We start from the raw sequence: 130,519 nt of genomic DNA on the forward strand, positions 1-130,519 counted from the left end.
TCTTCCGATAGACCTTTACAAACCAAACATCTGCATCGTCCACACCATTACGTGTTTTAGCTGTGTGTGAGAATGGCAAAATAAGAAACCACACGAAAGAAGAACCTTGGACAGAGGATAGAGTCTTTCAGAACCACGGAGAGAGCCACGTCCACCCGTCCTCCCCACCGCGTTGATTGTCTGCATGCTTTAACACTAGCTGAATAAGGGCAAATCAAAGGTTTTTTTCTTGCTTGCCAGACAGTTTGAATACATCGAAGGTCCTTTAGAAATCGGTTTTTTAACCAGAAAATGAATCATCGGAGGTGACAGAGGGGCTTGCAGGTCTAAATATATTCGATTTTTATGATTTTTCATTGCACCTAACCTATAATGAAGGCAGTTTTCACTTGAAACAGCATCTGTTTGAGATGAAAAAGAATTGCATTTGAAGAATTTACATAATCTAGTAGGAAACAAGTAATGGATGGATATTTTTATTTTCATGTCTGGGTATCGGCTTTATCCATCTCCTGTGTCAGTAATTGGTAAAGTTAATAATTCGTTCATCCATTAATTAGTCATATTCATTCATTCATTCAAATATATTGGAGTATCTAACTCATCATTCAGCCACCTTCCCCAATCAAACTTAACCCCCCAAACCTTCATCTAACAGCAGTATCTTCCGCACATAGACATAAACAAAAAACTTCCCAAAATGATCCCACAGCCCCACACACATGATCCACGAATCCAAGCAAAGCAAACACTACATTTGCATCCACTGATGCCATGTTCTCCTCCTGCCCTTCCCTGCCGGTCAGGTCCACATCTAAATGAGAACATATGTTTAAAATAATATATAAAGGATAGATAGATAGATAGATAGATAGATAGATAGATAGATAGATAGATAGATAGATAGATAGATAGATAGATAGATAGAAGAAAATTACTTTGTGTTGCGCTTTGAGCGCCACAAAGAAAAGACTGGGAAACTCACTCTACAAGAGTCCGGGTGGATTAATATCCCTACAAGCCAAAACATTCATAACTTTATTTTTGTTTTGTGTTGTTTTTTGTTTGTTTGTTTGTTTGTTTGTTTTGGAGGGGGGGGGGTCTCTGTTTTTTGGCAAATTGTTGAATTTTCCCTTTTCCCGAAACAAATTCTCAGATTTCTCTTGTTTCGCCTGGTTTATTGATACAAATTGTGAGGATTGTGCTCCGAGGCAGACAAATACGTACATTTTTCTTTTTAAAAAAAATTTCATTTTATATTTTTCTGTTCCGAGCACCTTTGGCAAAAACCACAAGAGTGAGACATTTGCCTGTGGTGGAATATCACTCGTTACGAGGTTGTGTCTCTTGGTTATGGTCTTGATGGGCCAGACTGTTGTCTCCTATAGATGTCCCCTGGGATCTATAGGTGTTGTGTGGTTTTTTTTGTTTTTGTTGTTTCAAAATGTATCACCTGTTCTTAGAAGCTCTGCCAGCCGCTGCCTATTGTAACACATTAAGCTACTTGTGATTTCAGGATTTCTCCAACAATGGCAACCTACGACTGGAAGTATGTAAAAAATGGGGCTCCCACGACTTTCCTCGCAGAGCGTAATAGTGATGTGCATAGACGCTTTTATCATAATATTTCACAATAAAGGCTCTCTCTCTCTCCCTCGGAGTCAGCCCTTGCAATCTCACTCCCTCCCCCTGTTTTCCTCCTCCTCTCCGTTTGTGTGTGTGTGTGCACCAGGCTCTCCCACCCTCGGCTCTTCTATTCGCTCACTGCGCTCTCATCCTCTGTGCGGCTTGTGTCTCTGCCTACTCCCGTGCGTAAGTGCGCACAGACAGAGGAGTGAAGTGATGCACTCCCGAAAACGCAAAATCTGAGCCTGATAAAAAAGACAAAAACCTTTTGGGAAAGGCGTCTAAATGCGCACTCGCTGGAGAGGAGTTCAGTTAAGTCAAGTTTAATCCACATAGGGTTTTTTGTTTTGTTTGTTCTTTTTATTCCGCGCGTTTGTTTGTGGATAAAGATACGCGAGCACAGATGTTCATCAGCGCGGATATTTCTGGACTTTTCGGCATATCATGACCGTGCGCCCTGTCCCCTCTCTTCAGGTCTTTTCGTTTCCGCGCGAAGTTGAACGGAGGAGAGAGCACAATGAGAGGGAAACACTTTCTCCCCTGCTTCTTGTTGCTCAAACTTATGGCTCTCGTGTGCAAGGCTGGCGGGATTCCAGGAGCGCTCGGGGGATTCGTAATGATCGCCACCTCAAACGGCTCCACGCCGGAGGAGAGCGTGTCCGAGCAGACCCCGCACACGGAGGAAAGGTGTCGGGGTTACTACGACGTGATGGGCCAGTATGACCCGCCGTTCATCTGCAAAACGGGCGTGTATTTGTACTGCTGCGGTACCTGTGGCTTCCGCTTCTGCTGCTCCATCAAGGAGTCGCGGCTCGACCAGGAAACCTGTACAAATTATGACACCCCGATGTGGATGAAGAGCGGGCAGACACCCTACAAGAAAACGAACAAGCCTCACGACAGCACCAAAGACAAGACGAACTTAATAGTTTACGTCATTTGTGGAGTAGTGGCGATTATGGCTCTTGTGGGGATTTTCACCAAGCTGGGGCTGGAAAAGGCGCACCGACCCCAGAGAGAGAATATGTATAGGTGGGTCTCTTTCTTTCTTGGTTTCTCTCTCTCTCTCTCTCTTCTATCTGTGTGTGTCTATCTCCCTCTTCCTCCCTCCCTCCCTCTCTGCCCGATTCTCTCTGTGCGCTTGTTTACAAAGAGACTTGCAGTAGTAGCCTACGCGCGCAATGATCTGGAGCGCGCAATGTGTGGACGTGTGCTTGTCATCTTAACAGAGCACCCCACCACCACCACCACACACACACACACACACACACACAACACACATAAATGTATGAAATTAAATTAAAGGAAAAACTCAAACCCTTGACCTCTTCATTAGGGTGGGGGTCTCCTTGTCTCCCTTTAGTGGAAAGACTTACTGCAAAGTTTACCACCTTTGTCTTATGACAAACCCCTTTCATCCCGATAAGAGTGCTCTTCTACAGGTTTGGGTCACTGAGCATAAAAATGATGTGTCTTAGGTTGTTATCTAGTCATAGCAAAGTCGAACTAAGTGTCGAGAAGCCAGACCAATGTTGTCCACAAATTAGAGGCTAGCTCATTTTGGTCTAGAGCAAAGACTTGGAGAGCGAAGAGCAAGCCAAGGCCAACATGCAAAAAGAACATCGAAGCTATTTTGGCTTCACGTGGTGGCCTTGGCATCACACTCAGTCTAAATTTTCCTTTAATTTGTCACCTCTCCGTGCCATAAAACATCATAGATGAACTTGTGCATGTTACACTTCACACACGTGGTTTCCGGGCAACAAGAGCAATGTATCGCATCTTCTGTTATTAAGAGTCTTTATGAACAGGAACTGATACCGCATATTCCTTCCACTCCAGTCTATCCATCTGTTGTGGCACAGCGTAACATTATGAGCTGCTCTCCTCTCATGTGAGGGGCGGAGGGGTGTCTTTCAGTAGAGTAAGGTGGCATTGCACTCCATTGTGTATCACTCTTGACTGGAGATCATTTGCTTGTTTTTACACCTTCATAGTGTTGCAATTCAGTAGGTGTGAGTGTATGTGCAATAATTACAGTAAAAATAAATAAATAAAAGGGAACAACTGAAAGGAAATCTTTTCCACTCATCGTGGAAACTAATTTTTCTGGTCAGCTGCACCTCATAATGTGTGGTGCACCTCATAATGTGAGGTGCAGCTGAAACGACAGTGTGCACCAGTACAGTCGAACTGAATAATTAAATTAGCCATGTCATGCACAGTTCCTCATGTCTGCACTCCTCATCCATCTCTCTGTCTGACAGGGTCGTCGCCAATGTGCTGCAGGGCGGGTGTCCAGGTGAGCAGTATCGCGGGGAAGAGGCCCTAGGGATGCATTCGCAGCACTATGTCGCCAGGGCCACAAACATCCGTGAGTTTTTTTTTTTTCTTTTTTTCTTCTGGCAGTTCTGGACAGCTCATTATTGGTTGTTGTGAACTGTGTGTATAAGTTAAAGCAGCATATGGAGGCGTGGGTGGGGTGCGTATGCGTGTCAGCAAATACATAAAAAAAAAAAAAAGCTGCTTATTTAAAGCGAGATTGAGTGGATGCCGGTTGGTGTCAGAGAGCCTCTGCGAAGTCATTCGGAGTGGTGGAAGGATGTGAGAGTTTGGGATCAAGTGGGTCGTCGCAGCCTTGAAAACAGCCTCGTATCTGGCCGATGGTGCAGAGTCGGAAAATCCATTTAAAAAAAAAAAAGAAAAAAGAAAAAGACACGACCATAAACGTTGAGAGAAAACGCACATCCCTGCAGGGCTTGTTCTGTGTTTTTTTGTTTTTGTTTCAAATGACAGCACTGGCTTTTGTTTTATCTCACACTGGCCAGATATCCATCCATTTCATAACAGCCTAGAAAGAGAATACCTCCCTGTCTTTTCAGCCGTTATTCACCGTTTTATTTTGGTTCATGCCCACATGATATAATGAGAGAAAGAGGCAAGTGGGAGTGTGTGTGTAAGAGGAAGTGGTGGTTGTCTGTTTACATATGTGTGTGTGTGTGTGTGTGTGTGTGTGTGTGTGTGTGTGTGTGTGTGTGTGAGGGTATAATACAAAGCGTATGAATGCCATCTATTTCTTCTGTGTCCCGTGGGCTGCTACAGTATCAAGCTTATTTGCTTTTAGAACATCGAAGATCAAAGAGATGAATGTGCACAAAACCCGCACATACGTACATAAATGCATGCAGGGCAAAGAGTACAGTAGAGGACATATAACACATACAGGGACAGCACACAGCATTTGGGCTCACTTAAAAATTGCGTCACCTTTTTATGCCAAAACAAAATAACAAATCTAGTCTGGTATTCAGCACAGAGACACAGAGTGACACAGAGTTCCCTCTGCCTCATTCTTGTTATCTAGTTATACGCGAATGGCACCTTGTAGCATTATAACTGACTGGAAGCTGAAATCCTCACACATCCAGAAGCCTTGCCTTTTTGTGCATTTGCGTGCATCTCCATACTTTTGTGAGTCCAGAAAGACAATTTATTCCATCAAATTTGACATTTACACTTGATTTCTAAAGTTTTTACAAAAGTAAAAAAGGAGCCTCCTCTAGCAGCCTAAACCTGTTGCAGCAGGACTGAGAGAGAGTGCAGAGTCAATCGAGTCAGCCATAACTAGAAGCTTTATCAAAAAAGACAGTAGTTTCAAGTCCAATCTTAAAAGTGGAGAGGGTGTCTATTTCCCGAAACCAAGCTGGGAGCTTTGGAACCAGCTCCCAGCTTGGGTTCTGGAAGCTGGTCCCACATAAGAGAGGCCTGCCTCCCGTTCTACTTTCTAATACTCTAAGTAAACCAGCACACTGAGAGAGAAGAGCTCTATTGGGGTGATGCGGTACTATGAGTTGTTTAAGATAAAATGGTGCTTGATTATTATTGAACACAGAGACAGCAGTATCCATACATTCCTAATTCACTCCTTTCTCTTTACATCCCCCATCTTTAAACGCGTGACACGTCACAGTTACAAATGACTGCTAACGAATCAGGCCGTCCGCATCAAAGGCAGCGGTCAGGGGGTGCGAATGCCTGCATCTGTTTGGGAGAATGAGATAAATGCGCAATCCTGCAACGACAGGGTGACATAACCCCACTCAGCGTGAAGCGCTACACCCACAGATGCCATCAACATCGTGATGAGAACACATCTCATAGAAAAATGTGTGGAGAAAGAATTAAAAAAAAAGGTTGCATTGATTTCTTTATTTAAAAAGAAAAGGGTCGTTTTTCGGGGGAGGGAGGTGGGAGTCCTAAAAGGGCTTCCATGAAAAGAGATGAATAACGCTTTCAGTAGGTGTCAGGGTCCACTGGAGTCCTTTTTTTCTCCCTGTCCACACTGTGGGAGAGAAGAGATAGCTGGGTGGCCTATCACCTAAGTGGCCAGGAGGACACGGCTGTGAAATAGCGATTATTATTTGCAATGTGGAACCCGCTCCCCTTAACCTTCTAATCCTCTGGCTTGTGGGTAATCATGTGGAATGTTATTAACCTCCACGAGCTGCCAGGATTCCCCCCCTACACACGACAACCACCTGATTGGTTTACGGACCCCTCCCTCAAACTTCCATAAGCATTGCAGTCGATTTATTAGGGTTGCAGGAATGGAGGTGAATTAGGTATGGATTTACTCAACGTGTTATTCTTATTTAAAGAACAGAAGATAAATAGACTGAAAAAGGGCAAGGCGATTTATCATTACAAGTGTCACTGTGAATGTGAGGGACAGATGGGGGGAAGAAGGAGAAGAAGAAGAGGAAGACTGAAGAGAGTGGTAATTGTAATGTAAAGATAAGTACTCGGGTTAAAGGGACTGTCATGCACTCTGTGCACATGAAGCGAGTCTGCTCAAATATAGCGAAAGATTGTGCTGGAAAATCTATTTTAGTGCAAAAGCACTTATTGATTATAGCTTATGGCCAGATTGCCCTATTAATGGCATGACTGAACCTGGTCTGGCAGGTCTCCTTTGTTTATTTAACAGAAGAGAAATTCCTTTTTCCTGTGTGACAGCCAGAATGCCAGTTGTCTGTGAAGGAATCATCGATGACCGCCACTGCTGTATCATTTATAAGGTTCAGTCTATTTGTTGACAGAGGAATATCCCACACAAGTGTGAAACACCCAGAATCAATCAGCAACACACAAGTCCGGGGTTTCTGTTTATTATGTCCACCCCCAATCCTGCATATTAAAAATGGAGATTGAGGTTGCTTCTTGAACCAGAACCCACCAACCTATAAATTACCCAGATGGGCAGGTTTGTTGACTTTTTTTTTCATCCCCCTGCAAAAAAACAAAAAAAATGGAGACTTTGTTTGAATCCTTAAAAGGCTCCTCTTTTAGCATCAAAGAGACAAAGATGGGAGGGATGAGGAAAAAAGAGGGGAAAGTAAGGACAAGAAAGAGGAGAAAACCATAAAAAGGGACCTATTCATCTTTATGTTGTGTTTCCTCCTACTGAAAATGAAATCCTGCTGTCTACATGAACAGATTTCCTTACCTGGACGATTGAGCGTGCGACGAGTCAAATGATCTCAGTGGCAACATCCAGACGTACAAAGGCAAAGATCACTACTGGCCATGTTGTCTACATTTTACATAGTTGCGACCTTTGCTGTTCCACTTAATGAAGACGTTAGTTGTGAAGTTTTACCGTAAAACAGCAGCGATCCTTGTGACTTCTTTCTCTTGTCATTTGGGATAACACACTCAAGAGCTTTAGGTGGGCATCACTGTTGGTATTATTAAGATAAAGCACACACTCACACACAAACACAACATACATATCTCTCAGTATTCACAATGCAGCTCCCCATTTGCTGGCTTAATTACCTTCCCAGTAGTTATAATCTTTTCCTAAACATTCTGCGATGGGAAGGATGAAATTTTAATAGGTAATTGCTTCTGAGATTGCACAGGCACGAGAAAACACCCCCATCTGCAAAATGCTCCGGCTCCGCGTTGTGACTGTGAGTGTGTGTACGAGTTTGTGTGTGAGTGAATGAAGGTGCGTGCAGGCGTACAGTGTGTATGCAGGCAGCACGTAAATGTGTTTTTCAAGCGCTGCACAAGTCTGTCAAGAGGAGTCGTACGTATCCTTCGTTAAAAGTAGGTGACTGTGTGACCTTGTCTTCACAGCTGTCATCCGAGCCTTCAGCACGTCACATCTGATTGCAGAGTGCCAGATCCGAAAGCAGAGCCTCAGCTAGTGAACCTACGTGCGGGCCGTAGAAACAAGCAAAGAGAGGCTGTGAAAGAGAAAATGACAGAGCTGTAGGTAGTTATCTGTGAGGCGTCACTACAGCTTGGGCTCCGTTTGAAGCTCAGCTTCTGTCCTTGTGTTCAAACAGGCGGGAAAAGCGCAGTCGAGGTTCCATCCCTGAGTTTGTCTTTTAGGTTCATAGCCGGCTGGAGTGACAGGAAAGCTTCCACTACATCTGCAGTTAGTTCTCTTTGATCCAAACCACTGAGTAAAAATTTGTCCCATTTTTAACTTGACTTTGCTCTGTCATACTCGCAGAAGCAAGTTTAGAGGATATTTTTATACGTACAATTAAATAAGAAGTTACCTGTTTTTTTGGCAATATGCTTTTTAACTTATTTCAGTTTGAAGATGGACATCGCAGGGGCTGAACTTTGTCACTGATTCTATTTTTATGGTAGGAACTGAGCTGTGGAGGGTGTCAGATTTGGTGAATCCTTCATGGATGAAGTGGTCTAGTCAGCTTCATCGAGTGAGGACTTCTAACTCGCACTGAGGTAGTTTTTGACCAAGTGTGTTACTTGGAATGAGAATTAGCACCTCCAAGTCTGAGGCCATGGTTCTCAGTCAGAAAAGGGTGGAATGGCCACTCTAAGAACAAGGTCCTTCCCCAAGCGGAGGAGTTTAAATATAAGGATGCTGTATCTGTCTGTTGAGGTGAAGAGCGGTCGACCTACGTTCTGGCCGTCAGGGGCACCGCCTGGGTGAGCTGTTCTGAGCATGTCCCACCCAGAGGAAGCCTTGGGACAGAACCAGAACACGCTGGAGAGAGATTATATCTCTCAGCTGGCTGGGGAGAGGGAGGTTTGGGTGTCTCTGCTTAGACTACTGCCTTTCGCATCCAGACCTGTGTGAGCAGCAGAAAAAGGATGGATGGATAACACTTTCTGTGAACATTAAACTAACCTTTTATGAATTTATAATTAAACTCATAAAAAAATCTCAAAAGCAACAAAAACCAAACACACAAACAAACCAAACAACTTTTAAAAAAGGAGCAAGCTACATTTTTACAAAATATGCTATTGCTAATTAGCTAGGTATCGCTAGGTAGCTATGTGCGTGCTCTATCCTTCTGCAGTCGACCACAAATTATAGTGCACAAATAAGCTATTTCATTTTTGTGTTGCTAAAATTAAGTATATTTTATATATATAAAAGTATTGTTTAACAAGCTTTGGTTGTAGTGGATTCTTTACTCTCTGGGCCAAGCTGCTAACTGTCTCCTAGCTTTAGTTTTATATTTAGTACATAGATCTGAGATTCCCGATATCATCCTGTCTCTTTAGCGTAAGCAGCTGTCACTGTGCTGACAGTTGTTTCTACCCAGGAAATTAAAGCTTGACAACATCTGTTTACATCTGAGTCACCTACCTGTGAGGACAAACATGCCCTGTGTGATTTTTTGCATTTAGCTATTTTTGTCCTCTTTAGCGCTATAAATTTCAACACGTTTGAAGAAATCAAAATAGCTAGTCAAACCCTAATGCTGTGTCACATGGTAATCAGCAGAGCTGCATCTTCAGGCCCATTTGGATTCATCACTCATGTGTGCCGTTTGCCACTCGGGTTTATGGATGACTCATAGAGTAATGATAAGGCACAAATGTCTGCAATCTTTGGCACAGCTCCTCTTTTGCTGACTGTCACATAAGACAAGTCTCTTCATGATACCTTGCATTAAGTGTGATTTAGGTGGTTTGAAAAACCTAATTTGCAGCCTTGTTATGGGGTTTAATAAGGTTACAGAGACCAACAAACCAGAAGCAGAGAGAGCTCAGATTCTCAGAAAGTGCACAAGTGTCTCCTCCTCTTCCTCTCCAGGGCCTCATTCCTGCACCCTCTCTCTGCCTAATTATCTTAATGTGAGGCCCCTCAGCAGCCCTGGGACACCATTAGACTTCTGCTTATTAGGACTTGGGGGTGGAGGGGTGTCTCAAAGGCGGCAAGCATCGACCAAACAGTAGACACTGACTCAGAGGGAGGCCAGACAAAAAGGTGTCAACACTGACTGAGGAGGGAGACTGGGGCTGGAAGGAGAATAAAGGCAGAAAGGGTTTTAGAAACTGAGAAGATATGCAATGCAGAGAAGAAAGTGTATTTTTAACTTCTTTTATGAAATCCTAAAGAAGTAGCCGGTTAACCCTAAGCTGTATCACACTTCTCTTTACCGAGCACAAGCTTCTTTTGGGGACGGTAATTGGAGCGAGCGCTCGTTCTGCAGAGAGAAGAAAGCAAGAGCAGCGTTTTGATAGGCAGCGAGAGTGTTTTAATTCATGCCACCCATCCCTGTTCATTGTGGTGTGATATAACAAAAAGAAAATTTAAAAATGGAGCGAGGGATGGAGAATATCTTAACATCTAATCAGCCGAACACCCACCACCCTCCAAAACCCATCCCTCTTTGCGAATATTAATCAGTTCATTTACTCTCAGGAAGTCACATCTTGCATTTGACAGGTAATTATGTCTGCGCCTGTGTGTTTGCGGGTGCGCGCATGTTCATGTCTGCGCTCACTCGCGTGTTCGTCACACGTCCTGTATTTGCATGTGGCGCTGTATGTCATAACCTGTGGTCAGCTTCGGCCCAGCAGCGAGTGCGATGAGGGATATTGCGTCCATCCGTCTATTTCTCTCTCATTTACACGAGACTGTCTGTGATGATACAGCACTCGCAGGCGGCCGTGGGATATTCAGACAGGCTTCCAGGCTGCCTGTTTGAACAGGTGGTTTTCGCTGGTTTCTAATTAACTGCTACACTGACTCTTCCCAATCAACTCTTCGAATGAATCAGTCAAACCTTTTGCAAATATTAGGATTATTTTCAGTTGGATTGATTTGAGTTAATTATTCATCAGGATAGGATAGGTGTAAACAGTTTCCAAACTGCCTTTTTTTTTTAAGTTTGAAGGGATGCTTTAATCAGTGCGTGTATCTCGACTGCAAGCAGTGGAGCTACTGAGAAGATCGCTCTGTTCTTTGTAAAAATAACAAGCTTAAGGTCTGTCAGATTTACTGTGAAGCAAGCTGTACCACATGGTGGAATTACAAGTCTGTTTAGCTCCCCCCCCCCTCCAACATGTTAACTGTGTTACGCTGAGTAAAATCCTCTGTAATCTGCTGCCATTTTCATCGTTTTTCTTAGTCTACAGTTTCTACCACTGTTGCTACTGTTGTAGTAAAAACAATAGAGCTCTAATCTTCTTTATTGCAAAAAAAAGAAAGAAAATATATTTTATAAAAGAAAATATATTTTATAAAAGAAAAAAGCTAACCTAACCTAAACCCCACAAGCAATAATCCAAATAAATAAATAAGAGAGAACTGTGTTTTCAAATCAGCATCCTTACACAAATTTAAATTCAGATCTCCTTGTTCAAAGTCTCGGGATTGATTGATGCCTGTTTTGTCTCTACGCTGTCTCGTTAGAGGTGCCACCATTGAAACATACGTCATTTCGCTCATACGAGGTGTGATCAGCAGAGGTGGCAAAAGTATAGACATTCTTTACTAAAGTATAAGTACTGCAACTTTACTTAAGTAAGGCTACGTCTACACTAATACGGATAAATTTGAAAATAGGGTTTTTGTCTAAAAACGCTCCGTGTCCACACTATCGTTTTCAGTCATTTCCGAACAGTTGTTCATCCACACTGAAACGACTGAAAACGCTTAAGTTCCTGTATTGCGCATGCCTGAAACGTAAGACGATTCAACCTGCGTCTGCAAGATCTCTGTCTAAATAATGATTAAACATGCAACTATTTTGCTGGTAATACCTGAAACAAGTAAAGAAAATCAACAGCCTGTTTATGCAAGATAATTCATAATTTTATTGAGGGGGTTATATTGGCTGGGTCTGATTATTGGGGGGGTCATAACCCCCCTAATCCCCCTGAAAATGATGCCCCTGTATGTGGAGCGTGTACAAGCTGATATTAATCTTTAATAGGGCTGTCAAAAAAATGCATCATAGTTTCCAAAAGCCTGTGGTTACGCTGTCCACACTGCGACGCAAAAACGCCGTTTTCAAATGTATCCGCTTTGGAGAGCGTTTTCAAAAAAGCTACGTTTTCCTTGACCAAAAACGTTGTCTCAGTGTGGACGTAAGGTCAAAACGGAGAGAAAAAGATGTGTTTTCAAACGAAAACCTATTAGTGTGGACATGGCCTAAAACAGAAAACACGAGTCTTCATTGTGCACCTCTGGACCACTTTGAGCACTGTTGATAGTTTTAGATCTACCTAAACTCTCACCAACATTGCAGACTCCTGTTCTGACCACAGACATAAAACATAGATGTAGCTTCAGGGCTGGAAAAATGAAAACAATGCAGAAGTTAAGAATAACCTGCATTCTATCTGAAATCCACCACCATAGATGTGCAGTCCTGTTGAGGTCCTTGGGAATATGGGTTTCAGTTTGTAAGCACTGAGTTTATTGGCTCATTCGCTTATTTTGGGTTGTATTTTATAAATCTTGGCCAACCTGTGATTCAGGAATGGATTTTACATTTATCGACAGATTTGTAGAACCTTCTGATCGCTAACTTATACAGAGTTATTCAGTTATTAGGCAAAAGGACACGTTAGACTTGAAGTAATTAAAAGAACACTGAATTTAAAATCTTGATTATGGCTTGGTTATGATTATAATTAGTGCAGTCGGAGTACTCTTAAAAGGAAGTTTAGTGTGGTTCATCTGAAAAAATACAAAAAAAAAAAAAAAAGGTTGGTACCACTGAAGTATGTCAGAGAATATTTACAGTATTGTAGGAACTGGCCATTCACTTCTTTCTGTGTACGTACCATGCAAGTCTTGGCTTTGAAAGAGAACAGTCTGTTTCCATGAACCGGCCAAAGCAACAGATCCCTTTCCATGTCCCCAAAGTACCGGAGGCTCTTTTTACTTTCTTATATACACACATGCATATGGAAACCAAAAGGCGCCCACACACGTAGAGCCTCCACACACACACACAATAATTCTGTTCCAGGCCTCAGTTTCACATGCCTGAGTTTTCACATGGCCCAGGGGCAGGCAGCACATTTGCTTGGCTGGCTGACTGATGCCACCAGCGTCACAGGCAGGGAAGGCTCTTGCTGATAGCACATTTGTGGCCCCCACCATCCAAAAACACCATTCAAACTCAGGGCTGCGGTCTCAGGGAAGCTAGCTCTACCTCTGTCTCTCTCTTTCGCCCGCAGGCATCAGTATGGTCTGGCTCGCTCACCAACCTAGCCCAAGGAGGTTAGGCCACATTGGCAAACTTCACGCTCTAAACCCTCCCATCCTCATACACACATATGGACACACAAGAAACAGTAACACACACAAACTCATGGACAAGCTTACAGCCCCCACTCCCCCCCCACCCATCCTGCTGGGCACTGGCCCATGGATAGGGGACATGTGGCTGGGCAAAATGCGTCACGATGCTGGGCTCTCAGTCCGACAGATCCTGTGCCTGTCTGCCTGCTTGCAAATTACCAGCCTGGAACGCCTCACAAAAACAGAGAAGGAGTTTTGTTTTCTACCCTTCTGATCGCCACAATCGCCCTGCTCTCAGCCTCGCTCGGCTTCTGGCCACTGTTGCCTTTTCTTTTGGCATTACTTGTCTCTTATGGCAGTAGCTGGTTGTAGAAACAAGTTTCTTTTCTACTCCTGGTGTTGCTTCTGTGTGTATTTTCTACAAAAGATTCTACCAGAGAGCGGCAGAGGTTTGTCGATGTCTGAACCACTTTACGGTATATCCATCAGGGTTGGCAACCCCTGATAAATATGTTCCGATTGTTACACCACATCAGTGTTTTTTTGTCTTGTGAAATATTGGAGTCCACAGCTGAACAACAGCTCTCCTTCCTTGAAGGACTTAAACCTGGAGATCAAACTGTTTTTAGAAGCTTTTTCTTTCAGAAAAAGGTCAGATGTTGTCTTTATTTATTTTGCCCAGACTGGCGCTGTTGGAGAAACACAGTCAGAATCACCTCAGTGTCACAGAAAAGAGTCAAGGAGAGCACACTGATTGAATGCATTATACTACTACTGAGGCTTTCAATCAACTAAAAGTTTATCCTCGAAGAGGAAAAAGCATTAACTGTTATGCTGGATTGCAGCACTTCGGCATTAAAAGAATATTTTAGAGTGTTATAAAATAGGATATTCAAGCATCCCAAGAAAATGCTTGCAATATGATGTACCTATCCTGTGTTGGTCTGCATGCATCTTAAAAAAACACTCTTATTTCAACCACAGTATAGTTAAATACAGCTAAATAACTCATTATTGTTTAGGTGTGGAAGGGGAATTGACTTAAAAACAGTATGATGATGAGGAGCTGGGATGAGGTGGGTTGCACAGCAGCTTGCAGATGCAGCAGCAACGATGGACTGGATGAACAGCTGTAATGATGTAGCCTTGTATGAGATTAGTGACTTGAATGTGTAGAGATGTCAGCTGATGTGGTCTGGCTTGACTGGATGAACTAGCTTAGGGGTAGTCAACTCCAGGCCTCGAGTGCAGGTTTTAGATACCACCCTGGGTCAACACACCTGAATCAAATGATTAGTTCATTGTCAGGCCTCTGGAGAACTTTAAGACATGCTGAGAAGGTGATTTAGCCATTTGAATCAGCTGTGTTGGATCAAGGACACATCTAAAACCTGCAGGACACCGGCCCTCAAGGCCTGGAGTTGCCCACCCCTGAACTACCTGAACACATGCTATGATCATCATGTGCAATATCAGTTTCAAAGCTGATAGTTTGGATTCCTTCTTTCCAACAACAGTCTTTGGTCGTTTGGTAGATCTGTATATCTAACACTTACATTTGGATTGTTTTCCTTCATTTTCATTGACTACTGTGATTTGTCTCATACATATTTGCAAATGGACCATTTCAGCATCTTCTCGTCAGATTCAGATCACAGGCATGACACTGTGTCTGCACACAAAGCAACTTAATGAGCTTTATAATCCCAACATGCCTTATCTTATTGGAAAATCAGTGAGCACACTGATTTAAGTGGCAGCCCAGTAATGTCTAATATACTCCAGCCTTCCTGTGATAAAGTATTCAGTTTATATTTAGTTCTGTCATGAGTAGAAATGAACTGCATGCAAATGTAATACTTTCCTTGAGTGTCTGCCCGACAACCTAATCGTAGAAGTTTGCATGTCTTTCCACATAGGATAATTATCTCCAATTTCACAAGAAAGGTACTTTTTTTACTATACAGAAATGGAAATTGCACAAAGTTCTGCAGTGAGTGGAGGGATGTGACAGAAGCATAAAGGAGAGGAATCTAGAGGGAGACGCACCTTAGATGTCACTGTCAACCTCACCAACAGGCAGCGATTGAATCAGTCCTCCCAAGGAATCTTGGGAAATGGAAGCAGAGGGGATCTGAAAGTGCTTTCTTTCCTCTTTTTCTGATATGCAGAGCCTGATAGAGAGTAGCTGCACAAGTGTGAAAGATTGAGCAGAAAGAGACAAATAAAGTAACAGAACAAAAACGAGAGGAGAAGAATGCAAGAGCAGAAGCAAAGATGAGAAAAGAATGAATGTGGGAAAAAAAGACAGCAAGACTGTAGTTGACAGCTGACGTGTGAGGAAATCTATATCTGAGACCATCGATCTTTTTAAGCCTTGCCTGGTATGAAAGTGGAAAGACACAGAGCAGATAGGATTCAGACAAAGCTCCCTACTGCACTTCACCTCCAAGAACACAATGGTAACATTTCTCTGTTGTGGCAATGTGGCTTCGGCGTTTTGACATTCATTTACTCCTGAATTGGTCGAAGTCCCCATTTGCTTTCGCATCGGCCATTTGGTTTCATGTCAAGTGTGAACAAACAGTATTGATGTCACTGCAAAGGGTTTATCAGACTTTTATAGCTTGCAGGTAGATGTTGAGGGCTCCCTCACTGGTGGTCAGTGAGAAAACTGTGATAATAACAATCATATTGGTAACACATAGGGGTTAATTTTCTGTCTGAAGTAATAGCTAAAGTGTTGGGTGGATGGGGGGCATCCATTGGTTACTTAGCAACCTTTTGAAATAGGCATACTATCCATCCATCCATCCATCCATCCTCTTCCGTGTACCCTTTCAGGGTTGCGGGGGAGCTGGAGCCTATCCCAGCAAACTGGCAAACTAGAAAATACAGTGTTTTCCTGCATATGAACTCTTTAAAACTATACAAAATGAACTTTGTTCAGGGGCTTTCGAAGTTATAATCACCAAGTGCTAAAGTAGCCATCCCATAAAAATGCAAACATTATTTCTAATGTGATTAATTTGGTGCTTTTTTACTGTTACATTCTGACATCTGTTATAATTGTCACAGTCAGGAAGGTTTAGTAAATTAGGATGGCTAAAAGTAAAAAAAAAAAAAGTTTCTTATTCTGTGCTGCTGCTATTGTAATATAACATGACCTTCTGATGAAGGAAATGTACACTGTTGCAGACTACATACAATGTTACCAGGGTACACCTTTTGCCTGGGGGGATGGCTTTGAGAGCTTTGAGTGAATTATTTGAGATCATCAAATTTTGAAAAGGTCTCCTTGAAAAGAAGAGTGAAGTTAGCAACCCAAGGAAATCTTGTTTACTTGGAAAAATAACTATACCACTTTATAAATACTTTCGAAATAAGGAGAAATAATCTACTTTGAGAGGTGTGGAAAGAAAAAGGGTAAACAGAGCAGGACTATCCTTTATTAAATAAATACAAGTTGTAATTGTGAGTTGTCACAGTTTGCATTTTGCAAAAGGACAATATCTTTCTTTGCATGCATACATATCAAGTAGGGCTGCCACAAACGATTATTTTGATAGTCGACTAGTCACCGATTATTTTTGCTCTTATATAACTATCATTAGCTTACAGTTTTAAGTGTTTAAGGTATGTGCTTACTAAAAACAAGATGACAAGATGATAGTTTATAAAATTTTAATGAAATTTGCAGATTGTTTCGGTGGAGTTTAATAAACGCAGCCGTCTGCTCCTTGCTATCTAAAATATAACAGGACACCGGAGTATATTCTCGAGCATCTCACACTTCTGATAATCAGTTGTCTACTTGACGTCTCCGAAAACGTCGGAGCGCTTTTAAAAATATGTGGTGTCTTCATAAACTGAGCAGATATTTGAGGTTTACACAGCTACATTCTCGCCTGAAAATATGTTAAACGTTTATTTTGTGACCCAGAAAGAATAATAAGAGTAACATTAAAACTAACTAGCTGCCGCCATTGTTGGAAACTGAGCAGGGCCGCGCTATGAATTCTGGGATAGGTTGGGCCACGAAGCGATCCACCTTTCAAATCTGGGGAAAAGAAGGGCGCATTTATCGGCCAGAGTCTTTGTCAGAGTCTTCGAATTTGGACAGTCTTTGTGGTGTTGCTGTAATGTAATCGGCCTACAAATGCGGGCACAGGAGGATGCAGTTCCTAAATTTTGACACAGCTACGATACCGGACACAGCTTCTTCTTCTTCAGGGTTTAACAGCAGCTGGCATCCTTGTACATGCAGTGCTGCCATCTTCTGTTTCAGTCCGTTATTACACTCTTAAATCCTACTACCTATTCTTGCGTCTTTCGGGATCTTACAGAGCTTCAAATGATGTGTCAGCTATTAAATTAATCGTCGACAATTTTGATAGTCGACGTAATCGTGACTAGTCGACTAATCGTGGCAGCCCTAATATCAAGTCAATCCAGCTTTGACTTTTACAGCCTCTATAACATTAGGAGAAAACAGCAAAGACTTTCCTATTAGTGATACAGGGACAGGAAGGAGGGTCTTAAAATGTAACAATTTTGTATCAAATAAAAACTCTTAACTCTGAGGGACAGTTACAGAAACTTATATCATTTCAGAAATTTTTGGGAGGCCGTTGGTCCCATTTATGAAATTTGCTTTATTGGTAGTTTTGCATGTTGCAATCCTGATTGCTGGTTCCCCAAAAGTTGATTATGTCCATCTAAACATAGCGCTTTCATTGAAAATCCATCTTGCAAACCTGATTCCTTAACGTTTCATCTCTCATGCAAGTGACAAAACATTTCTCCCACTTAAAACGCTACAAACAGATGGACAGAACAAACTTCCTGCCGAATCCTTGCCTTATTGAGCACGGTGGCATGGTGGTTAGCACTGTTGCCGCACAGTGAGTTCTGATGGTGAGTTCAATTCCACCATCAGGCCGGGGTCTTTCTGTGTGGAGTTTGCATGTTCGTGTTTGTGTGGGTTCTTCCCGGGTACTCCGGCTTCCTCCCACATTCCAAAGACATGCAGTTAGTGGGGATAGGTTAATTGATTAATCTAAATTGCCCATAGGTGTGAATGTGAGTGTGAATGGTTGTTTGTCTCTGTGTGTTAGCCCTGTGACAGACTGGCGACCTGTCCAGGGTGTACCCCACCTCTCGCCCTGTGACTGCTGGGATAGGCTCCAGTGCCCCCCGCGTCCCTGAAAAGGATAAGCGGAAGCGAATGGATGGATGGATAGAAGCAGGTAGTTTTTCATTTTGCAAACCTGACAACGCAAGGGATTGAATTAATTCCATCATTATCATATAGTAACAATGTCACAACATGTTAAAGCATCAACCAATATTAACTTAATATTATGTTAATACCACAAATCAGTCTCTAAAGATACTAATGCACAGATATATGATTTTACTGCTAGCAAGTTATCATTTTGTTATTAATATATTGCTATACTATTACTATAGTATCACATGTGCCTGAGCTTTATTTCTACATTATTGCCCCCAGTTTCTGTATCTTATTACCCAGTAATATACATTTTAATGTAATATCATTCAGCCATAGCCCCTGTTACTTGCATCATCAGTGGTTGCAACATGGTTGCAGGGGAATTCAATGCGATGAGCCTGTTGGGATTGTTACCTCAAGAAAACAAGTCTAAATAAATTAACCCAATTTCATTAGAAAACATGCTTACTTATCTCAAGGTAAAGGCATTAAAAAAACTGCAAGTGCAGCCATTCTTGACTTCAACCGAAATCCCAGATTAATAAAAGAATTCATAAAATTGCCCAGCAGCTTTTGCATGGCTAGAGATGCGAAATATTAACTATGAAACCTGCATACCAAAAGGACTTTACGTAAGAAATATACAGAAACTCAATTTAGAAAGCTAATATTCTTGCATTAACTTTCAATGGAGATACTGTGATAACATTTGTGGATATGGCGCGAGCCTAGATTATCTAACCGCATTATTTAGAAGGAAAACTTAAAGTGGTTACACCTGAAATGTTGGTAATAATTTACCATTGTACGGAAAAGCTGTGCAAGCGCAATTAAGGCAAATGTGTTAAGACTAGAAGAAAGTTTAACCAAGAATGTTTGTCCCAAATCCTTCCGAAATTCCTACCTTTAAATCATTGCCATCGGTGCCACACATGAATACTTTTTCTGTGATCAGAAAGGACACATGCAACATTTAAAAAGCACCTTTTATTATTATCTGTCAGTAGTTAAAATAATACAAAAATAAGGCAATAAGAAAAATGGATAAAAGCACCCAGAGGTTTCTTTGCAAATCATGGAGGTATCGGAAGCAGTGAGAGAGTGGCATTTGATTTAATTAATAAAAGTAGTAGAATATCGTTCAATTAATCTACTATCACAGTAAAAGTTGGTACAGCTTTGTTTTCATGCATTAGTGAAATGTTACTAAGGTGAGAAGGAAAAGCAATCTTGGCGAGGAGACATGCATACTGGCATCTCTGTTAAAGTGAATTAGTAATGATTCACCCTCATGTGTGAATCACCACTAATAACTTAGATTTCACGCACGATACACGATGATGGAGAAACAGAAAAACAAAAAGTAACAACCTTTTGTTTTCATGTGATAACTGAATAATTTGTTATTGATTCAAGAAAACAAGCTTTATTATCTGCGATTGCAAGTCAAATTAAGTTGTTATCACGGAAAGTGGTGTTACCTGAAGACAAATGTAGAAATTAGCCAATCGTCACAGGATGGAAACACTAAAAAGTACTGAAAGAAAGGCGGTTCTTAGCTTCTTATAAAACCCAATTCGAGTCTTTATGCAGTCTTAAGTTGTCATTTTGTCCCTCAAGTCCAACTTACATCCTTGTCGGAAGGTCTCTGATTTTTCCCATTTTCTCTTTTTGTTGTCAAAGGGCACACGTGAATGCTGGGTGTGTTAGTGCGGCTTTACGCTCTTTGTAGTTTGGGTGAACCTAGACATTTCACTCTTCTGCCTGTCTGTGCGTCATGTTGTTTCAGCATCGTATTGAATTTCATCTAGCTGTACCTGAGTCACGGACTCCAGCTGTATGTTTGTATCGATTTTAATCTGCTCCCTCAATACATTCCCGCCACCAGCTACTTCCTCTTTCCTCATATCATACTTCTTCCTTTCTCATCCTCTCCCCCTCTCTGATTGTGTAGATTGTTCCACAGGGCCCTACCATGCTATAAGATCAAGAAGAAAGCCATAAATGATGTATAAGTCATTCCATGCAACAGTGCCCTCACAACAAATTAGATTTATGTATGAGGGCATCCCTTGACCCAGAGTATCTATTTCCTGGTACTTTGCTAAATTACATTGCTTTTTACATTTATTTATTTATCTCTTTGGCCATTTCTACAAGAATTATTATGACCTTTAGCTAGTTTTTAACATCAACAAACTAAGCAACTGTGAGAACAAGTGCATATAAAATGTGATCTTGTGGTTCTCAGCTTTAGATTTAGGTTTAAACTGTCCCCCAGTAAGAAAATTGAGTCTGTAATATGGGTGTAATGTCATAAAAATATCTTAATTTAATCCAAAACACGATGTTTTTCCTCTCCCTAACTAATTAGGTTTGGTGCTCTAAACTGTAGTCCCAATGGCCCAACAAACAATATGATTGTTTAGTTGGAGGACTTGCTGAAACAGAGCAATGAGCTTGTTGTATGTGCTCGAATAAATACAAGCCATAGCTTGTGAGCTAATTACTTAAGACTGAATCATCTGTCTCTACCGACAAGCAAAAGAAAACATGCAAAAGTAATAAAAATGCTACAACCTCATTTATAGTTGATTCTGTCCCCACTGTTTGGAAGCCAGTCTCGGTTAGGCTAAGGAGCAACCTTCGGAGCTGAAAAATGAAGCCAATGTCATAGTCATAAAGAGTACAGTTTCTCTAGGTGGCACTCTTGGCTGTTTCCAAAAGGGTGTCAATATCAGTAGATTTTAGTATATTATCAGTCCATTATTTGCACCAATTAGCATATATGTTTGCCCCTACAGTTTATTACTGTAGCTTGCTAACCTAGCATGATGGGTTTAGCTAATAACTTAGCACTTCAATCTTTCATCCACATAACTTTAGTCTAAAAAAGCTCTTCAAAATGTAATCAAAAATAACCAAATGGAAAACCGTCAAATTGTTTTTATGTTTATTTCATAAGATTTGGGGAAATTAAACCCGGCCATATGTAACCATAACTAGCTAACCATAACTCATCCTAGCTTCATCTTTTGTAACATAAAAATAAAAATATCATCTTTGTCATTACATGTATGTGATAAGCTCTAAGAACCATGCCGTGGCACCTGTTAGCTTAAACTGCAGTCTTGTACCACAAATTCCATTAAAGATCAATTATGACTGTCATTTATAAGCAAATCAGCCAGAGCGGGCAAACAGCTCAGCTAATATTAGCTCAATTAGCTAGTTGGCTGCAGCTATAATTTACAATTTTTCTTTCACTGTATACATTTTAGTGTTGTTATAAACCTTACAAACAAATAGGTTGTGAGGCAGTCCACAAAAATAAGAAAAAGAAACAAAGCAAAATGCAGGGGACGGCCTATCAGAGCTGCCCGTGTACATTATGACTTGCTGCTATATAAATAAAACTGGACTCAAATTAATAGCTGTTTGCAATGACAGTCGTAATTATCTTAAAAAACATGCTGCGCAGTACACATCTGCAGCCTGCCACATATGCAATAGTTCTAAAAAGAAGCTCAAAGACATACTGAAGCCTCCTTCATTGGCTCTGGCTGCACAGCCGGAGCAACCCAGGAGTGGAGGTTTTCATACCAAGTGGTTGCCTTATGATTAAATTTGCAGCATGTTTTAAAGTTTTATAGAATACTATTGGTTTGAATATCAATATACAGTCCGGAGACTACCGGCCTGCTTTTCCAACCACCAGTCTGGCTACCACCATTACCATCTCAGCATCAGCTCTGTCATGAATTATTTATCTTTTCTGATTGCATTTGCCAATGAACATCTCAGGTTTCTCCATCACCACGTCCACACTCCCACACTGTCTACCCATCTGTGTTTGATGGAATTCCTCGACTGCTTTATCCACGAGCGTGGCCACTGCGGCAACATTTGTTTATAGCGGCGCTTATTTATTTTTCTGGGATGATTTAGTAACAGCAGGCACAGGGCACACAAGTTGATGGAGGTAATAAGCAGGGGAGAGAGAAAGGAAGATGGAAGCCAGAGAGAGGGGGGAGAGAGAGAAAGACAGAGTGAAGCTAGCTAAACCATGTTTTTATGGAGGATAATTTTCCTCCCCAGAAGGCAGTGATTGGCATTAATTACCTAACAGGTGCTAACAGCGATGAATCTCATAATTAACCAGTTTAGTTTTAGTTCATTTGGAAAGACATGAGAACGAGGCTGTGGGTGGAGACGAGAATGTGTGTGTGTGTGTGCGCGTGCTGTAGTGTGTCTGAATGCATAGGAAATAACAGAAGTGAGAGACAAAGTGAAAGATTATGCCAGCCAGACATATACAGGATCCAGGTACTTTAAGTCTGCGTGCGAGTGAATGGTGAGTGTCTGGTTGAAGTTGTCTGTTGCTTTGCAGGATTCATACTGCTGTTCTCATTTGATCCTCTGAACCACAAGCTGCAGTATTCTTGTTCACACCATTCTTATGTCAGTATATCAACAAATCAGTTGCACTTAAAAAGTCAAACTATTTCAAAGATGGAAGAATCAACAAGCCTGTTGCACTTTGCCATTTCCAACGTTCACTAGACTGAATTCTTACAGCAAATAACTGATCGAGAACTTGAATGTCCAGCAACATGATGTAACTACTGGAAGTCAGTTTGGAGACAAATTACTGCGACTATGCATAACAAGCTTGCATTCTTGTTGATTTGAAATGTGTGTTTCAAAGACAGGGACCAGGTATGCGACCACTTGCTGTTAGTTGCAGCCTTTAAAGTGACTTTGACGCATCAAGACAGCAATAAAATAGCAAAGAATTGGAGTCAGTTTCAGTTTGCAGGTCAGTTTGGCAATTATGTGGAATCTGTTAATGATAACATGACGATTAACTGTGACAAACAGGCAAAAATCACAAATCTGTTGCCGACTGCTACAAACCTATTGTCATCTACATACACAGAAATTCACGTGTAATACTTACAATTCAGCCAGAAAATTCAGAAATTCCTCCACAAATGGTGATTTAGTTGCTGCAGGACGGCACTTTACCTGCAATAGGTGTTATACAAGCATCCTTTTACATAGGAATACAATCAGAATACAACCAGTTGAGTTCTGAATTGCAAAAAGAAGCGTTGCAGTTGCACTCATCAGCGAATACGAAGTCAGATTGATTGCAGGGTGTTGGAAGTCTGAGTGTATATCAATTTTCAGTTCTCTTTAAGAGTTATTGCAGTCAATCCAAGTAAGATGGTAGCGGTTTGGGGACCGGTTGTCTCTTACCAGAAAACCTTTAGTGTGACTTTACTTTAGCGTGACTCAGCTGTAAGTAGACAGTGTTTGTTACTTATTGATCTGAAAGAAATAATGGCAACTAAATATCATTTTGTGAACCTTCCCTGCATCAGTGGAAGAGGCTTTCTGCCTCCTCTAGCTGGTTATATTTGTTGATTTTAGTGTTACACCTGTTATGAGCTTATCCTCCGTGATATATCACACCTGCAGGAGATCCAAATAGCCACCGAGAGAAATAAAAACACTGTCCAGTGAGGGTTTGGTATCTTAGTCCTGACCATTTATTTCACTGGAAAGTGGACCCAGCACCAAGCAGAGTGTGAGGCAAAAAGGTCCCAATCTCAACATAGATGGTGCCCTTATTCTACAGTTATAGTTATAATACTTCCTAATGATGAGATAAAGCAAAAAAAACTTGCCTATTACCACTTTAAGCTGTATTTGTTATTCATGCATTATTTATATTGGAAGTCAGAAGTTACTTGCAAATCTTGCTGGACTGCATTTTATTTGATTAAGACTGCTAAGCAACAACTGCCACCCTATGCACAGGCGTCTTACATGCTTTTAACGTGCTATTAGTTGAGACATTTAAGCTGATTGCAAAAGACTTTAAGTAGATTTGAATTGTTAATGAAAACCTCTGCAAACTCAAAGACTATTCTATAATATTTTTTTTTTGTAGCTTGCAGCCAACAATGAATTTACTACCATAGAATGTTGTTTTTTGCTTGCTGTGCATGCTGTTTCATGTTAGCATAGTCTACATTTTGTCAATGCAGTGCCTTTAGTTTTTGCAGTGGATTTGTAGAGAAGCCTTCAAATAAACCAGCAGCAAGAAAGCTACTTGTGCCTGCCTGTGCTTCATGGAAATATAAATCTAGCTGTACGTGTGTGTTACTTGTTGGAATGTGCAATCTCCCCATGAAAGTGATTGTCCTTTACATACCTCAGGGCTAGTTTTGAAGGCCCTCTGGCAGTTCAGGCATTGCCTAGCAGGATAGGGGGCTGCATTTGAGGAGGGGTGGGTCACCCATATGGGGATTTCCTTATGACCCAATTATAACCCCCATGCTGTTACACCGAATCCATCTCTTGCCTGCCTGCCTTCCTGTTCTGCAGCATTCGTCAGGCAGATGGAAGTGTCTTTGTCTGCTCGCACCGGTTCCCTCACGCTGCCTGTTGCCAAGGCACAGAGCGGTGGAGAAGAGCTGACAGTTACACTGCCACTCTGCAGGATCATTGCCTTGCACATACCCTTGCATGAATGGCATCACATGGCATTCAGCGGATCCTTGTGCATGAAATAAAGGCACATGGAAGCGCGAAGGCATTCACGCGGAAAAATCCGCTCTAAACTGTTGCATAAATGGACACTCGCGAGTGCAAACACCCGTGTGACAAAAGAGCGCCCATTCGCTGGAGCAGATGTGCAATAGCATGTGCACTCTTACACTACATCTAGCTGCACCCATCAATATACACTGCTATTTCTGCTTTTCTTTGTACAGTTCTTACACAAAGACACAGTGACACACAGGCACATTTATACGCTGACAAAACACAATGACGCACACACACACACAGTACACTTTGCACCCTGCCAATGCTTGTGTTCCCTTGCTTACAAATGGAGCGAGGCAGCCGGTCTTCCTTCAGTAACCTACTTTTTCTCTCGCCTCTCCATTTTCGCTTGGCTCTCTGAGGAAGTGTGGATGTCGTGCTTGGTTTGACTTCTTCGGCGCAGGCCATCGATAAGCTCTGTTTTTAGTTTGTGTTGCCAATAGCAGAATGTCACCGGGGCATCTTTGTGGATGAGGAGACGGGTCCTGCGGTGAAATGTGGGACTCACTTGTGGGCTAATATCCTCCCTCGGAGCAGGGAGATCCCTCAGGACCACCCCAAGCTTCCTGAAACAATATTCCTCACTTCCTAAATGTGACATCTTTAATAACTGTGAGGAGAAAGGTATCAGATGCCCTGGTAAGTACACAAGTGTAGAGGAAAGCATGCTGACTCGTTCCCTCTCTGTTTGAGCTGCAAAGACACAAAAAAGAAGCAGAGACGGGCAGATAAATACTCAGGATGCTTCTGACAACAGATGGACCGAGAGAGCAGAGGACTGTGAGAGGAGGAGGAGGAGGAGGCTCTCTTCGCAGTGAAAGAGAAGACAGATAAACAGGTACACAAATAAACAGGCGCATGGGTAAGAGTGTGTTGCCTACCATGTGCTGATATCAGACAGGCATATGGCCACAACACAGAGGCAGCGATAGAGAAGAGATCACTATAAACACCGAGGCTCTCAATCTGGCCCTGCAGCAGCCCTTTTTTAATTCCTTTGCTAAACTAATGCTACATGAACACTGCAGCATCCATTCACAGTGACTTTAAGGAAATTACACTTCGACTACGCAGCCAAGTGCACGCACAAACCAGAACATATCACAGCCACGGCGAAGTGGAAGAGCCTCCCGTCACATTGCCCCCGGAGAGCAGAACAGACGGCAAAAATTTGTGTTTTTAGCTAGTGCGGGAAAGGGCCATGAGATGAAAGGCTATTATGCACCCTCGCCTTGATTCGCTCCATTATTCATACGTTGTCTTGTGGCTTTTTTTTTTTTGCAGAACACATGCAAAGCATGAAAAACCTACAAGGACGAGAAATTAGCTGGATTCTGTTGCTTTTTGGAAACTTCCGAAGGCCATAAAGTTCTGAGTCTGCGATCACAAGACACATTATATCTGTAGATTATGATTTTCAAGCGTTATTTTTTGTCCTTATTGTCTTTACTTTATTTGTCGAGCAAAAAAAATCAAAGAAACACTTGCTAATAGCACTCTGGGATGGATTAGACTGCGTGCAGTCCTTTTTTTTGTTTGAGTCAAACAATTACTGTCATGCTTTTCTCATCCCACTGCTGCTCGCTGCAGGAAATCTGCCCTGTGAGAGGAAAGCTGCCCTCTCCTCTGCCTTGTCTTCGCAGGCCAAGAAAAGTCCCACACAGCTGTGCTCTGATGCTTAAATCTGCCAGGGATTCAGCCCAAGGGCCAGGTGCAGCAGACTAAAGCTTTTAAACATAAAGCTTCTCTTTAGCAGAGCCAGTGGAACAGACTTTGGGTCAGAGACCGCAGGAGGAGGGGGGTTGAAATTTCAGAGGTTACACTTAATTAAACATTGTCAGCTTGCAAAACCTCGGTTCCTTTCTGTTTGCAGGATTAAGTGTTAAGGTGAGGAAAGTATCACAAATCAGCTACCAGGCTAACAACAATTAATATGTCTAGATTAAGGCCTTCATGATTGCAAAAGCTTTAACATAGATCTTACTGCCGTTATTCAGGGTGTTTTAGAGGCTTTTCTTTCTGTTTTGAATATATTCTAGTGATGTGTTTTCCTGTCTAATTTGACAATGAGAGAAATTAAACCTTAGTGAAAACCAAAGACCTCACCACAGCACAGATGGATGTGTTTTTTGTCAGACCTTCCTTGCCTCCATAATGTCAGCTTTTCTCAAAGTTTCACAGATTGTACTTTTTAGGTTTCAGAGAGAATTTAAGGTCAGGTTTCCTATGTGTGGGGATCAAGATGTGTAGTGAAATATTAGTGGTGGAAAGGCGTAGATTTGTTTTATAGCTGCATATGTATCTGCAGGAGTTTTCCTTCTAGGCTGTGGGTTGAAATGTTTCTGGTAGCCACTTTACTAAAACCTTGCCTTTTTTCAGGACAACAAGTTGACAGTGAAACTATATTAATCACACAGAATCAAGTTCTTGTCAAAATTTTGAGAAATAGCTCACAACATAGATCTAATGTTCGTTTTAAACACAGCGGTCCTTACCTTTGAAAATAATCTCTCCTCTTCCTATCCCTTCCTGTCTTTCTTACATTTTTGTCCATCTCTGAGTGTCGGACATTAATCTTTTTTTCTATTCCTGGGAAATACAGCAACTTTGCATTAGCTAGCTAAGTTAGCTAGCAGACACATTCTATGACAATGAGTTTGTTTGGCTGAGCATATTTGTTGAGCTATTTAAAAAGTTGGATTTGAAATTACCTGCTACTTAAAAAAGCAAAAAACCCTGCTCACTTTGTTTATGCTCACTTCTCTTCTGGCTAGCTAGATGCTGAAATACCGCAGACACAACTTTATTACATGTGCACGGTGAACATGGGAAGTGTTGAAGGTGTAAATAAGCCACAAGATGTCATTATTTTCTTATTACTGAGCAAGTATTTCCATGCCATCAGTTACAGTGAGTGGTTTTGCAGTTTGAACTTGGATGACTCAGCTACTGAAGCTCAAATCTACCTACAGGTTCAAATAAACTAACCTGAATCTGAATTCATCCAAAAACAAATAAATATAAAATCGGATACGGAGGCAAAAGGCAGGCGATCAGTTAGGCATGGGGCTTATTAAAAAGTCTCAGTTTGGCTGGCAGATTATTGCACCCTACAGTAATCAACTTTCATGTATATTTTTCCTTTTCTTTAATTGTACATGTTAAGCTAACATATTGAAAAATATAATATATACCAACAATGTCATTCAGGAGTCAGTCTTTCCTTTGACTTTAACAAATATACAAGCATCACACGGCATGCAGAAAAAACATCAGGCGCTCTTTTAAATTGAAATGGTCTGGTTGCACAGCAACAGTAAATTTGTAAACAACTGAATAGTCAGAATCTATTGGTAAATAAATGTTTTCTATTCTTTGACGCACAGCCGTTACAAATACATTCCAGGGTCACGTGGTCGATGTGTTTGCAGTAAAGCACCTCTTCTTTAGATGAATCCTGTAATCCCAGCTACCTGGATTCATTCATTGAAGGTTGCCCCCACCTCCTGGACCCCATGCAACCACCTCGGTCCTTCAGTGTCACACTAGAGATTTTGCTCCAGCATAAGAAAAAATGGATTCTCCTTCAGCTGCCTCAGAAACATATCCTGAAAATCTATGCTCATACTGTATTGTTATTGTCAGACTGCAAATAACAAGCTGTGCATGCAAAGGTACTTGTAAGAATCTGTTGATACCAATTTCATTATCTGTTCTTCCTATAGCACCATTGATTTCCCTACTGATTCCTGATTGCCCTTCTCTGTATGGATTGTGGCTGCCTCATGCTTATTAGCCTTACTTAGTAAATCTGGCTCTTTAGTCTCAAGAAAACCCTCAGGATCAGCATCAGGGTTATTTTTTCCAAACTTTGGAAAGTCAAAGCCTGAATCTTACTCCTTATGACAAGCGAACTGAACTTCATGTGTAAAAATCAATGAACTGCCCTTTAATTCTGCTGTAACCAAAGGCTCCGCAGTACAATACTGCACACTGGGCTTTTGCTACAATTATAAAAACTAATCCCAGCTAAATATCACATTCCTTCAGTTTAATCGCATATCTTTTAATTTACTTTTGTCAACATAAATACCACAGCTGCTTGACAGATCCTTCCGAGCAACTGTTGGAAAGCAGTGTCATGTCTGTCTCTCTCTTTGTGGGTTCTGGGTCGGCACTGCTGACATGTTGTCGGAGTGTCAGCCCCCCATGGAGACGCACATCATTATCATCACCATCTTCCATTGCCTCCCTCCCGATCTGTCTGACTCTGTCTTGCTTTGTCTCTAACAGCATGTTGCCCTCAGTTGATAGAGCGGCAGCCCCGCTGCTGACTCATAACACCGCATGAGGGGGGTGAACGGTATGGCCCCAGTAAGTCAAGGTGGCACTGCCAATCAGGAAGGCAAGAAAGACTCAGAGTGCTTGAAAAAGGAGACTCAGGGGGGAAGAAAAGAAAGAAGTTAGAAGTCAAACACGAAGGACACAAGAAGTTTTTAAAGGCTGACCTCTATTTGGCAAAAACATCAGAAAGAATCAGGGAAGATTTAGAAATGGAACACTTTTCAGTGAAAGACAGAAAATCATCGAGAAAACAAAAGATGTCATTGTGGATGCTCCATTTCCTTGAGTGGTGCTCCGTCATCATGATGAATAAGGGCTGCCTTTTGTCAATCATGTGCTTTAGTGGAGCAGGTATTTATTCCTTTGTTTACAACAAGAGCCTGTCTTCCTCTCTCCATCTGTGGCCTGGTGACTGATGAGCCCTGTCACAGGGAGGAACACCCAGCCTGGAGCCACAGAAGATGACTGCCCGAGGCTCGTGTGACAAAAACCTGAACTCTAACAAAAAACAAGTAAAAAATGTTTTTTTTTTGATAGCCTTTCAGGAGGTGAGGAACCATGTGGGAAAAAATAAGACAGAAAAAAATGACAGACTGTTTTCGTGTTAAATTTGTTTGACCTGTTAGCACTAAATTGATTGTTTGAATCCACCACACCAATATTTTTCCCCTCTGATTTCACAGCTCAAGGTCTGTATGCCTCATCATACAGAATTTATTGACATTCAGTTCAATTTAATATTATTTATATAGCACTACAACAACAGTCACCTCAGGGTGCTGTATACTGTAAGGTAAAGATGCTATAATAATACAGAGAAAATGCCAAAACGCAGACAATCCAGTGTGAGCAAGCACATAGTGACAGTAGGCAGGAAAAACTCCCTTTTAACAGGAAGAAACCTCCTGCATGACCAGGCTCAGGGAGTGGCAGCCCTCTGCAATGACCGATTGGGGGTGAGGGGAGGGAGACGGGGCAAAAGGCAAACTGTGGAAGAGACCAAGAGATCCAAAGTGGTGTATAGTGTATGATGGTGTGAAGAAACACTCACTGCATCATGAGAAGTACCCAGCAGACTAGGCCTGTTGCAGTGTTAGTAAGGGAGGGTTCAGAGTCACTTGATCCTGCCCTGATAATAAGCTTTACAGAAAAAGAAAGTTTTAAGCCTAATCTTGAAAGTAGAGAGGATGTCTGCATCATGAATCCAAACTGGGAGCTGGTTCCACAAATAAAGGGACAGAAAGCTGAAGGCTCTGCCTCCCAGTCTACTATTAAATACCTCAGGAACCACAAGTAAGCCAGCATCACTTCTCATGATGCAGTGAGTGTTTCTTCACACCATCATACAGTATACACCACTTTGGATCTCTTGGTCTCTTCCACAGTTTGCCTTTTGCCCCGTCTCCCTCCCCTCACCCCCAATCGGTCATTGCAGAGGGCTGCCACAGGGGCCAGCAATTGTTGTGCCACTAAAATTTAAGCATGCATGAGCATGACTGAATGACTGCAACACGACATTAGGACCAACAGTTGTTTCAGGAGAAATACTACACCGGAAGATCCTACTGGGGTTGCCTGTCATACTAATTAAAGCTTATTAAACTGTAACTGTCTACACAAAGCTAATGTACTGTTTGAGTTCTTGCTGATATGAAATTGCAGTTATTAGGCAGTACTCTGCAGCTTCTTTATATTCCAAACAATTTTTTTTCCCTTTTGTTTTCGACCCGGTGTTCTCCCAGACATCTGTCAGCACCCAGCGGTTGCAGAGGCCTTGTGGTTTTAAGCATCTGATAAACTGATCTTTTTAATCTGGATGTGTTATTTTACATTTCATTTACTCACTTCTGTCCAAAGTAGACGTCACGAGTCCGATTTCTTTAAGTATGCAGTGAAGTCTGTGGCGGTAACATGCCGTTACAAACGACTGGCCGCATCTGCCTGAATGCGGAGTGAAAATGTCTCACGGGACAGCGATGGCCATTATTTGAATTGCTGGATAATCTGTGTGGGATTAGCTCCCGCACAGATAACCTTTAAAACACAACTCAAGTGGACTGAGATAAGCAGCTATCAGAGTGACATCTTACTATAGATTCAGTGACTTTCTGTAACAATGTCCTGTGAGACTGCAGTCAATGCATTGTGCTTTGACAAGACAAGACAATACAATAGGCAGACAGTGGTTGAATCTTACTGCAAATGTTCCACCAACAGAAGAGAGGCAGAGAGAAAAGGAACAATAGAAATCGATAGCTCTTCAAAATAAGGGAGGTATGACGGAAAGCTCTAATCATAAAAGGGTGCAGGGGAAGTCATTGTGCTTTCAAAGGCTCAGGGAGGAACAATTAGGGTAGATAAGCTATTCCCTCTGCTATCATTTCCCTCCACCATTTCCCATGACAGACTTTTTAATAATAGTGTTTCTCTGCATCACACTCTTATCTGTTTAATGGTCAGTTCTCACGGGATTTACTCAGAGGTATGTGCTCAGCTTCGGAATTGGAGTCGGCTTGCATATTTCTCTGGATCTCATAAGGATTTCATGACGGCACCTCTCTCCGTCGTGCTCCCTTCCTGAGCTCTCCCTCATCATCTCTTCCTAAATAGCAGTGCTCTAATGAGCAAAGACAAAGCTAGCAGCATATGGTGATGATAATGAGATGAACAATGTTTGGAAAACAAGGCCATATATAAGGCTGAGGGGTCTGACATGTTGCTCGACAGAGTGTTGTGCACTGAATTTTGTACAGCAGCCTTCAGGCAAAGCTACATGACATATATTATTCATGACAATGCACGCCCAAGTCCTAAAGGCACTGTTTCTGGGCAAATGAATGACTGCTGATGCAGTGACATGCTTCTACTGTAACATTCTTTTATCGTGTTGCAACAGGAGTTTTCACAGTCCTGAAGTCTGAAAAGTGGAGGTTCTGAAATCTCAAGTAACCCTTGGTCAGTGCAACCAGACAAGTTCCAGATATGTTTATTTGAAAAGAGTTTAAGCTGAATTGAATCTTTAAAATATTTAGCAATTTAACATTGAAAAAAACTACTATTAATTAATGTTTATGAACCAATAGTAGTTTATTGCACAGTCAACTACAACCACTCATTGTACCACTCATCCACCAGCCAGGAAGTAGCATTGGATCGCAAGCACTGATGTGCATGAGTGTGTAAAAGTGTCCTACGCTCTGCTGGCTCAACAACTGCACAGTTCCAGACCTCGTCTAGCATTAACATCAGCACAAAAACCGTGCGCCGTGAGCTTCATGGCATGGGTTTTTGTGACGGACCAGCTCCTGTAGGGTGTAACGTGTAGGTGGCCCAGTACTTTTGTCCAAGTATATTTACATGAGAAACAATCTCACAGACATAAATACCTGTCTTTAGTGCTAAGTAACTAATAAATTGAATTTTACTCACCTATCTATTTTCATACACTTATGCATTACTTTTAGCTAACTGTTTACAGTCTTTCTATGTATACCTTTCCTACTCTATAATTACCCCTGAAATACCTGTAGCTTTTACTACTTACTCCTTGACTTTTGAAACCCCTCTAAAAACTGTGTGCTGTTTGCTTGGCTCTGGCAGCGGCACAAAGTCTAAGCATCAGTGTCAAAATAGTTTCTTTCTGTGAGCTTTCTGGCCCTTACACATCAAACTCGCCTCCCCACTGCTGACAGCACCAGCAGGTAGCAAGACCCATGGAGGCTCGGACATCTGCTCTTCTCTAGCTGTCTGACTCTTCTAGCAAACTTTAATGTTTATGCGGTATTATCGCGAGCATCTGATGGTTTTCCTCCCCCCGTGGCCACCAATCACGAGGGCCTGACCCATTCACCTCAGGGTGTAAAAACTTCCCTCGCTCGAGCCCTCACCTTACCGCCCGCCATTCAAAAGGGGGGATTTTACAGCCGGCTTCCAGTGAAATTCCTATGAGCTCAGCAGTCATATAGAGAGGCCCCTGCTTGCTCTGTGATCCTCGCTGTCCTCCATGCTGCAGGCGAGAGATACGGGCCCGGAGGGATGAGGTCAAGATAGATGCAGCTTCTTATGCGCTGTAAACAGACAGCAGGGCGAATAAAGCGGAAGCTCTCGCAGTCTCACACATAACCTGCTTACCATTTTCAGTGTGACTAAATATGCATATGCAGAGAAACACAGAGGACCCCCCACACACACTCTCTCACTTAAATGCGAGGATGTGTGTGCACGCTCCGCGTGGATGATCTCTGACGAGGCAAGAACTCCTAACAAATGATAAAGTAGACTTTTTTTTTCCCCAGTTTATAGGGAAGCGTATGGCACAATTTTCACATCATCCTTATGTCACATGTTAGATCAATCCAAATATCCATAGCATCGATACCAATACCAGTATTGGCATCGGATCAGTGCTGTTCTGATTGGAGCGATAAGTTCAGTGTGTCACCCAATTAATTGTGTTGAATCTTTTTTTTTTTTCAAACATGCATTTGCAAAAATAGTGTTGACTGTCACATCTATTTTATTTATAACCTATAGCATGTTTAAACAAAAGTGGACCCAAAGTGCTTTAGAGAGGCACATTTACATTCAGGTCTCCAAAACACATAGTTTCAAAATACACGAAAAGCTAAAAGGAGTTATTTATAATTTATATTAATTATTGTGGAAAGTAACAAATCACAGTGATTTTGTGGTAAATAAAATTTGCAGCATTGCACAGCACTAGGTCTCAGTTTCACAAACCAATACAGGCAGCAGCAGCTTTGGATAACTGCACATGTCTCATCTTTCATTTTCAGGCTGTATTTACACAGGTTTTTCATTGTCAGTGTAGACTTTTTCTGTCAACATTGAAAGTGCTTTATCCTGCCATGAATCATAAAATTGACTGTTTGCCAAACCGGAGCATGTCTTTCAATAAAACCTGTGCTTTTTTAAAAATGTATTTATTTATCGTGACTATGCCTTACAAAGCTACTAGCATGTGACCTAGAACAAACTCATAGGAGGCAAACAAGACACGTGATGAATCAGCAGAGAGAGAGAGATGAACAGACAGACCAACAGAGCAGCAGGCAGCACAACATAGGTTGCATAACAATGACTTTTTTTCAGTACTGTACAGCCGGCCTGCCTGTTGATATGTGGGCGCGGGTGACTGCGGGACAATGCGAACTCGGCGTGTGCTGGAGAGCAAATACTACGCGAGAGAATGTTGTTGCCATGACAAGAGATAGAGAGAGAGAAAGAGGGGCAAGCGAGAGATGGAGAAAGATGAGTAACAACAGAGAAGCAGAGGCTCCAGCCGAAGCAAAGAAGAGGGTTTATCCACTTGCAGAGCGAGGAGAAAGACGGAATAATAGATGAGTCAGCTGCTTACACTTTTTTTTTAGTGCCGAATCAAACAGGCGGTGAAATTACACTGTACAGCCAGTAGCGATGGAGCCGAGCCAGGCCAAGCATGAGATAGATAGAAACACTCCTACATACATGTGCTCTGGCTCTTTATGGATATCCGTGTCTGTCTTTATCATTTTTTTAAACCCTTTCTTTCCCCTGCGCACGCACAGCTGTACAGCACACATCAAGGGACGCAACCCGATGTGTGTGCTCTTATTTCCCCTCCTTCAATGTGTAGAAGAAAAGAATACATTCTCGTCTGGGAAAGCTCAGATACCGTTTGCGCCCCGGGAGGATTGCCTCACAGCTCCATGCTGGATGTCTGGCTTCCTGCGAGGGAGAGAGAGAAAGAGAGAGAGAGAAGGCAGCTTTGAAATCGCCGTGCACGCTCATGTCGTGCACTGCTGACTGCACTGTCTGTTACCTGGTAGTCATAAGCTCATCATCATCATCCACATGCTGTCTCATCAGCGCAGTCACACTCACTGTAATCCTGACAGCTCCTGCGCCTTCGCCCTGCAGTGTAAATTCATGTAAATGTCAACTTCTTTAATGCCAAAATGAAAGGCTCAAATGGTGGCATACATTTCAAACCAAACGCAATCGCACCCCCCTCCCGCGCAAGCGCTTAAGCGGGCCCTCTGTGACACCTTCGTGTAAATAAAATCCCTTTCTGACTGTCAGTGATTGATGTGACGTAAGAATGATTCAACCTTAAGCTAATTTACAGACAGACCTTGTTACAGTAGATTTGCAAGAAGCCATAGTGTTTGTGGGGAGAGAAAAACAGCAGAAGCAATAAATATTTTATATTGGTCTGTAATCTTGCACAGTCAGACATCAATCTTGTCAAACTCGCAGAGGTCTGAGGAGAGTCGTGAAAACTGACCTATACAACAACTGGCTGTGATATGGAACACCTGCCGTTGGAAACAATGCAGGCTACCTGTTGGATTCAATTATAAGTCGGCGCTGTGGGCTGCCTGCATCAACAGCTCTTTCAAAAGAATTTCTGCACTTTCCCTCAAAACTGGCACAACATCGACTGAACACAGCTTGCAGCAAACTTTTTCAGCCCCCTGCGCTAATCTCACCAAGTCCTCCAGCAGGATCATATTGGATTTTTTTGGTTTCTTACCTGTGTTTCTCACATTCATGTATTTTCAGTTCAAAAGGGGGAAAAGCAGATAGGTGGATTGGAGAAGGCATTGACTTACCTTACTTTAATCCTGGAAGCTTGTGTTTACCTATCTCCCAGGAACAGTTATTTTTTATTTATTTATTTTAAAGTTTTCCGTCTAACATGCTGCTTACTTATTTCTCACTTGCTGTTAGGTGAGATTAAGACTGTATATGGAAGATGGATGTAGCAACAGTGACATCATCCAGCCTTCTGGGTGGGGCCATGTTTGTTGTGGTTCTTTTGGTTTTGTTTTTTGTTTTTGTTTTTTAACCACAGGGTAGGGTGCTAGGTTAGTTAGCAAGTTGGAAACGTAAAATAATAATACACTGCATAACACAGATATATCCTAATAAGTGTTGGCCAAATTAAATACTAACTAATAACTATTAAGTTGTATTTATTCTACAAATGTGAAGCACAAATCAAACATAATGACAGATTGTATTATTATTATTATTATTATTATTATTAAATATGCTTCAACAAGCACCAACACCACAAACATCGTAGAGAGTTTCAGTTTAGTGACTTACACAGACCTAACTTGTGCATTAGTTAAAATCCAAATGGGCGAGTAAAGTTGTTACAAAAGGAGAAATTTGCTATAGAGACCATTTTTGTAACAGCTACCTTAGATTAAGCTAACCTCAAGGCCACTTGAAGCTAGCATTTTGGTGGCACTTTGGTGCTGAAGGTTGCTGCTTGAATATAGGTTTCAAAAAATACTTGCTTAGGGCTAAGAAAAGCTCTTGGTCTTAGCATTGTTTTCAATAAATATGATTAATTATTGCTAAATAACAAAAAAGTGCTAGATATCTCTTCTACTGAGACCCCCAAAGTGTAACTAAATTCATCTTCATGTATGCTGGCAGAAAGCAGGCCTTTATCTATGGTTATAAAAAGGGCCTTTGAAGGAAAACACAAGCATAAAATATTCAACAATTTAATTTAAAAAAGGTCAAAAGCACAGCAGCAAATACCTTACGTGATTCATGGCTCCAGTGTATGCTTTCATTCCACATATGATTTTTTGGACAGCGTTTTACAGAAAGATATATTTCACTAACCTTTTCTTTTCCTCACACACACAGGGTAGTAGCACATGGCAGCAGCAAGGCATTTCTGTGTTCTTTTGGTCAATAGTGAGCCACCTACAACAGAACACCAGTGAAATGAATAGGGAAGCATATGTTTTCTGTTATTGTTACAAGAGTAAAAGCTCCGGGAGAGGATTACATCCCCATACAGGATTATGTCCAAAGTCAACAATAAATACTTTCATTAGCATCCAAATTGGCTACTTCAGACACCACAGAGGGTTTTTAGTTATTTATTTGCATCATGACAGTGGGAAGACTTGCCAATTGTACAATAATTCATTTCCCAGTGTAAAAGTAAAAGGTAGGTTCGAGACTAAATCGCAGTCTGCTATCTTAGTCCAAATAAAAAGACCTACTTTTTCTTTTAAAAGTAAAATGTAGTTAAAATGTAACCATTTAAAGCATAAAAAGCCCTCTCGAATCTTCCATTTTCACTGTATAAATTGGTCAAATAACGGGCTGTTAACTCATTAAAAGGTCATTGATTGTGGTTGCAGTTTATTCAGCATGTCCTCTGGATTTCCTACTAATTGCACTCAAACTGCAGATTTTGCAATCAACTGTGACCACGTCTGCTACATGCACATGCAATTTACCAGGTTACCCGCTTGGTAAAATGGGTATAAAATAGTTTTCTTCCACTGGCACCACCATCATTCTAATCTTTCTGCTCTTAGATAAACATACTTTTTCTTCTGGCCTTTTTCGTAATCTCTAATATCCTCTATTTGTGCTTGAGGGAACTTTAACATCAATTTTTTATATATCTATCTTTTTCAAGACTCACTGAATTTTCCAAATAGTTGTGAGTCGATTCAGTAAAAATACTGCAAGATTTTTTCCTAATTTACACTATTGATTCCCAACTGCATCTGATTTATTCTCATTTCTTTGTATGTTTTGGTTGCTGTAGCATTTGGTAAATCTCTGAGCAGCAGGGGAGAGGAAAGAAAACTGGCTGTCACTGGTAGTAAAAGTCTGTCGTGACCTCTGAGAATCAGTTTGCTTTGGATCAGCTTGGTGAAGCACTGTGACCACACCACCAGACTCCCGCTGCATCCCCTTTTATCATCCTGACAGACATCCCGGTGACAGCTGTCAGTCATCCTGGTGAATGGGCTCACGGTGTGATGTCACCTGGGTGCCTTGTTTGTTTCTGAAGTTCATGTGTGTGTTCTTTTTCACTAAGATCATAAAGATGAGAGGGTTTGATTGTGATGCATGCTGGTTCACAGTAAACTAGGGGAGAATAATAATGGGATCTATCACAGCAGCACTGTATAATAGATAATGTTTATTTATTCATTTTCTTGAATGAGGCAAGGTTGCTCCCTATAAAGGCAGACATTTTCTTGTAAGTAAACAGTCATAATGATGAAATCCTGATGCAAGTTTCCATCCCTGAGCCTGGTTTGGAGACAGGTTTAATTTCTCATAAAAGACTTTATGGGATGGCAGTGGAAATGCTAGAGAATCATCCTGTTTTAAAGAGCTCTGTCAAGTTAATCCTGCTGTCACTCCTTTAGTTTGTACACAGCAAATAGGAACTATTAATAATTACTTCTGCAAGCGTCAGTTCCCAAATTATTAAAAAAATATGGTGAATGATGCTGTTGTTGCTGCCACAGTTCAACTGAAAGTAACAACAATTAATCACATGTGCAGTCATGCAAACTCATGATAAGACCTGTTCCTTCCTTGGATTAACCCCACAAACGGCGATAGGGAGATTAATTAATGCTAGTATTATCCCAATTTCCTCTCAGACTCCCAGGTTACTTGCGGTTGCTAGAACTTCCAAAAGTAAAATGGGAGGCTGTGGAACCAACTCCCAGTTAGGTATGAAGAGAGAGACACCCACTCTTACTTTTAAGCTCAAGCTTAAAATTTACATTTTGATGAAGCTTGTAGTTAAGGCTGGATCACGTGATTGTGAATCATCCCTTAAAGCTTTTTATACCCACCACATGATGCTTTGTGAATGGTACGTTGACATTAAAGTGACTTCACCAGGCCTGCCGGTGTTTCTCAGCTGTGCGCCTCTCAATTTTTGTCACCTGGCTTGAGCTGAGATGAAGTCACTAGTAATAGTTTACCGCCACTTTAAGGATATATCAGTAAAGAAGCTCAGAGATACACAGATTATACAGAGGAAGATTTTTCAACACTTTGAAAAGATGTCAAAGCTTTATTTCCGGCTTTCACTTCTTCACTTCCTATAACAGTGCAACACCTATTGTTCAGGAGAATACTTCAGCAGCTACCTGAGCCATAACAGCGAGCATGAATGGATGTGCATTAGGGCTGGGCCATATCATACCGTTCACGGTAATACCGGTATAATGTTGGGCAACGATAAGAAAATGAAATATCGCGATAGAATATGGGTAAAACGTGCATGCGCAGTGCCTTTGTTTTCATACGCACATGGCGGAAAAAGCATGGCGGCGACGGAGAATGAGAAGGGCGAAAGCGGATCATTAAATGAAACGGATGAACCAGAATTGGTTTGTAAAAATGCTGCAACTTCAGTGGTGTGGAACTGGTTTAGATTTCATCCATCAGATACACAACAAAGCACTATTTTTGGTAGAGCATGCTAGCAGGCCGCCGTCATTACCGTGTTGTTTGGAAAATACGGCACACTTAAAATCAATCCTTTGATTTTTCTGAAAATTGACAGTGCCCCTTATAATCCCGTGTGCCTTATGTATGAATTCTGGCTGTGCTTACTGACCTCGAAATGATTTTATGTGGTACACGGCGCTCGAAAATCTGTCAAATGGTTTAGTACGACTTCGCTAAGCTACGAACCCGCACTGCTTGATGGATTGTCGGAGCGTTACGGCTATCGTAGGCAGGAGCCTCGCGGAGTGATACGTACTGTGCTTCAACATAATATTACCGTATTGTGTGTGTATAACCTCTTTTTAAGTTTTGTGGATATTATACATGGTTATGCTGAGGATATGTCGGCCAGTTTCCACTGGAAATGCCTTTCGGTTAAACTGTCAGCAAGGAATTTGCATTTGCACTTTTTTTGCACTAATAAAGTTGTGGAGTTGTAAAGTATTTTGTCTAGTGTCAATTATATCATCAGTTATATCGTTATCGCAAATTTTCAAATGTATATCGTGATAGATATTTTTGGTCATATCGGCCTGCTCTAATGTGCATGTGTGATGACGTTACTGGCAGCACGTGAAGCAACCAATGCTGCAGATATACTGGGGCCATAAGTTATGCCACGGCATTTTCCATGATGCACTGAGCACTTCAGAGAGAGCCACTACTGAATGTCTGCTCTCTCCCTTACTTTGTGTTTTGTCCTGCGTGCTCTGAATTTTCATCCTTTCTCCTCATCCTCCAGCCGTTTGTGGCGGATGGCTGTACCTCCCTGTTCTGCTTCCCGTTAAAAGGGAGTTCTTCTTCCACACTGTTGCCAAAGCGTTTACATACAGTCACAATTTTAGAAGTGCATGACTGTCATTTGCATGACTGTTTCATGGAGCTGAATGAGCTCATGGCAGAGGGGAGGTGCACCTGTGCTTTGATGGGGTATTGAATTTTACAAATGTGCTCCTCAGCTAGACAAAATCCATTATGAAATGAGAAAATTGGTGACCCCAGCCATTTTGGCCTCACATGAAAAATAAAACAGCATACCAGCTTTTATCTTGACAGAGAGAGAGCGAGTGCTTCGGGATCATAACTCAGTTCTTCGCTGCTGTTTCTTCCTTAGTCATGGTTGTCTCTCTCCTTCTCTTCCTCACAGTTTGCCCCTCCCGCCTGCCACAGCCTCACTATTTGCAGTGAAAGTCATCTCGCCTTAAGTGAACCCACATTGCCAAACCCTTACAGTAAATCCCAAAGTATTTAACCGACAAGCGCATCATCGTCATCTGTGTATTTGGCAAGTCCAATAAATTTCTCAGAAAATGACTCAACCTTGCATTTTCCAGGCCGCTGTTATCTATCCAAACTAGGATGTGGGTCCATGTTTCATTTCACACAACACCGTGGGACATTTCATCACATCAAGGAATCTCGTGTCTCAGTCTTTTCTACAAGGCCTCACACTGGCTCTCACTTTGATGCTCTTTTTAATTGTCTCCACTCTCGCCGTACCTTGTCAGTCACAGTGTCTGTTAAGAGTGCGTGCGGTTTGAGCCTGCGCCAGGGCTTAAGTGTTTAATTAGTAAGAAGAGAACTTGCTTCGCTTTGACAATTGAGCTGTGCAGATTTTAAGGACTTTGAGCTCACCCTGTGACTCGAAACCTCGACGACGAGATGAAACAGGGAGAAAATGACTCGAGGAAATCGATGTTGTCGGGCTGAGGCTTCACAGTTTCCCCACCTCAGTTTGCCATCTCTATAAACACCTTTAAGAGGTGCTAAAAGAAAAGCGAGAGGGGGACTTGGGAATATCTGTCATGATTAGGCTGTGTGCAGGCAGGATGAGGACCCAAACGCAAACTCACAGGAAAACAGGACTGAACTCAAAATACAGCTTTATTGCTGACAGAAGATAAAGGCGATACAAAATAATATGAAGCTAAACTGGGAAGTTCCAAAGGAACTGACTCACGAGGAAACACACGGAGGGGCACACAGTCATGAGGGAGAACACGACACTGAACTGAGGGAGACGCGGACATAAATACACAGAGGGTTAACGAGGGAAGTGGGAGCACACGGGGAACACAGCTGACACAGATAATCGTAATGAGACACGGCAGGAGTGAACACAACATGACGCATACTGACGAGAGACTGTCAAAGTAAAACAGGAAGTACACAGAGGTTCAGACAGGAGGAGAGAGAGCACGGGGAGAGCACGGACATAACGGGCTGGGGATAACATGGAATAAAACACGAGGAGGGGAAACGAGGGCTCACAGATACATAGAGGGGCACACAGGGGGTAATCAAATAAGGAACATCTTAACAGAGCAACCTAGGAACCAAGGCATAAATACAAAACACACGAAAACTAAGAATACTGGGCCAACATGGCCCAGGATCATGACAATATCCATGTTTTCCTTGTCTGTTTTCCCTGTATTTTTTACCTTAATGATTTCCTTTTTTTGTCTAGCTTCTTTCGATATTTACAAACCATCCTCATATCTCTGTCAGCATCGTTTGAGACGTTTTCTCTCTTTTCTCCTCACGTATCCTCTCCATTTCCCGCATTTCACTTTTTCCACTCCAATTCCTCACTCTTGCTCTCTTGTCTCGTAACGTTTACTTTCCTTCTCAAATTATCAAGTGACAGCATTGGGGCTTTTAAGAGAATGTATTCACTTAGTAAGTATACCTTTGACTTCAGTAACAGGAATTTGCAATTATCTGTCAGGCTCAGTGCAGCGAGAGAACAATTCCCACATTGTGTTTTAACATTCGGCTGCAGTTTAAAGTCAGACTGTGCAGCTCTGGTAGAGCAGTTGCCCATTTCTCAACCCACTGCACATCTTCTGAAATCTAATTATCACTTATTTAATTAGAGGAAGACATTACAGTTAGCCAATTCTGCAATACTGTAATTAATATAAGACATCTGCTACTTCCTACACCATAAGCATTAAGCAATAAATAAATAAATAAGGGAAATGCAGTCACATGCTTCTGTGCAATATAGCAATAGCGAGATGAAGTGCTAAAAGTTGCCCCAGGATTTATGAAGAGATTAGTGAGTCATACTTAACTGAAAGTAACCGGACAAATTGTTAAATTGAAGCTAATTAAAGGTAATGGATAAATGTTTAATTTGGCCGACTAAATATAAGGGATATGTAGTTGGCTGAAAATAATGGATAAATGGTTGAAATTTGAAACACTTAAAATAATAATATGCAATTGAGCGAATGACTAAACATAAGAAAGCCTAAAAGACATCGACATGCAATGACTTTCTCTGTATTCCACACAGTTTACATGCTGGAAAAGAGTAGGATGAAGTTTGCTTATTTGATTCTATGCCCCTTAAGACTATTCAGTAATTTACAATCAATGTTCGTTGATATACAATCAGATAATATACATGTATAACAATATACACACATATAATACACACAAAAAAACAATATAAATAAACTAAAACAACAAAACTACATTTTTACATCAAGCTATAAACCGTGTGATTAACACTCCTCTTAATCCCTGTATTTGTTAAAATAATCTCTTTATATTTGTTTTTTAAACTGACTTTAACTGAGAATTTGTTCTTTCATGAACCTCTTTGAAATCCTCTTATTGTACTTTAAAAGTTTCTTCCCATGTTTTAGGAAATTTACTGAATTTTTCTTCCATTACTTATCTGCATTCACCCTCTGCATTATGGACGGGCCCCAGGGGTCCAGGCTGGTCCATAAAAGTGACTGAGCTGGATACAACTGAAGTCATTTGATAACTATAAGTAAAATAAGTCTAATTAATCTTGTATTGAAAATAGGAACAGCCGTGCCCATGTTAAATATTCTGGTAATAATTGTACTAGCTTGACTGAGGAGGGCACTGACTTTGGAGCATGTGCATGTCAGACCTTGGGATGTCGTCTGGTCTTTATATAAAATATGTCTCTCAGGAAGTAAAGTAGGTCATCATTAGCTCGTGAGGTTCACTTAAAACTTGAGAAGAACAAATATACTATGCACGTACTGTGGGTTTATTTTTAATACATATAACTGTTCATTATGTAGTTTTAAAGGGTTTTCTAAGTTTGCTGTGTAAGTTTGCTACCATGTTTACTACTATAAACATGGTAGCATTAATCTGCCCACCTTTTTTTCCCTTTGTTTTCTTTCGTAATGAAATAGCAAAGTGAGCTGAGTCTAATAGCCCCATGTCAAAGTTTGTCACTTGTCCAGTCCATCTTCTATGACGCAGTCTAGCAAACTGATATAAAGCCCGCCTAATGCTTAGTTTAGCACACTCTAACTAACTAACACTGAGCAACTGCTTTGTTTAAATCCAGATGCGGCTCCACAGTCGATATTCCTTAGCTAGACCCACTTCTGCTAACTATAACTCTAAAATGTCTGTGTTATAAACAAAGAACAAAAAATGCTGTTCTGTTGGCTGCAAAAGCATCCCATTAGAACTGATGCCTGTTGCTTTCGAAGGACAACAGTTGTGCTGTGATTTCAGCTCATTTACATGTAATAAAATCACTCAGAAATCTAAAAAGAAAAGAATGTCTTTCTGGTGTGACTCAGGCTGCAGTCACGAAGGCGTAGAGACTGGTTAGCAACCACCTGGTGAGCACCAGTTGGTAAATCTCTGCTGATTTAGAGAATATGCTGAAGTACACGTGATCAAATGATTCTGGAGGGTTGGCATTTGAAATATAGTCAAATGATATGAAAACAGAAAAAGCTCTTTTTATGATAAAAAAAAAAAAAAGTCTAAAGGTACCAATAAATGCTTGATATATTTCCTTTAAGTAACTTTGCACTCACTGAAAAACTTTCAATCCTATAGTCCTACAGTCTTTCAAGCCTATAGTCAAAATCAAGAAATGGTGCTGTAGTAAATGAAAGAAATGTGACTTCACAACTTTTGGGGCTTAAGCTGTAAGAAATATATGTGTAAACTTACAGAGAAAGTTCTGGTAGCTCAATGGCCAGACTGTCTTGTTGTTATAAAACAGAACATTTTGATAAATTCACAAACACTCTTTTTTAAAAATAGCAACTTCTCTGTCATTCATTTTTTATCTATTACAGACTTCTTTGAGCTAGCATGAATGGCGATGGGGGAGGTCTTTATCAGGCAAAGCTGCGAAACGTATTAAAATGCATTTTAAAGCCCAAACATTTTCCAAATCTCTCCAGGGGGCCAGATTTGAACCTGTGCTGGGCCCATTCTGGGCCCTGAGCCTCATGTTTGACACCCTTGTTCAAGACATTGCAATATTAAAGCAGTTCTGAGACAGACAGTTCTGAATCATGATGAGTGAGGCTACATAAAGGACCTCTGAGAGAAGTAGCACAGTCCAACTGGCAGATTTAGACTAATTCATCAGATGTGCAAAGAAAATCTCTGGACTAATAAAGACATTTTTTATTCCAGGAGGAATATTTCAGTTGTAATGGTGACATAAATGTAAGAGCGTGTCATGGAAATCTACTGGTAAAATCCCAAAAGATAGAAATGAGTGTATATTAGTTGAGAGCAAGGCACAAAATATCTCAGTCGAGAAATCATGTATTAAAATAATAATTTAAAAAAAGAAATTAGGTTATGTAAGATTCTGGAAAATGTGAATGAGAGTTCTTCCAGTCAAGCTGCCCTTTCACCAATCATTTGACCAGCGAGGGCTCCTCTGGTGCTGGACTGGAGCTTTAAATGTTATTGTAACCTTGTGCTGTCTCATGTCCCTGTTCACAGAGGGTGGCCAGATTAACAACAACGTGGGACCGGCTTCAAACATGGGCCAGCAGCACCCTTACCCTGCCCTCGGCCAGCTGTCTCACGTCTATGAGCAGCAGCAGCAACAGCAACAGCTCCACCAACAGCAGCAGCAGCAACAGCAGAACAAGGATCTCAACAAGTACGCCTCTCTGAAGGCTGTAGGTGAGTGACTGCCAAGTTTCTTTCTTTTTTTTTTAGTGGAGGGGAGTTTAGATGAAGGAGAATATTTTTACAGTTTGTGGTAGGCAGTAAGCCTGATGTTGTTCTGTTGGTAACTCTTACGACTATAGCAGTGTGTAGATTAGCAGTGAAACCTAAGGCTGGGGCCTGCCTTGTTAGTGGAGTCATCGTGATTCATCCCAAGTTGGCAGTGAATTTCAAGAAAAAGGAAAACCTAGGCTCCTATAAATTACTTTTTTTCTAGTATAGTTTACTGAATGCTTTTTGAGCCCCTGAAACACAAACTCAAATAGCAGCAGGTGTGTTTTTTTACTCTGGGAAGGCTCTAAACAACAGCAAGCACACTGCACACATAATTGACAGTGGTTTTTTCACTGCATCGCTAACCTGGATGTGGTGTAAGACATAAACGGCTTATACATAAATATTTTTTCCCCTGCTTACTGGGGATTTATTTAATGGGAAATTTACACCATAGCTACGCCGCAACCTCAAATTTCTTTTGAAATCGTATGCCGTGCACCTCCCTAGAAATGTAACTACACTTCAGGTCAGTCCGCAACTACTGTGACTGATCTGTTCAGTGTTGTTAATGCTTTCTGTGCATATCCAGCAACTTTTTTGCCACTGTTTTTAAATTTATCAGTGACAGAATAACAATCGTCACCTTAGTATAAGGAATAATAATCATAGCATCAATATAGGGACTGAAAAATCTCAGCAAATTCCTGGATTTAGAATTCCAAAGCTATTACAATGGACAAGAGGAAATGTAGCCTATAGATTTACCAGTTCAAGCAATATCACATAAAAACAGTGGCTCACATCCTTAGTGGTGTTGTGCCAAAAAATCCATGTTTAGCACAACACCACCAATGATGTGAGCCACTCACATAGGTACAGTAATGTCATAGGCTCTGCAAAAGTTTAGGACTTAAAGGGGAATAAATATAGTCTTCTTCTATTTCACGTGTTCCTTGTTGGACTCTACAAGATGGGAACATCCTCACAGTTTAAGTTCCCAGTTCAAAATAATCCTTATTTACCTTTTAGAGGGCTTCGGGCAGCTTCCCCATTGTCTAAAATCAGTTTCCTTCCCCCTCACTTTAAGATGACCTTCTCCTGATGCTGGCTGTGTTTAATATCAGCATTTTATATTTTAAATTACATTGGATACACTTTCACACATGCCACCAAATTCAGTGAGTCAGCGGCTGTAGCAGCTGATCTAAAGTTATGAGGTGCCGTAAGGGACATTATTACTGAAATGCTCTCACACACACTACTGAAATTTTAGCTCTCACACACACAACTGAAACGCTCTCACACACACTACTGAAACGCTCTCACACACACTACTGAAATTTTAGCTCTCACACACACTACTGAAATTTTAGCTCTCACACACACAACTGAAACGCTCTCACGCACACTACTGAAATGCTCTCACACACACTACTGAAATTTTAGCTCTCACACACACAACTGAAACGCTCTCACACACACTACTGAAATTTTAGCTCTCACACACACACAACTGAAACGCTCTCACACACACTACTGAAATTTTAGCTCTCACACACACAACTGAAACGCTCTCACACACACTACTGAAACGCTCTCACACACACTACTGAAATTTTAGCTCTCACACACACAACTGAAACGCTCTCACACACACTACTGAAACGCTCTCACGCACACTACTGAAACGCTCTCACACACACAACTGAAACGCTCTCACGCACACTACTGAAACGCTCTCACACACACTACTGAAATTTTAGCTCTCACACACACTACTGAAATTTTAGCTCTCACACACACTACTGAAACGCTCTCACACACACTACTGAAATTTTAGCTCTCACACACACAACTGAAACGCTCTCACACACTCCACTGAAACCAGAGGCATTTCCGCTGAACAGGAAGTTGTTTCCTGACAAGGAAACTGATGGAAAAAGTGGTATATTTCAAAACACTACAAGGATGTCTACTCAGCAACCTGCTAGTATAGCAGTCCCCAACCTTTTTTGCGCCACGTAAACGATATAAAAATAAAAAAACGATAAATACCATGAAAACCATAAATTTCAAACTCAAGCCTCAACTCTTGCGACCCGGTACCAAACGACTCACAGACCGGTACTGGTCCAGGACCTGGGGGTTGGGGACGGCTGATCCTTGTTTAATAAAATAGTATACAGGATTAGACTTTATTTTGAAATGTGATTTTGCGGTAAATAAAATCCCCATAAAGATATCAAACTTTCCAAAACAGACTTTGCATTTTTGGGAAAATGAGATTTACCCACAACCTCTCCCCATAATTCAACCTTATGGAATAATAGGGTAATAACACTTAATCAAAAATCAATTTTCGAGAGTGACTGGTTTGAACAAAAAGATTATATTCATAACAGATTTGTTGGATGATAATGGTGTCATTCTAAGTTACACAGACTTTTCAGAAAAATATTGTCTAAACTGTTCTCAAAGTGAATATAACAAATTTTTGTGAACTGGTCCCACTGCCTCTGCTTCATTTGATTAAAATTTTTATGATATACAATAATTTCTCATCAGTGCTCCCAAATTTATTGCTAGGGCAATGTCAGCTGTTTGATAAAAATGCAATAAGAAATTTGTTAGTAGTTTCTTCAAAGACAAAATATTTCATAGTTACAACAGAATGGTTACATTGCATGGTTCTAATTTAGTTATTTCATATACACTGGATAAAGCATACTAAAAATTTATGAAATAGCCTATTCTACCTAAAGTTAAAGAAACACACTTTAAACAAAATTAATCCTGTGGCAGAATTTCTAAAAAAAAAAAAGAGATTTGGCTTTGAGGTGGATCAGTGTTCTTTTTGTACTGATGAAAATGAAACCCTAGAACATCTTTTTTTTCCTATGCCCTATCACACAATGTATTTGGTGCAACTTAAAAAATTGGATTTCCCTAAATATTAATGATGTGCCAGTATTTGAATTACATCATAATTTTTTTTATATGGATCATCTAGCATTGGGTGTCCCAGACATTATTAACATCATCATACTTTTGAGTAAATATCATATCCATTGTGCTAAATGGAGGAACGCTAAGCCTTCTCTCCCTGGTTTTATTGATGATTTTAAGATATTTTTTTCTTTGCTAAAAAAGACAAAAAGCACATATGCCAAAAAAATAACCAGGATAATGCCCGTCTCCTGCTATTCTAAATTTTGACTTATGCTGAGGCTAATATATTGTTAAGTAATGCAGCTGTCTCACTAAGGTCCAGAATCGATTTGTTCCACGATTCGATTGAATTCGATTTGATTCAATTCAATTCGATTTGATTCTGGGAAATTTTGACAGTCAGAAATATTATAATTCAGATCAGTACATTTACATATTTTTGTATCTAAAAAAAGGAAGCTGACACACGCAAGACTTTATCAAAGGTATAAGCGTCACAGCAGATGCCTTTGTGTAAAAGTAGCTGAAGATAAAACACAGAAAAACATGAAGGTGATTTTTCCTGGCCTGGGATTTTATAAAAAATATTCTGCAGTACATCAAAAACGAAACAAAACCATTAATCAACATATGAACGTTACCTCTGACGTTCCAGCGGTTTTATTAGAGACACGGCTAAGCGTTTTGCATTTTGCATAATTTTAAAAAGTTTAAATTTGTTCAGTATTGAACGGCAGAAATTAGGTTTTCTTTTCGGAAGTATGTAAAATGAAAAAAAAAAAAAACATCGGCCGACAGCGCTGTAAACAACGGTAGACTTGTGCGTAACAAGCAAGCGAATAATGCAGAAAACAGATTTTTAGACGGGAAACTGTTCTTGAAGTACGGAGAAAGAGAGAAAGAGAGAGAGAGAGCTGTACATGAAGTGTGATTTTATTGTGGTGGAAGCAAAACAGTAAACGTCAGAGGGAATTCATGACGATGTTTATGTGAAGCTCAGTTTGGATCTTCTTTTGCTGCTGGTTCGGTCAATATTGTTTGGAGAGAGATAAAACTAACAGCTTTAGAATCGGCGCAAAAACGGCGTGAAAACAAAGCCGGACCCTCGACAGATCAGAATCAGCTAGCTGTCGGCTTTCAGCCCCGACCGTTTCCGTGCCGTCGGGGGAGAAAGGCGACATCTCACTGATTCTGATCCGCGGGTCCGCGCTGTGTGTTTACGTCTTTGTGCAGAATCCGTGTACCTGCTCTCATTTACTGTCTTAGCTGTTTGGTGGTTGTTGAAATTTTGTGAGGTTTCACCTGAGATTCTGGCATTTCGGGCAAAATAAATTTATATTAAAAAAATCGATTCAGGATTTTAATGAATCGTTATCCAAGCTAGAATCGATTTTAATCGATTATAAAAACCCACCCCTAACTAGCAGGTTGCTGAGTAGACATCTGTGTTTGTTTGAAATCTACCACTTTTTCCTTCAGTTTCCTTGTCAAGAATTAACTTCCTGTTCAACTGAAATGCCTTCTTGTTTAACTGAAACGCCTTCCTGTTCAACTGAAACGCCTTCCTGTTCAACTGAAATGCCTTCCTGTTCAACTGAAACGCCTTCCTGTTTAACTGAAATGCCTTCCTGTTCAACGCCTTCCTGTTCAACTGAAACGCCTTCCTGTTTAACTGAAATGCCTTGGTTTTTCAGTAGTGTGTGTGAGAGCGTTTCAGTAGTGTGTGTGAGAGCATTTCAGTAGTGTGCGTGAGAGCGTTTCAGTTGTGTGTGTGAGAGCGTTTCAGTTGTGTGTGTGAGAGCTAAAATTTCAGTAGTGTGTGTGAGAGCTAAAATTTCAGTAGTGTGCGTGAGAGCGTTTCAGTAGTGTGCGTGAGAGCGTTTCAGTTGTGTGTGTGAGAGCATTTCAGTAGTGTGTGTGAGAGCATTTCAGTAGTGTGCGTGAGAGCATTTCAGTAGTGTGCGTGAGAGCGTTTCAGTAGTGTGTGTGAGAGCATTTCAGTAGTGTGTGTGAGAGCATTTCAGTAGTGTGCGTGAGAGCGTTTCAGTAGTGTGCGTGAGAGCTAAAATTTCAGTAGTGTGTGTGAGAGCGTTTCAGTAGTGTGTGTGAGAGCGTTTCAGTAATAATGTCCCTTACGGCACCTCATATAAAGTTGCCTCATCACCATACGTTCTTTGGCAGTCACATTGCTATTTCATAATCTGAATTCATTCGAGGCCGACACACAAGTGCTCCCAGCGAGCGTTTGTCAGCTTGTTTATGCTAGACAGGTACTCTGCCTTCACTAGATTCAGAATTCAGCCCACTCACGACAGATACAATCTACAAATGCATCTAGATGTCTGTGTATGCTATTTGTCTGCATTTGCTCCCTTTTATTTGAAAAATGACCGGACAGATCGTGTTTTGTTCTTTTTTTTTGAAAAGCCTATCTGTCCAGCATGTCCAGCAGCACAAAGTAAAACTGATTGTGATGACAAATGCATCCTGTATTGTCAGTGGTATTCCCTACACTACTGTGGCCCTGACTCATCTCCAGACATGTTACAGTAATAGATTATCCTGCTTGTTTGTGCTGAGTAATACTTTGTGCCCCTGAAGCAAGAAGAAGACGCGTCATTATTATGGTAGCAGTATATGTAACTGCCAGCGAAATTGACAACAGAGAAAGACTTGAATGAGCAATGAATACCAAGCGGTAAATGAACGCATCATTTTTAAGCTTAAAGGATTACACCAATAAAAGCACAGGAGTGAAAATAGTGGTTAATGCTGTCATGCCTGAGTCCTGAACTTGGCAACTTTATTGTTTGATGGTCTATTTTTATAATTCCCAGAGAAGTGGCCGAATATAGACATCAGAGGATGCCTAGATATTTTCAGCACAGCCACAGTTGTGTTTGATTGCAGGAAATTGTTCAGTTATCTAAAACGCCAGCAGAGAACATCTTGGTGTCAGTCTGCGAGAATCCAAGAACGAAGGCATTCTTTCTTAACTCAAAATTTCGTGCCAATATTCAACAAGGAGGAATAAAAATTCATCAGACAAGCCAATTTCCCCTGAACACATCCGTGCACTGCAACCGTAAACTGTGCTGCAGTTTGAGTGCAGCATACAAACCCACTGTTTCTCAAAAAGTTTTTTCCATCGTCTTACTGCACATAAACCGAACAGATGGATGCAGCACATGCTCTGGGGATTGTGCGCGGCATTGTGGGAAATGAACGAAATCTCTATCTGTTGGGAAAACAGATGAGGCAGGTTGATGGATAATAGGTACAAGAGAATTCTAGCAATGTTATGGAAATTTATGCTATAAGAATACAAACTGAGAAAACTGGTTTTCAAACTGTTTCCTTGGAAATATTAAAAATAAATGTAAAAAAAAAAAAGCGGCCTAAAGACATTCAGCCTGCATCTATATCCTGTAAGTCCAACATTAAGAGATGACCAATACCCAAGCATTTGTGTTGTGAATAGTAAATTTTATTTTGTTTTCTCCATTAAGAATTATTCCTACCGAACTGGATAAGGCAATAAGGAGATTGAAATCTAATAAAAGTCCAGGGAGTGATGGGTATCCCAATGAGTGGTATAAGACTTTTAAAGAGGTTTTGGCTCCTATTTTGATAGATTCCTTTAACTGGACATTGAAACACGCTAAAACTCCACCCTCTTGGAAAGAGGCCATTATATCAGTCTTACCAAAAGAAGGTAAAAACAAGGAAAACTGTGACTCTTATCGCCCAATCTCTATTTTAAATGTGGATTATAAATTATTTACATCCATAATCACAAGACGCTTAGAGCTGTTTCTCCCAGATCTGGTGGATGAAGACCGGACAGGGTTCATTAAGGGGCGACAGACACAAGATAATATACGACGCACATTGCATATAATTAATGAAGTTAATAAAGAGAAAATCCCAACAGCCTTAGTGAGCTTAGATGCTGAAAAGGCCTTCGATAGAGTCTCTTGGATATTTCTTTTTGCTGTTTTGAAGAGAATGGGCTTTAACAGTATCTTCATCGAGTGTATACAATCCTTGTACCACAGGCCATTGGCTAGAGTTAAAATAAATGGGGACCTGACAGACAGTTTTGAGCTCTTCAGAGGAACCAGGCAGGGTTGCTGCCTGAGTCCAGCCCTTTTTGCTCTGTATATCGAGCCTTTGGCTCAGTATATACGGCAAAGTGCAGACTTAAAAGGGGTTTTAGTTTCTAAAATTGAACAACGAATAGGTCTCTTACCTATACCTACAGGATCCTGACACGACCTTTCCTCGGTTGATTAAAGCATTAAAATATTTTGGCAAAAACTCAGGATATAAATTAAATATTGTAAAGACTCAAGTACTCTGTCTGAATTATTTCCCCAAAGAATCAATTCAAAACGAATATAAACTAAAATGGGACTCAAATAAGATTAAATATTTAGGTGTCTATCTAACTAGTGAAATAAGTACACTATACGAGGCAAATTATGTAAAGATTAGTAATACAATCCAAAAAGATTTGATTAAATGGGCTCCGCTTGTCATGGACCTTAGCTCAAGAATAGAGGTAATAAAAATGAATGTGCTTCCTCGACTACACAGCAAAATCTCCAGTGTTAAATTAACACTAGAGAGTGTCTATATGGGTCCACGCCTCTGAGTGTTAAATACAACACTGTTGAGTGTTAAATTAACACTTTTGACAGTGTTATATGTTTAAAAGTAACCTAGTCAGTTTTGAAGATTAACAATGGCTAACACTGAGCAGTGCTGATTTTCTAACACTGGAAAATAACTCAAAATGTTAGAAATATTCCAGTGTTAGAAAATCAGCACTGCTCAGTGTTAGTCTTTGTTAATCTTCAAAACTGACTAGGTCACTTTTAAACATATAACACTGTCAAAAGTGTTAATTTAACACTCAACAGTGTTGTATTTAACACTCAGAGGTGTGGACCCATATAGACACTCTCTAGTGTTAATTTAACACTGGAGATTTTGCTGTGTATTCACTTCATTGCCAGTCCATATACCAGATGCACAATTTGGTAGATGGGATAAATTAGTTAGTAGATTTATTTGGAAAGGGACAAAGCCAAGAATAAGATTTAAAATACTCCAATTAAGAAAAGAAAAAGGAGGACTTGCCCTCCCGAATTTCAAGGAATATTTCTATGCAGCCCAGCTGAGATATATTGTTTACTGGTGTTCACCGGATTACACCTCAAAATGGAAACATATGGAGATAAATTATTGCTTATCATGTCATCCACAAGCAAGATTGGGAGAAGAAACTATCCAGTCTACGAACACAAATCTCATTACTGAATTCACTATTAAACTCTGGTGGATTATAGTGAAGAAATATAGAATTATAGAAGACTGTAAATTGCTGATTTGGCCTGCATATTCTCGAAAATTCCAAAGTGGACAATGGGATAGTACATTTTTAAGATGGGTCAATAAAGGAATTACAGCAATGTGCACATTAATAGACGGGACAACATTCAAATCCTTCGAGAATCTACAGAGACAATTTGGACTGGATAAGTCAGATTTATTTAGGTTGAAAATACCTAAATAAATCTGACTTATCCAGTCCAAATTGTCTCTGTAGATTCTCGAAGGATTTGAATGTTGTCCCGTCTATTAATGTGCACATTGCTGTAATTCCTTAAGACATTTAGACATTAAGACATTTTTACAATACAGAAATTAGGAAGAAGTTCTTGAGAGAAGGAAGCCATATAATAGAAATAATAACAGGTGCATATAAAAATCCTCCATCAAGAATTTTATCGAAATTATATAATGGCCTGCAAAATTTGAATAGGAATGAAACATTATATATCAAACAAAAGTGGGAATCGGAATTACATCTTGAGTTGTCAGAGGATGACTGGCGATCCGTATGTCTCACACAGCATAATTCCACTAGCTCTAGACGATGGAGAGAATATGGCTGGAAAAATGTGATTAGGTTGTTTATTACTCCTTATATCAAAAGCAAGCAGCTGAAAACACCCCAACAATGCTGGAGATTATGTGGAGACTGGGACGCCAATCATTCTCATGTGTTTTGGAAGTGTAAAAATATCAAACCTTACTGGGAAAGCATTGCGGTAACAATGACGAAAGTGCTGGGGTATGACGTGCTGTGTGAGGCACGAGTAATGTATTTTGGAATATGGGAAAATGTAAGAAAGGAGGACCATTACTTGTTTAAAATTATGTTGTTGTCAAGCAAAAAGGTAATAACAAAAAACTGGCTGAAAAGTGACCCTTTAAAATTGGAAGAATGGACTGATGTAATCGAGGACATATATATAATGGAGAAAATGACCTACACTTTGAGACTGAAATCTGACAAACACCGAAAACAGTGGACAAAATGGATAGCCTATAAGACTCACTCAGCCCCATAGGGCAGGGACCTCTCCTCGTTGTTTTTTTTTTTTTTCCCTTTTCCCCTCTTCCACAGTTTGGGTGTCCTTTATTTTTTTTGGTTTGTTTCTTTTGTGTTCTTTTTTTCGTGTTTTTGTTTGTATGTACTATAAAATTGGAAAAAGTACAAAATAAAAAGTTAAAAAAAAAAAAAAAGAATTATTCCTACCAGAGAGGCTGGTCTGACTCGTTCAGAGCCTGCTGATCTACTTGAATCTTTAGGGAATGGTCTGCAAAAGAGAAAATATCCAGTGAGCAGCAGTTCTCTGGGCTTGTTGATGCTAGAAGTCGGAGGAGAAAGGCCAGACTGCTTTGAGCTGATAGCAAGTGTCTGTTGGTGTCACTGTGCTTTGATACCCATTGTTTCCAACTGTGCAAGAATGGTTTGCTGAACAAAGCAAGCTTTCGCTGTAGTCATTTACCGTGTGACCAATATAGCCTCACCACGTTCAACCAGCGCATATAATATATGTAAAGCCCATGAGCAGGTGCACAAATTGTGGTCCATTTGCTCAACCTATTTGTCAGTGCAGCATATATCCTTACTTTTTTAAAGGGGCCATTAGTCCATGGCGCTATAGTGCTGGGCTCACCTTAAATGAGTCATATGGATCTGCCCAGTTCTATCCCCACTACCCGCAGGGTGGGCTATAGAGGTCTAGTACTATGTGGATCAGGCATCGATCAGGGGCAGAGGCCTTGCCAGTTTAATCCCCAGCTGCCAGAACTGGTAGACAAAAGTGGTTCTGATGGGGGGAGTTTCTACAAAAATGTAGCATTTTATGAATCTATTGCAAGTCCAAATCAATTTATGGTTCATTTAATACACATCCAATTGGCAAATCTAATAAAGGTCTTGCATGGTCTCTACCTTAAAATATAAAGCGCCTTCAGGCAACTGCTGTTTTGATTTGACGTTAAAAATAAATAACGCCAAAATATAAATAAAACTGAATTGAATTAAACAGAGGATACACAATATAAGTTACTTTGTCTATCCTCTGCCGCTTTGCCGCTGTAACTACAAATCTACAGCCATTTCACATCTGCAAGCTGCTTTGTAACCCACCCCCCATATTCATGCTGTTTCTGATGTAATCAATGCGATACTTGTTGTTATTCCTGCTCTTTTCAGCTGGAGTGTGTCTTAATATTCCTCTATCTTCTGCAGCTTTTTGTGGTAACACAGAAATCTTGTCACATATAAACTATTACAGATGTCAAACTTAATAAATAAATCATTTTACAAACTGAAAGGTCCTGATGAAGTTTTTTAAAAGTCTTTTTTAAAAAGTATTAAACTATATGTGCTACATGTTCAGTAAAGGTTCTGGGTTTAAACCTCTCATCAGCCAGGTTTTCTGTGTGGAAGTTGCATGTTTCCCCTATTTGTGCAGGGGTCCAAATCCTCATGTTTCCTTCCAAATTCCAAAGACATACATATTAGGTTGACTGGTTACTCTGAACTGAGTGCGGGGTGACTATGACCATGAATGGTTGCCTTTTTAGTCCTATTAAGGACTTGGAAACCTGTCCAGGGTGGAGATGGATGGCTGTAGTTGAGGAGGTAGAGCAGGTCGTCCACTAATCGGAAGACCGGTGCTTCAATCTGCTCCAGTCCGCATGGTGAAGTATGCTTGCGCAAAATACTGAACCCCAAGTTGGGATGTGAATGCTAGACAGAAACCACTGCATGAATTTGTGTGAATGTTGTATGAAGAGCTTAGAGTTCTCAAGAATAGAAAAGCATTATATAAGAACCAGTCCACATTAGCCCATTCACTATATCCCATTCCAGTATATCACGACAGAGAACTTTAACTACAAACAGAAAAGGTTGACACAAACATCAGCGTTCAGTGTCAAACTTGTTGTAGAAGATAGGAGGCAGTTACGTGTTTTATGAGAAACACAATGCAGAACTCAGCAGGATTCTCTGGCTTTTTATCTTTAATGAAAGCACGGATCTGGGTGCATTTTGGATTTGACAACTTAAGAATTAGCTTTGCAAAATGAAATGTCATCACCCAAAGGCTAATACGACTCCAGCACTAATAAACAAGACTGGCCAACCAGCACACACTGGCACGCTTTACAAAACTTCCAGCCAGCTCTGTTCAGCCAAAGGAAATAACTCTGCCCACAGTTAGTCGTAATGACATCCGCCAGCAGTTGGGGATCATTTTTATTTCTTTTTTTCTTGGAACAGAAGCAGTTGTTTTCCTGTGATTGAGAGATGATACACTGCTTTACTATACTGTAACTTTTTTTGATTTGAAAGTTGGGGTATGTAATCCTTTTTTATTGTTGGCATGTACAAGAAAACTTCACACTTTTCCTGTTTAGGTTTCCAACTATAACTTCATTGATTTTATGATCTCTATGGTGAATTGTTTTTCTAAGGAAATATTAACTCTCAGCAGGTTGACTTTTTTAATGTACTGACACAGTCTGAAAGCAGTGACAGCCTGTGGGCCATAAAGTCAATATGAAAAGCTGCGCAGCATGGCTCTCAAAATATCTGGAGGTAACATAAAGTTTCATCATTTAAGTTAATGTGATAAAATGTACAAAACTACTCATGAGGTTCATTAACAATAAGCACTTTTATTTTATTTGGGTTTTTACAAGCCTCTTTTTACTTTTCTTCACTCACACCCTCCTCCAGTACCTTTCTGTAGCCGTCGTACTCTTCCCTCCCACCGCTCCCATTTTCCCATGAACTCCGTTTTCTTCTTTATATCAGTCCCTTTATCAGCCATCTCCTGCCCTCTGCATTTTTATCTCATCTTTGCTTTTTGCTTCTTTTGTCTTTCTTTCCCATTATCTCTTCTTCACCCCGACTCCACCCCACCCTCAATTCATCAAGCTCCATATCGCTCCTTAAAGAACCATTGGGCTGCTAATCTTGATCCTCCTTTACAGGGGCTCATATTTGATTCCATTTCTATAATTGAACGGAGGTCTCTTCCCTTCAGGCTCATGGTTGACTGACAGTTTTCCATTTTCCAAGTGGTATTCAAAGATTCACCTATGAAATGATTGGAAACCTGTACACACAGGCACCCAGGATTCCAGGAGGCAAAATGCCATTACCTTGAGTTCAGTGATGGGAAATTGACACACAAGCTATGAAAAATGCATGTGAGGGGGAATAACAGAGACAAGAAGAAAATATGCAAGTGGCAATCTCGAGGGCTGAAACACAAAACCAATGCAGAAATGACAAACACTGTTTTTGCTAAAGTGGACACACAGCTGGCCCTAAAAGCAAATCAGTCAGCATAACCTTGATATTAAAATACATGGAGGTTAATCAATCTAATCTAAATCTGATCCCTTCAAACACCAAGATGGTGAGTAGTCCACAAACTAGTAGTTGCATCCAAGCTAGAGATCGGAATTAAATGTCAGCAAAAGAAATCTGAATAGCTAAATTATTCTCCTATGATACATGCTCTGATGTTTTCACTAACTGGAAATGGAACTAGGTCTTAAGCACTACTTTCCCAGCATCCCCCATAACAGCATTTCCTCTTGTTCTTTAATTGCTTCTGCCATTTTAATGGCCGATGATCCAGTTGAGAAGGCCCTCACCTGTCAATCAATAGCCATCTCCACTGTCCCTCTGTGCATCTCTATAAGGTCACTTTATTGAGTTCTAACAGCAAACAAGGCAAAAACCAACCAAGAAAGATCCCTGGATGCAGGCCTGCAACTCAGCCTGAGTACAAATGACCAATTATGGCCCACTTCTATTGTACAAATGCTCTGCTGTAGTTAATGACTGTCCTACATCCAAGAAGATTCTCTTGTTCTTACATGCTGGCTAATAAGTCAATTTTCCAAATGCAGTAAGCACAGTAAATCCTAGGTAATTAGGGCTCGTTTTATTATTATCATTTCTTTTAGACTTGCACATAAGTGGACAGAAATCAACAGAACATCTAAAAGCATTAACATTTAGTTATTTGTCTTGTGTGTCTTTCTTTCTTTTGCCTTTTTGTCCATGCAAACGCGCAGCTACATTAAGCGCTGATTTTAAAGCAGATTATACCCTCCTTTGTTTTTTCTTGGTTTTTTTTAGCTGATTGTTGTAGCCGCACTCCACATGCACATTCATTTTAATGAGGACACTTGAGACACATCCATGTTGCAAGTGCCAGTTATATGCTAAGATGCCAGCTTTAATATACTGTGATGTAGAATACATTTAATAAGAACCTAATAATGATCATACAATTATGTTTTCATATAACAAATGAAATGACCACAGTAGATATTCGGTCTTACTCGAGTACTCAAGATATTGAAATGTCAACCGCCTAGCATCACTAAGGAAAAAGTCATTTGGCTTCTTTTGGATACCATGAATAAATCATGATCAAAATTTGATTGAAATCCATCCATTAGCTGCTGAGGTATTTCAGATTTTATAATGAGGCACACGTCATTTGCATCGCCAGCTTTAGTCATGCACTACAATTACCAACCTTTAGTCGCTTTGGGAGATAGTACCGTTTTTCCGCGGCAGAGATAGTAGGTAATAGAAAGCACAGGTGTTGATTGCGTCTCAGTGATGCATGGAACACGGTGTTATTTTGAAGGAGAAAGCAGTCTAACACCATTGCACAGTTACAAAGAGTTTCTGGAGTGGGAAAAAAATAAACCTCACAGACAGAAAACTCCATTTAAACCCAGACTAATGGATGTTTTTTGTTTAGGATGGCAGCACTGTGACAGCAGGATCCACCCACTTATAGTGAATACTAAAAAAAGGTCTTCAAATTTGGGTAAACCATTGGAAATTTGAAAACGTTTTAGAGACTTCAAGAACTAATAATCCCCCCCAGTAAATTGGCAGTAGACGACCTAATTGCCTAACAAAAAGCAGATTGATATACTGGTCTAAACCTAATAAGGTTTTTATGTTGCTGGCACTGTGGGACTTCACGAAGCAGTTCTCGGTTTTTCCCCCTGATGTATAATGTGTGCGAGTCTCTGCAGGACACTGCTTTTCTCATGCAGAGGCATGCTGATCCCATGCTGCGTAACAGTGGCATTTTTCCATTTCCACTCACGTACACGGCTGGATGCGTGTACCATCGAGCTGACTACTGCCGGATTGATTCACCTGTCGCCTGAGCAAGTTTGATCCCCAGCGGCAGTCTCACAGCGACTCAGCTAGTGAGGCTGTGGTCTCCCACCACTCCCACCACTCCCACCCTTACCTACAAACCCCCACGCCTGCGCTTCCTATCCGCTCGCAGGCCCGCGTTAGTTATTTCTCTTCAGCGTTCGCACAGCGATGAACTAGATTTATAGTTACAGCGGCAAAGCAAACTCACTGAGTGTGTTAACTTTATCTTCAAGGACGTAGCGGCAACAAGGGACTGAAGAGTAATGACTCAACTGTGAAAGTGAGTCTGACAAAAAAAAGGTCACATTTCGCAGTGATAAGAGAGACTGTAGCTTGGTGACACTGACTGACAGAGAGAGGAATAAATGTGAGCCATTAATGCTGACTGCTCCAAGGCTGAAGAAACACACACAGATAATAGAAGATGCAACAGATAGAGGAGTCTGTAAGTCAGGAAACAGACACATTCTATGTTTTGGTTGACTTTTTGTTCATACTTTTGACAAACAATTCAACACAATGGACTCTAGAGTATAGAAGATGTGTTCTCTGGAGGGAGAAATAATACTTCTGCGTCTGGCAAACCGATTGGTTGCCAGGAGAACTGCACCTCTCTGACTGCACTGTGATGATGATTTGCCTGAATTTGGAAAACACTCTGTCAACTTTACTGTTATATTATGTCACGACATTAATGTGAAAATTTTATACTTTAAAATATAAAATTAGCATGTGGTAGTTCGTTTAAGCTAGCTTTGTAGCACCTACCTTTGCTTTAATGATGAATAATTTCGTGTTCGTTACCTCCCACACAATAAGATTGTTTACCCATCAAGATCAAAAATACACGTAGCTGTCCATACTTTAAACGCTTTCATCCTGGCAGCAGTGGAAGATGAGCAATTTTCTACAAGATACATAGATGTCACTGAACTGGAGCTTTGGCGAGACGTCGCCATTTTTAGGGATTTAAATTAAGCTGTCGGAGCAAAATACGGATCACAAGTCACCAATATTCATAGTTTCTCTTCATATCTTTGCTTTTCCTCCATGGATAGATGATCCAACTAGTTTTGTAGTACACTTTTGTCTTGCAGTACCAGCGACTATCTACTATTGTCCATCATGATGCAGTAATGTTTTGCTGGCCTGGTTAGTTAGTCAGTCACATGACTGAAAACTATGGATGGATTAAGAATGGATGTCTCTCAAGTTCATATGTGTGTACACATGTGTAAAGGCAGATAACCAAATACTTTTCAAAACATTGTTGACTGATTTAAAAATACTGAATGCAAAAAAAATGTCTACAACTTGGAAGGCATTCTCAAAAATGCACTAGTTGAGCGTGCACTGAGGTCTGATTGAAATCTTTCCTTAATCTTATGACATAACTGTAATAAACTTGCACCAAGTTAGAAAAAAATCACCCATGTCATGCCTAGTTATTAGCCTCACAACTTTCTCCCAAAATTTCTTCCTTCTTTCTCATGTTGAACTCCTTCCCACCACGCAAAAATTTGATGTTTTCTTGGCTTTAAAAGGGAGGAAGAGGCGAGCTGGAGGAGAGATTCTAGGCTTTTCTTTTGATTTCACTCCTCCAGTAGCAGCACGGGCCTCTAACTTGCAGGCGTTAGCAGTAGTCCTGACACTCTGCTTGGTCAGTTAGGTGAGGCTGACTAACAAAGTATAGGGGTTTGTTATATGACCTTCTTATACTGTGGGTGTTAAAACTGATGCAATATCCATATTTCTGCTTTCTGTCTGTGTGTGCTCATACTGATGTGTTATCTTATGGCTGATCAGCAAACTGCTAAAAGTGTTATTTTTTGATTCATTCAATAAAAAAAAAATCTTCCATGGTGGCAAATGGCCAAATTGAAGAAAGTATATATCGTTTAATTCAAGATTTTAGCTCTGCTCTGTAGCAATTTTTTGTGCCCACTTAGTGTTTCATTGCTTCTCTTACTCTTTCTCTTCTTCTCCTTTAGCTGCCAAGTACAACGGCGAACTGTACAACAAGCGTCGCCTGATGGTAGAGATGCCAGCAAAAGGACTTCCTCTGCAGCCCATGGGCAACTCCCGACCGTCCATGGCGTCCATGGGCAACATGTCATCAGTGACTCCTCAGATGACCACCAACCCCATGGCTTCAAACCCTATGAGCGCCAACCCTATTAACCCCGTCATGACCCCAATGACTTCAATGACACCCATGACCTCGCTCACCCCAATGACTTCTATGACTCCTATGACTTCCCTCACCCCTATGACCTCCATGACTCCTATGACTTCTTTGGGTCCACTGACTCCAGAGCCAGTGGCCACTTACGTCACCGAGATGCCCAGCATCTCCTCTGTCTCAACCCTGCCGACAGAACGGCACATAGCCGCTGGAGGAGGGGGACACAAGCCAAACGGCCAGAAACCCAAAGTCAGCCATGGTCACACTGCCCACAGCTCTCACAGCTCTCACAGCTCTCACACTCATCTTCACAGCCACAGTAGCAAGCCACCAGGACTTGGGGCTACCTCCCTGGCACACATGGCGGGGACCATGCCAGGTGGCACATCCCTGGGCATCTCCAGGGCTGCTGAGACTGTCATTGGCCACGGCTCAGCTACAATGGGCCGCCCACTGGCGTACAGTTCCAATACAATTGCGTCCTCACATGCGATGGGGCTGGGGCTGAAGGGCTGGGACGGGACTGAGACGGTGGGCCGGAGGAAGACCTACGGGCACAAGAGGCCTCAGTGTACCATCCTGGAACCGAACCAGCTCCACAGCACTAGAGGCCACAGCCACAGCCAACACTTCCTCCCCACACAGCCCTACTTTGTGACCAACAGCAAGACAGAGGTGACAGTGTGAGAGAGAAAGACAAGAAGAAATAAAAAGAGAGGAACAGGATGCATGTGGAGTGGTGACACGAGTAATCTCTGAGTGGAGATACAGTACCAGCTCTTGAGATGTTCAAACGTGCAGATCTTCACGTGTGTTTGTGTGTAGAAGTCGAGGGTCGTTGGTTTACTGTATCCGAGTGGTCCTTGTTTCACAAACAAAGTTCACGACGAAATCTCTCTAAAAGACCTTTGCTGTCAAAAGGACGGCCCCCGAGTAGGTGGCATCTGTAACCATACTAACAAAGAGCCTACAGAGCAGGGATGTCTTTACACTTGTGGTGATATTAGAATGTTGTCTCACAGCTAATATCTACTCCATAATGATACCGATATTGGAGAATTACAGCGCGACTGCTCTCAGATGGGAAACTGCTGATAAAAAAAATGGATTGGTTTAACAAACCAAACTTGAGAAGCAATATAAGGGATCAGCTGTAGGCACTGAAGCATCACGGGTAATGAGAAATACAGCAATTACCCATAAACCTCTTGACAAGAGGTGTGCTCACCTGTCCAGCAAAGTACTGAAGGGTTTGGAAGAAAAAACACTTCCTCGTGATTCACACCCAAATCTCCCGAGGGCTTTACAGCAGACACACACGATGAGGGCCCTGGGCTTTGGACTGCAGACATGAAGGCTTTGTACTGTGGCTTTTCACACGCACCTCCTTGAGCTGTGCGGCTGAAGGTCTCCTTTTTCCACAAGAAACTCCAGCACAGTGAGCGGAGGCTGTGGCACTGGTTTTATTTTGTTCTGATCTCGTCTGTGTGATGACAGCTGACCCAGGGGAGGGACAGGGAGGCCGGGACGAAGCATCTGCATGATGAAAATGCACACATTCAGAAATACACGGACACATTTTCTCACGCAGAGTTACCACACAGTTGGGTTTTTAATTATTGATGCCAGTGAATTTAACTGGCATCAAAATTAAATAGGTTTGAAAATGCTCTTTTATGTGACACTTTTGACTTTTAGTAATGGCAGCTACATCAAAAAGACCAATGTAATCCATGCACAGACAGGAAACATCTTTAAGTTTTCAAAAAACATTAAATTGCACATTTAAAAAACATTTTAGACAACATGCTATGTGGTATATGAGAAGACTGATGCCACCTCTACATGTCTCTGTGTTAAATTTAATGCTAGAGGCAGCAGATAATTAACCTAGCCTAAATAAATAAATAAATATATGGAATGAATGTTAGAAACAGGAGGGGGAACCATTAGCCCAGTTCTGTGCAATCGAACAATAATGAAATTGCCTTCAGGGACCTCAAAACATCACTAATTAAGATGTTACATCTACTTTATTTATTCTGGAAAAAAAGAAACCTAAGAGTAAAAAGGACATCCTGTGGTTTTAAGTGGGGGGGGTATGTGTCAGACTAACTGTGGAGTAACTTCACACTAGGTTGCCAGGCAACAAACTGTTGAACTATTCCTCTAAAAGAATTAATAAATAGTGCAAAAAAAAAAAAAAAAAACCCAACCGTGTTCTAATGTAGCCGTGGTGAGGATGATCACGCTGGAAGCAGACAAAATTACTAATTTAATTTAGACTTTGTGTGTGTGTTCCTTTTTTTTTGAGTGTGCAAAGATGAGACATGCCCAGACATTTTTACAAAGTGGACCAAATGTAAGAGTTTTGACCTCTCATCGTGTTAGAGTTTACAGAGCTCTGGGATTTAAAAAGTCCTAAAACTGCCACAAAAAGAGCGCAAAGAACAAACACCTTGCTGTCGCCCGCGAGGCACTGCCACGAGAAGCTAGTCTCGATCAGATCACTAACTGTACTCGAGCTCCAGCTGAAAAAAAGAAACCCGGCACAACCAGCTGTAAGAATCTATCTGGGTTACATGACTCAAACATAAAAATAAATCCCCTTAAATCTGGCAAATAGGCCAAATCTTCTAAGGGATTCTCAAAGCCTATTTGCTTGTTTTTTTCATGTAAGATATATTAGCAGCAGCAGCCACTGTTATCATGTAAATCTTGTCTTCTAAAGTGCTTCATCCACCTCTATTAATTCAGCGAATTAAGATGCTTTTTAAGTGATCAGACTGCACTAAAAATGAGAAGCATTTGGCAGAAGCGTAAACACAGTTGACAGCAGACAGCATCCCACTAACAAAGACAGATTGTGAGGGCATTTTTGGATAGAGAACAAGGAAGAAAAAAAACGGGGGGTGTTTAAAGTAGGAAAATCTGAGAGGGAGAGGGCCACGTGACAATCTTGTGAGAGTAAAGGATATGAATATCAGCGTATACCTGAGACAGTTTTTTGCATCAGCTGCACTGCAAGCAGTTTGGGCACGTTATGGATGGAGGTGTAAAAGGAGAACCTAATACTGCAGTAATACTGCAGGTTCTAAGTCGGACACGAGAAGAAACACCTAGGCCAGCTGAGCGCATAGATAAGGGGCTCTATGAGGGAATATTTTTCCCCTCATGCTGTGGAGCCCCCTGCTGCCTTCATGATCACATGACTGTAACCCGAGGCCAGATTGAAGGCATGGAACAGGATTTAATAAGTCATCAGAGCATTAAAATGTGTCACCTACACACTTAACACACGCGCACACACACGTGCACACGCATGTCGCGAACACATTACAGGGTGGACTCTGCTTTCCTTGTGTTCCCACAGTGCCGAGCGGCAGGTGTCATCACAGCAGAGAGACCAAGAGTCGGTACTGTTACTGCGCCTGTTGTACATGAAAGACTGTGAAACTCCAGACCATGGCCCTTTGTAGCGATAACTGATATTATGCTTTTTATATATAAATATATATAAATATATATATATATATATACATATAAATTTACATAGCCTTTCTCTCTTAATCTATTTCTTTTCATCCTTTCCTCTTCTACACTTTTCCCCCTCCTCTTACCCTTTTCTCAGTCAGTCTAAGGAGAAAGACCTTCAGAGTAAATATGTGAGAGAAAACAAAAATGGGGCTGCGATGAATCTTTTCTGTAACAACAAAGTTCAGGCACAGTAAGACAGTGAGTCATAATAAGTTACCTTGATAGACGTGATTGGTTTCCCCGTGCGCACTGTTCTCGCAGGAACTCCAAGTGATTGAGTCTGCGATTCCAGAAAAAAGTTATTTTGTACAACTGCGTGTCCTGTTGAACACTGCACACATTTCACTGTTCACAAAGTGTGTGTGTGTGTGTGTGTGTGTGTGTGTGTGTGTGTGTGTGTGTGTGTGTGTGTGTGTGTGTGTATCCAACCCTGGCTGATGATTTTGTGATTATTGTCTTTGAAGGAGTCAAATTCAAACAAAGTCATATTTAAAAGGGATTCATAGGAATACAAATACATATATTTGTGTTTGGTGATGCTATGCAGGTTCCCCCCCTTATATGTTCCTGTTTCCTGGCAGATTGTGTTGTTTAGGACAGAGTTGGGAAACAGGTCAGTGTTTGCTGGACGTACATTATCAGACCCAATTGGCTTAATCCAGCAAGGCAGAAATGTGGAAATGTGAACCCTCCATGCAACCTCTTGCTGGCAAATCTCTGAAAGCTCATCCAGCTCTGCGAAAGCAGCCAGCGGAACAATTCGTAGGACGGTGGAAACAGTTGGCAAACAAAAAAGCAACCAACGAACCCCCCACCTCCCCCATTGCTCATTGTAACAGCCAAATAAACCTGATATAAAGCAGGGAATTTGTTTGAGCTGGCTGTGTCATGGTTGATAGGGTCAGGGCCACAGATGAGTGGGCTCAGGAGGCAGTCATGTCTGACATTCCTCATCAGACAAGTCAGCCAGACAAAAAAATGCCAGAGCAGAAGGACACAGGTAGTCTGCAGGCTTAAAAAAGGCTTCATTTATTAGTGCAATTTTTTTACAGTCAGTACTGGCTTAACATACTGCAATAATCTATACTGTATTAAAACTGCTGCATAGGGAAAAGTAATTCAGTGCAAAGTGTGGAAGTTTTCATTAACTTGTGGGTTGATGGTGCTGACCAACAGAAAGCTGCACAGTACATCTTTTGCATGAGAGTTGTACTCTCATTTCAAATTCTAATCCTAATAGGAAATTGTACAAAGGTATTTCAAAGTAAAATATTTTACTCCCTTGCCAACTGCATTCGCTACATTTGTTTTAGACCTGCAAATTTTCACTGGTCTTGATAGACGGCCATTGTTACAGTAAACTACCTGTGTCATCTGCTTTTTAATAATTAATGCATTGTTAGCGTTCTACCCAGCCTGCCCTGTAGGCCTGGTCAAAAGTTGTGCAGTGTGACATCGTTGCTGCATTAAACTAATTTATTGATGAACTGACAGTAAACAGCAGCGAGCAATGATCACCAGAACTAATATTGATAATCAATCTCCAACCCTTCACGCCCAACTGGTCGCAGCAGATGGCTGCCCCTCCCCGAGCCTGGATTTGCCAGATGTTTCTTCCTGTTTGAAGGGAGTTTTTCCTTCCCACTGTCACCAAGTACTTGTTCATAGAGGGGTCATTGGATTGTTGCGGTTTTCTCTTTGTTATTGTAGGGTCTTTACCTTACAGTATAAAGCACATTTAGTGGACTGTTGTTGTAATTTGGCCCTATCTAAATAAAATAAAAATGAATTGAATTGCTATCGTGTTGAAAGGAGCTAAAGAGCTGACAGGCAAACAAAGAATAACTTACCCACTTCCAAAATAACCTAGAAAAGTACTAGCAGCCACAAACTGAGTATTATAAGAGCTTGGGCCACACATGCGTCACTGAAGGACAAAAGGAGGTGAATGCGTCTGAGATATAAAAATTGGGGATTAAAGCCCTCCCTCCCCTCTCTTGTTTTTGGAGTTACCTTAATAACAAGTTCTCCTGTTCAGCAGAGCAACCAGAGTTTTAGATAGAAGCGCTCAGCAAAATATCTACAAAGAGTATTCAGTAAGAGACAGAAGAGGAGGTGCACTGGGGCCTGTGGCCAGGGGGCTTTATTAGTTCTCACTGTGGTCTTTAATCACCAAAACCCAAAGAAATGTGGGAAAGAGCTTTGATGCTGCAACAGGGACTCCACAGTCCACAGAGGCGCACAAAGACAGAAGAGGGAAATTAATGTCAATAGTTGGGAGAAGCTTTGAATTATTGATACAGTAAAAATGGTGGTGCATGGCGCATGAGTGCTAACAGCTGTGAATCAAAGACAATTTGTTGGATCTCACACACACACACACACAAGCACACATTCATATACACATATACACAATCTCTTCTTTCCAGTGTTTTGCGTTGCTCAAATTATCGATTATTACTGCTGCACATGCAGCTCGATAGATTCTCGCATCAAAATCGGCTATGTGTATGCACTGGAACATTGTGTTAGCTCCTTTGGGCTTTATTTTTACACTGTGTCCTATTTAAGCTGAAGATGTGAAGCATGGATTGTTCTTGATGTCAGTCTAAATCAGGAAAACGCAGCTGTCTGTATATATTAATTTCTTAGTGGCAAAGTATTAAAGAAAGACCGCCCCAACCCCACCCTTTAATTAGAACAGATAAAAACGCGACGTGCTTGTTTCGCCGAAGAAAAGACAGAGCAGGGTTGTCAAGACTGCAAAATGGGATATGTACAGTTCATCAGAATGACATAAAAGGGCTCAAACACAAGATACGTTTTTCTCCGCTCTTTAATTTCTCTGCTCTTTACTGTTGTTATTTGCTGGGCTTAGTAGTGTTGTAAACATGACAGCTAATGGAAAAGCAGCATCTTTGTGACCATACATCCCGAGATTACCGTGTTATCGAAGACGGTTCTCGTCAACTATGTTTACAACTTTGTATAGCATCAATCCTTACGTGCAGTGTTTTCTCCACCTGGAGCTATCTACTTATGCACAGAAGCAGAGGAGATGCGGTGTTTGTTGTCCAGTAACGCTCAACATTTGTTTTAAAGTGGACCAATTACGCTATTCCTTATTTTATGTCATGTATATACAATTCTCATATTAAACCGGGGCCACGTATCAATTAATGAGGACAGCATATGTGAAAGTAATCCCTGTAAACCAGCTTTTTTTTTTGTTCTGTATGACGTCAAGGAAATCAAATATCTAGGGCTTACTGAGGGCAGAGAAGCCCCTCCCACCTGCTGTTGTTCTTTTATTTGGGAGGGACAGCCAATCAGAAGAAAGTTAGCTTATAAGGGAGACTGGCCTTAAAGAGACAGGCGCTAAAAAGGCTTGTTTCAAACAGTAGATAAACTGGGGGCTCGTGTATTAGCTGAGAATCAGATATGTATTGATTATTTGAGCTGTGAACCATGCTACTCTAGTGAAGTCCAAGAATAAATACATGGAGCCTGAAATGAGCACAGCAGACCGTTTTTTCTATGGCTTGCGACTTATGGTGGATTTCATATGTAGGGTTTTTATCAGAAGGTAATTTTAAATATAATCTAATTGCTATTAGGATTCAAAGAAATACTTCAGTGACAGTGCATTTAAATGTAATCTGCATAGTGACTTCTGCTAGGGCCCAAAGTTAAAGGGTTTTCCATCAGTTTTGAAGATTCAACAAGCTATTTGCAGTAAAACTATGATCCATTAGTATATCCTTTTATAGAATAAGTCACTGATTAACTCATTTTAGTGTTAATCAAGTAGTACATACAAAGTTACCTATAGGAGGTCCGGTTTTCTATTTTTGATGTCCAGACCAGTTTGTTGTACTTATGCATATGTGTTTATGGATAAGTAGGGCCCCAACACTGCATTTATGCGTAACGTAAAGCATATTTTTTAATGGTAGAGCCCCCATCTCCCACTATTGTTTGCAGAGTAGCTTATAATATGCACCGTGATGCCCCATTGTCCGTTTACTGTTTACTGACTTTATAATTTGTGGAATTAAGTTATGAAGAAGCTGTATTTTGGTACTATTCAGATATTGTTAAGAAAAAAAAAGAGAAATATAGCAGATGTATTGTCCCAGAAATATATTACCATAGTGTTGCTATGACTGTCTATTTTTCCTTTTTTTTTTGCGGGGGGGAGGGGTTGATAGGGATATTTTTGTTCTTCTTTTGTTGTTGATTTGCCATCTGACAGTACAGTATATCACCATTGTTCTATATACGACTTTCTTACGTGGCAATAAAAGATGACTTCTGTAACAGCGCTCCTCTCTTTGCCTTCCTTTGGTGTGTCTTTTTAATTCTCTTTTGTTTCCTCGTCTTTTGTCCTCAGGAAGAGATACTGTACAGTGCCTCAGCTCGTCTTTATTCTCCCATTCTTCTTTTCTTTATAGTCCCCCTCCCACTTTCCTCCTGTCCATTTCCCTTGGCTCTCGCCTTCCTAGCAAACATTTGATGTTATTAGATGTTGTTAGGACACTGAAGGCTAACTTTAGAAATGCATTTATGCTGTATACACGACAGCAAAGTAAAAGCTGAAGCAGCGCTCATACATCAGCATCGGTTGTGGCTTTGTTCCTGAGGCTGACAACTGAATTTCTCACAGATGTCAATTCGAAATAAATCTGTTTGTCTATTTCTGTCAGTTTAATGCAGCTTAATTAGCAGTTTTCTCGTCACAATAAAAAAAATTGACATGTGACAAAGTGGCTCAAGAATGACATGCAAGATCTGGTTCAAGGCTCTTTTTGAGTTTAATAAGTAGTGATTTTAAACATATATACAAACATATATTATGAATCTCCCTCCCACCCCCCAGGAGGTGGTATGTGTGTGTGCTCTTAAAGCTGAGCTCCTCTATCAGAGGCCTGTGATTTTGAAGGTTCAGCACAGCATCTTAACTGTTCCTAGGACTGCACCCCTCTGGACAGAGACCTCTGATGTCGTGCCTGGAATCTGCTGGAGCCACTCTTCCAGTCGTAATGCTACTATTACCGCTGGGACCACTTTGGACTTTACCTTCCACATCTGCTCCTGTTCCCCTCTTACCTCCAGGAGCCACTATTGGAAAGTGTTTACCAGAACTGTGCATTATTCATCACTACCAGCCTCAGCTGGCCAGAGTGGTGGCCCCAGATTCATCAGTTCAAGCACTACAGTATGAATAATGCAAATTTCCATAGGTCACATCTTTATAGTGAACAACAGCACATAGGGCCATTGTCTACAAGTTTATCCTATGCACCTCACTAATAAGGTTCTCTTTAAATATATATAGACATCAAAAAGCTATATTTTAGCATTTTCTGTCATAGATTTTCATCCTCTGATCTTATGTTGAGTTTTAGTAGCAGGCCTCATTCTAAATCTTTCCATACTTGGTTTGATTTTCAGGGGATTGCAGCTAGAAACTGTAGACTTTCTAACTTTTCAAAAGCTCTTAAAGACAAAACAGATGGAATTTATTATTATTACAAGTCAACAGGGACCTGTAATATTCAGTCATGATAAAATAAAAGCGCACCATCTGTCAAATTTAAGGTTTTGCACATCAGGACATCATTTAAAAAGATCGAGCACTGCCCAGATCTTAAAATGAGGCAAATACGCCCTGCGATAGACAACAGCACATGACATATTTCATTGTTGCATCAATTCATTTGGGTTTGTAGACATATTTATGCACAGTTCACTCAAGATCCTGTCACAGCATTTTAGCATTTAGGGACTAGCGTTTAGGCCAGGGGTGGGCAACTCCAGACCTCGAGGGCAGGTGTCCTGCTGGTTTATATCTCCCTGGGTCAACACACCTGAATCACATGACTAGTTCATTACCAGGCCTCTGGAGAACTTCAGGACATGTTGAGGAGGTCATTTAGCAATTTAATTCAGCTGTGTTGGTTCAAGGACACATCTAAAACCTGCAGGATACCGGCCCTCAGGGCCTGGAGTTGCCCACCTCTGGTTTAGACTTTGCCTGGACCATTATTTTCTTTTTTAGTCATTCTGCTGCAGATTTGCTGCTGAGCATGGGATTATCGTCCAATTGCATGATCCAATTTCAGCCAAGCTTTAGCACTTGGCCTCCCATTAAACTCCGGAGTACATTGGTGTAGAGACGCATTTGTGATCGACTCAACTTCAAGCTGCCAGGCCCTATGACTCAAAGACAAGCTCAAATCATCACACTACTACCTATCAGTATGAAGTGTGTCTGCTGGTGTTCGGCTGTCTCCAAATATGGTGCTGTGCATTATGGTCAAGCATCTCCACTTTGATCTCATCTGTTCAAAGGGCTTTTTTCCAGAAGTGCAGTTTGTTCAGATGCTCCAAATACTCCAGACCGGCTTTCATAGAGGTGCTCACAGTTGCTGATGATCAGTTAGAGAAGTGCATTTGATTAGCAGCAAGTGACTGCTACTAACTTTCTTAATTTCTATGGAAGTAGTAAAGTTTACTGAGTTTTCACACACTGCTTCTGCATTTTCAGTTTTTGTTAAGTTAATAGTGGCACAGAGTCGTATGTGATGTGTTGTTGTTCATAGGGAGTTGTATTTACCTCATTGCGAGACATGCTAGGGGCCAGATGATTTTTATTATGCCTTGATGTGGGAATCATGTTTACTTTTTCTTATGATACGACTATGCATATATTCTTGTCTTCTACAATCAAGCTACAGCCTTTCAGATTTTCACGAGTTCAGACTACTTTTTGTGTTGTTTTTTCCCCACAGTAATCAGTGATTGAATTTATTTATTTTAATTCTTGGTTGAATGGTCCACTGATCCTGCACATGATCTAAATTTCCTTCCTTGACTTAATCAGACTTACTTCAGCCTCACTCTGTGCTTTTCACTCTTTTACTGTATCAGAACTGCTTTGGCTGCAATGATAATCCAGCATTTTCCTCTCTTGTTTCTTTGCATTAAAAACTGGAGGTGGTGAACATGATGTATATGTATTCGTCATAGAGATTAGTGATGATAATTACGATCAAAACAATGAAATGATAAATTGCCCGCAGATTAGCTTTAAATATTGCATGAAGTAAATCCTAACGGGATTAAGCAGCCATACTGACCTGAAGATAAGGAGCAAATGACAGCAAACTGCCAACTCTTTTGTGCTCTGCTGCATATTTGGAAAATTACACAGCATGAAAACAAATTACTGGGTAACTGAATGACGATAAACGGCACATGACTTTCTTCTGACTTTTGGGAACAGGACTGAAATTTTTGGAATATAACCTGAGTTTTAATGTTGTGCTTGGTCTAAATGTCACAAACTAAGGACCACAGATATCCCACAGATATTTAATAATTTTTACATTTGATTTTTGCCTTTCATTAATGATAACGTCACGTCAGTGTAGATGAAATGTGCCTTAGTCTACAAAGCCACAGTGTTCAGACAGATATTCAATCACTCTGCACGCAGAGCTGAAGCCTGAGAGCTAATGTGTCCTTTGGCCTTCAGTGGGACGTCGTTACCAGAGAGAATAAAACCTTCAGTTTCAGTTGTAAATGTTTCCTTTATTGCCTTCAAATGAACTGTGAGAGCAAAGTATAAACAACAAAACAGGAAAGCGTGTTTAAACCACAGGCAAGTGTTGTCTTCACACCTATCCAAATACAAAAAACACAAATACACATCATAACCAGACACACCCATTCACACAATGCGAGTTTACACTAATTACTCAGGCTGCCAGTGCTGTTGGCAACGAGGAAACAGTCCAGGGAATTTCACCCAAAACAAAGCAAAACCTGCTTTTCCTCCTGCTCCCCTGCCAATCCCCCTACCTTCTTGAATTCTGCTCAGCAGAGCGGAGCTGTACAATGAGAGCTCTCTGTGTGTTTAAAGCCATCTGGCACTGATCTCTGCTTCAGCCTTTAGGGGCATCGTCACTGTTGTCATTGTTGTTTTTTGGTAGTTGTTCTTGTTTGTTGTTAGCTGCTGCTACTGTGCTTAATTAAGATTGTGCTTATCAATAATGTCAGTAATAGTAGGGTAAAACTTTTCCCAGAGTGCGATCTGCTTTGAGGGCAATAGTCCAACACACACACACACACATATATATGATACATTTTTTAAATGTAATATTGGAGAAGCGTGTACTAGACTCACTGTCCCCATAAAACAACCAGGTCATCGTAGTCTAAGGAGCTTGGAAAGAAAAGCGTCTGGACTTCTTTAAGTTGTTTGAAGACGTTTCACCTTTCATCCGAGAAGCCTCTTCAGTTCTAGGGTCAAATGGTGGCGAGTCCCAGATTTAAGCCCTATGGGAGTGACCCCCAAGAGCAAGGTTACTATCGTTAATGAAAACTAACGAAATAACAAAAACTAGAAGTGAAAAAACATTTTTGTTAACAGAAATAAAAATGAAAACAAGACTTTGCAAAAAAAGGAAAACTAACTAAAACTGAAATGAGTGTTCACAAAACTAACTAAAATTAACTGAATTTATAGCGAAAATGTGTTTCGTTTTCATTGATGTGTGTGTGTCATACAATAATCTATGGTGAAAATGAAGTGTAGTTTCCAGGTTTTTTTCTTGCTGTGTCTCATTATGCCAGCAGGTGGTACATTAGCCTAGTAGTCTGTGTTGCTGCTCCGTCCCACGCAGAATCACGTCAGCAAAAGTCGGGAGAAATTGCGGATTCCTTTGAATATGATTGTGTTTTAGATAAAGCAAGTGTCTTGTAGTGGAAAGAGACAAATTATTAGACATTTCTAAAGGGGAAAAAAGTCCCAGAAACCTTAAAGTGCACTTGAAAAGCTCGCACAAGAAGGCTAACCTAGCTTACCTTGTGAAGGTAAGGGAGCACGCTTAACCCTCATCCCCAGAAACAGAAGCTAACCCCAGGCAAGGCAGCGTGATGCATCCTGAGACAGCTCCACAAAAAACATTAATGCAGTGCTTCCAACAGCGACCCGATGGCTGCTGGTTGGTCAATTCGCAGGAACATCACAAGCGAGAGGAAGCGTTGGTGAATATTTTTATTGAGACTGGGATATCTACACAACTATGTGAGTCAATTGCCTTCAAAAAGTTTAGCGATTCACTTGAACCAAAATTGCGAACACCCGGTGCTGCAAGAGTTAATAGTCTCATTGGGGCCAAGATATATCTTTTATAGTTGCCTGGTATCAATGGTTGTTCATCTGCCCTAATTTTTTTTTTTTTTAAGAACCCATAGGTGGGAATGTGAGTTGTCTGTCTCTGCGTGTTAGCCCTGCGACAGACTAGCGACCTGTCCAGGGTGCAGGGTATGGTAGCTGGAATAGCAACATACCCAAGGATAAGCAGAAGAGCATGACTGACATGATGAAACTGGGATTTTGTTACACTTAATTATTGCAAAAACAACTAAAACTAAAACTGAAACTAATCAAAACTAAACTGAAACTAAGGATTTTCAAAAAATAAAAACTAAACTAAACTAGCAAACAAATGGTAAAAACTAATTAAAACTGATATAAAATTGGAAATCTGAAGTCAAAACTAAATAAAAATAAAAACTAATGAAAATTGCAAAACTATTAAAACCCTGCCCAAGAGAGACATGGACCCCCTGTTGATCCTCTACCTTATCATATGAGCCAAGGTGTAAAAAAATGGGTGTGAACCCACATATCATGTGATTTCCTGAGGTCAAGGATGTGAGCGGGCGTTAAGGCGTCTGGGAAGGGATCTTAAAACTGGATTTTCAATGGTAGACAGCAGAGATGGGCAGTTACTTGTAACGCGTTACTGTAATCCGATTACTTTTTTCTAGTAACGAGTAAAGTAAGGGATTACTATTGCAAAAACGGTAATTAGATTACCGTTACTTTCCCGTAGGAACGCTGCGTTACTGCGTTACTAAAACCGTGATTTTTTTTGCGAGAATGTCTCATGACAGTGACGTAAGCAAGTGCGACGTTCGTGAAAACAGCTGTGTGCAGATCAACAATGGCTCATATATCGAGTGCGGGAGAGAGTATGAGCATGCAGCGTTTAAAGCGTGGAAGTACTGACCTTACTTTAAGTTTGATTCCATAAAAAGTGACAAAAACATTAGTGTCCGTTGTGCGTGGGAAGAAAACTTCTTTTTTACAGCGAAAAAAACCCCTAAACTTCCAAGCAAACACCGAGTGCGCTACGACGTAATGGGAAATTCACAGAGAAACTCGCGGATTCTTCCACTGACCGCTGCGGCACACCTGCACCAGGGTAAACCTCCGCCTACCCTACTCCTGCTTTACAGGTGAAAATAGAGCAAAAGGACCGCTAGTCTTTGACTTTATTTATTTTCTGCTGTGTTTTACTTGCATCTATTTGAAAGAGTGAGTGTAAACACACACAAAAAAATTTATTTTATGTGCTGGAATGTGCAGAAAATAGGTTTAAATATTAAACAAATTTCTTCCAGTCAGAGAATATTGCATATAATTACATTTTTGCTTGATGCATAAAGTTAAAAGATTAAAACTAATAAAACAAGTTTTAAAAAGGGACTTTTCCCATTTGATTACATTTTGTATGATGGATTATGTAGAAAAAGTAGAATTGGGCTGAAAGATCTATCGCTTTATCACCTATTCAGGTTGTAAATCGTGTTTTTAAAAAGTAACTAAGTAACTAAGTAATTAATTACTTTTGAAAATAAGTAATCAGTAAAGTAACGGGATTACTTTTGGGGGGGAAGTAATCAGTAATTAGTTACTGATTACTTTTTTCAAGTAACTTGACCAACACTGGTAGACAGTTGGTATCGCAAGTCACTGTCTCTGTTCAGAGATGGCCGTTCACAGTAGATGGTTTCTTTCACTCCTCTTTCAAACCAGACATTTCCCCGAGGTGAATCGTCTTCAAGCAACGTAAAAAGAAGTACAGACACTTTTCAGAAGCTCCTTGGACTACGATAACCTGGATGACTGAGAACCTTCACAGACAGGGATATGGTTAAAAATTACAGTCTGAATTTATTAGTATTCATTTTTGCAGAGACCTCAAACCTTTTCCCTGACAAAACTTGAAACTTGAACTCAACATCTAAAAGATGCTGAGGATCTGAAATGATGGTTTGCACTATTAAAAAGAACCTTATTGTGCATGGATGCTGAAGTCTATTACACGTGGCACTGGAAATCTTAAAGCATGTCACTACATATCATGATTGTGTCTGTTTTTAACATTTAACCAGCAAATCATAGAAAATGAAACCATCAGTGAAAGCACCCTTCCTTAAAAAGGCTAACTTTTGTTTTGCTATTGTAGCATCTACACTTAAGTCAAAAAATCTAACTTAATGCCCAAATACTAATACTGCTGTAATGGCTCAAAAAGTTTGTGAAAGGAGTCCAACGCAAGTTGTTGAGTCAGAGAAGCTCATTTTTGTCTGATGTCTGGGGTATTGTTAGCTTATTGTTAGCTTATAACTAGCTGTCGGTGTTTAGCTAGCTCCTTGTTAGCTGTGCAGAGACAGGAGGGTCACATTTCTAATCTGATAACAATAAGTAACTGGGACAATATCTGCAATAAATAAGCATGTTTATGCATGTTTTCATGTGTTAGAGATTGGTTGCATTGTCTCTTTCCTTTGTGTTTTCTCTTCTTTGGTGAAGAGGATCCCTTCTCAGATGATAAAACATAGGTATGAACCTTCATATCTTGAGACTAAAGGTGCAGATATAAATTAAAATTTCCCTCCATGGCACACAAATGCTCTTCTCCAACTTAGTGCACCATGTATGTGACCGGCTTCTAGCTAAATATGTAAAACATGATGAGGCAGAATGACCATGCCCATCTCAGCCACTATGTTCAAGATGGTGGGGCAACATGGCAGTCTCCACAAACTGGTGCAATGTGTTTTTAATGGATTACATTTATAAGAATGCACCCATTTGTTGGAAGATGTAATTACACACTAATGAATGTATATTAATGAATGCATACAGCACACTACTGACCGTACCTTTCATCAGGCCCAGCATGGGAGGAATGGACTTCCTTTTAAAACAACACGTTCTCACTCCCAAAGCCGCATTTATTTGAAGGATGGGCTGGTCATCCTACACTCATCAGCATACTTAGGAAGAAACTGTGATCTGTGTGTACAATTATCAACCTTTTATCTCAATGTGCATGCATTAGTAAAGATTCATATAGATGCATTATATTACATTAATGTCAAACAGCTGCATTTTTTACTGTAATAACTGAACACTGATGAGTGTTTTCTGTTTATGAGTTATTTGCCTTTTGCAGTGTTCCACTTGTGGGAAAATAAAAACCATGTACAACAAGCTCTCCAACTTTAAAACTACAACATGATTAAATCTCATAATGCCAATTCAAAGTTTTGTGCTTAAAACAACAGAAAATGTCAATGTTGTTATTTATTTTGTCAGTAATCCTTTAAACATTCCTCCCTCAACATTTTGTGACCTCGTCAAAGTCATGAGTTTTTCATGAGGGTATTTAATTGATTTTCACTGAGAAGCGGTTGAACAAACTAACCAGCAAAGAAAAAAGAAAGAAAAAAACAAGAGCAAAAAAGAAAAAGGATTCCTCGTGTGACTGCATGATGTTTAGATCAGAGTTCTCTTGGAATCAGAGCACGTACTGCAGAAATGGGGCAGGAAAGGAGAACTTGCTGTTTTAATGCCAGTATTTGAATCCACCAAATAACCATAATGATGTTGGAGGGAAAACTGGCCCAAAGATAAAGCAAAAGTAGATTGAAACACGGATTCTTAACATAGAGAAACCTGCCTCAGTCAACATGACATTGATCTTCCAAAAACACAACAATTTACTTACCTGGGCAGCATCATCCAGCCAGACAGAGGAGCACAGAACACCATCAAGAACAATTCAGTTTCAAATCAGTTTTATTTATATAGCCCCAAATAACAAAAGTCACCCTATGAGCAAGCACTTGGCAACAGTGGGAAGGAAAAACACCCTTTTAACAGGAAGAAACCTGCCGCAGAACCAGGCTCAGGGAGGAGCAACCATCTGTTGCAACCAGGTGGGGGTGCAGGGAGGGAGACGGGTCAAAATACATACTGTGGAAGAGAGTCAGAGATTAATAATAACTAATGATCAAATGCAAAGAACAGGCTGTGCAAAGCTCAGGGAGACATGAGATTGAAATAGGATCCAGTAAACAGTTCCAGTAAAATTTCATCACCAAAATTAAACTCTACAGGAGCTCCTTAATGTCAACCCTTCTGTATTCATTAGAATGCTGGCGTACAACCACAACACGCCTGAGAAAGATCCAACAAACCATCCAGAATCTTCATCAGTGTAACACTGACGACATGGAGACTGTGATCACCAAACAGAGGTGGAGATGGATTGGCCACTTTGAGGGATGATGCCACTAGAAAGGTGACAGTTCCCAACATGGTTATTACCACTGTCAGCTCTGGGATCTTATAACTACACAGATAATAATTTGAATTAAAAAAGAAAACAAAACAAAGTCTATAGAGAGTTTATAATGAACCTTTTGTCAGAGCAGAGCATCTAGACCATGATTCTGCTCTCTAAAACTGGCAGACACAATCGCTCAAAGAAAAAGAAGTTTGATGCACCCCTGAGGCAAGCTAAGATAAGGAAGACCAAAGAAGAAATGGCAAAGAACAGCTGAGCAGGAGACAAAGCAAGGTATATATATCTATAGATATATATATATAGATATATATATACCGGTATATATAGGCTTCCACTGAGAGGCCAGTTAAGGACAGACAAAAATGGACCCTAAGTGCATTTCAATAAATTGCTGCACCTATTTTTTATTTTCATAGCAAAATATCAAGAACTGAGGGATGAAATGGTGGGAGACCTTTGCATGGTGCTACATGACCCACTGGTAATATCAGTTTGTGTGTCCTTTGCATTACAATATGGTTTTTATTCCAAACATGACAGAAATTTGTCAAAATAATGAATGTCTGCTGGCATCAGAAAAAGTACACAGCAAAATCTCCAGTGTTAAATTAACACTAGAGAGTGTCTATATGGGTCCACACCTCTGAGTGTTAAATACAACACTGTTGAGTGTTAAATTAACACTTTTGACAGTGTTATATGTTTAAAAGTAACCTAGTCAGTTTTAAAGATTAACAATGGCTAACACTGAGCAGTGCTGATTTTCTAACACTGGAAAATAACTCAAAATGTTAGAAATATTTCAGTGTTAGAAAATCAGCACTGCTCAGTGTTAGTCTTTGTTAATCTTCAAAACTGACTAGGTTACTTTTAAACATATAACACTGTCAAAAGTGTTAATTTAACACTCAACAGTGTTGTATTTAACACTCAGAGGTGTGGACCCATATAGACACTCTCTAGTGTTAATTTAACACTGGAGATTTTGCTGTGTACATTAAAAGATTTGGGTAATAGCAATAGTGTTCCCTTTATCAAGAAGAAATATCTATATGATTGTTTTCCTTTTGGAACTTTCCTGCTCAATTTTCCACAGCGCTGTACATCAATTATATAGTAAAAAGAGCACTCGGCTTTTTAGAAATCGTATATGTTATTCTCGTGGCCCAAGGCGGCAAAAATCAGCATCTGTGAAAATGAGCCATTCCCTTCCAATGCGTCAGACCAGGAGGAGTCACACTCTAATCTGTGAAGAGAAAGCGATGTACAGCCTGGAGGGATACGTCTGACAGTGATGCTGGGACTCACTTTGTCGTCTTTTACGCTGTTTGTTTGAACTTTCAGATCCGACGGAGCTTCATTTCGTAACATGGTAATGGTGTCAGTTAGAAATTGGAAATCCTGCCTCATAGTCAAAATCATTCTTGCTTCTTTTTGGACTTTTTTTTTTCTCCATCAGTTACTCCTCCATTCTGCCAGTTCAGGTTTTATCTCACATTTCAAATTAAAAGCCATGTAAAACAAAATAAAGAAAATATAATAACATAAAGACAATAACATTTTCTGTAAATTACTGTACATATTCATACATGTAAATAAACAAAAAGTACTTTTTGTTAAACTTGTCTTGAGTAATAGTTCCCCAGGTTTTTTGAAGAAATTTCAAAGTTCTTCTTTGCTTTTTCACGCATTTTCAGTCCAGTCCTTGTACCGGACCATTTTCAGAGGAATGTTTTTGTTTGTTAAGCCACAAAACACTGACCTATAAATCATTCAAGCATAAAAAGCACCTAATTCAAAGAGTGAAACAGTGCTGTGTCTACACACAACAGCAATTGGACCTTTAGGCACTTTGTCAGAAGCAGCATGTCACAAAAACATACAGTTCATTCTCATTTTTTTTAGTTGAAACAAGAAAACATACTAAACATAGCACATTTCACAGTATAAAATATCATTTTTTGCATCACCAAGGAGATTATCAACAAGCTCAGGAGAAGAGTGGATGCCAAGAAGCTCTTCTTAAGGAAGGGAAAAGGTGAGAAGACACTGAGGTGTAGAAAATGACATAAGAATTGTGTAATTTAGCCCAATTCATTGGGGCTAAAGGAAAGAAGCACCATTACGCTTAATGTTAGTGAACATGGCGTGGGTAACGTGTACATTTGCAAAGGCACCATCAGTGCTAAACAGCAATTCTATAGGTTTGGGAGCACCATGTTCTCCCATTCAGACAATCTTTTTTCAGCAAAGTTTATACTCACTTTAAGATAGTGCCAAAAACAACATTCTGAAAACAGCAGCATGACTTTGTACCAAAAGAGTTGAGTTGCTAAATTGGTCTGCCTGCAGTCCAGACCTGTCACCCACTGAAAGCACTGGGCCCATTTGGAAACTTGAAATTTTCACAAAGGAAGCCTCTGTTGTTGAACTGCGGAGGAGCTGAAATCCTATATCAAGCGAGAATAGAAAAACATGTCACTCTCAAAATTGTAGCAATTGGTCCCCTCTGTTTCCAAACACACACACGCACACACACACACACACACACACACACACACACACACACACACACACACACACACACACAGTGTCGTTAAAAGAAGAGCTGATGCAACCGAGTGAAAAAACACAACCCCGTCCCAAACTTTGTGAAACATGTCGCCGGCGTCTCATTTAGAATAAACTTCCTTGCAGTTTCCACACTGGATGCGTTGTATACTGTTTTATATTAACATCTTACCCATCATCCTAACTTTTTGGAAACAGTGGTGACCCTATAGAAAGAAAGAAAAGAAGATCAGCATCTTAGAGTGCATTTATTATAGAGTGCTCTTGTATTACAGATGAGGGGACATCTTGGCAAATAGAGGGGAAAAAAGAGGCGAGAAAAATGTTGAAGAGAAAGATGTTATGAAAGAAAATATTATGACAGAAATGGGGGATTAAAGAATCCACAGAGAGAAAGCGTTGCATGAGGAGGGGTGAAGAAAAAGGAGACAATGAAGAAATGTCTAATTGAATGCGCATAAATTAACACAAAAAAATCACACACTCACGCCCTACATCACCGAAACAGCTGACGCATGCCCTCTGGCACACTTTCACCAAATCGCATTTTGTGGCACTCGTGAATCATGACTCCACATGTCACAAAAATCCTTCCCAACCTTTTACCCTCAGCTCTGTTTTCTATTTTTTGTGCTCTATCCCAAAGATTCACACGACCAGAAGAAACATCTGCAGTCTGAAACACTCCTGCTCCATTTTTTCAGAGTGAATTTAAAGCTGAACCAGAGCAGCTTAACTAACTTTTTAACTATCTTCAGCTCATTTTTGTATGCAAAAGGCAGTAATATGGGACTATCGTCTACACAAGAGTTCAGTGAGTCATCTGGACTGACCTGCCAGGATCCTGTCAAGACTCATTCTCTGTCTGTCTCTGTGTTATGATCGCACAGTAGTCAAAGACACAGACAGAGGCAAAGTGGGCTCTGGGCTCTCAGGGATAAACGCACTATACGCTAAGCTGGGCTCTTCTCTATGCTCTTTAGAAGAGGTATAACGTGGAGAAGTAGAATAGATAAGTTCTCTTTTTTATACCTTTCTTTGTCAGACTCTCCCTCTCATTTACAACAGCAGGACGCTTGACTGAAGTGCAGTTACATTATGAGAGAATGTATTGCTCTCCACTGCATATCTAGCTTTGTGAGAACCAGATGATTAGTCATTTTTCTTCATGCGTGGTGTAATATGACATGCTATGTCACTGTTCTCATATCGCCCAAAATGTTCAGGCTGAATATAGAGCACTGCTAGCTATAGCAGTTTAATTACATGATTTACATAATCCACAAAGACTTACATAAAGGCCGTTTCTCAAATTAGAAAACCATGTTTAAGGTATTTATGAATATCTACATATAAATGGCAGAGATAGTAATCTGATTACTTTGTTTTAAAGTAACGAGTAAAGATAGGGATTACTATTGCAAAAAAGTAATTAGATTACTGTTACTATCCCGTAAGCACGCTGCGTTACTGCATTACTAAACTGTGATTTTGTTTGTGAAAGTGTCTCATGACACATGCGACATCCGTGGAAGCAACAGACGTGTGCAGATCAACAATGGATAATATGGAGTGCGGGAAATTGCTTTGAGTTTGAGTCCGTATAAAGTAACAAAAAATTGGCGTCCGCTGTTCACTCTGCGTGGGAAGAAAACTTCTTTCTACAGTGAAAAATTTAACTTCAAATCTGAGCAAGCACCTAGCAAGCTGCCACGGGAATGTGAGATTCACAGAGAAACCCCACCACTGCACCCCCGCCTGACATGACCGCTGCAGCACCGGGTAAACCTCCACCGGCCCCACTCCTGCTAAACAGGTGAAAATAGATTTAAGAGCGACAGAGTAATCAGTAATTAGTAACTAATTACTTTTTTCAAGTAACTTGACCAACACTGGTAACACAAGCAAGAACAACACAAGCATGCTGGTACAGGGCTCTAGACTGACTCAGTACCTGATGATCACACTGTGTGCTCCAACAAAAGCTAACTACCTTAGTAGGTCAACTGATGAGTTTACAGTGGGTGAAGATACACACACACACATTAGGGAGCACACAGTGTATTACGCATCCCTTGAAGACTATATCATCCTTCCAGTTTTTATTAATTGCGCTTTGGAAAGCAGAAAAAGAGCTCCATGGGAAGTCTTTGTACTTTCTGTCATGTTCACTTGTTGTGTGGGACCTAAATGAATTTGTTCGTTTTGGGAAAAGTAATATACGCCCGTCTTACAACCCGTAGGGACCCAGACATGACATGAAAAAAAGGCATCCACTTCTCCAAGTCCCAAGCAGCCATGGAAACAGTGTGTCTGTTATAGACCAATGCCGCATTTATTATTCAGCAAAACAACAAACACAGGAGTATGAAATTCTCAGGGTGAGGATTAAGAGTAATGAGCCTGCAGGTTGAAAACTTCGAACTTAAACTTTATTTATCATTTTAATTTGTCACAGCATAAAAAGAGAAATAAGACCGGAGCAAAGGCAAGAACCATGAACGACCCAGCAGCAGTTATTTAGGGACAGAAACATTAATAAATGGAAAGAATAGAACAAAAATTAATAAAATCTAGACTCATCAAAATAAACTGCATGTAAAGGATGGATATGGCTACCACAATCTGACATCATTATGTTGGTTCTTTGGAGCCAGGAATGATCATATTTGTCACTTATTAACCAGTGTTAACTTTAACTGCATCTAACGAGTGTAGAAGTGCTTTGCACAGACAAATATAACAGCAAATGAGTACAAATGTGTAAAGTGGTTGGGTTCAGTGGTTCATATTAGCAGAAGGGAAGTCAATTAAAGCAACCGTTATCTTAATAAGGTTTAAAGTGTGACATAAACCCGAAATGGAGACAGTTGAGCTTCAAAGTAAAAGCTGCACCTTTTGAAACATGTTCCTTGCAGCTGCGGGGCACTTTTTTCCAGTTTCACTACAGGTCACGGACGGTTGGCAACTCAGTATTTTACACCCAAGCACTGCAACCTGCTAGCAACCATAGTAAGATTTCTTTTGGTTTAGCATCCGCTTTGGTCAGGGAATGCATTTTTCCTCTACTGGTGGTTGCCGTGAGTCAGTAAGGGGTTTGTAAGCCTGTGTGACTGAGGCCAGAGAGATGCCAGCTATTCCAAAGATGGCAGTAATTGTCATTTTAATACTTACTTGTTTATTAATTGTTATATTTCAATAAAAATTAGGCTAAAAGGGCTTGATTTGGTGAAAAAAAAAGTTTAAACTGCTTGCTGGAGAGTGACTTTTTGAACACATTAGCTATATATTTCCCCTTGTAATGCCGATATCATGGACTAACCAGGCAAAAACTCACTTGGTGTGTATAACATGCAGCCACTTTTGCCCTGCTGTAGCATTTATAAGTCTACAAGTAAACATATGTCCTTTTTCATGATATTGCTGTTTTCCTATTTTTTTATTTTTAAGTTTATTTAATTAACTGTCATACAGATTTCTATAAACAGGACTGTTATGAACAGAATTGCCAGATGACCACCATGACCCCTAGCCCTCCCAGCTCTTTTAAAATTAGCTTTAGAGCTATCACATTATGTGTTTTTGGTAGGTTCTCTGTTTGTGTGTCCAAATTGGAATAGTGCAGTCCAAAAACAAAATAGATGGCAACAACAGCCACAGCGGAATCATTCCCGACGATGAGATTACCGAAGGAGACGAGAACAAGCTGCCTCCGGAGGTCAAGTAGATTCCCAGGGGTAGAAGTGACTGGAGCAGACAGATGTCCTTACGAGGATAGAGCTAACAGGAAAGAGACAGAGGGGGAAGGAGATAGTAATGCACCTGGACAACAGATGGTTCATCAGCAGGTCTCGCTTTGTCCTCACTGACAGGAAATGGATTGCTGAAGGCCAGACTGTTACCTAATTACTACAGGGCTACACGCACACAAACAGAAAACAAGCACTGAGAGACTTACAGTCACATAAACTCACACACATCTGCACACACACACACACACACACAAACAACTATATATGAGTCATACTATACACAAAGCAGCAAAAATACACACATGGCCACTCTCATGCTTTTATATGTCAGGGTTCACCCCGCGGACTGAAGCACAGGGCACAGTGGAAAAGTACAGAAGGTTCAATGGACAGAATTGTCCAATTAGGACAACAAGTAACTTTAGCAAAACTTAGACTGAGTGTTTTACAACAGTGTCTTCACAGGTCTTCAGCAGAGGCCAAACACAGGTTCAGATTGTGTCTCGCAGGTTCAAAGAGTCTCTTTGCTTTGGCCTCTAGTAAATGGACCCATCCTCTTCTCAAACTTAGATCTGCACTCCAGCACTCTGACTAAGGCAGGCAACTTTAGTGAGCAGGATAAAAGTGGGTCAGGCATGATTATGGTAGAGGTAAAGCAGCTACCTTCCAACAGGTTTCCACTAGTGGAGGATAACAATTTGGCAATCTGAAGGTGGAGCAGCTTAAAAGCTGCGTTGACAGCAGATGGGTAGCAGGCAGTGATGCCGGTAACGCGTTGCTTAGTAATGCGTTACTCTGAATATGACCACTTTTTCAGTAACGACTAATCTAACGCGTTACTATTTCCATAACAGTAGTCAAACTAAAGTTACTTGTCCAAACCACTGTGCGTTACTATTTTTTTAAGCAAAAAGATTTGCTTTCTTCTTTTCGTCTCGGCGGATGACAAACGCCATGAAACGTCACATAAGCGACAGGTCACGTTTCCCGCTCACAAGCAGCCAGCGACATAAAAGAGTGTAAACAACAATGGAGGGAGAGAGATGTTTGTTCTTTAGCTGGAAATATGGTCACTATTTTGAGTTTCTGTCAACTAAAGATTTCAATATTAAGGTTCGTTGTACACTCTGTGTTGGCGAAAAAGTGTTATCTACCTTCAAAAACACTACGTCAAACTTAAAGAAACATTTGGAGTCGCAGCACGGCACAGTCAAACTCACAGAGAGGGTCCCACCAAGTGGTCCAAAGCAGAGAGCCGTGACTTCCACCGAAGGTCTTACACCCCCCAAACAACAAAAGTTGGACTTTGGTGCAAAACCAGTAAGTGATGAAGAATTGAAGAAGTTGGTCGCGCAGTATATTGTAGAAGAAATGCTACCTATAAATACTGTTGACTCGCCCTCATTTCGTGCCATAATAAAAAAGATCCCTACTTCTGTTAATGCCGAGCTGCCTCACCGAACAACTTTTACTTCTTACTTGGAGAAGGAGTTTACAGAAATGGAGAGAACTTTGAAGGCCGCACTGAATGAGATTGACTTTGTTTCAACTACCGCGGATATTTGGACTGCTAACAACAGAAGCTATATGGGAGCAACGCTCCACTGGATCAGTAGAACCACATTAGAGCGCCACAAGGTTGCATTAGCATGTAGGCGAATTCGTGGTAGACACACGTATGATGTCACTGGTACAGAAATCGAAAACATTCACTCCTCTTATGGATTACTCAACAAAGTAGTTGCAACAGTTACTGATAATGGATCCAACTTTGTTAAGGCGTTTCAAGTTTATCATCCTGTCACGGAGTCCGATGATGAGACGGAGGAGGAAGAGTCTACCCCCAAAGACGATGATGTCACTTTTTCTGATCTGTCAGAAATCCTCTCGGCTGAGAATGAAAGTGATGGTCAGCTGTCTCTTCCCCCGCACCGCAGGTGTGCTTGGCACACCATCAACATAATTTGCACACGTGATGTGGAGAAACATTTAACAACCAATGCAGAGAGCAGGGCTGTGTATAGGAGCAGCACAGCAAAATGCACAGCTCTTTGGACCAAATCGAGTAGATCTACACTTACATCAGAAACAGTGGAAGAAATCAGCAAAAGAAAGCTCCTAATACCAACATCCACAAGCTGGAATTCCATTTTTGATGCTGTAAAGAGAATTGCAGAAATCCCCATGGGTGAGCTGAATACTCTGTGCACAAAGCTAGGACTGAAGTGCTTCAAAGATCAAGAATACCAGTTCCTGCATGAGTACTGCATGGCCATGAAACCTCTGACTGCAGCACTGGACATTTTACAAGGCAACTGTCCATATGGAACTTTACTACCAACACTTGAAGTTCTGATGCAGAAGACCCAGGCTGTGAAAGATGACCTCTCCAGGATGACTGCAGGCCTTCCAGATGCCATTGTACAGGTACGCTCCATCTTGAAATTAGTCAAATTTTTTGCTTCATACAATTCACAAACATGGAACAGAATATTAATTATCATTGAAAAATAAGATTAAAACAATTAAAATGTTTATAAGTAACCTAAAACAAAATTAAATCCATAATACTGATCTCATATTAGGCATGGTTTTCAAGTAATTCAATAACATAATAAATTGTAGGCATAAAAATATCGATTATGTTTTTTAGGCTATTCAGACTCGTTTCGTGTGCTGGACGACAAAGATGTCCTTCTCGCAGCTGCCAGTTGTCCAAAATTCAAACTCCGATGGCTGAGAGATGCAGGAAGGAGGGAGAGAGTAAAACAGCTTCTGACAGCAGAGTGTTGCACCACTGCTCCTCTGGCAAAAAACCCTGCCAGTGTGCCCAGTGCTACTACATCTAGCAGCCAAGGTGAGATGGACTTTTTCACTTTTGAGGCAGAGCCAGAGGAGGAGACCTATTCTGCAGAAAAGTCATGGACTACCTGATGTCAGGCTACCACCTTCAGATTCTGCATAAGTTTTCAAGCATAAAGACAATTTTTTTAAAGTATACAACCCCATCAAGTGCTCCTGGGGAGCGACTTTTTAGTCTGGGAGGTTTGGTGCTCATGCCTAAAAGAAATCGACTTTCTGACAAAAGGTTTGAGAAGCTTCTGTTAATGAGGTACAACCACTGGTTTACTCGCTCCACTCTGTTTCCCCCATAACATGCGATGACAACATATACTGAAAAAAAGAGAATGGGGAATCCAATTTAAATAACTATTTACAAGTAATTGAATTAAGTTTATCAAAGTCACTTAATAAACTTATTAAAGTTTTCAAGTTGATTAACTTAAATCAATTATAAGATTAGTCCAAAGTTACAAAAGTGGACAATAGTGCTTACATGTGGATGGTATAAAAAGTATCTTAAGGGAAGTCAAGAAAGACACTATAAAAAGTATTTTTGTTAAATGAAGTAACAAGACTGTCTTTATTTTCATACAAAGAAGTATTTCTGTCAAGTTTTAAGTTCAACTTCAAATGTCAGGAGATATATTGTTGACATTACTGTTAAAATACACTTCCAATAAAGTGAGTATTGGCAAAACCGGCTGATGTTATTATGTTCAGGCAGTGGGGAGTGTTATTGGCAGCTTCTGAAAGTAACTAATAAAGTAACTAGTAATCTAACTTAGTTACTTGAAAAATAAAGTAATCAGTAAAGTAACTAAGTTACTTTTGGAAGGAGTAATCAGTAGTCCGTAATATATTACTTTTTCAAAGTAACTGTGGCAACACTGGTAGCAGGTGCAACATCCTATGATAACTAGAAGCCACACCCGAGACTGCAAGACACTGGGTAGTTCGACGCATACCGACAGGAAGACAGGAGAGCTGGAGCAGCAGAGGTAAGGCAGGTACTGTGCCTGGAGGCCGGGGGGGAGGGCTGTGTGTGTGTGTGGGGGGGGCGCGCGACCATGACACGTTTCTTTCCCCAGAGTGCATTTCAGCACAGAACTGTCAGATGACTCTTTATTTCCAACTGTCCCTGCGTGCCCTGCCAGACCTCCCTGCACACACAGTGTGACAGCACCATTTACACACATAAGCATGCAGACACAGGCAGACACAGGTACTGTAAGCAGCAGTATACATAAGGGAGCAAACACATGCACACTGAGTTCTGCCATAAAACCCCTTTAGCAAGATAATTTAAAGTGCTGCTTGAAATGTCAGTAAAAACTTCTTTAGCGCTTACTCATGCACATATATGCGGGTACCTTCAATTTCTTGTTGCTTTCACCACTGAACAGCATTCCTTTTACAGAAGTCACATGGACAATCATCTCTTTAATAATCAAATAACATTTTAAAGGTCAGTGGATGGATGAGGAAGAGATAAGACCAGAGGCAGGCAAGAGCCCAGCAAATATTGTTTTTATATTGCATGCTGAATATGGTGATTTGAATTATCATGGTATCCTCTCAGCAGATGCACATTCTGCCTATAAACTGTGACTGTTTATCTCCAAAGTTATCAATTATTAAAGTGAGATTATCTGATCTTTAGATCAATTAAGATTATCTCTAGAACTCATTGATTAAAAGTTGAGTCCTAGAAAAGCAGCTGTTTGAATAATTTTACAGTGTGGAGAGTCAGAAATGTTATGCTCCTTCACAACCACATCGTGGTTTGGTCATGTCATGAATAACCACAATAACTGAGGTTAACTGAGCAGAGACACACATCGAAATATATATGTGTTGTATATATTTGTTGTAATAGTTCAAGGTTTTCCCAAACTTAATGTAGAATTTGATATGCAAGATTTGATTGTGCTAAAAAGTGAAAACAAAGGAGAACAGATGGGAAAGAGACACAAAAAAAAGAGGAAAGTGAAATTAAAGAGTAAGACTGTGCTTAAGATCAAGGGAAGAGAAGAGAAGAGAAGATGCTCAACAAGCTGCCACACTGTTTCATCACTTATTAAAAAACACAAGTAAACAGTAAACAGAAAACAAAACAACCCAACATGGAATCCATTATCTTTCATTTAGCGTTCAAATGAAACGTTCTCTGTTTGACCTTTCAAAGAACAAAAGAAAACACACTAAAGTGGAGTTTAATGACACACAACAGGTATCCTTGGTTGAAAAGCTGTAGTAGTGACTTGACTCATTTTGCCCTTTCGGCGGTGAGTCTTTAAACCAAATCAGCCTTCATTTAGAGCGGAGGAAGGAGGTTCGATGACACACTGCTGCCTCCAGCTGAGTGCTTCCACTGTGTCGCTGCTTCCTTGGCCAGCAGTCTCTGTAATGTGGCAGCAGCTTTTCTCAGCTTACACTCCTGGATTGCATGGTGACGCAGCCCGTTATAGCGTGTCAGCAACATCTCACACTGAGAAAGTCTAACACAGTTTTCCATCAAATACCAGACTGCACATGCAAAAACCACCAGTAAAAAGCTGCAGGCCTTTCAGCTTCCCCAGCTCCAGTCATTGTTAACTAGAGATGGAGACGCCCTCAAAATAGAGAGAGCTGCCGTCTCTTATGAAATTAAAACAAGCGGTGCTTTAAGTGACAATAACCGACTGCGGCCACAAGATGAAAGTATTATAAAGGCTGGATGTGCACATTAAGTGACAGCAAGGAGCTTTATGACACTGTCTGAGGTGAAAGGAGAGATAGCTTTACTTATGTATGTTTTAATTTCTGTCTATTTTTAGATTTAATAAGGCAAGTACTGCTTGCGTATTACTTATCTTCTTTTAGGTTTTAAGATTTTGGTAAATGGACTTATTCTTATAATCACTTCTAAACCCTATTTGTGCTCTTATGGCACTTTACACAACATGTCTCATACTACCTTTTATACAAGCACATCTAAGTGCTTTCTATCTAACATTCACACTCCGATGCATAAAGTGCAAAATTTCCTAAGCCTAACCTGCATGTCTTAGATTTTCCTCAAAGTATTGTGAGCACTAGATGTGAGAATGGAGAATTTGTTTTTCCCGACGGGAGCAGGCAACATTCAAATGTACAAAAGCCTTAGCTATTTGGATAATGACAAATTTTGTACTTTTCCCTCTGTAGAGAATCACAGTATAATTAATTCAAGCTATTGAGCTCTGAATGAAGTGCAGGTCGTCAACTTTAATTCAAGGGCTTAATGAAAGTTGTGCATTAAACATTTTTATACATATCCTTCCATTTTCACACGATGAAAAGTAATTGGAAAAATTACTGACTAGCATTTTCATGATAAAGTGAGGACTTCAGTTCAATTCAATTTTATTTACACAGCACAAAGCTGTGAAGACCTAATTCAATTCAACTTGCATTTGATAGCTTTTTACTAAAACTGTCAATATGAGCAGTAAAGATATGCTGATGCAAGTGAAGGGGGCCATTATTAGGCTGATAAACTAAAATAAGCCCATTATAGAATCACTAATTTTGCACAGTCATAAAAAGAAGTAAAGTCTAGCTAAAGTAGACAATTCTTTTTTGGTTAAGAAAAAGTGTGTCCAGACCACGCTCAGGGAGGCAGACATCTCACTGTCAAAGTCAACAATGAAGACAAATGACACTAACATGAGATTGTACCTGAATCGCGCGAAGATCTGAAGAAAAACAGAAATAGCTCATAATCTATAACAGTATGCCACATTATGCGTCAAACATGGCAGAGGTAGTGTTATGGTTTGGGCATGTATATGGCTGATAGCTGAATCAGGCCACTAGTGTTTACTGATTATGTAACAGCTGACAGAAGCAGCAAGATGAAATAGAAGCGACACTATACTACTATATATTATACAAATTCTCAGATTCTGTCAAATGCTGCAAAACCAATCAGACAGTCCTTCACAGTGCAAATGAATAATGACCCAAAGCAAGTCAAGAGTTTCTCAAACGAATAGAAATGGCACATTCTTCAATAGCCAAGGCAATCACATGATCTTGATCAATAGATCATGTTTTCCTATTACAAAATACAATGCAGAAAGATTGAAAAACAAGCAGCAACTGAAGATTCTGCAGTAAAGGCCTGGCAGATCATCAGTATTTAGTGATGTCCATGAGTTCTAGACTTCAGGCAGTTATTGACTGCAAAAGGATTTGTCCAATTAATTTGGAGCCTCTAAAATGTGGGGGGTTGTGTATAAAAATGTCTGTAATTCTTGAACAGTTAATGCAAAATGTTAGTGCCATTGTTTTTTTATACCAAAAGACATGAGTCATTACCCTTATATACAATGTTATAGAATTTAACTGTCAAATAAATCAAAAACTGTTTATTTGGTTTGCTGCTGATATACATACGAGAAGATGCAGTTAAACACAGAGTGCATACATATGATGAATAAATATAAAAGCCTGAAGCTTAAATATAAAAGAGCACACCTGTCTGATAGTCATAGCTGTGACTGTGTGCATGTATTATATATATAATTTTTTTAAACAGACACAAACACACACACACAGGCTACTTTTTATGCAATATTATTCATAGTTTTTAGTCATGGGGCTGGCACAGAGAACTGGAGAGTAAAAACATCATTGGAACATACTGAGCACTTCACAGAACTGCAGCACAGGCCTGTCAATTTCCCATCTGTTTGCAAACTATGAATATTTAGACAAACACACACAAAAAGACTGAACTTCCTGCCATGGTTCAACCTCAGCAATGTTTTACATGCATTTTGTGAACAACCCCTCCCCTGAAAGTGCCACCAGGATGAAAGTACAGCTAGGTTTATGTATTATGAGCTTAATTAATTCTGGTGTAGGAGAGATGAGGTGTTAGCTAAATGGCTAATCCATTGATTGCTAGTTTTAGGGGGATCAGTTTAAATGATCAGGCACCAATAACATGAATTGCCCCTGAGAACAGAGAAGTGTATGGATTTGGGCATGATGGAATGTTATTACTACCCAGGAATGCATCTTTATTTTAAAGTAAGTGTAAAACGTTCCTTTTTGATAAAGCTAGTCGGAGGTTACCATGAGCCATCTCTTAGTTATGCTCCTACAAGCACAGACTGCTGTTGGACTTCCTGTGATACACTGTGCACTCCGTCTCACCTCTTCACTCCTAACATGTATAAACCACTGCAGCACGTCATTATATTTTCATGTTCTCTCTTACTTACACTGTTTCATGTCTCCCTATGCTCTCATTTGCTGCCGCCCCGACTCTGCTTCTGCCGGAGGTTACTTCCTGTTAAACAGGTGTTTTTCCTTCCTACAGTTGTTTTCTCCAGAATACTGTAGGATCACCTACAGTTCACCCTATAGTTTAAAGCACCTTGAGGCGACTGCACTGAACATACCTGGTAAAGAAAAAACAAAAAACAAAAAACTACCTGGTAGCAGAAGAAAGCTGTGTTTCATCCTCTATGGTAGGTTTTACTGTAATAAGATGACACTTCATAAAAGCTTTGAATGAAACAGTCTAGTCACTAATCAATCAGTTAGGAATTTAAAACACTGCTCTGCAGCACTAATGGAAGCCAAGAACTTAATAGGATGCATTACATTTGCTGAGATTAGTTCTAATGGCCGTTTTTAAAAAAAGAAAGAAAGAAAGAAAAAGCTGAAGATAAAAAATTATTAGCACACAGCAGAAGTGATTACGGGACATTTGCACAATGTAGAGGAGAAAAAAATTAAAGGTTAATTTTTAAAATATGCAGTGTTTTTGCACTTTTTCCCCTTAATGCATTTATCAGTGTTATGCTTTTTTTTGCCGGATTAGTATAGTCAGACTAATAACCATAATACATTATTTTTAGTTAAAAAAAATAACAAAAAAATTATAATTGTAAATGAGTGCTTTTTCATAATGCCATTTTGTCTAATGTGTGAGTGCCACTCAGCAGGTGTATTTTGCGGTGGCCTCCTTGGCATCCCTTTTACAGACGTCACACGGTCACATTAGGAGGCTGGAGGCTGTGACATAGAAAGGTGAGGTCACTTGGACCTTTCCGTTTTACGCTTTTTCTCAGAGGTTGCTGGAGACATCTCGTTTTTCATTTTGACGGACAGCGTTGTTAGAAATTGTGTTGTGATGTCATTTTACTAGTCATTTTTTATTTTAATGATAATGGCATGCGTGTAATGCCTTCCACCTTCAAAAACATCTTGATCGCAATAACTAACAGAAAAGAGAATACATTTATAAGGAAAAGAGGAGAAAACAATGGTCAGAAAATGTTTATAGTTGTGCGAAAACACTTCAAGCTGAGAAGTCATTCAAAGTCACTAAAAGTCTCCTACAGGGCAACTTTACAATCCTGCAAGCATTCAGGCCCCAAAGAGGAAATCCAGAAGTGGGAGCTCCTTCTGCATGAGGGAGCAGCTACACCTATGTGTAATTAAAAGAGACCCTAACCCTTATCTGACCGACACTGCTGGCACTATTCTTAAAGGTATGGCATGCGATTTTTTTTCTTTCTTTTAATGGTACAGCAGCTAAACCGTCATGTTATCTGTCATAATGCCACAGAAGTTTACATCCATTCTTCATGAGCATGAATGTCACTGTAATTTGGGACTTTAAATCGTTTCTTTGAACTGTTCTTTTTCCAAGTTGGAATGATTGCACAACAAAAGTCTTTAAGTGGAAATATTATCTGAATTTCAGGAGTGGGACCACACTTCATTCACGCCCCTTCTGGCCTCAGGATATATATGGTCTCTTCACCAATACCTGCTGTTCTCATTTTCATGCCCCACCCTTCTCCCTCCCCTTTTCCTTCTTTCTTCTCTTCTTCCTTTCCTTCACTTCTCATTAGTACATGGGGATCTGCCCGGCCCGGGAGCCGCTGCCAGTCCCCTTCCCCAAACCGCAGCACCAGTACACGGTCCCTCATCCATCATTGCTCATCGTAACTGAGCCTGTGGTCCCAGCTGGTGAAAGACTTTAAAAAACAAGAATTAGGTGCACAAGTTTGAATTTATTTTGAGTTTTCTCTAATCCACACAGTCAACAAATATATATATGTTGGTCTCTTCCACAGTTTGCCTTTTGCCCCGTCTCCATCCCCTCACCCCCAATCGATCATTGCAGAGGGCTGCCACTCCCTGAGCCTGGTCGTGCAGGACGTTTCTTCCTGTTAAAAGGGAGTTTTTCCTTTCCACTGTCACTATGTGCTTGCTCACAGGGGATTGTCTGCGTTTTGGCATTTTCTCTGTATTATTATAGCATCTTTACCTTACAGTATACAGCACCTTGAGGTGACTGTTGTTGTGGTGCTCTATAAATAATACTGAATTGAATTGAATGTCAATAAATTCTGTATGATGAGGCATGCAGACCTTGAGCTGTGAAATCAGAGGCTTAAAAGTTGCAGAGAGAAGAGTAGTCAAATATCCAGACAGAATCATGTCAGAAACTTGCCGATGGCTAACAAAAGAGTCTGGCTGCGCTGCAACAAGCTGAGGGCCATTTAACCAAATATTAATGGGTGTGTGTGTATACACTTTTGAGCCTGTGTGGGTTAGAGAAAATCCAAAGTAAATGCAAAGTTCTGCACCCAGTTCTTCGTTTTTAAAGTCATTAAAAAATGTATGTTATATGATAATCCACTCTGGAAAAAGAACAACTCACAGAAATCTTTAAAAGCCCAAAATTACAAAGACATTTATCTCCATCATGAGTGTATGTACATTTTTGACCACAGCTGTATTTATGGACACGGGATTTTTCTATCAATATTGAAATAACTGTCAAAATACTCAGGTAAACTGGTGAACAAGCTGGTGAATTGTCTTTAGGTGTTAGGTAATGGATAGAGTAAATGTTTGGGGGAAATATGTTCCTTAACAAATTTAACCCTGCAAATTCAAAACTTGTGAATTGTGAGTGAAAGACCCATCTCGCTATTGCTGTACCCAGCACAAAGACGAGTCTTAGACAAAACAAAGTCTAGAAAAACTGTGAAACTTTAAGTAGGCTGACATTTGAGCCCTTATACATCAGGTATTTAAATCATTTCTATAATTTGAGCTTATTTAAAGAGGATGTTGTTTTCTAATTTAGGAATAAAGCACATTACATATGCGAGTAGTACTTGTGATAAGTGAACTGGGCTGTGTAAAATCTTTCACATTTTTCATCATTGTGCCCAGCCTGTCACAATAACAGCGAGGATAAGAACTAATCTGTCAAGATGATACCGAGAGACATCCTTTCAATAGTCCTGATATGAAGCAAAGACAACGGGGGAAAAAATCCATTGACACTCAGACAAAAGACTTGAAACAATTGTACACTGACACTCAGCACTGATGCCAGATTTTGTCCTGGTAAATGTATAAAGTCCCATTGCCTGCCAGGCTGCCAAAACACAATCCCATTAGCATGACATCTCTAAAGTGCATTTTACTCATTGGCACAATACATCCTAAATGTCAAGTCTCCTGTTAGTGTTGTAATAAGCCTCTCAGTTGCCAACTGGCTGCTGCGCCTTGCAAGCGGCGCTCAGTTTCAGCACCAGCTGTGCAGCATTAGCATTTGCAGCAATATCTGTGTTCCACCAGCAGGAGTTTAGCAAGCAATTATGGGCCCATGAGGAGGAAGGTGACATGGAGCCACTTGTCTCTCCTCAACACCATCGTGGTGGATTTTTATCCACAAGTCAAGTTCTTTGAGAGTCAGCCATCAGACCAAACAATTTCAGCCTCACTATTAATGTTAAACACTATCATAAGTAGTGTCCCCTAGATATAGGTCAAACTTTTTTTGTTTTAGTAAAAAAGTCTTTTAGTTTGTGTAACTTTTTTTAAACTATTGGCTGCATGTCTCAGCGAAGCAGGTTACCATGTTGCTAAAACTGCTTTAACATACCAAGGCATGAGCTCTGTAAGAACTTCCCTTGTATTATCTGGCATCGACAAACTAGTAGCAACTGTAAGTTCTGTCAGCATCCCAGATCAGACTAGTTCCAGCACATGGCCCAAATAACTACTGACCCTGTCACTGATCAGTAATTTGTCTGTTCTTGGAGTACGGTAGGTGCTCACCAATTCTGACTGGGGGACTCTATAACCATTACTAAAATGGTGCAAACTAGTCATGGCCAGGTCAGTGGGTCACTCAGATTGTTGCACATGCCTGTTTTTTTTTCCACACTCAATATACTAACTTATATCTCTTACCATGTAATATACACTCACTTTTGTTAGGTGTATATCTGTCCGTTAATCCAAGTATGTAATCTGACAGTCATGTAGGAGAAAGCTTTTAGGTGTGAACACATGGTCAAGACAATTTGGCCTGTCTGAATACATCTGTAACTGCTGATCTACTTGGATTTTCCCATGCAACCATCTCTAGGGTTTACAGAGAATGGGCTGAAAAAGAGAAAATGCCCAGTGCCTCATCAATACTAGGGGTCAGAGGAAAAAGCCCAGACTGCTTTAAGCTGGGAGGAAGGAAACAGTAATTAAACAAGTACTTGTTATTTACAAGGTATGCAGAAGACCATCACTGAGCATTGAACATTGAAGCTGATGGGCTACAACAGCAGAAGAGCACACTGTGTGCTTCTTCTGTCAGCCCAGAACAGAAAACTGAGGATACAGTTTGCACAAATTAACCAGAAATGGACAACAGAGGATTGAAAAACCATTGTCCAGTGTAATGAGTCTTAATTTCAGCTGCAGCATTTGTAAGATAGAATCAGAATTTGACACAATGCATATGCATGGCTCTGTCTTGTATCAGCACTGTGTAATGGTGTGGGGATATTATCTTGTCACACTTTGGTCCCTTGCTACTAGTTAAGGATCATTTAAACACCACAGCTTATAAGAGTATAGTTTCTGACCATGTCCATCCCTTTATCTTCTGATGGCTGCTTTCAGCGCTATGGATGATGTCACAAACTGGTTTCTTGAACATTACAGTGAGTTCACTGTACTCACATGGCCTTCACAGTCAGCAGATCTCAATCCAACAAAGCACCTTTGGGATTTGGTGGAATGTGAAAGTCGCAACCAAGCAATTCTGCAGCAACTGTGTGATACTATCATGTCAATATGGACCAAAATCTCTTAGTGGAAGCTGCAATCTGATGAATTTAAAAAGCTGTGAAGGTTAAATTTCATTTTGGAGAAGACGACAGACTTAACGAAGCAAAATCTGTGGAGCAGAGAGTCTGGTGAGCAAAGATTACGTTTTTACTCCGCATGGAGTCTCATGACACACCACAGTTTAGGTCGCATGTGCTGAATGTTTTCTCTCAATTTGTTACAACCTGAGCCTGAATTCATTATTTACAATCCAAGACTGTTAAAAAGAAAGAAGAGTAGCATCTTTCTAGTCATGCTCATCACCCCATTTGCTATTTTCAGTCCTCTACCAAAAACTGCTCTTACTGAAGGTCTTAGCTGGAGAGCCAGCATTTATTACAGGACATGAAATGATATCAGTTAGGTCAAACATCAGTTTCTGAAATGAAGAAGGCAATGAAGCTGGTGTTTGAGGTTCATGGTTAGATCACAGAGAGACAGGCCACCTAACAAAACAGGACTTCCAAGAAGCCTTTAAATAAATACAAATAATTAAAATGCAACACAAAGTGTGGATTGGCCAAGCTTAAAGAAAGTATGGTTTTGATTTTTGTCAGCCATGATACCTCATATGTATCAAAAATGTAAAATAAAACTTTAAAGTTAACCCTTAAGCCTTTAAAGTCTGAACTATAAAATTTATGAAATTTAAAGTGTCTATTGAACCTTTTTAACATTTTTTTTTAAATTTGAATTTTTTTATAATTACTTAATAATTCAATTTTACCTTTGAGTTTTAATTTGTATCATATTTGCTACATTTGTTTCCACATTTCTTGCGTAAAAATGTATTGTGCCATTTTTTTAGGTTCTTCAGGGCAGACTTTAAGATTTCTACATCAGCACAAAAACTCACATAAACTGGTGTATCAAATATGATGCACTAGATATTAAGGGATTAATAACTTGTCACAGTGCTTTTGTTATTCCTTTAAGTTCCTGCAGTTTCTAAGAACATTTGTCTTCTACCGTTTTAGTTTGATGGAACAAACCTCGGAAATATTCAAAGATGATAAAGGTCTTCTTTAATCATTGCAGCCCAGTTAATGTTACATTTAAGGCTTTAAGTGCTGTAGCGAAGCAAAACACTGCAGCTTAACAACCACAAAAGCTCCGAGTTGGCCCTGATAAGCTGCATCAACATTTAAGCGATTTCCAACCGATGGATAGCCTCTTTCTGACCGTGGTCAGTACGAGCTGCCTGGAGTGGACCGGAAAGAGGTGCACTTCCAACAACAGCCTGGAGGAAAGCCAAGCGTTGCCACGGTGACAGAGCTGTGAAGAAAATCTCTTTGTATTGTTACCAAGGCAACAACTGTGGATAGGTGGGGAAGAAGGGAAGGATAGATGGTTGGCAAAAAAAAAAAGTGGGGGGGGGGGGGGGGGGGAGTCAGGGAGGGAAGAGAGAGAAAGAAGGGAGGAAAGGGAGTCACTGGGCAGAAGAGGGAATGTAAAAATAACAGGAAGGAGGTGAAAGAAAAGGTGAAGCATGATGAGCTGTTGTCTGAGGGAAGAAGGCATGAGCTCACGCTTTATTGTTCCTCCATCTCTGCCTTGTTTGGGCAGGATGATTCTCGACTGCGTGGGAGAATTTACAGTTTGCTGTAACCTCATCCCAAACAAAGTTACTCAGCAGATTCTTTTGAGTCAGATGGATGCAGCAGCGCTGCTTTGAGACGGAAGCTCAGATAGGACACAATGAGTCAATGGTTCCTTTACCTGGAGGCATGTTTAGCACCTCTCTGCTATGGCTGCCTTTTCTCACTATTGCACGCCGCTTCTTCCTCCTTTCCATCTCCTCTTGCTCTCTTTGTCTCTCCGTTTTCCTCGCAGCAGAGAATTGAGTCCAAGATTTTTTACATTTCTTTTTGCTGCGACTTCAAAACATTTTATTGGAGTCATTTTGATAACTTTTGAACTGTGTTGCTCCAGGGTTTCACTAATTCCCACTGTGTTTGAATAGATTGCATAAATCTAGCAGGGGGGGAAATAACAGTGCTTCTTCTCAGCATTTCTCAATTCAGCATGCATGTGTGAATGGGTGTGAGGCACAAAATAAATTAATAAATGGAAAAAAAAAACAGTCTTTTAAGTGGCTCCATTGCAGCTTTAGCTGCACCATAATAAATATGATGAAGAATGTAATAATTTTACATTGTTGCAAGGCCAGAACAGTCCTCAGTCGACAGAAAGACTTGACAGGGAGAGGATGAATGACTTTATTCCGCTATGCTTCCAGATACATTTGAGTTATGTATGCAGATTTATGCAACCCTCCCTCTTTGAGGCTGCTCGTCACTCAAAGGTAACTGGAAATCGCCCCAATTCTGCACTTCGTATGCAGAGCCTCGCATTATAATGTGCATGAGGGAGCGATTAGAGGCAAATTGAATCAAATCAAACCACCTGAAATTGCACAGAGATTGAAAAGATCCGAAAGGGAAGGTGTGCGTTATCCAAACAGCAACTTCTGCATCTCATCTTTACTGATGGACTGAAGACAATCAGCGATTTGGCAGAATAGAGGACCTCTGCTTGTCGGCCCCTTTTATAAATCTGCTGGTACAAATTCAAACATCCATCGCTTTGTCCACACGAAACGTGTCCTTTTTCCCCCCCACAAAACAACCAGGCCACTGGAGTGACCGAAGCACAGCGGGAAAGCAGAGGAAAAGCTGCCTCGGCTCTATAATTGACATTCAAGGTAAGAAGTCGGAATATTCAAATGTGAGTAAGCTCTGTTATCTCACTTGGGAGTCGGCAGAGATTAGGGGATAGGTGAACGAGCGGCGCCCGGGAGGTATCACACTGCTTAAACTCCTCGTATGCAAACACACAAATTTGCACGAGTGCACTCATGCGTGCTCTATCACAAACATGCACACACGCAACACCAGACTGGCAGTCCACCACACTCCTACAGAGACGTTTTCCTAACACACACACCTGCACTCAATCACAATAGAAACTTAAATGAACACACACTTTATCTCTGTATTCTTATTACACATGTCGTGCTTGCAGGTAGGCTGGTGAGTGAAGGCTATTAGCTCAGCAGAGCCTTTCCTGCTGTCTGTTTGGGCTCAACTACAAAAGAAGGATTGCTGTTTCAAATCAATACCGCTGTGGCTGGATGCTGGCTTTTATAAAGAGAAAAGTTTGTATTACCTCTCAGCTAATATCCCATTCTAACAGCCTCTTCCTGCTCTCGCTCTTGTGTGTTGACTTACTGAAGTAAATACATAGTTATTATCCGCACAAATCAGACTTAAAGCTACTTTCAGCCTCTCCCTTATTCCCAAGGGGTCGACACAGCGGGTAACCCCATGTGTTTGATTTGGCTACCGTATGTTTTTCCATCTTCATTTCCTCAAAAACAAGCTTTCTTTTGCCAAAATGACCCTGCTGTGGAGAGCACAAACTGAAAGCGCCTCTCATCGCCCCTCTCAAACGCTCACGCACGTGCAGAGGCTGCTTGAGGCCCATCTTCTCTGCAGGCCATGAAACTGATCCACAGGCCATCCCAGCTTTTGAGATGCTCACACAGTTCCACCGAGGCTTACTGGGAAGACAATGAAAGCACAAATAATCATGCAATCGTGCAACACACACACTCTCTCACACACACACACACAGTGTAAACACCTCAGACCTCCTACTACCAATGCACTACAGGAATATATGGTTTATTCCTTCACATTGTTTTTGCTTTTCAGCTGTTTGAATACAGGAAAAAATTTGCACAAATGAAAACACATATTATATATTAATGCAAAGGTGAGACAAGTAATGTAGCGCTACATGATGAAAGCATGCTAATTTGCATTCTGCTGGTTGTGTAGTTCTTCAGCGTATGCCAGGAGCCTTAATCGTGTGGTGCAGTATGTGTGCATAGCTGGTTTCTGCTTCAGCTTCTCCCCATAATATGCAAAAATAAGGCGTAAGGGGAAAGCTGTGTGAAGAAAATAAAGGTGTTATATAGAAAGTAATTTCAGCATCTCAGTTAGGTTTATAAACACACACTGAAGGACTGATGAAAAGATTGGGTTCTCAAATTTTTATTAACTAAGTCCCAATTTGGGCCAGCAAATATAAAGTAAATGTGGTTTATCATTGTTTATAATGTGTCTGTGCAGAGAATTATTATTTATTCTTTCATGAATTCTGTGATGCTCGTCAGGGCCGGGGTAAGTTGGGTTACTCTTCGTTTTTGGTTTCTTTCAGTGAATCTAAGTTGCAGGTGGACGAGGGGATTCCTTGTGGTCCTGTTCTTTTTGCACCTCCTGTGAATCAAAACGGGTAGCCGTCAGATCATCTTGACTTCTGTAGCAGTAACAGGGCTCATTGAGCTAGCAACCAATATTCCTGCTTCTTTGCTCCTTACCTTCTTTGTCCATCTGCCTTCCAGTTTTTACCTCTGTGTGCTTGGATTCCGTTCCGTCACTTGTTCGCTGCTCCCAGGTGATCTGCACTGCCTCAAAGGTTAATGGCTAAAGAGAAGAAATCACCTGGAAGACTTACCTGCACGACCACTCATTTAAAACCCGCTCTCCACCTGACATACCCCCTACTTTGCCTTTGCCTTCCTCGCTATCAAATAAACCGATCTGCTCCTTTCCATAAACACCATGTGATTCCACGTGGACTGCAGCAAATCCTCTCTCTCCTCCCTCTGCAGAGAACCTATTGTTGGTCCCATTACAGTGAACTCAAGCTCCTCTTTACAGTCGCCTTTGCACTATTATCTCCAACCATACCAAACATGACCCTCCTGTATTATAATATGACATTAACTGTGCACGATACTGGAGTGTTTTTTGCAGGCAGTTTTTTAAAACTGCTGTCTGACATCAGGACATGATGCCAATGTGTAAAACTTAAATGTTCAGGGTAGAAGTTATTTTCCTGCCCAAAAAATAACTTACACTGACACTAGGAGAAACAGCAGTTTGAGATGGTGGTGCGACCAAAATTATTGCAACAAATTTGCAATCTTGTTGTCTTTGAAATGGTTACATAGACCAGATTTGCGATCACTCGCAGTGGTTGGTGTCTTCAAAGAGACTTTGATGCATCAAGACAGCAATTACAGCAATCAGGTGGAGCTGGTTTGTGATATTACAGTGATTAACTGTGATAAACTGGTATAAAAGCAACTCTTTTTGCCACCTAGATACAAGGAAATTCACACTGAACACAAACCCACATTACCTACTTACATTCAGGAACAACCAAAACCTGCAGAATGGCAATCAAACTGCAAAATTACAGAGGTGCTCGGCATGATTAAGCTTAATCATGTGTGTTGAGTGCCAAACCATGATCATAAAAACATAATATTCACATTTAATTTTAGTTTAAATGTGAATATTATATATGAGTGAGTGGTGAGTTGTTGGGGTTTTTTTTATGTTTTTTTTAAGGTGGCCCTGCTACGTCAATTCAAAATAAATACACCCACCAAAATTGGATAATGTTAAATTATTTATTATTCCAAGTTAAGCAACAGTTTAAGGAAGAAGTATTAACTTGGAGAGAGGTGCTGCTGTAGTCTCTAAGCATCTGTCTTCAAGTACTTCTACTGAATTCAGTTGGGAGGCAAAATGAAGCAAACAAACCAAGCAACGAGGTATGAAGTGTCGGGAGTTTTGATTCTTGTTAAAAAGGTGAGACGACTGAAGCACCCACGAGTTACCAATTAGAGTTTAAAAAAATTACTTCCTGCCATGACAGCAGTGACAACAACTTGTGCACCACAATAACAAGGAAAAAAGTAAAAACAGCAATAATAACATGAAACACACCGATGACATTCCACATCGAGTCTGACCGAAATATTTCTCGGGTCTGGCTCGCTGTGAAGAAGTCAGACTGTGACTTCATTGTTGGCCTGTTTTAATGAGGTTTGCTGGTATAGGGGTAGAAAGTGCAGGTAGATCCAAAGATAATGAAGGCCCTGTAGTTAGCTTTACTTCAAATGAGACTTAAATGAAAGGTCTGTGCTCGCGGTGCGGCAGGGAGGAGAGAAATTACAAATGACAAGAGTCACAACAAACAGGGTTAGATGGCATTTTTGTGGAGCAGCTCATTTTGATAACTGTGCTTCGAGCTATTTAACACAGTCTGCCTGCTTTTCATCACTGCCATCAAAGCAAATTTTAATCTTGGAGCAAAGAATTCAAACAAATCCTCCTGAGTGTCTGGAGTTTAAAAGCACACCTTTTATCATTCTCACTCAGATATTACTCATGAAGTAGTCAGTTGCTCTCTGTGTCCTCACTTTCTCACTAAGTTGGTAATTTACTGTCAGTTTTTGCTGGATTGTGAGTCTACACAGACATACGATGTGCGACTATATTAAGGCCGTGCCGTGGACACCGTTGGTTTCCGTTTTGTCTATCAGGACACTCTAAAGATTCATAGTCGAAAACAGTAGGGCTGTGCGTGAAGCCTGTGCTCTGCCCATGTTGCTATTGTGCGTTTGATTTCAGAGTGAAGGCCATTACACATTTTCCAGTTTTTCATATGCAAATACATTTGGCACAGTGTCTATCAGCTCTCTGAAATAATGGTCAAAGTGAGCTTTGTGCAGACTGTTATCAGCTGACCTGTGCCGTTCCTGCTGCTGCTCTGAAGTTTACTGCTCTCTGTAGATTTAGAGTAGAGCAGAGTTAGCATATCTCAGTTTGTTTTGCAGCACATTTCACAATATGAAAAAACATAACTCCACATCATATACAGAGCCAATATCAGATATCAAATGTCACTGAGCAGTACCTACCGTCTCTTCTTTCTCTCCTTTCTTGTCCCTTTGAACATCTCTTTTTCCATCTCTGCGAAGAAGTTATCTCTCATTCCTTTCTCTCCCAGCTGGGCCTCTAGCTTGCAACAAACTGCACACAAATACTTTGTGCGTTTGCTGATATTTGTTGAGCTGGTAGAAATGTTCCATTTGAAATAAGCTGCCACTTAAAAAACGTTTTATGCTCGCCTCTCAACGTAGTGCGAGGTAAGTGCTGAAGTACCAACGCAGACACGTGTAACACAGATCGTTCTGGCTAACTTTTACCCCGGAGCGCACTGATATAAATGATTTGTGTATTTTTGGGCCAAAGACCCAAAATACTGGGTCAACTCAAAATCTTCAGTTTATTTTGTATTCATGATTCTTTCCGTTGCATTATGAAGACATTTTAAGTTCAAATTTATACAGATTAGTTGGTTTAGTTCTTTTTATGTGTCTGAATTTATTTGGATTTCTGGTTCATGTCTTCTTGTCTTTGTCACATCTCTGCGTCTCCTCAGTCTGTCTCATTGCCATGTCTGTTTCTCCCCCGGACCCGGTGTCAAGCCCGTATGTCTTAGTCTGCGTCTCAGTGTGTTTCCTGTTTTATTTTGACAGCCTCTCGTCCCTGTTCAGTTTCACTTCCCCCACCTCATTATGTTTATTCATTCCAGCTGTGTTCCCAGGTGTTTCTACTTTCCCCAATCACCCTTGTGTATATTTATTCCCTCAGTTCCCCTTTATCAGGTTGTCTGTTCTGCTTGTCTCACATCACAGGTGTTCATGTTCTCTAGCCATAGTGTTTGGTATTCAGTTTTCCCTGTTTGGGTTCTACTTAGTTTAGTCTTAGTTTCCTTCTACCTTTTATTTTTGTGCTCACTTCTGGGTCCTCGCCACAAAATACACCACTACTATTCTGCACTTTGGTGTTATTACAGCATCTCGTGCACCTCCCAGTTTTTTGTAACTTGGATCATTTGCATAAGGATTCGTTATTGTACAGAGAGTACTACATCACCTGGAAAAAACGAGGCGAAACATGATCACTTTGTTTCTGTTTGGACTTCTTCTATTCCCTTTCTAGTGCTGAAGCATTTATGAGTAGCCTGCAGCCAGTCAAGCACTCCGCACGCAGGATCAAAAAAGTCCAAAACAAAATTCCTCTGAATGAAACTGGATATCCTTACAGCAAACCAGATCAAGAAAACCTCTACTGTAGTTGTGAGTGATGACAAAATATCAGTATTGGTGTGTTCAATCTGCCCCACATTACATAAACAATTAAGATTTGTCTGGAACAGGCAAGCCTCATTAAATCTTTTTCAACATGGAGGGTGGCATCAGTGCATATGAAACACGAGCTCTCAGATTCATCTGATTCCAAGGCCGGAGGACGACTACAACATCCGAATATCTGCCTTCTGAAGCTTTAACAGCACATGTTTTAGGGAACAGTTTATTTAAACATTCAAGAGATACAGCACATCACAGGAGCTTTACTCCCCTTGCTCCCAGACTACCCCAAGTTTCATGAAATTCTCTTCTTGGCAGAGGAACAATCAAAAATCCATGAAAATATACACGCCTCAGAAGAACTAAGCTAAGCCAAAAGCTGATTTTTTTTATTTTTTTATCTTTTTTTGGATTTAATGAATTCCCATACAGCCAGGTTAAATATTTCAATGGAGCTAAGCATGACTGACCTCTTTGCACTTAATGAGCGGTGTTCTTAACAAGCACCTTAACTCCAACCCGCTTAAATCTGCTTGTTATTAAAAAAAAGCGGAAGAATAATAATGGATTAAAATCATTAACATCTTGGTGCAAAGGCAGGATTAAAGTCAGCAAAGAGAGAACTAAGGAGATAGCTGGGAAGCGTGACCTGACAGACAGTGAGTGTCAACAGTTCATTACATAAACTGACACTAATTAGCAATGGGGAGCAGCTGTGTGGGCACATCACAAAGTCAGGTGACAGGTGAGAGCAGCAAACCAATCAGTGGGGACTTGTGGACTGGTGGAGAAATTCCAGCGACAGGAGACAGGTAGAAAAAATTGACACACAGGAGTTGAGGGGGTGAGTATTAAACCATGACCACTGGGTCTGCATTTTATTCCACTCTGTTCTCGATTATCCAAAAAATGGAGATCCAATTTTTCCATAGAGCCTAAAAACTCGTCTTTTTTGCACTTATTTACTGCATATGTCTAGAATGCATTCCTATCTCTTCCCAACAAGCTTAAATTTGCAGGGAAGAGGCTGCTGTTTGGTGCAGGCTGAGTTCAAATAAGCGAATCCCAAACAACCCTTGTTGACTCAACTCACTTATCTGCTTATGGGTTTTATCAGCTATTAACTCGCTTTTATTCACTATGTCACAAAAACACACAGAGATAAACACACACACAGACACACAGACACACACTCACTCGGGGTCCCTAACTGCTCGTCCGTCCTGTTCCGGGCACGGTGCCAGAGCTCGCAGATGGCATTAGTGGAAGATGAAGTGCCTGTCTCTGCAGCCAGTGAAATGTGAATGCCAGTTAGTACCCTAACTGCAATGTGATCAGCCTCACTGAGTGTCAAAGACTTGTTGACAGAAAACAAAAGGAGCTACAGGTATTCTGCAAATATTTCAACAGTGAATGTCAGACTTTGTATGGATTGTGCAGAGGACGTGAGGCGTGTCTCCTAGGTTTGTTGTTGTGAAGATGCTTTTTCAGCGGCTTTTTTTTTTTTTTTTTTTTACCTCTTTTCAGTTCACATGTAAATTTCTGGCAGGAGAGCCAGATACTTGCACAGGGTTTCAATGAATATTATTACACATACAGTTGAAATTAATTTGCCGTATTTGCAAATGTGTCTCGTTAAGACAGGTGAGCTTGGAAACAGTACTTAATCACTTCAGTGCTTCAAAAGGTTAAATTGTTGCATTTCCTCTCCTTACAGATACAGGACCAAAAGCATTTATATGGTACTCTCACTCCATACAACAGGTCACATATCTCAACAGACCTTTTGACACCGGTCTAATCAATAACACTATTACTGCACACAGTTTAAGTCAGTCACAAGCAATGTTGGTCAAGTTACTTGAAAAAAGTAATTAGTTACTAATTATTGATTACTTCTCCAAAAAAGTAATCCCGTTACTTTACTGATTGCTTATTTTCAAAAGTAATTAGTTACTTAATTACTTTTCAAAAACATGACACACAACCTGAAAAAAGCAACAGACCTTTCAGCCCAGTTCTATCCGGTCGTTAAGTCTGACGTCACTAGCCGTGTCTGGGTCTAAACTCCGCTGCAGGTCCATATATCAAACGATCACTATGGCATTACTGAGAGTTGAAAAACTGTCTAAAGTCTTTCATCTTTAATAAAATGATCAGCGTTCTGCTCTACCATGTGTAACAATTGACTTTAACATCCAGGCATCCATGAAAACGGAATTTATGACATTTAACGGAGTTAGAAGTTAGCAGGAAGTTGGCTCGCTAGCTTCTATCTAAATACAATATAGCATGTCCTGACTGTGGGGTTTTGGAAACAAATTAAAACGTACAGCTCTGTTATCACTTCCAACATAAATGAAGACAGAAAACTAAACAGCAGTGATGTTTGTAGGGTTACTGAAGTTTGGCTAGCTGGTATATAATGATGTGATACGCGACCGCTAGCGACACAGCTATGTTAGCATAATATAAACAAGCTAACTTTTTTTCCACTCGATAAAAGTTAACGTGAGTGTTCTCGGTGGTCAGGAACAAATGTAATCGCATGGCAGGATGCTGTAAAAGGACCAAACTTCAGCCAGGAGAACAACTGAGATAATCCATCCACAATACGAGGTTAGTCATTCATATACTGCTGCATGGGCTGGGCTGTAGTTACATCCTAAGGTTTTAAAAACTGAGCTTAATTAGCGGTAATAAAAGCCGAAGGAGGTCAACAGTGATCACTGACTGTTTTAGGAGCTTTTTGAGATTAAATAGAAGAAAATACAAAACATTAAACATGTTAACAACACAAAAGCCATATTAAATGCAGACTACTTTAGGCCCGGAAGTAGAATTCGTCACGTCATCACTTATTGACCAGATTTTTTTTATGCATAATCCATCATATAAAATTGAACCAAATGGAAAGTCTCTTTTTAGAAATTGCTTTATTAGTTTTAGTTAATTTTATGCACAATGCATTAATCAAAAAATAAATTATATGCAACTGTCTTTGATTTGAAGAAATTGTTTAACATTTAAACCTATTTTCTGCATATTCCAGCATATAAAATAAAATAATGTTTTGTGTTTACACTCATTCTTTCAAATAGATGCAAGTAAAACAGCAAAAAATAGATAAAATCAAAGATTAAGCGACACTGAGTCCTGTTGCTCTTAAATCTATTCTCACCTGTTTAGCAGAAGTGGGGCAGGTGGAGGTTTGCCCGTGCTGCAGCGGTCATGTCAGTGGGGGAATCCACTATGTGGGGGGTTCAGTGGTGGGGTTTCTCTGTGAATCTCACATTCCTCTCAGGGTGGCTTGCAAGTGGTTGCTCAGATTTGAAGTTTAATTTTTTGCTGTAGAAAGAAGTTTTCTTCCCACGCAGAGTGCACAGAGGACGCTAATGTTTTTGTCACTTTTTACAAAATAAAACTTAAAGTAATGTAAGTACGTCCACGCTTTAAACGCTGCATGGTCGTACTCTCTCCCGCACTCCATATCATCCATTGTTGATCTATACACGTCTGTTGTGCCACGGACGTCACACGCGCGTACGTCATTGTCATGAGACACTCTCACAAACAAAATCATGATGGTTTAGTAACGCAGCGTGCTTACGGGAAAGTAACAGTAATCCAATTACTTTTTTGCAATAGTAATCCCTAACATTACTTGTTACTTAAAAAAAGTGATCAGCTTATCTGGTCATGAGAGAACATTAACTTTGAGGAATGGCTTTTAACCACCTTCATCGTGCGATGCAGTCAGCAGAAATCCTCCTCACTGTAATGAGTATTTATAATTTACTGAATTTCATGTCATTGACTGCACTGCAGTCGTTTATCATCATGCATTACTTCACATCACTCGTGTGTGTGTGTGTGTGTGTGTGTGTGTGTGTGTGCGCGCATGAGTGCCATTACCTAGCCATCCATACGTCCGGTGTACTTTAAACTTGGGAGGTGCATCACAGGGGACCCAATTAAAAGGCACTGCTGAATTTGAGGTATTTCATATAAGGGCCTCATTATATGTCTGTGTGGGTTCTCAGTCATCCAGGTCACTGTAGATGAAAGCCACTGGACTTATTTTAGATTAGGTTAGTTTTAAAGATCTAAAAGCAGATGGAGAGTTCCCGATATTTGATGTTGGTGTGAATGTTTTGTGTCTTACACGTGACCCTTTACTACTCACACTGAGTCAAAGACTATTAAGACAGACTGGGGTTTTAGTGCTATGTTCCAAATATCTTGTATAACTTGGATATCATATCTGAGTTAGCATGATCCAGAGAAAGTGAGGAAAACAGGATTTGTCTCAGTTCTAAGCGCGGTAGAGCCATTCAGGTATCTGAGTCAAAATGGAGCAATCCCTGTTTTGGGTTTTTCTCATTGCTCTGTCTATGACTTCTTTAATGAGTCACAAATACACAACAGTACAGAAGCAGTACAGATTAAAGGTTTACACAGTGTTAGTAGTGTTTACATTCAGTGCCGCCATTGTGGATTGGTAACTTGGGCACTTATAGTCCCTATAAACAGGTCTGACTCACAACAATAGTGTCTGCCTGCATCAATAACACTGCACTAGCACATGACACAGAGCCAGAAAGTTCACAGAGGCAACAATTATTCAGTAATATCTGCACAGTAAGCAATCAATATGGCCATTATCTTTTCCTTCAATACAAATCTATTTGACCATTAAAACATATTATCAGGCAGATGTGAGGCACCTATGTTTATCTTGCAGAAGTAACTATATCTTATCTTATTTACTCTGCTTCTAATGCCACAGGCTTGTGCAGTGTCATTGGTAAATTACTGAAGGGGGCTCGCTGAGATAAGAGTGCACCCAACAAGAATAATGATGCTGCTCCAGCTAGCAAAGATGGCCTTCTCCAATTATTTTGAAGCTAATAATAACAACAGTGATAATAAGGCTGTGCATTTTAAAAAATAAATAAATCCAGACATAATAGTACACAGAAAATGCTTCTAATGAACTCTGGCATTGGGTGCACTGACAAAAATCATTAGTAGGATGTGTCTCTTATTTAATTTTTAAAGTTTCAATGATATGGTCAAAACATTGGGTTGTCTGATACAGTACTTCATTTTTTAAAATTTCATTTCACTTTATGTGCTTGACGAATGCGAGGCCAGCATTAGGAACATGCACACTTGTGATTGTTGTACATTTTCACAGTCGTGTGAAAAGTGAGTCAAGTTGGGAAATGACTGTGACTGCCAGGCACAACCACTAATCAGTGCAAGGCAGTCCTACTTGCAGATGAGAAGTGCGCTGTTTGTGGTTCCAGAGCAATGCGATTGGCTACTTCTCTTTTATTCCTTCTATCTGTGCTGGTTAATGCCTGATTATGCGTGACTGCGTGGGTGAATTTACACGTTTCTCTCCCTCCCCCCCCCAAAAAAAAAAAAAAGTTGCTCAGCAGAATAACGAATCAAAAACATAGACCAGCAGTGCATCTTTGAGGCAGAAGCTCAAAAAAATAAAAAAAATACAGTCTGAGTGTGTGCTTTTCTCTCTCTCGCTCTGATTCAGCATATGTCTCCAGGTTGGCTGACAGATTATGTGAGATATTTATGTGGAAGCATACTTTTTTTCCCTCTAAGATGACTGTGTCTTCACACTGTCAGAGACCTTCTAATAAATCCACTCATTCTAGAAGGTCACTGATTGCTAATTACAATGGCCAAGAACTGATCCCTTCACATTACAGCAGAGCATGAGTCTTTTCCACTTCTGCTCCAAAACACACACACACACACACACACACACACACACACACACACACACACACACACACACACACAGACCTGTTGCTATGGCAACACACACTCACACCTGGATAGTTTCAGTTGTTCAGCAGCTTGGCAAAAACCTTCCAGATGGGAATAATAATACACTAATAAGGCAGGAAGGCCGTGGAGCCATGTGGCCACCACACACAAATACAGATTCCTCTGGTCCAAACACCAGAAAAGCGAACTTCTGATTAGATTGGTGGTTCCTATTTTTAACCTATTTCCTGATTCCTTCGTCTCAAAGTTATAGGTGTTCAAGAGAAAAAACTGAACCTTGTGGATTTATTTAAAATGAAATGTATAGTCTCTCTTTCTGTTCTCCTATATTTCTCTCCTATGTTGGAATTTTTATTGATCTCTCACAGCACTCTTAGGCTTTGAAGGTGATGGGTCACAAGAACGCTGGCAGATAAAATGGCTTTCACTTTTCGAGGAAATTGAGCTAAAATTACTTGTTTGAACTTTGTACCGAGTGCACTTCTTCTACTGCTCAGCTCTCCTGCCGACTCCACACAGTAATGGCTGAATACAGAGGTCACCCACCCAACATCAAATCTATCTGCCATAATGGTTTCTCAGGTAACTTCCTCACCACCTTCACATAAAGGACTTTGGTTAAACCAAAGAGCGACAATCTATTTTCTAGAGCCTACTGGTTTAAAAGTACAGCAAGTAAATTTTTAAAGGTTATTTAACAGAAAAAAGGAATGTTATACTCATAAATATGCATTGATTAGTTTATAATTTTATCTTCCAATAAATTATTGCACTCTCATAAACTTAGAATTAATCTATCAAGAATACACAAGAGCTGGCGCTGGTTTGCAGAAGCTAACATGTTGCCCTTAATCCAGAGGCGTTGCTGTTCCATCTAATCTCTAACGCACAAAAGCATACATAAAAATACTTATTTCCCTATATTATCATAATCATCCACAGATTACAAGGTAGCAAAACAACAAGCTAATCGTTATAAGCTAACATTAGACCAGCTAATGTCAGACTGGAGTGTCGTAAAAATCACACTTTTCCTCTGATAAACAGTTTGATTACATTGTCACAATGAATGAGAGTTTATTCCCCAAGTGTTCAACAATGTAAGATCTATTTGAGAGGTTTTACTAACATCGACAAACATCAGCTAACACGTTAACAGCAGCTAGCAAATTAACAGCAGCTAACAGTGGCAAAAACAACAGTGCTGCTTTCAAACAGAAAAACTCAGAGATATCCTCAACAACTCCCATCAGCATTACTGTCATTGGACAGAAGTGAGCTTCACTGACTCATCAATGACTATCGGACTCCTTTTACAAAGTTATACATACTCCTCGACAGTAAATAGCTGTGCACACATATTGGCAGCTAGGTAAACAGTGGACTGACAGGCTAAACTCAGCCAAAGATGTCTGTCCTACACCAGTGACCGTATCTAGTAGTGCTTTTGATATCGATCTGATACCAAGTAAATACAGTCATCAAATCAAGCCTGTCTTAAACCAGAGACAATGGTAAAGGCATGTCACCTGGGCTAAAAAAGAACCGGGTTGTTGCTCAGTGGTCCAAAGTCCACCTTTTAAATGAAGGTAGATTTTGCATTTCTGAAGGAAAACTGGAGAGGCACAGAATACAAGGTGTTTGAAGTCCAGTGTGAAGTTCCCACAGTCTGTGATTCTAGGTGCCACAGCCTCTGCTGGTGTTGTTGGTGGTGGTTGGGCCACTGTGTTTTATTACATCCAAAGTTGAAAAGGTTTTCAAGCACTTCGTGCTTCCTTCTGCTGGCAACCTTTATGGAGATGCAAATTTCCTTTACCAGCAGGATTTAGCACCACGGTGCTAATCCAAGTGAGAATCCATGGCTTATTGTCAAGAGGAAAATGTGAAACAACAAATACAGACAAGCTAAAAATCCAAGACCATTAAAGCAACCTGTGCTTCAATAACACATCAACAGTGCCAGAAGCTTATTATCTACATGCTACCCCACAGTGATGCTGTAATTTGTTGTAAACTTTTTAGAAGTCAGATATTGTAAATCATTTTTTCATTAGGAATTCTAGTAATTTGAAATGTGCGCATGGCTGATTTTCATGAGCTGTAAGTCATAATCATCAGAATTAAAACAAAAACAGACTTGAAATATTTCACTTCAAACAGGATGAATACAAAATACATAAAATATAAATGACCAGAATACAAAAGTTAACCTTTGTTATATTAAATTCCAAAACTGAAACTTTTTCACAATATTACAATCGTTTGAGATCCTCTGGTATAGTCCTTTTATAAACCTAACAAAAGCAAGCAGATATGAATGTATGAATTAATAATTTAACCCTAAAATAAACTTATTATCCACTCTGAGGCGTTAAGCGTAATTTCAGCTGTCCTGCACTGAAGAAAGAGCACTGAAGTTTGGTGCATACTGCATTGCTTGCCAGATGGCAGCAGAGGGAACAGGATGGATGGCTGGATGACTCAACTCCCTGACGTCATCACTGCTTGGTAAATGTTCGATCGCTCGCCGGGTTCTTGGCGCATATATTCACATGCTGGAAGAATATCCCAAATTCTTACTAGACTAACTGGACTCACAATCGAAGCAGTTTTATGACTTTTCTTTAAGAACCAGTGGCAACATCTGGTTTAGAGGCTGGTTTTAAAATCTTTAACATGTACAAGCATCCAAGGTTTACATTCTGATTGGAAGCAATATTAAGACGTGTCCATGTGTAATCTAGTCCACTCGGAATGATGAATTTTTAATGGCATCTTGCTGTCAAAATAAAGGTAAAGCCAAAATATGCCTTTCTTTTTACAGGCAAAATTGTCAAGTCAGGTTAGTCGATTCTATTTTTGAAAAACTGGGTCTTCATAAGGGTTTCTATATTTTACACCTATCTATCTGTTTTTAATTAGAGTTTTACTGGATTTCTCCTAGAGTGCATTCTGAAAAAAAGCAGGTAAACACTCTTCATGAGTCATTAGTCTGGCGCAAGGCCCACAGACAAACCAACACACTCATTCTTAGTGGTGATTAAATTTTTGACATTCACCTGAGTGCAGGGTTTGGGATATGCAGAGACTGATTAATGCAAGTACAGTGGAAGTTTCCAATAAAGCTTTGCTGTGTTTTTTCTTTCCTTTTCATTCTTCAAATGCAGTTTAGTTTCACACATATAGGCTAACCAAATCTGTCTACATGTGTTTGGATTCTCATGACTTCCCTCGTCAGCACAACTGCAACACAATCAACACTTAACACAGAATGCTATCAATATAACGGAGTCAGGCCCAGAAGATTACTACACAAGCTTTCACACTTTTCATTCAAATGCCATAAGGACTGGATTTAGTTGAAGTAATTAGTGGCAATATTCCAGCGACGCGCACACACACACACAAAAACACACAAACACGCACACATGCACTGTCCTAGAAAAGTAAGTCTTTAAAAGCATTGTGTCTGTTCTTCAGTGACATATTAACTCTTTATTTTTCCAGAGTACGGATTTGTGAATTACAACCAATAATGCTTTGATCGATGGGAGAAAAAAATAACGGCCCCATTTTCCAGCCAAAAGAAAAGCAGCAGCATATGTCAGTGTCATGGCATGTTTTGTAATTCCCCGGCTCTGAAAATAGGGAGGAGAAAACATTTGTTTTGTGTTGTCTTAGGGGTGTGTGGAGTCACCGGTAGAAAATAAGTCTGGTGCAAGAAGTTTCAATTCATTAAACAGGAATATGGAGCAAACTTTTTATCCATGCTAGATATGCACACACAAACACACACACAATTTATTCGCACATTTCTGTAATCGAATACCTCCAAGAGGTATTCTTTAATTATTATGTAACAGGATGAGTAAATATGAAAAAATAAGACCTTTTTCACACAGAGAAATGTCTTATGAATCCTCTTGGCAAAAGTATTCACTCACCCATCAGTTGTTTAATTTCATTGCTATTAAATATTCCACCGTCAAATGTTAAACCAAAGTATCATAACAAAGTGGAAGTGATTGGGAATGACAGCAATTCAACCATGAAGTGGTTGGCCGTGTAAAATTACAGAGCGGGGTCATACTACCAACAGTTTGGGGATGGCCCCTTCCTGTTCCAGCATGACTGCACCAGTGCACAAAGCAATGTCCATAAAGACATGGATGAGCAAGTTTGGTGTGGAAGTACCTGACTGGCCTGCACAGAGTCCTGACCTCAACTCAATAGTACACCTCTGGGATGAATTAGAGTGGAGACTGTGAGCCAGGCCTTTGGTCCAACATTGGTGTCTGACGTCAAAAATGTGCAGTTTTCTAAACTGTGTGGAAAGCCTTCCCAGATAAGTTGAAGCTCTTATAGCTGCAAAGGATGTGCTGATGTGAAACTTTTTTCTTTTTTTTAACCTCTTAAGCCCCAACGCCCCCTGATACGGGGCAAAAGGCAGGAGATCAGGTAGGCTTGGGGCTTAAGAGGTTAATATATAATGTATGTATGCACCTATGACCTCAGCATCAACTGAAACCTTTGTTCCAGTAAATACAATACATAGATGGACAGTAAAAACATTTGCCTACTAGCTTTGTGGAGCGTTTCATCACATCTTCAACATGAGCTTGAATCTGCAAAGGGTCCATTCGTTGCCTGTGTCAAAGACTCAAATACATATTGCCCCACTGTGGCCCTAAGGGCTGCAGACTCATGACACTGACATCACACATCATGAAGACCCTGGAGAAATACAACCAGCTCCATCTCATGGTCAAGCCACAGATGGACACCCTTGGAGCTGAGGACAACATTCGCTTCAGCACCATCAGACCAGCTGTCCTGGTTAATAAACTGAAAGCAATTAAGGTAGCTGTGTCACTAGTGACTTGGATAGTTAACTAGCTGCCTAGCAGACGATACTGCGTGCGCCTGTAGCACTGTACATCGGATCAATATCGCCACAGTCCTGCAAGGTGCCATCCTGTGTCCCCCTCTCCTTGCCCTGCACAGAGATCAGACACCTTCAGGAGTTTTCTGATGACCCAGCTACACTGTTTGAGGAAGACCAAAACACCAGTGATCCCCCCCCCCCTCGTTCCATCGATGCGGTCTGTATTAAAGTAGTGAATGACTACAAATACACTGACAACAATCTGCAATTCACTAAAAACAAAATGCCTTCAACAAGAGGTTAAAGCCATCTCTGTTATAGCTGCTGAGGTCTTTGAAAATATGCTCAGACATCAGCAGACTCAAAAAAAAAAAAAAATCTACAAGGCCAATTGCATTGTGGGTGTGGAGCTTGACTCTCTTGAGTCTCTATCATGTACTTGAGAGTTACAGCAGCACATTGAGTAATTCATTCCACCAACATGCACCATAGAAAACCACAGGAAATCACTCCTACTTGTGACACCTGGATTATTTTCACTGCCATTATCTTGTAGCTGTACATAATATTTGGGGTATTTATTTGAACATACTGCGGTTTATGTTTTTCTATATTTCAGATTAAATACTCTGTAAAGAATGTAATTAGGATACTCTGTTTATGACTCTGATTCAAAGCAAAAATAATATTTCTTTTATGATTTATTGCGATCAAAGGGCCAACTGTCTAATTTTGCTTCACCAGCAGCTGCTTCTCTTGCACCGGCTTTTAGAAAACATGACCACCGTGGCCCCAAGTAAGGAACAGACAGTTAGCCTATTAGCCTGACTGCTCAGTAAGCCACAGTATGCTGGAACACAGCTTCTGATATAGTAGCAAGGGCAGAGATGCCAGTGGAATATGAGGTGGCAGAAGATGAATATGGATGATACTCGAACAGCTGCACACAGTGGAAATGTTATTGGCATGTGCTGCTTAGTGTGCCAAAAAATGCTGTGAATAGAAACCACCATGTGGCTCATTGTGCCAGTTGGAACACTGACTGTGCGCAGGATGGAGATTTTTGTTGTTGTTGTTGTTCTTAACCCTCCTTTTTAGTTAATATGTCTAATAAGACAGCTTCTCCTGACTGAGCCGACTGCGCTTGACTGACGTCTCCCTGAACCATATTCTAGTTTGCATATTACCAATCAAAATAGAACAAGTTGTACTTTTCAATATACTGAGCACCGTGACATCAAGTAATTTCGAGGGTACGATCGTGCACCTTCAACCGATGCAGAAGCTTAATTAGCCAGAATAACTGAAAACACTTGAGTGGGTGTGCAGGATCCACACAAGTGTTATTAAAGTTGGGAGCTCAACGGCGTGCGTACGAGAAGCTGTTTATGGAAACAAATGTTTTGGGGTCACAAGTGAAGCTTCATGTATCCTCTCTCTGAAGTTCCTGACTTCTATCTGCAGGATTTTATGGGTCCGACATCATGATTGGCTGATTTTCATTAACATAGGCATGTGCACACGTTTCTACATGCTAGTTTAAAAAGGACAATTGTTTAATCTTCTCTTAAATCAATTTGGAGATGTGTTGCATCTGGAAACATTGTTCTTTTTACAGCTTAATTTATTTGCTGTCTAATATCAGCCACTGTTTACTTATTAAAGTTTACTTTTTGTTAATTCTGTTATCAGGACCTTGGCCCCTTGCGTATGCATGGTAGATCCGGTTACAGCGTTTGATGAAGTTTTCAAATAAATTTGAGCTCACATCAAAGAGATTCTGTAAATGTTAGAAATTATTCCTTGACACCGAGCGCATGATTACTCCAACAAGTGGCTCTCATTCACTGTCACACACTATCAGAGGTGCTCCTGATCAGTTTTTCCACGTTGTAGCTCTTTGATAGTACAGATGTGAAGTGAGAAAGGTGGTTTTCATAAACCAGTGCAGGGCGAACACACGGCTGAATGATGATGAGTCGCAATGTGACGAGGCTGACACGAGTGACTTCAAAGCCACCGGAGGGGAATCTACATTAACTTCCTGACAGCATTTCTGCATACGGCTGGGTGTGCACTGTGCAGGCGGGGCTGCGCAAGAATTGCCACGCGCACGGGCGACACGTGCTCATACCCACGGAAAGCAAGAAACAGGCAAACAAACAGATACACGAGTGCACAAACACCCATCAATCTCCTTCCTTTCACCGCCGTGTCCCGTCTCTCCAGCTTGGCTTTTCCCCGCTCCATTCTTGCTTTCACATACAAACACACAGCCACTCAGGTGAGGTAATTGAATGTGACAGCAAATCCTGAGAGGGTTGTTGGCGGGTTATCAGGTTAACCTGTGAAATATAACCCACCTGACACCAGCGGGATGGCTCTGACACCTACAGCAGAAATGGTTGAACCATTCCAGTAGAGACTCCAGGGTAAACACGGTGGGTTCCTTTTCTTGAGCAGATGTATTTTCACTTGGCCCGAGTTCACCGTAACCTCCGAGGTAATAAAATTAACATAATCAAGTCCATCTTTGTCATAAAATGCTTAAAAATGGAATCCACACTAAGGCCAGCACACAGACCGGAGTACAGCACCAGGAAAATTACATTCAAGCTTTAAACAGAAAAACAGATATTTAGTTAAGACTTCAATAGCCAATAGTTCTGACACTGCATTCTGGCAAAAGCAGGCCCTTCTTCCTCTGCACCAACTGTTTACCTGCATGCAGCCAAAGCCTGCTCAAACATGACTGGTCAACAGAAGTCAGATTAGAAGCAAGATCCCAACAGATGCTAGAAAGCTTTGAGTACCATTAGTCTTGTGGCTTGCCTGGAGATACCTTTTGACACTCAGGCTCTCCATCAAAGGTCCACACTGTGTCACAACAGTTTCATAATCATCATCTCGTCAGGAGTAGGAGTGAATTAGGTTACTGGTATGCTCTGCGCCTGTTGCTCTATAACTCTAATTAACAGATCTTTAGTTGAGTACTCCCATGTCAAATGCTGCAGTCTATTAGAGGGCTTTGCCATGTAAGATGGCAAAGTTGTATTCTCTCCACTCAAATCTTACACCAGATTAAAGGAAGCACATGCATAGCCTGCTGGAGGTCATTTTGGAAGGCTCTGGCAGTCTTTTCCTGTTGCTCTTCACAAAAAGGAGCAGATACCAGTCCTGCTGCTGGGTTAATGCCCTTTCACGGCTCTGTCAGCTCTCCTTGTGCAATGGCCTGTCTCCCATGATCTCCTCCATGTTCTTGAGCCTGTGCTGGAAGACACAGTAAAACAAAGAGCATGTATTGGATGTGCCATCCTGGAAGAGCTGGACTACCCGTGCAACCAGAATGTTCTGCAAGTGCTGTTTCATGCTACTAACAGCAACTAGAATAAAAAAAATCTGAACTAGAGAAACATCAGTCACCTGGGATCAGGAGAGAACAATGGTGCGTGGCGACCACCTGCTAAACCGTTCCCTTTTTTAGGGGTTGTCTTGTTGTTGCCTCTCCAGTACATGTGCACATAAAAGATTTTCATACTAACCTCATTCAACAGGTGGATGTTTCTTTATGTTTTCCAGAGAAGTAAAAATTCAGCAAATTTATTTCTCCTTTTTTTCCTGTGGTAAAACCTCAAGAGACTTACGTCATTTATGCATCTTTCCAAGTTTGTTCACGACATAATCAGAGACCCGTGAGTGGGAGCGATTCCAATCAATGATCAAGGCCGCATAATCAACTAGTTGCAGCAGAGCACATGTGTCTGGTGGCCACAAAATCAACCAAGATGTGGGAAAACATTAATCAAAATTCAGGAAGGAAGTGTAGGTCATGTGCGTGGAATAGCATTTAGTGTGAGAAGCGGCCTTGATTTTATTTGCATACACATATTAAGGCCTTAGAGACTGAGGGTTCTGCACAGCATTCATGCTGTTCTATTATTGCATTCTTCTCAACAGATATTGTGTTGGGAATCTGCCGGAGCTCCTCTCCCACTTTGCTCCTTTAATCTCTTGCATGCTTTTAACTTCACCTTTCACATCTAAATGTGATTTTGAGTAGGGTTCAATCACAAGTTATTATTAATCTCTGGCTCTCTTCCACAGCATGTTTTTTTTTTTTGTCCTGCCTTCCTCCCCTCACTCCAAATAAGATGCGGCAGATAGCTGCTCCTCCCTGAGCCTGGTTCTGCCAGAGGTTTCTTCCTGTTAAAAAGGAGTTTTTCCTTCTCACTGTCGCCAAATCATCTGATTGTTGGGGTTTTCTCTGTTTTTTTTCTGTAATATTCTTGGGTCTTTTCTTGAAAATAATAAATCTCCTTGAGACGACTGTACATGTGATTTGATGCTACATAAATAAAACTGAATAGAATTGTTGTTTTTACTCTGAATTTTATCGGAATTTAGAACTTTGTCTAAATTTGTAATGTAAAGATTTGAAAATTTGATGGGATTTGATCTCACTGTAAAAAAATTTTTACATTTTATGTGTACTAGGTAATAAACTTGGTGTGTTTATTTATTTTTTTCTTTTATTCTGAAACAAAAGAAATGACGTTTTCTCCTCTAAGCACAATACTCCGGTCTCATGCATATTAAATCCTTTTTGTGATGTCCAGTGCACTTCGATAGTGAGCACATACAGATGTTGCAGACAATATTGCTCAACGTCAGCATTTAAATCCCTCTTATATCTGCTGTATGTCTCCTCCATTGGGGAGAGGATGTAGGTAGAAAGGGATTAGGGGCTTTATGCCTGAATTTACAGTGTCAGAAACATAAAGAAATGCTTTGTGAGAAGGGATGTGGTGAAATCTCAATTGTGCTTCTTGCTTGGCAGCAGAACAATGTAACAGTTTACATAGACTTGCAGTTGTCCTTAACTGATGCAGGAGTGTGGTAATGTCTCCTGCCATAGACAGCCATCGCGAGTCAGAGACCTGCCACCGTGTTATTGACAGCTCAAGATTCAAAAAACACCTATAACCAGTCAGTCAGCAATTGTCATTTCAACTTTTAAAATCTATGCGCAAGTCTGCTGCTGTTTAACTGATACCAACAAAGCTCACGCATGATGAAATGCAGCGCAATCGCCAGGAAGGTGGTGCGTTCTTGCTATCAGCCACTTCTTCGACACAATGAAAGCGTTTTAACTCTTAGGGCCACAAACATCAGTCAGTGGTCTTCAGTGGCTCACTGCGACTTTGATCTGCAACGATAAAGGTGACTTTGAGGCTATCTGCACGCAATCGTCGCTTGATAACACAACGATGACTGACAGTGTAATGACAGATGACGATCAGGAGAAGGAAAAGATGGAGGGTTGAAAGAGATAACTTTGCTGCTGATCAAAGCGCTACTCATGTGAGGGATAGAAAAGTAAGAAAACGGCCAACCCCCACAGCCCTACTTTTCTACCATTCAACCCACGTGCTGTTTTGTATTCACTGTTGGAGCCAAGTTTCCATTCTGCCCCACATTCCCTTTGCCCGTATATCATGCAGGAGGATAAGTGAGTGTTTGATCGGGATTATATGATCATGCTGATGCTGCTCATTACAAAGACAGTGAATCCTGGACTCTGAGTTCAAGAGAGAAGTCTAAACATGTTCATTAAACCACACTAGGGATAGGGATATTGATCAGTCGCTTAGTCTGTACATTATTTCGGCCCTGACTGAAATATTTAAACAGAAACTGTATTCAGATTTTATTCATGTTCTCTACAAAGAGTCAATGTTAATCACATCTTAGTCACACTAGAGTAAAGCTAGGACAGCAATCTCCCTACTACTAGGAAAAAGTAGAGGTTGACTGATAAATGTATAGATCCATCCATCCATTTTCTTCGCCTTATCCGGGGCCAGGTCGCAGCGACAGCAGCCCAAGCAGAGAAGCCCAGACCTCCCTCTCCCCAGCTTATCCAGGGGAACACCAAGGCGTTCCCAGGCCAGCCAAGAGATATAATCTCTCCAGCGTGTCCTGGGTCTGCCCCGGGGCCTCCTCCCAGTGGGACATGCCTCACCCAGGAGGCACCCAGGGGGCATCTTTGTCAGATGCCCGAACCACCTCAACTGGCTCCTTTCGATGTGGAGGAGCAGCGGCTCTACTCTGAGCCCCTCCCGGATGGCCGAACTTCTCACCCTATCTCTATGGGAGAGGCCAGCCACCCTTCGGAGGAAGCCAATTTCTGCCTCTTGTATTCGCGATCTCGTCTTTTGGTCACTACCCACAGCTCGTGACCATAGGTGAGGGTAGGGGCGTAGGTCGACCGGTAAATTGAGAGCTTCACTTTTACACTCAGCTCTCTCTTCACCACAACAGACCGGCACAGCGTCTGCATCACTGCTGCCGCTGCACCAATCCGTCTGTCAATTTCCCGCTCCCTTCTCCCATCACTTGTGAACAAGACCCCAAGATACTTAAGCTCCTCCACTTGGGGCAGGGTCTCGTCCCTGACATGGAGTGGGCACTCCACCCTTTTCCAGCTGAGGACCATGGCCTCAGATTTGGAGGTGCTGACTCTCATTCCCACAGCTTCACACTAGGCTGCGAACCGTTCCAAGGCAAGTTGGAGGTCATCACCTGATGAAGCCAACAGAACCACATCATCTGCAAAAAGCAGAGATGAGATCCTGAGACCACCAAAGTGAAAGCCTTCTGCCACTTGGCTACGCCTAGAAATTCTGTCCATAAAAATTATGAACAGAATCGGCAACAAAGGGCAGCCCTGGCGGAGCCCATCACCCACCAGGAGCAAGTCAGACTTATTGCCGGCTATGCGGACCAAGCTCTTGCAACCGTTTAAGTTTAAGACTGAACGGCCCGTAGCAATGGGCCAGACACCCCATACTCCCAGAGCACTCCCTACAGGACCCCCCGAGGTACACGGTCGAATGCCTTCTCCAAGTCCACAAAACACATGTAGACTGGTTGGGCAAACTCCCATGCGTATCCTCCTTGAGTATCCCCGAGAGGATAAAGAGCTGGTCCAGTGTTCCACCATCAGGACGAAAACTGTATAACCCTATAAATGTATAGAATTTCTTTGAATTTGACAACTAATTGCAGTTAGTTGCAGACTAACTACCTGGTAGGTAGCAACCAATCACTCAGATTGATGAAGGTTTACAAACTGCTATCTAACTCATTAACGCAGACAGGTTGCCAACATATTGCAATCAGTACGAGTCAGTTGGTTGCCATATGGTTGTACTGTGTTTATATTTCAGTTAAATCTCTGTCATGCAGCAACTACGTCACTATTTGTTGAGGAATTTATGGTTCATATCTATAAAGTTCAGGCAGGATTCAGAATACAAGAAGTTAATGTGAATTTCTGTGTACCGACATGGCAATAGATTAGCAGTTATGAAGATTTTCAACAGTTAATTGTCACTGTAGGAGCCTTAGATGCAGTTTGTGGAGTTTATATGATTAACATAATTTGGATTAATAATTCAAACTAACTTTGTAAGCCTTTGATAATTCTGGATTCAGTTACAAATGTGCAAAACAGGTATACTGTGAGTTAATATTTAAAAACTATATCAAGGACTCATGTCGATTTTTGGATAAGGAAAAAAGGGGCTGGTGGAGCGTCATTCACTGGAGAGCTTCAGACACCATGTCAAAACCAAATTTGGTTATTGTTCTTTAATCCTGCCCTGTCAGAGTTGTTGTGAGCTATGAGGTCATCATGGTGGTCCTGAACTTGGCACTGCAATATGAGCAAAGAAAGCTACAATAGTACACAAAACACAACGGTAGTTGAATAAAACACAAGAGAATTAGGGGGGAAAAAAGTCTCACGATGCACATCTGAAGTGTTTTTTGGGAGATGTTAATATGACGGAAAAGCTGTGGAAGTGACATGTTAAGGATCACAATGAGATATACTTAGAAAAGCGGAGGATTTTTCCATGTTGTGAGGGAGGAAACAATGCAACGTATTGTATGTTTTAATCGCATTACTCAAATAATACTGTAGATACATGTTTGCTATTAGCCTGTTACTGTTGGCTTGTTGCTAACTTTACTGTCTGTGTGTGTTTTAGAAACTATGGAATCACCAAGGGAACACACCATGAACACTAAGCAGTTTAAATCCATGTGATTGCACAATATGAGTCAGCTGAACTGGTTTATAGAACATGGTCAGTTCAGCAGCTCAGTTTAAAGTTAAAGTAATTATTTTGTTTCTCTTCTGTTTTTTAGCATTGAATAAAGTATCTGGCGATCTATATGTTTTTATGCTGTGTTGATGCAAACAGGTTATTTTTATGTTATATATTCTAAGGCAAATACGCTCAAACGCCACCAAATTTGCACTTTGCCAACTTAACCCCATTCAATCGCAAACTAATTAACAGACAGACTCAGCCTTATTGCCATTATATTGACATATTGATGCACCGGGGTCACTTTGAAGATGGCAACTGACTGCGAGTGGTTGCACACCTGATCCCCCGTCTTCAAAGCAACCATTTCAAAGGCAAAAAGATAACAAGTTCATTGCACACAGCTGCAATTATTTTGCTCGTGTTGTAATCTGTTACTAAGTGTGACTGTAACATAGGTGATAGCGTACAGGCTGCCAGTCCTGCTTTTAACTTTGCACTAGTATTAGCATGATGTCAACCTTAGTAGACAGATTCAGCATTTGGTCACCACGTCAATACTCTCACCTAACAATGGTTACACATAATATATTCTACATGTACCCCCCGCCATGGCCGCGATAGCCATGAGTTAGAGGAGTGGACCCAAAAACAGACCCGGGAGAGAAAACGAAGTATAACAAAAAGCGAGCCGTTTATTAAGGCTGATATCAACAAAAGAAAACAAGGCAAGGCGAACTGGGGAAAAACTGAACTAAAACCTAAACATGAAAACTATGATATGGACCGTTAGACTTGAAGTAGCACAACACCAGACAACACAAGCGACACAACACTGAACAGAGGGAGACAGAGTGGAAACACCTGGGGAAACACAGCAGACGCAAATGAACATGACGCGACAGGGGAAGCAAAAGTAAACACAGTGAACATGGAACACAAGACCTTCAAAATAAAACAGGAAACATGGAGAGACGTAGCCCAGGACGCACAAGCTTGACACAAGAGGGAGCGAGAGAGGGAGAGGGGAAACTGAATGACAGGGGACATGAGAAAGAAGGAAGGAGACATGACGGGCAGAGGAAACATACATGGATACACGCAGACATGAAATACATGACAGATTGGGGAGACACGGAACACAAGGAGAGACACATGGGAACAGATAAAGGAAACTTACACAGAGAACAGACAAACACTCATGAGTAAAGAGACATGGATGATAGCATTGACTAGACTAAGCCCTAACTGAAAATAACACAAGAACTTAACTTTATTCCAATATATCATAAGAAATCAAAAGTACAAAATAAACTCAAAATGCTGGGTCACAGACCCGGCCCCCTGACACCCCCTTCCTAATGTAGTACCTTTGGGCATAAATTTAAGGCGCTGTATTGTGGAAATATATTTATGTTTTTTAAATTAACTCAGATGTACATTACTGCCTTGTACGTGTAGATTTTTGCTGTAATTTTTTTTTCCCGCAAAAGAAAGTCAGTTCAAGCATTTACAGTTTAATTAGTCTAATCTCTCAGCAAAATCAGTGGTGGGCAGGTACGCTTGAATAGGCAGCAATTTAAGTGTGTGTGTGCTTGTGCGTGTGTGTGTTTGTTTGTTCCTTTGCAATTAATATTCTGGTTTCAAAATGCTGCTGTGAATCCTTTCATAATTGTGCATTTTTGTTAAATAAAAAGTGGTTATGACCTCTGAATTATAACCAAAAGCTCAGCTGGATCTGGTCTTGCTGATCAGGCTATACTTAAATCCCTCTTCACAAATGAATGTGAGCATTGTGACACTATGATATTTCCTCTAGTTCCTCACATGAGCTCGTGTCTGATAGTCATTGATGTGAGCTCCAAAGAACAGACTGCAAACTTTGTACTGAAATGAATTCTCTGAATTTATTTCGGGCTCCTTTTTCTGTGCATAAAGGAATTGGGTATTTGAGAGTGGATCACAGGTGTTTGAGAGATAGATATGGCTCTTTAACACAATTCCATACTTCCGTACTTTGCGTACACATACATTAATGTGTAGCCAAGGGCAGCTGGCTCCATTCCTATTCAACGAGCTATTGGTGGCTTTGAAGAGCCATGTGGATTTTGCATATGCATATGTAAACATGCACTCACAATGCAATGCTGATTAAATTTTATCTGCATCAACAGTGGCTTACAGATACTGCGCGGAGCTCCAGAGTTTGTAGTTCTGTGTAAATATACTCACATCGCCTTCCTTCATTTATTTGAAACTGCAGGTCTATTGTTTGTCGTAGATACTGCAATTTTCCTAAAATCTGACAGACTTTGTTAGCTTTTGTGTTGTGTTTTTCTGCGCCCACATGGGATTTTGCATATCTGTGTCCTTGTTCTTTAGCACATTTGTGATTTTGGGATGTTTTGCTGTGAAGCTCCTTGCTTGCTAAGATGCACTGATTACATCTATATAATATAAGGCTACAATATACTATAAAATGGATCATTTTTATTATACTAAGTGTTATTTTATTCCTCTTTCAAGCAAGTAGTTTCATACAAAGCGTTCAGCTCCATAACTAATTATAAAGACATTATGTCGTCCTTCTACCCCTGGGGCTAGTGTACTGAATATGATCCTGATCAAAGTCCACCAAGTATCTTGTAGCTTGATTTTCCAGAAAAAAACAAGATTTCTGATAACATAGCATTCATGTGATTGTTGCAGAATTAGGTTTATACCCTGTGGGATGCTCACATGAGAGCATCTGCTTCCACATTACTGTACATAACAGACAACTATAGAGGAGCACAGCAGCCTGCGTGGATGCCAGCTTCTTTGTTATGGCTTTGATGTCCATGTGAGGCAGCACTCCTGCAGGACATGCTGCGCTCACTCCAGTGTGGATTGGCATTTCTGGCAGTAATATACACAGAATTATTATTTTGATTTCCACAGAGGCAAAGAGAAAATGGAAATATCCATGTGTCTATATAAGGTGGACAGACTTTATATTTGTTTGTACTTGCATAAAAGAACGTGTGAGTATGGGTTCAAAGTAGAAGCAATAGACTCAGCAGAGAGCCTCTGTGAGCCATAGAGTGCAGAGACACACTCCAGGGAATGTACAGATGGAGTATTTCTCTGTCCTCTGGGACTGACACATAGATATGTAACATGTGCACTACACTGTCTAATATGGAATTTGTTGTGGAAAGATTCAAAAGGCTGTTCTGAGGTGCTTCATAAAAAGTAAGTTGACGAGTAAAACTTGGAAAATCATCAGTAAATTATTCATCCACCAAGAAAGTCTAAAGAAGTCAGACAATAAGCAATAATCCTACTCTGGGCTTAAACCAGCGTCCTGCTTTTTTTTTTCATTCACACTTAACCTCTTTCTCTTGGTTAGTTAGTAAGTGGAAAATTTCAACTTACTAACTCAAAATTTTGAGAAAATAAGTTTACATTTTGAGTTAATGCTGCCAATCACAAAGCTAAATGACACAATGTCTTTGTTATCCAGAAACAAATCGCACAGACACACTGAAAATCAGGTAGCAAAAGCATCAGTGAGCTACCAATGTATAGTAAACATGAACAAACTGCTGTTGTGCTGAAAATAATGCAATGCAATTCAGAATTTAATCATTCAGTCATCGCTAAATCGACGCAGCAGTTTGCTCATTAAGCAGCTGAAGCACTGGTAGCTTAGCTTAGCTAATGCCTTGCACCTTCTGCTTCGAACTAATAAGGAAATGATGTACTTTCGCAGAGTGTGATTGGCAGAGCTTACTTGAGTTATTTTCTCAAAAATTTCAATTTAATAACTCCAAATTTTGAGATGCATAACTTGAAATGTTGAACTACAAAAGGGGAAAAATCAGTGACAGACACAAACATCCATATATATACATACAGTCGTTGTAAAATGAAAGTACATCCTCTTACATATCAGGACAGAATAAAACATTAGCTAGTCCATCCCATGTCTTAAAATTAAGTCAATACAGTACAACCACAGATAAACAAATACATATTTATTAAGTAAAAAATGAGCCCCAATGCAGAAGCATTGCTTTGGTTCATTGAGGTTTGCAAGTATTTATTCATGCACAGCTCTCCTAAAGTCTGTCTGGACTTTGACTCGGACATCTCAGCATCTGGATTCTTTTGTTTTTCAGCCACTCTGCTGTAGATCTCGTACTGTGTTGAGATCACGGCCCTATTGTAATGACCCAGGTTTTAGCTGCCAGGCAGATAACCTCATATTTGACTCGAGAATAGTTTGGTACGCAGAGGAGTTCACAGTTGACTTGGTGACTGCAGGGTGCCTAAGTCTTGTGGCTGCAAAATAAGCCCAAATAATCACCCTTCCACCAACCAAATTCTTTTTCTTCTTGTGGTTTGCTCGGATGCAATGCTGCAAACCTAAGCTGTGCTGCTATGTTCTTATAAGAGTGAAGAAGCTTTCTTCTGGCAACGCTTCCAGACAAGCCATACAGGTCTGTTTCTAATTGTACGTTTAACATCCTAACTGAGGCCTGAGCTGGAGATCTGAATTCCAGGCATTTGTTTGCCTAAGTTAAAATTGTTATTTAATTATGATTTATCCTTTCCATATTGTTCCCCCCAACATTTTTTAAAATGTTTTTAAAATTTTGCTGAAGTTACATTACCATCGTTGTTCAACCAATTTTCCTAAAAGTTCAAGGTGGCAGTGTCATCGCTGCCTGAATTACTTTAATAAAACATTAAGCAACAGCTGGGATGTGCTGTGATAATAAAAAAGCGCAGCTCTGCTTTGTATCCTATGCTAAAAATAGCTTAATGTATGTCAAATGTTGAATCTGCACACAAAGAAAAATGGCAGTCTATGTCAAAGTCTGAATTTCCACTTCCTAGCATACAACAAGATCAGAAAGAGTATAAAGCATAATACCAGAGTCTGGCTGCATTTCAAAAAACTTCTATGAAGTGTTGGAACATG

General features: G+C 40.6%; 2 protein-coding genes across 2 annotated transcripts; both read left to right on the top strand.

Moving 5' to 3' along the window:
* Positions 1–1,737: 1,737 nt before the first annotated feature.
* On the top strand, positions 1,738–70,234 carry shisa9a (shisa family member 9a). The gene is made up of 4 exons (XM_084938169.1): positions 1,738–2,658; positions 3,894–4,000; positions 45,435–45,620; positions 62,184–70,234. Exons 1-4 carry the CDS (start codon positions 2,144–2,146, stop codon positions 63,062–63,064), a joined length of 1,689 nt encoding a protein of 562 aa, XP_084794295.1. The 5' UTR covers positions 1,738–2,143; the 3' UTR covers positions 63,065–70,234.
* A 16,405-nt stretch (positions 70,235–86,639) lies between these two features.
* On the top strand, positions 86,640–88,208 carry LOC146381960 (uncharacterized). The gene has a single exon (XM_084938648.1). It carries the CDS (start codon positions 86,724–86,726, stop codon positions 88,206–88,208), a length of 1,485 nt encoding a protein of 494 aa, XP_084794774.1. The 5' UTR covers positions 86,640–86,723.
* The last annotated feature ends 42,311 nt before the right edge of the window (positions 88,209–130,519 follow it).

This window comes from Perissodus microlepis, chromosome 8 (assembly GCF_051167445.1).
Source record: "Perissodus microlepis isolate ML-2025 ecotype Zambia chromosome 8, ASM5116744v1, whole genome shotgun sequence".
Classification (NCBI taxonomy): Eukaryota; Metazoa; Chordata; class Actinopteri; order Cichliformes; family Cichlidae; genus Perissodus; species Perissodus microlepis.

Bases quoted from the DNA above. Each gene is read 5' to 3' on its own strand.
- LOC146381960 (XM_084938648.1), top strand. From the start codon at position 86,724: ATGGAGGGAGAGAGATGTTTGTTCTTTAGCTGGAAATATGGTCACTAT.
- shisa9a (XM_084938169.1), top strand. From the start codon at position 2,144: ATGAGAGGGAAACACTTTCTCCCCTGCTTCTTGTTGCTCAAACTTATG. The intron at 2,659-3,893 runs GTGGGTCTCTTT...TCTGTCTGACAG, and splicing joins CAGAGAGAGAATATGTATAG to GGTCGTCGCCAATGTGCTGC. The intron at 4,001-45,434 runs GTGAGTTTTTTT...CCCTGTTCACAG, and splicing joins CGCCAGGGCCACAAACATCC to AGGGTGGCCAGATTAACAAC.